The sequence below is a fragment of the Coffea arabica genome, chromosome 1e (genome assembly GCF_036785885.1).
Source record: "Coffea arabica cultivar ET-39 chromosome 1e, Coffea Arabica ET-39 HiFi, whole genome shotgun sequence".
Classification (NCBI taxonomy): domain Eukaryota; kingdom Viridiplantae; phylum Streptophyta; class Magnoliopsida; order Gentianales; family Rubiaceae; genus Coffea; species Coffea arabica.
Window position 1 is genome coordinate 426,243 of NC_092311.1, and position 126,691 is coordinate 552,933.

At 35.9% G+C, this 126,691-nt stretch overlaps 11 protein-coding genes and 3 long non-coding RNA genes across 30 annotated transcripts; 7 read left to right on the plus strand and 7 right to left on the minus strand.

Moving 5' to 3' along the window:
- Positions 1-3,370: 3,370 nt before the first annotated feature.
- On the plus strand, positions 3,371-8,888 carry LOC113687899 (uncharacterized). The gene is made up of 6 exons (XM_027205431.2): positions 3,371-3,536; positions 5,109-5,244; positions 5,539-5,620; positions 5,780-5,807; positions 7,808-7,989; positions 8,826-8,888. Exons 1-6 carry the CDS (start codon positions 3,419-3,421, stop codon positions 8,886-8,888), a joined length of 609 nt encoding a protein of 202 aa, XP_027061232.2. The 5' UTR covers positions 3,371-3,418.
- Positions 8,889-13,567: 4,679 nt separating this feature from the next.
- LOC113697351 (benzyl alcohol O-benzoyltransferase-like) lies at positions 13,568-17,739 on the minus strand. The gene is made up of 2 exons (XM_027216940.2): positions 17,156-17,739; positions 13,568-14,694 (listed from the first exon to the last, which is right to left on the minus strand). Exons 1-2 carry the CDS (start codon positions 17,588-17,590, stop codon positions 13,759-13,761), a joined length of 1,371 nt encoding a protein of 456 aa, XP_027072741.2. The 5' UTR covers positions 17,591-17,739; the 3' UTR covers positions 13,568-13,758.
- Positions 17,740-20,586: 2,847 nt separating this feature from the next.
- LOC140006976 (uncharacterized) lies at positions 20,587-21,519 on the plus strand. Its single transcript, XM_072049647.1, has one exon. It carries the CDS (start codon positions 20,587-20,589, stop codon positions 21,517-21,519), a length of 933 nt encoding a protein of 310 aa, XP_071905748.1.
- An 8-nt stretch (positions 21,520-21,527) lies between these two features.
- On the plus strand, positions 21,528-22,764 carry LOC140020956 (uncharacterized). Its single transcript, XR_011824914.1, has 2 exons — positions 21,528-22,256; positions 22,332-22,764. It is a non-coding gene; the product is annotated as an uncharacterized lncRNA (long non-coding RNA).
- A 6,414-nt stretch (positions 22,765-29,178) lies between these two features.
- Positions 29,179-30,762, minus strand: LOC113697360 (benzyl alcohol O-benzoyltransferase-like). Of its 4 annotated transcripts, none has more exons than XR_003449843.2 (3): positions 29,940-30,762; positions 29,678-29,728; positions 29,179-29,560 (listed from the first exon to the last, which is right to left on the minus strand). XR_003449843.2 is itself a non-coding variant. In XM_027216951.2 (3 exons), the coding sequence occupies exons 1-3, from the start codon at positions 30,109-30,111 to the stop codon at positions 29,498-29,500; spliced, it is 312 nt and encodes a 103-aa protein (XP_027072752.1). In that variant the 5' UTR covers positions 30,112-30,762; the 3' UTR covers positions 29,179-29,497. The 4 variants fall into 4 exon arrangements, 2 of the variants coding, with proteins under 2 accessions (XP_027072752.1, XP_071927735.1); XR_011824927.1 differs by having other exon boundaries at positions 29,667-29,728; XM_027216951.2 differs by having other exon boundaries at positions 29,914-30,762.
- A 3,926-nt stretch (positions 30,763-34,688) lies between these two features.
- On the minus strand, positions 34,689-36,929 carry LOC113697344 (benzyl alcohol O-benzoyltransferase-like). The gene is made up of 2 exons (XM_027216930.2): positions 36,278-36,929; positions 34,689-35,774 (listed from the first exon to the last, which is right to left on the minus strand). Exons 1-2 carry the CDS (start codon positions 36,722-36,724, stop codon positions 34,839-34,841), a joined length of 1,383 nt encoding a protein of 460 aa, XP_027072731.2. The 5' UTR covers positions 36,725-36,929; the 3' UTR covers positions 34,689-34,838.
- Positions 36,930-40,097: 3,168 nt separating this feature from the next.
- Positions 40,098-60,534, minus strand: LOC113697305 (mediator of RNA polymerase II transcription subunit 13). Of its 9 annotated transcripts, XM_072049949.1 has the most exons (25): positions 60,394-60,534; positions 59,907-60,008; positions 58,609-58,682; positions 58,382-58,521; positions 58,181-58,267; positions 57,714-57,801; positions 57,452-57,535; positions 56,664-56,741; positions 56,486-56,565; positions 55,795-55,873; positions 55,344-55,661; positions 54,953-55,012; positions 54,600-54,843; positions 52,696-52,944; positions 52,244-52,393; positions 51,710-51,929; positions 50,562-51,625; positions 49,612-49,810; positions 49,363-49,495; positions 48,647-48,734; positions 48,394-48,472; positions 47,943-48,238; positions 45,999-47,103; positions 43,140-43,502; positions 40,098-41,026 (listed from the first exon to the last, which is right to left on the minus strand). In XM_072049949.1, exons 2-25 carry the CDS (start codon positions 59,928-59,930, stop codon positions 40,416-40,418), a joined length of 5,913 nt encoding a protein of 1,970 aa, XP_071906050.1. In that variant the 5' UTR covers positions 59,931-60,008; positions 60,394-60,534; the 3' UTR covers positions 40,098-40,415. The 9 variants fall into 9 exon arrangements, with proteins under 9 accessions (XP_071906050.1, XP_027072722.1, XP_071906046.1 ...); XM_027216921.2 differs by lacking the exon at positions 52,244-52,393 and having other exon boundaries at positions 45,999-47,100; positions 54,600-54,840; XM_072049945.1 differs by having other exon boundaries at positions 50,562-51,929; positions 54,600-54,840.
- A 3,313-nt stretch (positions 60,535-63,847) lies between these two features.
- Positions 63,848-71,343, plus strand: LOC113697370 (uncharacterized). Its single transcript, XM_027216966.2, has 11 exons — positions 63,848-64,187; positions 65,450-65,480; positions 65,583-65,596; positions 65,706-65,756; positions 66,665-66,734; positions 67,643-67,709; positions 67,798-67,865; positions 68,044-68,167; positions 69,301-69,340; positions 70,670-70,737; positions 71,124-71,343. The coding sequence occupies exons 1-11, from the start codon at positions 63,918-63,920 to the stop codon at positions 71,128-71,130; spliced, it is 810 nt and encodes a 269-aa protein (XP_027072767.1). The 5' UTR covers positions 63,848-63,917; the 3' UTR covers positions 71,131-71,343.
- A 552-nt stretch (positions 71,344-71,895) lies between these two features.
- LOC113687909 (putative F-box protein At5g38390) lies at positions 71,896-72,472 on the minus strand. Its single transcript, XM_027205440.2, has 2 exons — positions 72,248-72,472; positions 71,896-72,132 (listed from the first exon to the last, which is right to left on the minus strand). The coding sequence occupies exons 1-2, from the start codon at positions 72,470-72,472 to the stop codon at positions 71,896-71,898; spliced, it is 462 nt and encodes a 153-aa protein (XP_027061241.2).
- Positions 72,473-79,731: 7,259 nt separating this feature from the next.
- LOC140007269 (uncharacterized) lies at positions 79,732-82,126 on the minus strand. The gene is made up of 2 exons (XR_011814697.1): positions 82,017-82,126; positions 79,732-80,959 (listed from the first exon to the last, which is right to left on the minus strand). It is a non-coding gene; the product is annotated as an uncharacterized lncRNA (long non-coding RNA).
- On the plus strand, positions 80,441-87,889 carry LOC113697375 (putative disease resistance protein RGA3). 6 transcript variants are annotated; one of them, XM_072049977.1, is made up of 8 exons: positions 80,441-84,364; positions 85,223-85,376; positions 85,481-85,667; positions 85,785-86,146; positions 87,004-87,117; positions 87,356-87,448; positions 87,542-87,591; positions 87,674-87,889. In XM_072049977.1, exons 1-2 carry the CDS (start codon positions 80,441-80,443, stop codon positions 85,259-85,261), a joined length of 3,963 nt encoding a protein of 1,320 aa, XP_071906078.1. In that variant the 3' UTR covers positions 85,262-85,376; positions 85,481-85,667; positions 85,785-86,146; positions 87,004-87,117; positions 87,356-87,448; positions 87,542-87,591; positions 87,674-87,889. The 6 variants fall into 6 exon arrangements, with proteins under 6 accessions (XP_071906078.1, XP_027072782.1, XP_071906075.1 ...); XM_027216981.2 differs by having other exon boundaries at positions 87,356-87,591; XM_072049974.1 differs by having other exon boundaries at positions 87,542-87,889.
- A 12,372-nt stretch (positions 87,890-100,261) lies between these two features.
- Positions 100,262-100,697, plus strand: LOC140007274 (uncharacterized). Its single transcript, XR_011814698.1, has 2 exons — positions 100,262-100,398; positions 100,504-100,697. It is a non-coding gene; the product is annotated as an uncharacterized lncRNA (long non-coding RNA).
- A 469-nt stretch (positions 100,698-101,166) lies between these two features.
- LOC113697413 (mitochondrial dicarboxylate/tricarboxylate transporter DTC-like) lies at positions 101,167-106,077 on the minus strand. Its single transcript, XM_027217020.2, has 6 exons — positions 105,839-106,077; positions 105,227-105,310; positions 104,381-104,442; positions 102,773-103,134; positions 101,709-101,923; positions 101,167-101,572 (listed from the first exon to the last, which is right to left on the minus strand). The coding sequence occupies exons 1-6, from the start codon at positions 105,962-105,964 to the stop codon at positions 101,516-101,518; spliced, it is 906 nt and encodes a 301-aa protein (XP_027072821.1). The 5' UTR covers positions 105,965-106,077; the 3' UTR covers positions 101,167-101,515.
- Positions 106,078-121,872: 15,795 nt separating this feature from the next.
- Positions 121,873-125,636, plus strand: LOC113723677 (tubulin alpha-5 chain). Its single transcript, XM_027246659.2, has 5 exons — positions 121,873-122,192; positions 122,784-122,998; positions 123,099-123,298; positions 123,594-124,102; positions 125,125-125,636. Exons 1-5 carry the CDS (start codon positions 122,080-122,082, stop codon positions 125,435-125,437), a joined length of 1,350 nt encoding a protein of 449 aa, XP_027102460.1. The 5' UTR covers positions 121,873-122,079; the 3' UTR covers positions 125,438-125,636.
- The last annotated feature ends 1,055 nt before the right edge of the window (positions 125,637-126,691 follow it).

Genomic DNA, 126,691 nt, shown 5'->3' on the forward strand with positions numbered 1-126,691 from the left:
TGATAGACCAAATTATACCTTCGTTGAAGGTTTTGATCCCAATGTTTAGGCATTTTTTATTTATGGAGCCATTTACATTTTTGAGATGGAGCATATGGGTGTTAGTGGAATTATATTTATCCACGTAATAGTGCCTGAGGACTTTCACCCAAGATTTGTTACTCTCTTGGGTCACTACAAGAAATTTGGCCATTTATGACAACATTCTCTGCGACAAGAGAGAAACTTGTCACAATTGAAAACTTTACTGACGACTTTTAATGTCGTTATACTTGATCATGGGTTCACCCATCAATAGTGACAACACGGGATAAGTCGTCACAATATGGATGGCGCGCAACTAACCGGTATGGCAGGAGATCACCATTGTGACGACTGGAAAATAGGTTGTCACTGAAATTGATCCTACAGTGATAACTTAAAATATCGTCACAATATGGTTGTCAGTTCTAAATTAGTGACAATAATTAGTCGTTACTGTCCAAAGTATTTATTCCTAACTCACTTTCACTAATTCTACTATGTCACCCTAATTTTTTCAGTATGACCCATATGTTGTAAATAAATTTTATTAATTCTACTATGATACCCTAACTTTTACATTTTAATCTCATATACCACCTTAATTTTTTCAATATGGCCCATATGTTGTAAATAAATTTTATTAATTCTATTAGATGACACCCTAACTATTACATTTTAGCCCTACATGCCACCCTAATTTTTTTTATATGGCCCATATGCTGTAAATAAATTTAATTAATTATGTTATGACACCCAAATTTTTATATTTTAGCACCGTATGTGGTAAACTAATATCATTAATTCTACCATGACACCTTATCTTTTGCAATTTAGCCTCGTATTGATAAATCGATTTTATTAATTCTATTATGACACCCTATGCTTTACACTTTAGGTTGTATTTATCATTGGTAAAATGAGGAAGGTATTGTAAAAAAATGTATACCTATTTTTTAATTATTCCAAACTTATCGAATACCGTATTACAAAGTTAAAAAATATAATGAATTCATTATCTAGTTCTCTTGACAACATATGGAAAATTATTGATTAACATAGTGTGAAAATAATGGCAACGAATAATAAAACTTAATATGAAATTAAGTAAAAATCTTGACAATTGCATGACTGGAGTTTGTTATGTATTACAATTTACAATAATCAAATTGTTTATGGTTTATGAATCAGTACTTGTATCAAATAGATTTAGTGTTTCATGCATGTATTAGTAAACCATTTTGGTTATTTGATCAACTAAACAGATTGTTTGGTCTTGTCAGACCACAATTCGTGCATAATTGATAAAATTATTAAATTGATACATAAAATATTTGCATTAGTTCTATTATGGCACCCAATTGATAAATTGATAAATCAATTTCATTAGTTCTATTATGGCACCCGATGCTTTATACTTTAGGCTGTGTTAATCATTGCCAAAATGAGGAAAGTATTGTAATAAAAATGTATACCTTTTTTTTAATTGTTTCAAACTTAGCTAATACAAGTTAAAAATATCATGGATTCATTAAAAAAATTCCATTAATTCTATTATGACACCTTAACTTTTGCAATTTAGCTCCATATGTAGTACACCAATTTCTTTAATTCTACCATTACACCCTAACTTTTGCAATTTAACCCCATATGTAATTCACCAATTTCATTAAGTCAACTATCGCACTCTAACTTTTGCAATGTATCCCCACATGTAATACATGAATTTTATTAATTGTATTATGGCACCCTATGGTGTTGCAATTTAGCCCCTTTTTTATTAGCAAAATACATAAGGTATCTTAATAAACTATGTATACATATTTTATAATTTTTCCAAACTTAAGTAATAATTTGTTATAAATATAAAAAAAAATCATACATTTCCTATTTATCTTGATGGCAACATGGTGGAAAATAAATAATTATGATAATAAAAATATAGAGGTAGTCAATAGTAGAATTTAACAATAAAACTGAATACAAACTATTTTGATTGTTCGATCAACAAATTTGGTTGTCTGGTTTGTTAGACTGCAAGTCATACATAATTGATAACACCATAAAATGAGTACCAAAAAGATTGTGATAAAAGAATGTTTATTTTTTCAAATCATAAACATATTTCTAACAACATTTTTAGTTTGTAAATTATTTTATTGTATAATAAATTAGAAAAGTCCTATATTAGTTAAAAATGCTAAAAAATTTTTGCCCAAACACACTAAATTGTCATATTCTATTATATTAATATAACTTGAGAGTAAAAAAAATAAAATTCAAAATAATAGAAAAACTTAATTACATAAAGATGAGAAAAAGAAAAAAGAGAGAGGTAGGAGTAAGGACAAACAAAGTGTGATTTTCTTGCATCTATATAGGAAGAATGTGTGTTATTTATACGTACAAAACAAAGAGCGGCAAACCAAAAAATTCAAGAGGCATGGCGGACAAAGGAATTTTGAGGAAACGACATCGTTTGCTTCACTAGTATGCACTCTATGTCCAAAACACTTAGCCAAAATTTCAAACACTTTTTCCCTTTCTCTTTGTCCTTCTCACTTCCCCGAAGATGAACTTCTCTGTATCAAGCTCGCACTACCAAATCCATCATGAACTGAAGTTTGCCATTGTCATCAATTTAGGCAACTTTATCAAGTTCGCACCACCAACATACCTAATTCAGCTGTTACACTGGTTTGGTGGCAAGAAATAAAAAATTAGGGCTTGAAAATTTGGGTGAAAAGTTTAGAGCTTGAAGCTTGGGAAAAATGAGAAGTTAGGGATTGAAGGTATAGTTTGAGGTAATTTCAATATTATGTGTCTGATTTTGCAATGCATGGTATATATTTTTGTGGGTACGGCTAGTTGCACCTTCTCTGTTTCGTCAGATTTAGTTTTTAGGTTCAATCTTGTTAGTCTCTGATTTAAGCATCAACAAGTTTTGAATCCCTTCTGTTCTGTTCTTATAGATTTGTTGGATTTTCATGAATTGATTCTTTGTTAGTGATTTTTGGCTAGAATGCTGTGAATCTTGACTTGGGTTCTAGCAAAATTTGGTCAAATTCGTCAGGTCTCTTTGGAAGTGCTATTTCTTATAACTAAGAATAATGAACGAGCTGGTCCATTTTGGCTTTTCATAAAATCTGAAATCTGAGTTATTTTTAAGAGGTGAACGCTTCAGTCTTGATTTGGTTTTTTGGTAAAAGTAAGAAAGATTGTTGCTTTTCATCCTTTTGTGGAGTTGGATATAAACGGTTGTTTTAAATGAAAATTTGCAGTTTACTTTTTCTCATCCCATGTGTCTGCTACTTCCAAATGTACTTTTATAATTGCTGCTCCCAAAAGTTATAATTTTCTTTCATTTTTTTTTCTTTTTCGCTGGATCGGTTAAGTAATGGATAAGAAAAAGGGTGCTGCTCCCCTTGTTTGCCATGGTCATTCTGGTCCAGTTGTGGATTTGTTTTACAGCCCAATTACTCCAGATGGGTTCTTCCTTATCAGTGCGAGCAAGGGTAATTCCTTTTGCCAGAATTATTTAGACATATGAATTTGAACACTAGTTACCGGTATTAGTTGAGCAATCTAGTTTGTTGATACGAAGTTTACTAGTTCATCATATTTGTGTGTACGCTTTAGCAGTCTAGTTTCCCCTGCTAGTTAATGGTTAGGAGAAATATAATGAATGGATTACTGCTTTGACGTTTGATGGTCCAACTATCCAAGCAAATGAGTATTCAAAAGCATTCCCAGTTAATTGCTACCAGAATTAAAAGAAAGGAAATGGATAGCACCGACCTAATCTCTAGCTTTTCCTTCATATTCACACTTACCTATTCTTGTAAATTGAGCATATCTTGTTCATTTGCAGCTTCCTGAGCTAACAAATTTGTCTGACCATTAGGCTTTTGGGCATTCTAAAAGGATATGTACTTCAGTCTCAATATCCTTGCTCGAATCCTTGGCGAATTGAATTCTTTGGTTTTCTTTATTTTGTAGAGTTGGGATTTAGGTTGGGCTTTAGCAGTAATTGCCATTGCTATGATCTCTTTATCGTTAGGTCCTGTTATTTTCATAACCAGGTCCAGTTTGTCTTTCACTTGCTCAGTATTCATGTCAAAGTTAGCTTATAGGCAGATGTAGCAGGGAGTTCACCATTCCAATTTGAAATTGCAGCTAATTGTAAAAAGTTACAGTAATCTTTCCAGAAAGAACCTTTTTGGCCATCTCTTTTTATTTGTCTATTTATCAAGTCCTTTGTCTTCAGTTGCACCTACACGACTTGTTCTAATTCTCATAACTACCTTTAAGATTTTTTTAATTTAAACCTTTTGGTCCATGATATCACGGTCATTTGTACCAATTCGTACTTGAAACTAGCTACTGTTTCTAGCCATGAAATATACAGCCAGTCTGTTGCTATCATGAGTGTAAGTAACGTTTAAATGACTGTGTAAGCTCCTTTTTGTAATCTCCAGACCCCAAATACTTACTCACAATCAATTTTCTTGATGTCTGATTACTTTTTTTCACTTGTTGGGGAGGTCACTTTCTATTACATATTGGGCAGTATATATATCGTAAGCAAGTGTGATTCACTGAGCTACGATAATGAGGTGTGGCATTTTGGCCTCTCAACTTGCTATGGGTTTGTGACCAGTAAAATGAAATGATATTTTTTAGGTCAGGTATGATTAAGTGACTTGCCAAGACACTTACCAAGGGCTTCCAAGATTTACTTATGAACATTTATCTTTGTATCTTTTTTATCATGTTCCTAGTGGTATACCAAGAAACATTTATCCTGGTCATTTGACATTTGAATACTCGACACTTGACCAAAAACTACTGTTAGGTTTTCATGAAAATGAATGTTGATTTTGATTTTGATAGTACAGTATAGAACTCCTTTTCAAAAAAATAAAAAAATAATGCAGAAGTAGGGATGGCGAGGTTTTGTTATAAAACCTGTTATCTGAAAGTATAAAGCAATATTGTCAAGAGATGGTTGTTATTGTATTTAGTTAAAAGGTTATTGGGTATAAGAGAATAGACTGTGGTTAATTACTAGTTTATTTTCATGTCAGATTCCAATACAATGTTGAGAAATGGAGAGACTGGTGATTGGATTGGAACCTTTCAAGGGCATAAAGGTGCAGTTTGGAGTTGTTGTTTGGATAAACCTGCTCTACGTGCTGCATCTGCATCTGCTGATTTCAGTGTGTAAGTAGATGTTTCTGTTTCTCTTTGATTTTTGGGACGCAAGTATCTTATCTAATGTGTTCTCATTAGCTAATGATTGCTTCTTCTTTTTTTCCTGAAATTAGATTAAATCGTTTTCCTGACTCAAATAGTTTCAATTGAATAATTATTTGTATGAAAGCCTTTTTGACAGCAGAACAAAATCATCAGCATCCAACATGCTTATGTGATGCCTTATATTCTAGAATTGTGGTCGAGAGCTGTAGGGTTGGCAGCGTACATTTTCTGTTTATAAATGCTAACTTTTTTTTACAGGAAACTATGGGATGCATTAAGTGGGGATGAATTGCATTCATTTGAGCGCAAACACATAGTTCGGGCATGCTCCTTTTCAGAGGTGACTGGTTGTTACTTGATGTCTTGAGGCAATTACGTTTCAAGCATTTTATATTGAGTTGACTATCATTCTGACCAATTCTTCTTTTGTTGTATACTAGCTGCTTGTTTGGGTTTGCCTTCCCTATTGCTGTAATGTTTTTGCTTGTGAAAATTTCAGTTGCTGTTGTCCCTATGGGTGGCCAAATGTACTTTTATGATTGCTGAAGGGAGCTAATTCTCTTTAAATGAAGGCTTTACAGATTTGGCTAGGGAACTTGCAATCATGCACTCACCGTATAATTGCTTAAAAACTGGCATTTGTCCTTGTAACTTCCGTAAAATAGGGTACCTTATATATTCAAGGACCAAGTTAGGCATGAAAGATCTTTTTGGCATATTGTTTTTGGTCATATTTGTTGCTCTCTCAGATTGAGTCAATCAAGGCAAGATATTTATTTACGGATAATAACTTAACAATCACTATATCATACACATATGTGCAATTCCATTTAACATAAATTATGGTCTCTCAAATAAGCTATGGACCAAGTCAATGAAAGAAACCCAGAAGAGGCATAACCATTCCATAATAATAATAACAACAATCTAAACAAAACGATTGCTGTGAGATGCGAAAGTTGGATGCTGTAAGTACCAGCAATCATCTTTCTTTGAACTTCTACCTCTTGAAAATGTATTTATCATCTTGCTCCAAATTATCTAGTTATTAACATTCTCTATTATGTCTCTTAAATGCTTGCTCAGATGGAAACTTTGATGGCTCCTAATTACTGCATTTTCTTTGGATAATCCTTTCTTGTTTAGTTTCATCATAGCAGAGTCTTTTTCATTCCCTTTGTCTCTGCTGACCAATGCTTCTGATTTCTTGTTGCAAATATGGTGCCTTCAAACTATCAATCAGCTGTAGCATTTTTGGTCATGATTTGTGGCTATAATCCGCTGACTATTGTCATCAATTTGCTAATCTGTCTCAGATTCTTCATTTCTCGAATTAGCTTCTACTTAGTTGCAAAAAACTGTTGTAGTATCTTTAAGTGTATAAACAGAATCACACTTAGGTGAAAAGCCTAAAGGAAATCTGCTCAACTTTTTCCGTGATGATTTTAACGTATTGAAGCTCAGATATGAAGTTAAACCAGGCTCGTATTTGGTGGAATTATGCTTTTAGGTTCAACTATAATGAGCTCTAGCCTGCGAGCATTGGAGTGAAACAAAGAGATGGAATTTTTGGCCGGATGCACTGATTGTTTATGTAGAACAATGAGAAAAAAAAGAAAGAAAAAAAGAAAGAAAGGAAAAAGAAGGTGAGATAAAAATTCTAGTGCCCTTAGATCTTCTATTTTTTTACTCTGCAATAATCCTAAGTAATAATAAACAATCCTTGAGATGCTTGTGTTCTGTAGCTTGAAGTTTGAACAAGCCAAGAATCAAAATTCATTGGAAATGGACAACATCAGAGGTCTTTGTTTTAAGTTTAGGCTAGTGTAGCTTACAGTTGAAAGTTTGGGTTTGTAAGTGTGTGTCCTTTACAATGTAGACATCAAAAAAAGGAAAAAAGCTGGAAACTTTCAAGCCTTCCCCTAGCTTGTTAGATATAGTTAAAATTTGAACTTCACCTTATGAATGTATCACAAATTTGACTCGGGTTCATACTTAAGCCCAAGGCAGATTCAAATCGAGCAAATAAAATTGTCAAAATCATCAAAAGAGTGCTCAGATCAATTTGATTGCAGCTATACTTGGTGTTAAGTAGATGATTTTTTTTATATAACTAAAGCTTTTGGACAAGTTATAAATTTTTGTGGTAGTTACCATGAGGTGTTCCTACTAGATTGCTCCTTTTATTTGAATTGCATACACATGGGATCGCTTATATCTAGGGGAAACTTCATGTGTGATTAGGAAAAGGCCAACCCTTTGTTTTGTCTGTTATTTTTTGATATAGCACTGTGCAGTTGTAGTCCTTGGTACCTTTTTATTTATTCAGAATCTGATTATGGTTATTTTTGAAGGCTTTTATTTTTTTTCTTTACTTACATCCTCCATCAAAATGACATGGTGAAACTCGATTTGACGGCCTTGTTATTGTGTTTTAGTTCTACCTCTGGTTTGTATAAATCTTCCGTCCTATTGTTGGGGAGGCATTAAGGTGACAATAATGATTTTCTCTTTGGCAATCTTCTAGATCAATATACATTTCTCATTATCTGCTGCAAATCTCTTCTCTCTTCTTGCTCCCTCGTTGGTTCTTTCATCTTCCAAGGAGATGCCACGTACAGAGAGTTAAAGGATAAGTCCCGGAAGATTTCTTCATCAGAGAAGGCTTGTACTGGTTGGGAAGATGAATACGATGTTTCATCCAAGCAGGTAAACAAATTCCGACCTTGTTACTATAAATTTGTCTTCAGAACAGTTATCATACTGGTTATCTGTTTTTGTTTTCTTGTTTGCTTAAAGGATTTGGTGATATTGGTATAAGTGATATGACCAGTACATGAAGTAAAACATCAGTTATTTGATGACTGTCAGAAGTCCTGTAATTGTTAGATGGTTGTGTGAGTAAGTAATAGATTGGAGTTGCTTCTAATTATCGAATTTGGGATGGACCATAGCTAGCACTAAGAGTACATCTGTGGATCTGTGCTAGGAACCACACTTAGCAACAATCAGTAAATTTCCAAAATTACCTCTATTTTGAGAAACTCCTTATGTATTTTCACAAGTGGATATTTATGCCGTATTGGCTAATTGAGATTACTTCATTGTGACAACCAAAGAGTTTGTGGACAGAACTCAAGTAAAATCACTTCAACTATGGAGCAACGTAAACTCACCCAATATGATCTAACCTTGTCCACTGACAAAAGTACTTGCTGTTCCAGGCCTCGAAGTCAATTACTTTGATAATCAAAAAGTTAGATGTTCTCATAATGTGATTTGAACAAGTTTTTTAATAAAGAAGATATCCAATATCACAATATAATGCTTGGGAATCATTTAAAATGGCATGTAGATGGTATGAAACTCAATTCATTGTCAGTTTCTAGTCCTTATAATCTAAACTTCTTGTTAACTTCTTGTACTTAGATAATACACAACTTGTTAACTGTTTCTTGTACTTAGATAACTTGTGTAAGGTTGTAATAGCATATTTTTTTGCTGAAGTCTATTCTAATGCATATAATATTTTATTCTCAATGCAGTCCAGTTTGATATTGATCACGAGGAGACTGTTGGATATGATGATAGAGATGGTTGAAGTCTGACATTGGTGGTGCAATCTTTGCTTTAGTTACTCTATTTTTTGGGAAGGATACATATTGGCCATTAGTGCTTGAATTGATTATGTGGGTTTTGGGACACAATATTTCTGGTTAACTTCTATTTTGATGAATTTACAAATGTTTATGGCCATATATATGAATTTGTAGCTTCATTCTACATTAATTTTGCCTTTTGCCAAATTGAATGTTCTACTATAATTTGTTGAAATTGCTATGACAATGTTATATTCGTAATGGTCAATTTCAACTCTTCAAAACAAAATGCAAGTTCACTAAGTGACTATTATTTTTGTCACTAAATACTAAGATTGATAGTGACAAACTTAGGTCGTCACTGTAAACTTCAAATTTGTGACGACTTTTGCTATATCTATGACAAAAATATAGGTAAAACAGTGACAAGAAAAGCCATCACAGAATGATATCTATTAGTGACGACTTTCCCCTCGTCATTGAATAACAAGATTCTGTGACGACTTTCAAAAGGTTGTCACTTGGACCCATTTGTGATATAGAATCTGTGATAACCACGTGACAACGGAAAAAGTCGTCACTATATCCATATAATGATGACTTTTTGGCTTTCAATAATGATTTTTTATTGTCACAAAAAGCCAATTTTCTTGTAGTGGGTGATATTCCAGCAGAGTTTGACTTTTGCAGCCTTGTTAAGCAAGGCAGTCTATTTGAGTCCCAGTCCCCCGAGGTGCTTGTCTTTGGTGATATTATCTCAGCTAACCAAACGAATTTTTTCTTTATCTTCTGAAGAACCCCAGAGGAATCTTCTCTACTCTTTGTCAATCTCATGACAGATTTTTTGTGGTAGAGAAAGACATTGAGTGTAATAAGCTGGGATAGCAAAGATGGATTGTTGAGCAATAATTTTCCTGCCTGCTAGGGACAAGAGTTTGGATTTCCAGGCTTGAAGTTTATTTTTGACTTTGTCAAGAATAAAAGAGTAGTTTCTCATCGAAAGCCTGGAGATGGTGAGGGGGATACCCAAATAAGCACCAAGGTGATAGGATGTTAATTGTTAGCAATTTTATGGTTAATTTTCCTCTTTGTCCTTGCCAAATATTGTTTTAATTATTAACATATATTTTTATTTGGTATTTGGCCCTAATTACAGGAAGTGGAGCAACAAGTGCTTAAAAGGAGACTTTCTTGAGACAAATACTCCACACGTGGGAAGTTTCTAAAAGCTCTACAAATTGGGCTCTATATTGGACCACAAGCAGATGGCCTTTCCTTTTGCTGATTGGTAGTTAACTGGTAATAGGTAGTTGGCTTGTACTAGGAATACTACTAGAACTAGGAAACGTAAAGGAAGGAACATTAAGTAGTGGTTTTATTTTTGTTTTATGCGGAATTGGAGGAAGGACAGTCACATACTCACTTTCCTTCGTTCCTTTTAGTTTTCTTGGGTATTCTCGACTGGAGACAATGGGGAGTTTTTCTTCTTGATTATTTGAACAAGCAAATGCCTTTGAAATTAATGGAATCACGTGGAAATATTCTCATGAGGCGTGACTAAGCTTCCCATCTAGTCAAGAATCAACGTGACGACGCAGTCCCGAACATCTGTGAGATCGAATTAGTTTTTATGTGTTCCTTAATTTGTTAATATTTGCACGTTGTCTACTTGAATTTTCATGGGATTATTTGGTTAATTGGATGTCAAGGGCCCGATGTTCAATGTAACTTATTAATCTCCTGCCAAAGTAATCAATTAAATCCGTAATTGTTTAATCGATTAATATCAGTGGTAACTAGCGTTTCTACACACTAGGGGAACGTGCATTCTGATTTAAATAACCCTCGTAGCGTGTTATTAATTGAGGTTAGGTTTTTCTATTTCTTAATGCAATTGAAAAATTAATTCCTACGGTCGTACCTAGGGGTATTTCCTGATTAGGGGTAATCAATGGTCGTACCTTGATTATCAATAAATTAAGGAAAAACTGGTCGTCAGAGCGTCTCGGTGACTATAACTAGCCTGTTAATAAAATTAAGTGAACCTCCTTTGCATCAATAATCGGATGAATGGACTGTGTCTGAGTAGTTGTATCCTTGGCTAGAGTTTGTCTATTATTTATTTAATTCCTGTCTATATTCATGTTAGTTAATCGTTTACTTTTGGTTGAATTGCTTAATTGTTTTTAGTTTCATTTCGATAAAACTCCGCCGTGTCCCAAACTTGAAAAGAAACGAATTACACCTAGTCTCTGTGGATTCGACCCTACTCACTGCTATATACAAATTTATATTTTCTTGAGTAGGTAATTATTATTGCACAGGTTCGGCACCTATCACAAGGTCTTCAATGGTGTTGATGTTGAGCATCTGAGAAAGGAGTGTTTTTTTGTGTAGAAGGGGTATTGGGGGAGAAGAGGACTTTTGATTTCTCAAAGTTAACGATAAGTCTAGATTTGAGGCAAAAGTCATTTAAGGGCTCGATTCCTGCCTGAATGGAGGAAGATTCAGCAGTGCTGAAGAGAATTACATCATCTGCATAAAAACAGTGGGAGAAGGTAGGGCCCTGTCTACCAAATTTAATTGGTTTCCACAGCTTTTCTTCACATAGGAGTTCTATTTTTTGAGATAGGTACTCCATGCAGAGAATGAAAAGGTATGGGAGATAGGATCTCCCTGTCTAATACCTCTAGAAAGGGTAAAAAATTATGTGATTTGGCCATTTATGATTAGGCCCAGCCTAGAAGAAGAGATGCATTGCAAGATAAGATTGATGAAAATAGGAGGGAGCTGGAAATGGTAAAGGGCTTTCCTAATAAAACCCAATTCCAATTTGTCAAAGGCCTTTTTAAGGTCGAGCTTGATTGCACAAAGGCCAGTTTTCTCACTTTTTTTTTCAATCTAAAAAGAGCTTCTTGCACAAGCAGAATATTGTCTGAACAGCTTTTGTTAGGAAGGAAATTTGCTTGCAGCGGAGAGATGATATCAGAGAGGATAGGTCTTAGTCGGTTGACTAAGATTTTTGCTAGTACCTTATAGGCAGAGTTAATTAAGCCTATGGGTCTAAAATGTTTCAGGGTTTCTGGGTGTTCCACTTTCGGGATAAGACAGAGGAGAGTATCATTGACACTAAGAGGGAAAGGTTTGAGCTCAAAGCAATCAGAGATCAGTTTAACGAGGAAAGGTGAGGTTTTATCCCAAAATTTTTGAAGAAATAGGGGTGTAGACCATCTGGTCTCGGGGATTTGAAAGGTTTAAGTTCAAAGAGGACTTTTTTTATTTCTTGAGGGATAGGCTTAAGTGCAAGAGATCTTAGGGGCTCAAGCTTTTGGTTTGCAAGGGGTATGGGAAAAGGCTCAGGTTCTAGGTAATTTGAGGTAAAGTCTGTGGTGAAGAGATTGGCAAAGTAGGATTTAAAGATGTGTTTCATAAGAGAAGGATCAGTGACCCAATTACCAAGTTCATCTTTAAGATAGGAGATTTTGTTTTTTTTTCTCCTACACACAGCGGTGGTTTGAAGGAATTTGGAACTGAGGTTGTCCCAGCAGAGATAGTCCATTCTAGATTTCATTGCCCAAAGATCTTTTTCTTGATTCATGACATGATTATATTTAGCTTGAATAGAAATTTCCAGCTGGTCCAGAAAGGTTGAGTGATGATTTTGAAGCGATGATTGAATTCCCTTTAGCCTGTTGAGAATTTTCCTTATTTTCTTGAAAATGTTCTCAAAGGTCTCAGAACTCCAAGAAGACACCAACTCAGAAAACTGTTTAGTGGTATCAGGGAAGGGTTTGTTAGGGTTATTCCAGACTCGATCAACCAGGGAGGCAAAAGAAGGGTGTTTAAGCCAGAATTTTTCAAGTCTAAAGATTATTGGAGAAGGGCAAGAGTGTTGGGGTTTGAGGTTAACCAGGATAGGGTAGTGATCAGATCTAGTGCGAGGGAGATGCAACACATTGGTGTTATCATAAAGAATGTACCACGAGTGATTGCAAAAAGCTCTATCAAGTCTTTCATGGATGATTTTTCCATTGATTCTTTTTCCAGTCCAAGTGAACTTTGGGCCGGAGAAACCCATGTCCATGAGTCCACAATAGTCTAAACAATTGTGTCGAGTTGAATCGAGTTGAGTAGAGTTGAACTTGTGTCTAAATAATAGTCTAAACAATAGTGTCTAAAAGTTTAGACAATTGTGTCTAAACAATTGTCTAAACACATGTAAACGAGTTGAGTCGACTTGAACTTTGGCCTAATCAAGCCGAGTCTCTAATTAATTTTATGAATTTCGAACTCGAACTCGAATTCGACGAGTTCAAAATATCAACCTCGATCTCGAGCTCGACTCAAATTCGAGTCGAGCTTAAAAAATAAAAAATTAATTATTATTTTATTTTTAAAAAATAAAAAATTAATTATTATTTTATTTTTAAAAAATAAAAAATATTTATTTTATTTTTTTAAATGAATAAAATAATAAAATATTAGGGATATACATATGTAATTTTACTATTAAAAAAAATTAAATATATATATATATAATCGAGCTCGCGAGCCAACTAACTTAATATTTTTGAGTTCGAGCTCGACTCGAGCTCGAGCGGCTCGATTCGTGAGTAGCTCTAGTCTAGAATGATTGTGCTACTCACTCTAGCACAAATGGTAGAAACTACACATATAATTCTAGAAAATTTTCTCAGGAAATAGTTTCTGTCAAGATTCTAAGAAACTATTCTCATAACACACACACATATATTAGGCATTGATCCTCGCATTATTCTCATAACTTTCTAGGAATTCCAATGACATGAGAAATAGTACAGTATATAAACATAGGAGGCGGACACGAGATCAGGGGAATGAATGAAATTAAGAAAGTTGTTCACAGGGCTGATCTGACAAAAATGGAGCGATCAATAATGCTATGATGGTTGTTGCTCAACAACTTCTCCAACTCTCTCACAAATCTGTTCATCGCAAAGCCCGGCAGGCAAATAGGAAACACTATTCCTTTCTCCCCGTTCTTGTTCGTGACAGTTATGTAAAAGCTCACCACGCCGGGGATGGCACCAACCCCGCCCTTGGCCGGGCCTCCGTACGCTGGCTTTCCCCAACCGAAATCCACCTTATTGAACCCAATCCGAGTAACATCCGACACGAGATAAGTCCTCACCACGGTGAAATGAGGCCTCCCTTTGATAACCATTAAATCAGCCACCGATTTCATGTAGTCTTCAGTCACATCACCTTTGGCCTTGGTCACCAGCTCCAACGCATATTCCAGAGGCCTCTTGCATAGCTCTCCGGCAGTCGTCAGGGCCACCGGAAGTGCAAAGCCATTGCCGTAGTACCCTTGTGGCAAGGGAGGATCGAACTTGGAGCGAGCATTGACGACGCAGATCACGCGGACTTCCTCATTGGGTTCGGGCTGGAGGGCGATGGTCCGGCAACGCCAGAGATAGGCCGTCAAAACCTCAAATGTCGAACACTTGCGACTGATGTCGAGCGGGATGGATTTTCTCAAAGCTGATACCTCCGCCGGGCCGAAGAAGAAGGAGCGGTGGACCATATCGTCCAGGGGAATGATGGTTCCTTTGGTATCGGCTACCTCATCGTATTCGTGATGGGTGCACGTCACCCTTGGCGGGTCTCTAGCATTCAGGAGCTCTCTCTGCCATACTGGCAGTACAGATGGGGCGGAAGCTCCCCGTGCAATTTCGCCGACCGCATTCATGAACTGAACTAGTCCGGCAGCATCGGACATGGCGTGATTCAGGCGCAGTGCGAAGATGAAACCCCCGCATCTCAAACGAGTTACCTACAAAAATACAAGTGTTGTATATAATATGCATTATGCACTAATAATACCATACCATTATTAGCACTCCATAATTGCAAGTGTAAGAACAAAAACTATATAGAGCCCACCACCACAGCCTAAACAGTTGAGTTGGTGGCTCTGGTGGTGGAGAATAGAACCAAGAAAGGCTATGTGGTATGTGCTATGTGAGGGGCGGGGCATTCATCATTGAAGTTGAGAATTTCAGAGACAGTAAATGGCATTTCAGACATAAGAAAGTGGCAGCTGCTGGTCTGGTTTGTGATATAGACATTTCAGACATATATGCTGCTGCACATATTTGTATTTGGGCCACAATCAGGGAAGGGAACATGATGGATTCCCACTCAATACTGAAGAAAGGACACCAGAGCTAATGATCGATCATCCTTTTTTCATTACCAAATGGTATGAATGGTGGTAGCCTCTTCCTCTCCCTCTTACTGTTGAGCAAGCAAAAGCATGCGAATGTTGAACTAATAATGCTATGCTTGGTTTGGAGCAATATCACTCGCGATGGTTCGCCAACTCGGCCGAGTCCGAGACGACTCGGCCGAGTCATAACCGGAACAGTCCCTACCGTTCCGATACCGATACCCAAAACGCCGATTATACCATATCCGATGTGATGTGAATCGCTCTGAATCAGTCGATATTGTCCGAGTTAGAACCATGTAGAAAGATATCGGCCAAATTCTCGGATTCGACTCGGATGTTGTCCAATTTCCCATGCTTTCTTGTTTTCTTTTTCAGCCACAATGACAAGATTTAGGGGAAAGGGAACTGCCAGGTTTCACTCTCTAATTCCACGTTGCGGCAACTGTCACATATTTGGTGGAGAAGCTGGGCTTTTGTACCAGACCCAGAGACAGGGAAAAAAATAGAAGGAAAAATTAGAAGCACTTAAATTTCAAGTTTGGCCCAAGTTCAAGTCCGCATCTTCTTTCAAAATAACTTATCAATTTTAATTTTTTAATTTAGTATTCAGATGTGATATTTAAATATTTGTAAATTTATGTAATGCATTTTGACAATTTTTACATATTATTAAGTATATGATTAATTTGTATTAGTAGTCTCTTATCTAAATTTTAGTTAGAAAATATATAGTGATTATTTGGATACATTTTAATGATCATAAATATAATTTATTTATTTTCAAGTATCTCAATTATGTTGGTTAAAATGATTTTAGGTAAATTAATTAGAAAAAGGCAAATTTGATAATTTTAGGTAATATATAGTAGGTATTTAGTAAATTTAATTTGATATTTGTGTTTTTAATGGTATTTTCTATTTTTAGTAATTTTTTCAGATTTTTTGAAAATTTTTATATACTATAATGTGTGTATCACCTGATATTCAATCGATATGCCGTGACGGATGTGGAATAACCGAGACCGCGACGCGGCCGCGATCCGCGACAGCGAACCATGTCACGACCTTTTGATTTTTTCAAGGATGGCTCTGATTCCATATAAGATTAATGTTTTTTTTTAAATTTCTTTTTACCTTCAAACATTTAAAGAAAATCATTTATTTCTTTAAAAAAAATACTACTAAAACATTTAATGTTTTTTATTTCTTTAGAAAATCATTTATGTCAGAACAGTGAACCCTGAAAAGTATAGGTTCCATTGCATACCTTTCCTGTTCATACCTCTACCCACCTTCTTGGAACCATTTTTTGAGCCTTAATTGAAATGGAGCTAAAAAGACCCAAAAAAAAATTTTTTCAAGCGAATATTCTAAAAAAATGTTCAAAATTTTTTTTTCTCACAATCCAAACTCTTAGACTCGTCATCGTTTTTTTCCTTTTTCTTTTTGGGGGGGGGGGGGGGTAATCTTTCCCATTCGTAAAGCATGACAAGGAAATTCAACATCAAAATTAAAATTTTGTGTCATCTTTTAGTTTCCAATTTTATCCTCACAAAAGGAAAAAATTACAAAATTTTTTGTAATCTTTTGATTTTTTTCAATTTTGTTGTCGTAAGAGTAAAATTTTACTACAGATAACTACTTAAATTTAGTAACTTCTAATAACTTCTATTTTATATTTTTGTTTGTTTGCAAAAAAAAAAACTCCATACGATTTAAATAAAAACAACTTAATTTTTTCTTAATTTTCACACTCATATATATGATGTGCTTTTCCCACTCGTTTAACACTTTAGAGTCGAAGGTATTGACTGCGACATATAGGATTGTTTGTGGTGTGCAATTTCCTAACCAACATTCTTTTGTTCCTTCTGTAGCAGTGACAAAGAATTACGAACTACGTAGCAGTGTCAAGTATTCAACTCTAAATTCACTTCCTAAATCCTTGGAGAAACAACCAAGAAGGAAATAGACAGCTCCAGCCTCAGGACAAATCAAATCAAAAAAAAAAAGAGAGAGAGAGAGAGATGGAAAAACAGTAAAGTTGGTTTTGGTTGTGTACCTGTATAAGCAGTAAAGGACAGTGAAGGACTCCTGCAGACTCAGGAACATCATAGAGGAGCTCCTCCAGGCAGGGGAATGGAGGCTGAAGTTCTTCCCCAAACTGCTCCAGCGTCACCTCTGCATCCGCTTCAATGAACATAACACCCTCTCCCGTGCAGTCCACCACCAGCTTCCTCCCGGCGCATTCTCTGAGACGCCCCGCGAAGGGGTAGTAGAACACCAGAGCCTTGACAATAGCCTCCCTGATCACCTTCACGGGGTCTCTCCTGCCATCATCGCTGCGGTAAAACTGGATGACAGGGATTTGAAAGCGAAGACCCTCTTGATCGTCGATGTCAGAGAGGACCTTGCATTCCCGAGGAGTGGACTTCGCCGGACGGACCAGCTCAGGCTTTTGTCTGGTCACCCTGAATGTCAGAGACTTTGATCCCATTTTGTTGTCCACAAACAAACTGCTACGCACGCCGTGATTTGACCACCACCAACGAATATATTTGCTCAGGCTCAGGCTTAGGAAATGAAAGCACTAGTAATGAGAATGCTTTAATTGTGTGTATACAGATATAGATAGTCTGACACAGGAGAAGAAAGAAAGAAGGTTTGGTAGTTCTGAGGATGCCTTCCTTCCTTTCCAGCATGGGATTTATATAGTACCACTGAGTGTAACAGCAGTCATATAGGAGTAGAAGGAAAAACACACCACATGTCTAGTGCACTTGCCACTTAATTGTTCATATTTGCAGGTACATTTTCCTCGGATACCTTTGTGGTGGGAACCTGCCTATGGTAGGAAGACGGAGACGTTAAATTGTTGTACAGCGCATGGAGAGGATATATACGAGAACCGTCTGCGGATGCAACCAAAAAGTACACTGACTTCCGTACGAGTTGGGGCATGAAGTGTTTTTGCATGTTAAAACTAGAGGCATTTATGTATTTGTAAATGTACCCATTGCGACTGGAAAAATGTTGCAAATGCCTTGGACAAAAAATGTGCATAAAGAAGGTACTGAAATTTTAAGAAATAATAAATGATTATCGCACACGCGTGGGGGATAATAATTTGGAAGAAAGAAAAGTGGAGGTAAACGAAAGGATTCAAGCCTTCATTATATTTATATACATATATAAATTTAGTGAGGGTAAACAACAAAAAAGCCCCATGTGGTATAGCTATCATACAAAAAACCCCCTCTGGTTTCATATCATACACGTCGATACCCCATGCTTTGAATTATTGTGAAAATTCGACGAAAATCGTTAAAACAGACGGAGCTGAGTGAAAAGATGAAAATACCCTTTTGATATAAGCGACAATTGCAGAAGTAATTTTGCTCTTCATTCTGTCAAAACCAACGAAGAGAGAGAGAAAGAAATAAAAAACCCTAGACAGAAGATGGAGCAGCCTCTTTTGTAGCCAAATTTCAGCAAAAATTTTGATTGTTATTTCAATCAAATATCAAGATCGACAGATAATACGAGGAAGTGAAGATCGGCGGTGAAAAATCGAAGAAAAAGCAGCCCCTTCTGTAGCCAATTTTCAGCAAAAATTTTGATTCTTATTTCAATCAAATATCAAGATCGACGGAAAATAGGAGGAAGTGAAGATTTGCGGTGAAAAATTGAAGAAAAATGGGTTAGTATATCATCTCTCATCTATTTCCATTCGGGTTTTAGGGTATGATGTGGAAGCGAAAATGTTATTTACTGATTTCAGATTAAATTGGGAGGCCATTATTTAATAAAGATAATATTTTTGATGTATTTACGTAATGAAGATGAAGGTTGTTCATGTATGCCCAGCAAACCTAATTGCATAGATAGACAGCTTAAGCGTCCCTTTCAAATTGCTAAAGTTTTGATAATTATTGAAAGCTTAAAAAGGGATAGCTTTATAGAAGAGGTCCCTCGTTTACTAGCTTTGGTTCCAATTCCTCTATTGTTTGGCAAAGATAAGGCTACGCGTTTCATGTCCTAATCTGGTCACCCCTTCTTTTTGGTCAAACTCAATTGTTGAGTCTGACAGTCCGTGTTTTTGGCTTAAATTTATACTATCAATGTGTAGTATTACTTGTATTGATCAATTACTACTGTTAAATGCCATGACTAGTCAAGCACGACAACTTCTGTAATCTGTAATTATCTTAATATGGCTTATATGGAGACATGTTGTGGTCCAATGTGGTCCCCAATCCCACCTACAATGAATTGTTTGTTCTGATTGTGTTATGTTAGTTTTTTGTGTAGTTGTCAAAGACAAATTACTAATATCTGATGTCCTTTATTGCTTATCATGCTGCAGCAGAGGAGAAATCCGAGGACAAAGTTGACATACACATGTATTTTGGTGGGAGATTTAGAGAAAAACCAAGGTTCCACTACACAGGAACCCACATGGCTATTTTCAAAGATAGAATAGAAAATCAGTTATCGATAGTGAGTCTGTGTAGAATGTTTAAAAAGGTAGATGAAGGAGCAACTAGAGTAACTTTTTGGTTTTGTGTCTCAGATGTGGATTTAGAAGGTGGTCTACACCCAATTAGAGACAATAATGATATTGAATTAATGAACCAGTGCTACTGGAACTTGCCTAAGGAAAGGCTAATTTATGCTTGCAGTGGGGATGAGCCATTTGAAAAGGAGCCAGAAGATGGTGGGGTCAGTGATGGAATTAAAAATGAAGGCCATGATACGGGTGCATGTAAAGATGGTGGGGTCACTAACACTACGGGGACAGGTGCATGTGAAGATGATGAAGAGCCAGAATGGTTAAAAGATGGGTTGGAAACAATAGAAGATGAAGACATCTTTAGCCCAAAGAAAGATGCTGTTGGAGACAGCAACTACAACAAAAAAGGTGGGGCAGGGGCAGATGGAGACATAAAAAAAGGTGATGGCACTAGTGCTTCTTCAAAATTGCCAGTGCATGTATTCTCATTTGCTGGAAAGTCAGATGAAAAAAGTTCTCCTAAAAGGGGTTCTGTGAGAAAGAAAAGGGCCAGTAAAACTTCACAATATAGAGGGCCTGATGTGATTCAGCAAATTACACCACCTGTTTCAGAGCAAAGGCCATCAGAAGTTGAAGATGTAAGCATTGAAAAGGGACCTGTTTCATCTCAGAAGCTATCAAAAGATGAACCTATAAACATTGAAAACCACCTGCATCATTTAGAGAATCAGATTTGAGAGAAGAAGACGAAAGGGTAGGGAATGCTGAGGTGACTGAAGAGGATTGGCAAGAACCTGTGGTTCCGGATGAAGAGTTGCTAGACAAATTTAGATCTGGTAGTGGAGAAAAAGATGACTGCCTTGACTTTAATCCTGAAGTTGAGTTTAGGAAGCCACACTTTGAGCTGAAAGTGGGGTAAAAGTTTACTAATTTTAGAGTGTTTAGATCTGTGTTGTGTGAATGGCTAGTAAGAGAGGGTTATGAAGTTACTTGGGGTGAAAAACTACTCCAAGAAAATTATTGCCAACTGTGCAAAAGGTTGTAGTTGGAGGATTCGGGCAACACCAATTCAAAATGAATCAACCTTCCAAATAAAGTCACTGAAGGGTGAGCATGTGTGTGCTCGAGAATATCAAAATAAGCATGCAACAGCCACATATCTGAGCAGCAAATATCAAGATAAGATCAGGGATAATCCAAAAATTGAGTTGATGGGGTTGAAGAATGACATCAGAAGAGATTTAATGATCAATGTGTCAATTGCTAAGGTTGGTAGAGCTAAGCGTAAGGCAAAGGATATGATGCTTGGCACGGACATGGAGCAGTATCAAAAACTCTGGAGTTATGCCGCCACCGTCCGAGACACAAATGCTGGAAGTACTATAAAAATTCAGATTGACAAAGCACCTGATGGTTCAACAGGTATATTTCAAAGGTTATATTATTGCTTGCATGCCTGCAAGCAGGGTTTCCTTGATGGTTGTAGACTAATAATTGGTCTAGATGGCTGTTTTCTTAAGACAGCATTTGGTGGACAATTATTGTCAGCACTTGGCAGAGATGGCAACGATAACATGGTGTCAATAGCAATTGCAGTGGTAGAGGTAGAGCGGTATGATTCCTGGAAATGGTTTTTGGAGTTGCTAATGGCTGATTTGGGCATGGGAAGAGATAATATTCCTTGGACCTTTATCTCAGATAGACAGAAAGGGCTTGTGCATGCCGTCAATGAAGTGTTTCCAAATTCAGAACATAGATTTTGTTTGAGGCATATGTACCAGAATTTTAACCAAAGGTTCAAAGGAAAAGAAATGAAAGACATGTTTTGGGCTGCTGCAAGTGCTGGCAATGAAAAGGAATGGAAAGTGGCAATGATTGAACTAGAAAAGGCAAACAAAGAAGCTGCTGACTAGTTGAGCAGAATTCCACCAACTCTTTGGAGTAGATCACATTTTACAGGATGTAGTAAATGTGACATTCTGGTAAACAATCTAAATGAGTCATTCAACAACTACATATTAGAAGCAAGAGAGTTACCTATCATTGGGATGCTTGAATGGATAAGGAGGAGATTGATGCAGAGAATTCAAACAAAGAGATCTGGAATGCAAAAGTTTCAAGGAGAAATCTGTCCTAATATAGCAGAAAAGATTGACAAGAATCAGAGGTTGAGTAGGACATTTGTTGCGACCTGGGACGGGGGTCACAAGTATGAGGTTGACTGTGGTGTGAGAAAATGTGTAGTAGTAGACTTGAAAAACTGGACATGTACTTGTGGGTATTTTCAATTAATAGGTTATTCTTGTGCCCATACATGTGCTGCGATAGGAGTGTGTAGATTACCTATAAAAAATTATGTGCATACTTGCTACACTAGAGCTGAATATCTGAAAACATATGCACATACTATCACACCTGTTCCAAGTGATATTTACTGGATAACTTGCGAAGAAGAGGCCATAAACCCCCATGTGGTTAGGAGAATGCCTGGTAGACCAAAGAAACTGCGCCGAAGAACGCAAGATGAGCCTAAGAAGGGTCAAGTATCAACTAAAAAGGGTCTTGTGGTACATTGCAAGAGATGTTTTCAGCCACGACATAACTCACGGACGTGCAAGAATCCCATTCACCCTAACTCCAAATTTATAAGGTAATTTTTCTTATACGCTTAAATGTCATTGTTATAGCATCTGTATGTTTTAACAATGTTAAATGGCATTTATAGGCACCTGAAGCAAGCGCAGCTGAATCCATTCAATCACAACCAATTGCTGAGTCGTCCACTCAACCACAGCCAATTAGTGAAGGAGCTGCTGGTACTCGAAGTACTACAAAGAATGGAGGTAACAGGGCTGATGGCACCACTGTAACAGTAAAAAGAGCCAGAGCTCCAACTGTTACTGATGTCCTGCGGAAGTTAAGGCCAAAGAGATCAAAAGCCTAAGAAGGCTTAATTACCTGCCAGAATAGTGGCCTAGCCGTAGTTAGAATAGCTTTTGGAATATTTGTAGTTGCTGAATGAAACTGAACATTTGGTGAATCTATGTTCTGGGAACAGATTTTGAGTTGAAGTTCTTGGCAACCACCAGATTAATGTTATGTGATATGGGTGATGTGATGTTGTAGTTGCTGAATGAATCTATAACATTTGTTGTATATCTTTTCTGGGAACAGATTCTGTGAACAGATTTTGGTGTCTGTTATGTGAAATGGCAGCTACATTCATTTTTTGTCTTCTTTTTCGGTCAACTATATAAGTTATAGTTGCTGAATGAATCTGGAAACATTTGTTGTATATCTCTTCTGTGAACAGATTTTGGTGTCTGCTATTTGAAATGGCAACTACATTTATTTTTGGCTTCTTTTTCTGTCAACTATGTAAGTTGTAGTTGCTGAATGAATCTGGAAATTGGTAAGATGATGGCATCCCACAATTCTACGAGCCGATGTTTCTTTGCAAATTTCAAGAATTGTGTAGTTTTTCAATTGGGAAGCGGTAAAATTGGTAAGATGATTTGTAGTTAGAATTTTGAATTGAACTTTTGGTCCAACACTGACCATTATTCGGTTGGTAGACATCAAACAAAACATCACAGGGAAAGATAACATAACACAAAACACAAAACTCCAACTAGTACTTGCTGCAATTCTGTTCATTTTCAAGACACTTGCTCAAATGCAGATTACCAAACAAAACTCCAAATTGCTTATTTCGTTCATTTTTGGGGGTTTTCAAAATGCAGATTGCCAGAACAAAACTCCAAAATACAGATTACCAATTTCGTTCCTTTTCACTGCAACAAAACGCCAAAACATCAACAACAGCCTACCAACTAGCAATTCGATAGATGAAGAACTACATCATCAACAACAGCCTACCATTATCTTATCTGGTAGACATCAACAACAATAAAATAGAAAAAATAGCTACCATAACACAACCTCCAACTAGCAATTTCAAGTTCTTCATTTCATTGTCCAAATTTTCCAGTTTTGAGAGCACGCCACCCAAATACGAATTTTCTTGAACATGCTGGCTCACTACGGGGACAGGTGCATCTCGATCTGGCTCGTCTCTGTAGATTGGACTACACCATGAAAAGAACCAACATTCATCTTTTTCACACACAAAATACAACATTCCTTTCGATGGCTTTTCCGACTCAACAATCTTTAGTTTCGCCTTCCTTCCACAATTACATATCTTATACTGGTATCGCAGACCTCTAGCTCCGTTTCCGCCGCTGGTTGTTCGAGAGCTTGAGCAAGACATCGATTCTCCACTTTCCTGCAATTCCTTTGTTGGCTTGCAACCTCTGCTTGATTGATTACTCTCGATGTATGGAAATCGTTCAATTTTGGCTGAAGCCGAGCATATCAGCTGAAAGAATTAAAGTCAATGAAGACCGAGCCTTCAATTTTGATGTCTCCCTCTTTTTATTAAAGTCACTGAAGGGTAACGAAGACATATCAGCTGAAAGTTTGTGGTAGAAATCTCTTGTCCGCAAGAAACACGCGCATTTCCAGTGCGTTTAAGTCAAACGCGGTATATTTGACGATTTCCGTCGAATTTTCACAATAATTCAAAGTATAGGGTATCGACGTGTATGATATGAAACCAGAGGGGATTTTTTTGTATGATAGCTATACCACAGGGGACTTTTTTGTTGTTTACCCATTTAGTGACCAAGTGTTTAGCTTAAGCATCCGGGAAAATGGTCCCATGACTATCGTTATGGTAAAAAAACTTATTATAATAGGTTATAATAAATTTAGCAACCATTTGATTACCTGTTGGACTTATCCACTTGAATAGGATTATGCGTAAAAATAAGGAAGTAAGTTTGTCATCTAAAATAGTAAGTTAACGTAATAAACTAGTAATTTTTGCAGCCCAAAATGTGAATTGAAAGTATTACGAAACATATTTTTTAAAGAGATAAATTACAATTTTTATCCTCAATATACTTTTGAGGGAGTAAGTTTATTCGAAGTAATAGTATGTTTTTATACATAATTAATCATTTTTACTTATAACATAGTAAATTTCATTAATGACAAAAACATGCTAATTTATGGCAAAAATTCTCTATTATGCTTAAAAAACTTATGCCAAGCCCATATTTTATTGTTATTTAAAATAACACTAAAATGTTTTATTAATGATTAAAATTGAGTACCTTACTTAGTAAGTAATGTTAATATACTTGTATAAATATTTGATCGTATGTGAAAAAATTAGTATTTTTGAAATTTATACATAATTAAATTTTTTCTGTTGCAGTTTAAAAAAAAAAGTAAACGAAATTTTTTTTTGCGCAGAGCACCAAAATCCACAAGTCAAAATAGTTGGTCTGAAAGGGAAAGATACAGCTGAATAGCATTGTTTAAAGCACCACATAAATAGATGTAAAATGCTGGTTAAAAACTGGTACTTTGACATATAATAAAGGAAAGTCATAAAAATCAAGCCATTTATGGAAAAAGTTTTCATTAATAAAAATTCCAGCTCTTCACGACTTTCTTACCAGTCCTCCCAAGCATGAGCAAAGTGCCAATAATTGAAATAGTAATTTTTTTGATTTATACAGAATTAATTTATTTTTTGCAAATTTAAAAAATAATTGAAATTTTTTTTATCAAAAAGCACATAAGTCAAAAGGATTGGTCTAAAAGGGAAAGGAATAGTAGATATGTACAGTACTTGTATTTCACGTTCGAAGGACTACAGTGTTGTTTTTGACAATACCCCAAAAAATATGTAATGCAAACGGAACTGATTCTTCATTATTTAAAATATCAAATCTGTGATTGTGTTTTAACCGTTATCCATTGGTATTCTAAAGTATCATTTTTTCATCCAATACCACCTCTTTAACACCCGTTTTCCCTTAAAAATTTTATTTATTGGATGAAAAAAAATAAACCTTTTCTGCAATAAAACACTAGCTCTTTGTAGCTTTCCTCCATTATAAGAACAGAGAACCCATTTCTTCATTAAAAAAATTATTTATCAGATAAGTTAAAAATTAACCCGTTTTTCAATAAAACACTAGTTATTTATTGTTTTCGTCCATTATAAGAACAGAGTACCCATTTATAAACAAAAAAATTTATTTATCGAATAAAATAAAAATAAACCCATTTTCCAATAAAACACTAACTCTTTATGACTTTCCTCCATTTTAAGAACAAAGTACCCATTTTTGCATAAACAAAATTTATTTATCGGCTAAACTAAAATTAAATCCATTTTTCAAGAAAACACTAGCTCTTTATGACTTTTCTCCATTATAAGAACAAAGTACCATAACAAAATTTGTGGATAAAATAAAATAAAAATAAAACTATTTTTCAATAAAACACTTGCTCTTTGTGACTTTTCTCCATTATAAGAACACAGTACCTACCTTTCCATTAAAAAGTGTATTTATTGAATAAAATAAAAATAAACCCGTTTTCTAATAAAACACTAACTCTTTATGACTTTTCTCCATTATAAGAACAAATAACCCATTTTCGCATAAAAGAATTTATTGGATAAAATAAAAATAAATCCATTTTTCAATAAAGCACCAGCTACTTATGGCTTTCCTGCATAAATTATCTATTTTCATACGTTAATTTATTAGTTAGATAAAATCAGAATGAAATTAGGTTGAACAACAAATTACTCTTTACGATGAAATTGAAATACAGAAAAGTAACCCATAGCATGTTTTAACTCCATTTCCAATACAAAAATATGCTACAAATTCTTTTGGCAAACGCAAGACACCTCATTCATAAAGTCTCAAGAAACCTTTCCAACCATTATGCAAAAGCAACTTATTCATTCTAAATTTTTAGCATCAATTTGATTATCAGTTGGACGTATCCACCTGAATAGGATAATATGTATTTTCTGGGACACGAGACATAATAGGAATTAAACTTGCATTAATGTAGACCTAACAAAATGAGAAAAATAGCATAACAATTAATACAATAATAAGAATAACAGAGTTGGTATAACAACATTAGTTTAGTCTACAAATTTATTTTTTTCTGCAGATAGTTCGCGAATATGACATTCAACCACTAAAAAAAAGACATCTATATCTGTCTATATGTATTGCAGAGAGAATTTTAGATAAGGAGCTTTTCAAATTGTCAAAAGTCCGAATACTATTTTATTACAATTTTACATTTCTAAAATTAAGAAATGTTTATCTCACAACTAATCCTTTAACTGCTCGTACAAATCCTATAATCGTGTTCATGTTTTTCCCACATTTCCCTCACATTTTCCCCACTAACCAATAAAATTAAAACTCCCGAATTTTAACTAACAGATAATAACCAACCATGTCAAATTAATATCTGTAAATTCCAATTAACATCTCACATTTATTACTGACTTTACTGATAGTATGACATTCACATCTCACACTTACCACATTACTCATAGCAATAACTAACTGTTAATTTAAGATATTCGCAACAGCGAAAGTCACAGATCCAAAATTTAGGAGCATGTTGAAATTATAATTTTCACAATTTAATGTATTTTATTGCCATAATATAGTTTACTCTCAGAATCATTCACAAAACTGCTGCACACTAATCCAATTGACCCATTTAATTTGCCATCATATAAATTCAATACAGTGAAAAAATTGCGTATCATACATTTTTTCACTAAGGATAAATCTCAGTTACAAACATTTCAGTCAGTGACAAAGCCAAGATTTTGTTTCTAAAGAGGCTAAAATGGGTACTCAGTTTTTATAATGGAGAAAAGCAATAAAGAGTTAGTGTTTTATTGAACAATGGATTTATTTTTATTTCATCTGATAAATAGATTTGATTATGCAAAAATGGGTACTCTGTTCTTATAATGGCAGAAAGCCATAAAGAGTTAGTGTTTTATTGAAAAATCGAATTTTCATGTATTTTATCCGACAAATAAATTGGTTTATGGTAAAATTGGTGTTAAAGAGGTGGAATTTTTCTAGAGGGGCTGAAATGGGTACTCTGTTTTTATAATGGAGGAAAGCCATAAAGAGTTAGTATTTTATTGAACAATGGATTTATTTTTATTTCATCCGATAAATAGATTTATTTATGCAAAAATGGGTACTCTGTTCTTATAATGGAGGAAAGCCATAAACAACTACTGTTTTATTCAAAACCGAATTTTCATGTATTTTATCCGATAAATAAATTGGTTTATGGAAAAATTGGTGTTAAAGAGGTGAAATTTTATGGGAAAATGATACTTTACGATACCAATGGAAAACAGTTACAACACAATCACAGATTTGACATTTTAAATAGTGAAGAATTGGTTCCGTTTCGATTACATATTTTTCAGGATATTTTTCAAAAATAGCACTATAGTCCTTCGAACATAAACTATAGGTATTGTACGTATATGCTATTCTTTTCCCTTTTACACCATTTCTTTGACTTATGTGCTTTCTCATAAAAGATTCTCATTCATTTTTTTAAATGGAAAAAAATTAATGAAATATGTATAATTCGAATAAATACTATTTTAATTATTGCCATTTTGCTCATACGTTGCAAGACTGATAAGAAAACCGTAAAGCGTTGCTATTTTTATGAATGACAACTTTTCTCGTAAATGGCCTGCTCTTTATGTCTTTCCTTTATTATATGTCAACACACCTGCTTTTAACGAGCATTTTACATCTAATTTATTTAGTACTGTAAACAATGATATTCAGAATGTTTCTTTCCCCTTTAGACCAAGAACTTTGACTTGTGGATTTTTGTGCTTTGAGAAAAAAAAATTTCGCTTACCTTTTGTTTAAACTGCAAAAGAAAAAATCAATTTCCCCATAAATCTCAAAAATGCTTATTTATATACACATACCATCAAGTATGTAAAACAAGTATAATAACTGTACTGGCTAAGTAACGTACTCAATTTTAATCAGTAATAATACATTTTTTGTGTTATTTCAAATAACTCTAAAATAGGGGCTTCGTATAAGTTTTTTAAGCATAATACAATATTATTGCCATAAATTAGCATGTTTTTGTCATTAATCAAATTTACTATGTTATAACTAAAACTCATTATTTCTGTATAAAAACATATTTTTACTTCAAATAAACTTGCTCCCTCCAAAGTATATTTGGGATATACTATTGTAATTTATCATTTTAAAAAGTATGTTTCATATTACTTACAATTTACCTTTTCGACTGCAAAAGTTACTAATTTATTACGCTAACTTACTATTTTGAATGACAAATTTACTCCCTTATTTTTACCCATAATCCTATTCAATTGGATAGGTCTAACGGGTAATCAAATGGTCGCTAAAATTTTTAGAACCTATTATATCATATCTAAAACTGTGTTGTTTACCGTATCGATAGTTATGGGACCATTTTCTTGGATGCTTAAACTGAACACTTGGGTACTAAATTTATATATGTATATAAATATAATGAAGGCTTGAATCCTTTCGTTTATCTCCACTTTTCCTTCTTCCAAATTATTATCCCCTACGCGTATGCGATAATCATTTATTATTTCTTAAAATTTCGGTACCGTCTTTACGCACATTTTTTGTCCAAGGCATTTGCAACATTTTTCCATTGGTAATGGGTACATTTGCAAATACATAAATGCCTCTGATTTTAACATGCAATAACACTTCCTGACCCAACTAGTACGGAAGTCAGTGTGCTTTCTGGTTGCATCCGCAGACGATTCTCGTATATTTCCTCTTCACATGCTGTGCAACAATTTAACGTCTCCGTTTGGACTGTATATAACGTCAACACGTGTCGCTCTCTGCCGGCCTTCCTACCATAAGCAGGTTCCTGCCATAAAGGTTTCCCATTTTTCCTCATCTTTTCCCACTTCTTTTGTCAATTGACTGACCTGTTATTTGGTCTAGTCTTCTTCTCAGTTCTCACTTTGAGGCCTTCACACTATAAAACAACAAAAAGATGGTTGTTAAAACTTGGATCAACACTCTCAAATGAATTTTTCTATTCCTAGAATTTCTGGGCTACTTCTCTCAACACATTATTGTACCAGTTGCATACTTTAATGTTCCCTTGAGTTTCTCGGTACTTCTGTGTTATGTGGACTCCCACCTGCAAATAGAAAACAAATTCCCGTCTCAGCTTTTGGTCAATAGTACCAAAAGTGATGATGCTTCAATTCAATTTCATTACTGACATCCCAAGATAATGTTAGGTAGTTTTCTTTTATCATTCATTACGCCATATATATTACTACAAATAATTTTTTTTTTTTTTTGAAAGAACTAGAATCAGACCATGTTAGTGCAATGTAATCCTAGACCTTCATGATCATCATCGCTGCGGTAAAATTGGATGACAGGGGCTTGAAAGCGAAGACCATCTTGATCGTTGATGTCAGAGAGGCGCTTGCATTCCCGAGGAGTGGACTTGGCCGGACGGACCAGCTCCGGCTTTTGTCTGGTCACCCTGAATGTCAGAGGCTTTGATCCCATTTTGTTGTCCACAAACAAACTGCTACGCACGCAGTGATTTAACCACCACCAACGAATATATTTGCTCAGGATCAGGCTCAGGCTCAGGAAATGAAAACACTAGTAATGAGAATGCTTTAATTGTGTGTGTACAGATATAGATAGTCTGACACAGGAGAAGAAAGAAAGAAGGTTTGGTCTTCTGAGGATGCCTTCCCACAGCATGGGATTTATATAGTGCTACTGAGTGTAACAGTAGTCATACGCAAGAGGAGTTGAAGGAAAAACACACCAAAAAATATTAATCTATTTTTACTTCCAACATATGCCGGAAGGGCACGAGTGAGAAGCTCAAAAAATCAAATTATCGTTCTAAAGCAAGGAACAGAAACTTATAGTACATACTTTTAATTTCTGTCTTCTTTTTTTTTTTTAACTATTTTATTTTTTCTCCAAAGCAATTTGCTCGAGCAACGTAACTAAGTTGACGACCTCAAAGCAATTGATTTTGACGTTTAAAGAAACGTAAAGATTGAGTACTGTAATGACACAAATGGGCTGCGTGATACACTTTTTTTTTTTTTTTCTTACTAGAATCATTTTAAAACAAGAAAACGTGGGAAGGTGGTCGGTGAAGGACGGGAAACTACTGGGGAGAGTCCTGAGCAAAAGCTATTTGATTTCCGATGAATGAGTTCTTCTGTACAGCAGAAGCCAAACTTTTATAACCATCATCATCTCTGAAGTAGTTGGCCACGCATGTCTTATCCAAGCAAGTGGACAATATTGGGTTTGAGTTTTATTTTATCCCAAACCCAACACAATTGGGTGGATAGAATAAAACTCAAATTCAACAGACAATGAAATGTTATCCTTTTTTTCGTGGCCAAAATTTTATAGAAGTGATTGTTAAATCTCATTCGAGTGGACAATGAACTATAACCTAATTGATAAAGATGATTCATCGTCATATCATGGATTCAAGTCATTCATTCAAATGGACAATAAAAAATAACCTAATTGATAAGACGGTTCACCGTCTAGTCGTGAATTCAAGTCATCAGAGAGAAAAAGTAAAAAAATTACTATTGATACTCTTTCCTTCCTTTTTTTTTTTATTAAATTGTAAAGATCGCATTCAAGTGAAAGTGCTGGCACACTCGGCTGTGAACAGAGTTATGTGTGTTTTGGATATATGATTTTTTGGAAACGCTTTCTCCCAACTAGGCATGTCAATGGGTAGGGTCTGGGTTGGAACCCTTTGATCCAAATCCAGACCCATTTAATTTAGTTAGACCCAGACCCAAATCCAGACCCTTTCGGGTTTAAAAAAGTAAATCTATACCCAAACCCTTATGGATCTGGGTATTCAATGGGTATTTTTTGAAAATACTAAAGTAAAAATTTATTAAAAATATATAGAGTTCATAAATAATAGAAATATCATCCAATTTTTATTTTCAAATAATAAAATTAACATTCAACAAATTGAATGCAATATTTTGAATTCAAAGAAAGAATTATTATTGACTACTTCTATATACTTTTAAAGATTCAACTGCATCCACATCAATATTTCATTTATTTGCCTTTACCTTTTCTCCTTTTCTTGAAAAAGTCTGTACCAATTACAATGACAACTAGGATTAGTTTTTAAAAAAGAAAACAACCATAACATATATAAATATTTAGTTTTATTTAAAAAAAATGTAATTTTGTACCTCTTTTGTTTATTTAAACCTCAATGTTGGCAGATGTCTCACAATCCAACACTAAAATCGTGAATGAGATAAAAATCTTTCGATTAAGAACCGATGACAAATAAATAATAGCATAAGAATATTTATAAACACTTACTCATTTTTTCTTTGATTCAATCTAATCATCAGTAGTCACTAATGTTTCAACAACATCTATAAGTAATTTGGTACGAGTCTCATTAATCATCCAACCACCAATATTAATTGCAGATTCTGATGCCATAAAATCTTACTGTATTTGATCCAATAGCCATAAAATATTATATTATTTTATAAATTTTCTAATATATATATAATTTAATTAAATATATATGGGTCTGGGTACGGTCTGATATTGATCTGGATTTGGATATGAATTCTAAAAAACCAGACCCTACCCAGACCCACGACACTCTCATAGGATCTTGGTCTGGGTAGGGTTTGGATTTGAGAAATTAAATCCAAATCCTATCCAAATATATTGGATTTGAATTGGATTTGGATAAAGCCCGACCCATTGACACGCCAACCCCCAACCACAAAAAAAAAAAAAGAAGAAGCTAGAGTGCTTGTTTCCCCGGCTGACATTTGCTTGTGCAGGAAATGACGTTCGTATCAAAGACAGACGTCCGGATACCCTTCTTTTTACACCTTCGCTTTAACTTCACCCTCTGTGGAAGAACATCGGTGGAAAGTTCGCATTTTGAGAAGAAAGACGTCCATGTGTCTGCTTACCCAAAATAGTCAGTTTTTTCATCTGCTGAGACTGGTAAAAGCGTATAACCAATATGAAATGAGCAAAACCAGCAGGACAAAAGCACTAAAAAAAGAGATGAATCATTATATTATTTAGATTTTTTCTTTGTTTTCTAACTGGATAGTTATCCATGTACAACAAAATATCTGGTACTCCTCAGAGAGGAGTATTGTATAACAATTAAAATGAAGACAAAATCTTGCCCCAACGCAGACAAACAATTCATAATGGCATTATACATTCAATATAAAATCTACCAAAAAGAGCAATTCTATTGCAGTCGTCCCAAATACTATATACAAAGTTTGTCATCTGCTCTCCTAGTATTACACTGAAAGTTAATTTTTCTAACCCGACCGTCCGCTCTACCATCAGAAATGCAGAAGAATAAACCTTATACTTAACAGGCTTCAAACATATGTGCAAAAGCCACATCTTACCACTAAACGGATTCTGAGTTTGACACAAGCAAATAGAAAACGACCGGACGTTACCAAGGGAAATACCTCAGTTATCCAAGACTCTTCGATTCTATGACGGTGACTCCTCTGGCTGTCGAGATAACTCCTTATCAGCAAAGTGAAGAAGCCTTCTAAGTCTCAGAACCATGTCGCAGTGAAATGGCAATGCAGATCGGTCATCCATGATAAAGCATGAAGTTCTGCTGCCACAGACTCAAGAACCAAATGAGTCTCTAATTCAAATTCCCTAGCTTCCGAACTTAAGCCCCTTCCTCCCAATTTTCCCATGCCCTTCACAATTTTATCTTGGGCCATGTTATTACCTCCATAATAATCAACAAGACTTACGGAAAGTATAGAAGGCCATTCTTCTTTCGAGATGCTCCTAGAATCTTTCCGCATTGAAGGTACAGCTATTGAAACCACAAAACCAGTACAAGGGGAATAGCAGAGCCTTTACTGTGTAGAAGGTGAGCTAGGGGTGGGGACTCAGCGGTTAGGCATGTAGGGAGTTGAAGAGGTGCAGGCGGGAGAAAACCAATTATTATCGATTTATTTGAATTTGGGTTAACAAAAGGCTAGAGACACGTGGTAGCTGTACAAATGAAGGGCAGAGGGAACAGAAACTACTTTGGGGACAGATGATTCGAAGCTCCAATCTTTTTTTTTTTTTGTCAATCGTCAACTCTACTCCTATTCTATCATAATCTAACTACGGGAGAGACCCAACTGGACCTATAGGGGACCGATGGGAACAGAACCATCACTGTACCAGACGGGTGCACCACGCACCCGTCTGGATTTTTTTGAAGAATCACAATTGTGACAAATTGGTGGGAGGCAAGGGTTCGTGGTGGCCATCTGAACATTTTTTAAAGGTTTGGTGGTGGCCATCGGCCTAAGGCTGCATCAATAGTTGGTTTTAGTACGTTACGCGGCATGCGATGTAGTACATATAGAATGTGTAATAGTTTCTCTTCTCATCGTGGTGATAGATGCTCAACGCAGCCAAAATTGCCGGCCTTACTTTCCCTTCTTAGTACTTCATGTGGGTTGACTTCCTTCTGCAAGGTATATTTGGGTGGATTGATAATAGAGGAATTGACATGTTTTGGTCTAAAATAGGAGTGTAAACGAGTTGAGTCGAGTTGAACTTTGGCCTAATCAAGCCAAACCTCTAGTTAATTTTATGAATTTCGAACTCGAACTCGAATTCGACGAATTCAAAATATCAAGCTCGATCTTGAGTTTGATTCAAATTCGAGTCTAGCTTAAAAAATAAAAAAATAATTATTATTATTTTATTTTTTAAAAATAAAAATATACTATTTTATTTTTTAAAATGAATAAAATAATAATTTTTTAACAAACAATAAAATATTAGGGATATATATATGTAGTTTTACTATTAAAATAAAAATAAAAAATATATATATATAATTGAGCTCGCGAGCCAACGAGTTTAATGTTTTTTAATTCGAGTTTGACTCGAACTTGATGTTGACCGAGTTCGAGCGGCTCGATTCGTGAATAGCCCTAGTCTAGAATGATTGTGCCGTGCCACTCATTCTAGCACAAATGGTAGAAACTACACATTTAATTTTCTCAGGAAATAGTTTCTGTCAAGATTCTAAGAAACTATTCTCATAACACACACACATATATTAGGCACTGATTCTCGCATTATTCTCATAACTTTCCAGGAATTCCAATGACATGAGAAATAGTACAGTATATAAGCATAGGAGGCGGACACGAGATCAGGGGAATGAATGAAAGTAAGAAAGTTGTTCACAGGGCTGATCTGACGACAGTGGAGTGATCAATAATGCTATGATGGTTGTTGCTCAACAACTTCTCCAACTCTCTCACAAATCTGTCCATCGCAAAGCCCGGCAGGCAAATAGGAACCACTACTCCTTTCTCCCCGTTCTTGTTCGTGACAGTTATGTAAAAGCTCAACAAGCCGGGGATGGCACCAACCCCGCCCTTGGCCGGGCCTCCGTACTCTGGCCTTCCCCAACCGAAGTCCACCTCATTGAACCCAATCCGAGTATTATCCGACACGACATAAGTCCTCACCACGGTGAAATGAGGCCTCCCTTTGATAACCATTAAATCAGCCACCGATTTCATGTAATCTTCAGTCACATCACATTTGGCCTTATTCACCAGCTCCAACGCATATCCCAGAGGACTCTTGCACAGCTCTCCGGCAGTCGTCAGGGCCACCGGAAATGCAAAGGCATTGCCGTAGTATCCTTGTGGCAAGGGAGGATCGAACTTGGAGCGAGCGTTGACGATGCAGAGCACGCGGACTTCCTCATTGGGTTCGGGCTGGAGGGCGATGGTCCGGCAGCGCCAGAGACAGGCCGTCAAAACCTCAAATGTCGAACACTTGCGACTGATGTCGAGCGGGATGGATTTTCTCAGAGCTGATACCTCCGTCGGGCCGAAGAAGAAGGAGCGGTGGACCATATCGTCCAGGGGAATGATGGTTCCTTTGGTATCGGCTACCTCATCGTATTCGTGATGGGTGCACGTCACCCTTGGCGGGTCTCGAGCATTCAGGAGCTCTCTCTGCCATACTGGCAGTACAGATGGGGCGGAAGCTCCCCGTGCGATTTCGCCGACTGCATTCATGAACTGAACGAGTCCGGTACCGTCGGCCACGGTGTGATTCAGGCGCACTGCGAAGATGAAACCCCCGCATCTCAAACGAGTCACCTACAATACAAGTACTCAATTATGATCAGTAAGTAGATATACAGCAGCACTAGCAGTTGTTTTCATGCAGTAATTGCGACTGGAATTAATTTATGAAATTAGCAGTACATGTGACAAAGCAGTTGACCAGACCAGACCAATGCAATCGACCAGAACAGTCAACCCAAGAAATTTGTCATCTTTTGATATTTTTTCAATTTTATTGTCATAAGAGTAAAATTTTACTACTAAAGATAACTGCTTAAATTCAGTAACTTCTAATAACTTCTATTTTATATATTTTTTTTGCCAAAAAAAAAATCCATACGATTCAAAGAAAAACAACTTCTTAATTTGTACACTCAAGTATTCAACTCTAAATTCACCCCCTAAATCCTTGGAGAAACAACCAAGACGAAAATAGACAGCTCCAGCCTCACCTCAGGGACAAATCAAGTCAAAAAAAAAAAGAGAGAGAGAGAGAGATAAAAAACGCAACAGTAAAGTTGGTTTAGGTTGTGTACCTGTATAAGCAGTACAGGACAGTGAAGGACTCCTGCAGACTCAGGAACATCATAGAGGAGCTCCTCCAAGCAGGGGAATGGAGGCTGAAGTTCATCCCCAAACTGCTCCAGCGTCACCTCTGCATCCGCTTCAATGAACATAACACCCTCCCCGGTGCAGTCCACCACCAGCTTCCTCCCGGCGCATTCTCTGAGACGCCCCGCGAAGGGGTAGTAGAACACCAGAGCCTTGGCAATAGCCTCCCTGATCACCTTCACGGGGTCTCTCCTGCTATGAAGATGATCATCATCGCTGCGGTAAAATTGGATGACAGGGACATGAAAGCGAAGACCCTCTTGATCGTCGATGTCAGAGAGGAGCTTGCATTCCCGAGGAGTGGACTTCGCCGGACGGACCAGCTCAGGCTTTTGTCTGGTCACCCTGAATGTCAGAGACTTTGATCCCATTTTGTTGTCCACAAACAAACTGCTACGCGGGCAGTGATTTGACCACCACCAACGAATATATTTGCTCAGGCTCAGGCTTAGGAAATGAAAGCACTAGTAATGAGAATGCTTTAATTGTGTGTATACAAATATAGATAGTCTGACACAGGAGAAGAAAGAAAGAAGATTTGGTAGTTTTGAGGATACCTTCCTTCCTTCCCAGCATGGGATTTATACAGTACCACTGATTGCAACAATAGTCATAACTCATACGCAAGAGGAGTTGAAGTAAAAACACACCACGTCTAGTGCACTTAATTGTTTTTACTTGCAAGTACATTTTCCTCATCTTTTCCCACTTCTTTTGTCAATTGACTGACCTGCTATTTTGGTCTAGCCTTCTTCTCACTTTCAGGCCTTCCCACTATAAAACAACAAAAAGATGCTTGTTGTAACTTGGATTAACACGTAACCGCCAGCCATTTAAGGTTTGGCGGGTGGGAGGTAAGGGTGCCTAGTGCATCCATCAATTGTCACATTAAGTAATTTTTTTAAAAAATTTAGATGGATGTATAGTGCATCCGTCTGATTCGTTGGTGATTCACTCCTCACCGACTTTCCTAGACTCAGTTGAATTTTCCCTTTAGATTAGAATGGTGTAGGATTGACGATTGATAAAAAAAAAAAAAAAAAAAAAAGAACTTGGATCAACACTTTCAAATGAATTTTTCTGTTCCTAAAATTTCTGGGCTATTTCTCTCAACACATTATTGTACCAGTAGCATACTTTAATTTTCCCTCGAGTTTCTCAGTACTTCTATGTGATGTGGACTTCCTCCTCCTGCAAATAGAAAACAAATTCCGTTTCAGCTTTTACCATTCATTACGCAATATATATTAGAATTAAAAATTTTTTTTTTGAAAGAACTAAATCTGATTATGTTAGTGCAAAATAATCCTAGACCTTCATGGGTGCAAATATAGGACAGAGCATCTATGCAAGTAAAAAATTAATATTACTCTTTGATTTAAAATTTACTAACCAAAAAATATTAATCTATTTTTACTTCCAACATATGCCGGAAGGGCACCAGTGAGAAGCTCAAAAAATCAAATTATCGTTCTAAAGCAAGGAACAGAAACTTATATAGACACCAGTTAATTTGTCTTCTTTTTTTTTTTTTACTATTTTATTTTTCCTCCAAAGCAATTTGCTCGAGCAACGTAACTAAGTTGACGACCTCAAAGCAATTGATTTTGACGTTTAAAGAAACGTAAAGATTGAGTACTGTAATGATACAAATGGGCTGCGTGATACACATTTTTTTTTTTGCTAGAATCATTTTAAAACAAGAAAACGTGGGAAGGTGGTCGGTGAAGGATGGAAAACTACTGGGGAGAGTCCTGAGCTTGAAGAGAATTGTGATGAAAATTGGAGTAGTCATTGGACCGAATGTGACGGGTCATCTGTTTTCTGATACTTATTTGCCCTTGTTAAACATTGCTCTTTTGTCTCCTTTTTGCAGGTTTAATTAGTTTTGTACTTAGGTTATAGATGTAAAAAAAACAAAAAAAAAAAAAAAATCCCACCCAACAATATTCGGAGATTGGATGGCTACTTTTGGCGCAGCAATGGCTCAAGTAGAATTAGTGGCTAGTTCCTTGCTATTATTTGCTTTCCTTGCCAAGTTAATGGCCAAATTCATTGCATCAATTTTTTTTAAAGAACACCAGTAGCTTCATTTCTGACACTTGTTTTGCTTTTAGGTGACTATAGAAATTACTGCTAATTAGGAATGGTGGGTTTTACTTAGTATGCCATCGTGTTGCAAAGCAGACTGTAACTTTGCTATAAGTTACAGCTTTTTGATGCTTCTGTTTTTTTTTTTTCTATTTTAGCTCTTTTGTCACCTCTCAAATAGCGAGTATGGTTAGAAGCCTTTTATTTTTTCAAACTTAGTAATGGGTCCTCAAAACTTTGACAAATTGATGTGCTTACATGTATAATTTTATTGTTGCAGCATGTCAGGACATGATCAATGGAAAATTTGTGAGACCTGGGCGCATTGTAACAGCTATGGTCCTGTAGATGAAAGACATTTAGGTTTTTCTTTTGTTGCTTGTTACCCTGCTATGATTTGTCCAAGGATCCTTGCACCGTAAGATGAAAATAATTGCCTATTGATTTATGGAATAGGCCATTGTACTACAAGAAGAAGGTTTATTCACAAAATAAGGATAATGACCATAAGTTATTATTTAATTCTTTGGAAAATAAGCAATGATGTAGCTAATAGCATAAAAACCCAGAAAAGACTTTAAATTCCTTTTTTTTTTGTCTTATTCTTTGTAAATGCTTCTACCCCCCCCCCCCCCCTCCTCTTAATCTGCATTTTAGTTCTACATTTGTTGATGGGATTATAAGAGTCCGTGTTGTAGTTATAAGATGGTTGGTTTCCATCTTTTTTGGACTAACAAGCATGATTGCAATTTGCTAAAATGGTTGTGCTTCTAGAAATTTGACAGACATGGATGCTATTCAAGTTATTAGCTCTGGCTTTCTTTGCAGTATGGTGTAAACTAGACATATAGTTTTTCAATTGGATATACTAAGGAAAAGCATTGTAGATTTCTATTCTTCTTTCTTGTTCTTCTTAGTGTCTTTCTGTTCCTGCATATACACGCTTTTTTTTTACTAGAATCATTCAAAAGCAAGAAAACGTGGAAGGTGGTCGTTGAAGGATGGGAAACTACTGGGGAGAGAGTCCTGAGCAAATAAGGCAAGCACACACCCTCATGTCCGATTAATGAGTTCTGCATAGCAGAAGCCAAAATTTTATAACCATTTCTAGAGTAGTTTCAAATCTTGTCTCTCATCATGGTGTCACTTAATGTGACTTTTCATAGATCCATATGAGTGTTTATTGCTTCCATATGACACTGATGGTTTAGTCTCCGTCAAATTGACTAAAATTTTATAAGAGTGGTCGAGTCTCGTTCAAGCGAACACCAAAGTGTAATCCTTTTTTGTGAACAAAATTTTATAGAAGTGATTGTTAAATCTCATTCAAGTGGACAATGAACTACAACCTAATTGGTAAGATGATTCATCGTTAGATCATGGATTCAAGTCATTCATTCAAATGAACAATAAAATATAACCTAATTGATAAAACGATTCATCTGCTAAGACTGGCTAAGCGTATAACCAATATGAAATGAGCAAAACCCGCAAGACAAAAACAATAAAAAATGAGATGAATCATTATATTATTTAGATTTTTTCTTTGTTTTCTTACTGGATAGTTATCCATGTACAACAGAATATCTGGTACTCCTCTCTGAAGAGTATAGTATAACAGCTAAAATGAAGACAAAATCTTGCTCGAACGCAGAAAAACAATTCACAATGACATTATACATTCAATATAAAATCTACCAAAAAGAGCAATTCTAATGCAGTCGTCCCAAATACTATATACAAAGTTTGTCATCTGCTCTCCTAGTATTACACTGAAAGCTAATTTTTCTAACCCGACCGTCTGCTCTACCATCAGAAATGCGAAAGAATAAACCTACTACTTAACAGGCTTCAAACATATGTGCAAAAGCCACATCTTAACACTAAATGGATTCTGAGTTTGACACAAGCAAATAGAAAACAACCGAATGTTACCATGGGAAATACCTCAGTAATCCAAACTCTTCGATTCTATGACGGTGACTCCTCTGGCTGTCGAGATAACTCCTTATCAGCAAAGTGAAGAAGCCTTCTAAGTCTCAGAACCATGTCGCAGTGAAATGGCAATGCAGATCTCCTTTCCAAGTATGCAGGACTTACGGTCATCCATGATAAAGCATGAAGTTCTGCTGCCACAGACTCGAGAACTAGATGAGTCTCTAATTCAAATTCCCTAGCTTCTGAACTTAAGCCCCTTCCTCCCAATTTCCCCATGCCCTTCACAATTTTATCTTGGGCCATGTTATTACCTCCATAATAATCAACAAGACTCACGGAAAGTATAGAAGGCCATTCTTCTTTCGAGATGCTCCTAGAATCTTTCCTCATTGACGGAACAGCTTTTGAAACCACAAAACCAGTACAAAGGGGAATAGCAGAGCCTTTACTGTGTAGAAGGTGAGCTAGGGGTGGGGACTCAGCGGTAAGGCATGTAGGGAGCTGAAGAGGTGCAGGAGGGAGAAAACGTATGCTGGGTGACGGAATTAGAACATAGGAAGCAGATGTCAAACCAAGGGATCTCACGGGAGTATATCCTTCAAGATAACTTGGCTGGTTTAGAAAACCATTGCTCTGAGTTGACCCTGCATGCATGCAACAGGTGTATCAGATGGCAAAACCAAAACTACTTCTTAAGTCATGCCATTTTGATGGGATGGAGGTTGTAAACCATCAATTGAATTGAATTGCTTTCGGACTGAAAACAATTTGACTGAGCAGGACAAGGGGATAATTAAAATTGAAAAGTTTCCTCCAATCAAAATATATTGCAATATAATACTTTACATTCTCTTTCTAGCTCGTATGTTTTTTGGGAGCAAGTGAAGTAATGTTATCATCCATACAGGCTATGGCAGCAGAAAAGAATACAAAGCAACGTCTCCATTCAAACCCCACAAGTACAAAAATGCTTGGTTTCTAGTGAAGTTGTACTTCTGCAGTTCAAATAAAGCACTTGTACTGTTTCTACATTTTGACTAAAGCATTAAAAACTGGAAAACTATGCTTCCAGGAGTTGAAGACTCCAGTCCAAACATGGAAATTCAGTATGCAATACAGCTACGTTGAGCTTGGCAAATATTACTAAACAAAGTACATGCATAGAGGATCTTAATTCACCACCATATACATATACTTCTCTTGGAGAGGTCACTTCCTCAAAATCAATGTAACAGGTTTCACGACAAAGCTAACCAAATGTGAGGTCACTACAGTTATTCAGGGTGTTAATCAAATATGTAAGGACACGTCAAAACCTCAGAAGCTACCAATTGCTACATTCTTGCAGCATCACCAAAGCACACTACAATCCGAGATTAAAAAAGAAAAACCTGACAATTTGTCAATTTGACACTTTTTACCAGCCTTGAATCTTTACATAAACAACACCCTTCAATGCATGAAAATTGCGCGTGAGACAGAGCTTCTTAAATGCAGACTGGAGACGTTTAATTTTCATTTTAATTTCTCAGATCCTATACACTACAAGGTCTAAATTTAGTTGAACCAGGGCTCTTTCAGTTCCAGACCAAAGGAACTACGAAGCCTGAGTTTCTTTATTTCCTTTTTATTTTATGTTACTAGTATGAATTGTCCACTTCTAGCTTTGTTTTGCAGCCGGTTCCTTGTGAGACTAGAGACTAGGACCCTTCTAATCAAATTCTAAGAGTGAAGCCCTTTCTATTAATTCACCACACTGATATACCCTAGGCAACTGCATCACACCGGAGTAAAATCAACTAGTGGCCATATAACATGCATAACTCTCTTTACCATGAAAGGAGAAATTTATGGCAGAAATAACAATAAAGCTTCAGGCGTAGCATGAAGTACTAGTTTTCTGAGGAGCGATTTAGCTGCCATTCCTGAGGTCTTAACATTAAAACTTCATAGCAAGTTATCAAAATGGACTTTTCCCATTCTTGCCCATGGAACTATGTAACCAACTAAAGCTGGCACCTCAGTTTCCTCCCCCTACCAAAAATAGTATAAGAGCCAAACAAACCCCAATCCCATTCTTTCGTTTCCTAATGAACATGTATGGTCAATTTGGCAAACTGCAAGCACAGCAGATTTATCATTAAGGCCACACAACCAAATTTAAAATTTCGAGTCCAACTGAGGTGTAAGAGTTAACCCTGTCAGGCTAGCAACCATACATTTCAAGGAAGAGATCTCAAATGTTAGCGATGGATTTACACATTCACTGCCTCCTAGTTCACATATTTAGGCACTACAAAGCTCGAACTCATTAGTAAAGCAAAGCAAACTACAAATGCAGTCAATCATGAATTAGTAAAACGATATGAATGGTTCACATGTAATTCAATCACCTCAATAATTCTTCAAGGAAAATATTCCCCTCTCATGCCTAATATTTATTATTATATGACCTCATAATTCACCTTCATACCAAATCAAACAAAAACTGTTACTTCAACTCTGCTGGTGAGTCATTATAATAGTGAAATACTTGCAAGCTTGGGACATTCAAGAAGGTACAATTTGGTCACATGAAGGGGTTTAGAGCTTCCAGTAAAACATAACAGAAGTTAATAATCTAATATATGGGTTTTAGCATATTAAGGAGGTATGCATTAACTAAAACCGAAAGTTAAGTCAACCAATCAACTTACGATTGTCAAATTTAATGCAAATGTTAACAAAAAATTAAGAAGAAGAATATGAGATGACTACCAGAAGCTAATGAATCTGCCTGGAAGACCAGCTGTAGAGAATGGTCAACTGATAGTGAGATAAAACTGATACTTTGCACCCACTGAAGCAAACCTCTCGAGCTATCCACTCCTCCCATCAGTTGCTTTCTGTTTGAAGGTTGTCCCAAACCACTTTTCATGAATGTTGAAGACTTTGAGTGAGGACTGTACAGAGGACTAGGCGAAGATGGAAGTGTTCTCTCTTGTAATAAAGTCATTTCTTGTTGCTGCATTGAAGTTCCATTACTATTAGTAGGCATCCCGTCAGGAACAGAACGTCTAAGCTGCAGAGACCACTTCTTCACCTCTGAACCACCAATTGCATATAGAGCTTTCTGCCACTCTGGTTTTAGCCATATCAATGATAAAATTTTAAAAACTTGAATGAACAACCAGGATATCAGAAAATGGTAGTATATATACAGCAATATTCAGAAGCTTCCCTCAATATAATATTGAATATTGTGAAGGAATCAAAGAAACAAGCAGTAGCTGAAATTGTGAAGCACTCAAGAGGTGAGATTATCATATTATTTGCAGCACAATAAAATCGATCCTGTTTCCACACTTTCCTCAAGATTGATGCAGAACTTCAAAAGATACCATCTGTGATAACTACCATGTGATGGTTTGAATCATTGTGGTACTCGATAATTTAATGCATCATTTAAGGACCATATTTCTAGCATCATCTAGATATAATCAAGGAAGTCAGTCAGCCAGTGAACAGGGCTAAAAACATGCATGTGAATTTCTGCTGGTACGATTAGCACAAGAAATTCCAATTGGAGAATATGTAAAAGCTACCATAATAACTAGGACTTAGATGTAATGGAAACAGAAGAAAAACCAACCACACCTTCTGTTACCTGGTCCTGATAACATTTTGAATTGCAGGGAACCAGACCAACTTTTCCTAATGGCTTTCTAGGACTCAAAATGAGGGGGATCTAGTTAGTATCAAAAAGTAGGGCAGTTTAACAAACTTGTAAAACCACCCATACCACCCAAACCATAGCACAATAAGAGTCATGTTAATGTCATGTTTTAATTTTTTGGATGTCCCAAAATAAGAGTCACTCTTTAAAAGTCAACACAATTTCCCACCTTGCCACTTGAAAAAGTAGCTTTCCCACCTCCCAATGCATTCCTCATACTTTCAAATTTTGAATTTGAGGATAATATTGTAAAATCACCCAAATCCAGCTCATCCAATCACAATGATCAGATATTCCCTCAAAAAATTGGTAAAAAAAAAAAAGGCTCAAATTATGGGACGGAGGGAGTAGTTGGTTTGAAAATCATGCACAAAACCCCATGGTTCAGTGTGCTTTAATCTTCAAAAATGAAATTTGGAAGAGATTATCCAACCCCAAAAAAAAAATGTGTGATACAAGAAGACAAATGCACAAGATGGGGTAAAACAATGGCAGTCTATAAGTACAAGTATTTTAAGATTCTTTACATAATCTTAATGATCACTTTTTGAAAATTACATCTAAATATTAGGTCCACTAGATCAGCATAAATGGAGATGAATTTGTGAATGAGAAATATGGTTCCTATTTTCAAAGGAATCAATGGAAGAACGCTAAATTAGTGAAGTGGGCTGTTCAGCATAATCATAAGAATCACTTTTTATTCATCCTTGTAATTCAGCTTCTGCCTTTCCAAATGAAGACTTCTCAGAATTTGCTAATTTTTCTACAAGTTAGAATAACATATTAAGTAATTGAATTATGTATACTTTTGAAAATTGCTATAAATCAGTATCAACCTAAAGTTCAGTGGCCTTCATATTTCCTATTTGAGATGACAGTGCTTACAATCCAAAAGATGTTTTCTTTCTTTTTATGGTAGAAATATCTACACATGTTTGTTTTAACTGTTCAAATCGGAAAATATTTAGTGCCTGTTTAATAGTTAACAAAAACCACAACTGACACTGCACAGAACCATAAGGATAAACCCTGCAAGCCATAGCTCTTAACTGTCAATGTTAGGTGATGATTTTAGTTTTTATCCAAAATGGCATACCTTGGTGATGCCCCAAAAAAAAAAAAAAAGGTTGTACAAGGCTGCCCCATACCAGAGAAGGCAATAATTAAAGTCAAATTCTTAATCATGGAACAATCCACTCAGCTGCAGTTTGCGCATTAAGTCCTCATTCTTTTGTGCTTTGCACTCATTATTCCCTCAATATTTTACACTATACTCTCATGTAATACATCCTTAGTTGCACCACCATCTCAATCATGAGAATAGAAGTTCCATCTCATCAACATCTAAGTACTTCTACTATCAGTTATATATGTATATATAATTAAATTCTAAAACCTTAGGACTTATATAATCATTTGATGTTTTATGATATATTGTATCTTTAACTATTTGCTGATTTGCCAATTTGCACACAGGTATTGGCTTATTCTAAACTGTTAAAAAATCTCAAAACCAGGACAAAAGAGTCAATCTACAGTGCAAACATAATGCTCTAATGAATACACCTGCAACAGTTAGTTACGTCCATCCATAACTATGCACAGGAAATTATTAGTATCAAAATAGAACTGATCTGCAACACTTTGTGAAGAAGTTTAAAAAGTTCAAAGGATCATGAGATCTAAATAGTGCAGCAGCCACGATCAAATACCAAATGCTGAAAACCATTTAAGACGTGATTCATAGATGGACATGGAACCTAAATTAAATGATTGCAGGCAATAGGACCTAAATCAAAAGATTGCAGTCACATGCAATATCACGTGCCGAAAACCAGATAATAAATACATCCCTATATTTATATTGGAAAGGAAGTATTGGAAAGGAAGCAACATACCTTGGCATTCAAGCTCAAAGAAGCATCCAATACGTGCAATAACAAAATCTCTTGGTTTGCCAGCATCTGCAGAACAAGACTGAAGTATTTGACAACCTTGTTGCAGAATTTGGATAAAAAGAGACTGCAGACCCTTTGTATCCTGCCTGCTACTGATTCCTCCAAAGGGATATATGTAGCTGTCAAGCAATTCCCCCCTAGAGTCTGTCCATATACACACCAACCAACGCCAATCTTCAGTCCAGCCATAGCAGCAATGCAAGCTCGGGAGTGTCTTTTGGTTGCCAGATCCAAATCCATCTGACTCTGATGAATCGTGCTGAGAGCTTGGTCCAGTATCTCCACTTCCCGAAGAAGCAGAACTTTGCATTAAGCTTCCACTTGTACCATCATCTGCCAAAACCTTTGAAGATTCTGAAGCTGGATTCCCAAAAACAGGAGGAGTCACTCCACGTTCTAAAGATCCCGGGTCAGCAAGAATAAAAAGTGGCTCAAACATGCAACGGCTCTCATCTTGAATAAGAAAATCGCCACCTCTACTTGGATCACATCCGAGTGCCCCAGACCTCGTTTGCCAGGAATTTTCCCAAGTACTGGACCTCAAGCTAGCATCAAGATCACTTTCTCTCTGGAGGGAAGATGCTGCTAGTCGAGGACCAACACAATCTTTCCACATCCCAGTTAATGGTGAAGCCATTTGCATTAAGACTGAATGAGATCTACCAGACAAGGATGTACTAGATGGAACCACATCACAATTGCTTCCTCGTAAAACCCTTCGGGCCTTATTGTAAACTGTAAAAGCAATTTCCTTCAGAACAACAAGCTCATTAAGAGGAGGATTTGTTACCCTAAAAATGGCATCCACTGTTACAATCTGCAACACCAATTTAGGAATACTAAATCCTGAAATAGTCAAGACATTGGATAGTGTTTCGTCCACAGCTGCTGAATGATTTAAGGCCTTTCCAACTTGATTGTGCATCATCGATCTTTTCTCCTTATCTGAAGAAAGAACAGAAGCGCCAACTGCAATTGAAGATTCAACTACAGTCCGTAGAATTGCAAGAGGCTCTGGGAAGGGACAGACTACATAGACTACCTGCTAGAACAAATTCACAGCATAAATTTTTTAAAGAATGAGCAACCCACATTTCATGGACATTTTTCAATTTAAAACTATAATCTATTTAGTGGCTAAGGAAACCAAAATGCCCATTCTAGTAAGCTATACTTATGTGTAGTACATATTCTGCAATACTTATCAGCTACAAGGTGTTTTAATATGCAGTGGAATGGTGTATAGTATTTTAAAAAGTATAATGAGATATGAGAGTATATGCAAAGAATATGGATGATATACCACAATGCTGCAATTTTTAACAGAAAAGATTTCCCAAAGTAAATTATTTTATGGAGCCAAATTTGGAAATTTTAAGCCATTTATTTTATTTTCTTCAAATTAAACCTCAGACATATTCAAAACAAAAATCTTCATAAAAGATAACTTTTAAGTAGAGTTAACAAGTCAAAAAACTAAGATGTTTCATGATGAGAGTTTTATAAGTAGGGATCTAAATTATGCCATTTTTATACTTCACTGCCTCTGGAAATAAGTTGTCTCATTAATTCTTCATGTAACCATTTGCTATCTCTTTACCCATGTGACTTTACATCAACATACTTACGCATGTAAATTTTGACTTCCAAATGCCACGATAGGCAAAATTCTCACAATATGTGGCTAATACCTAACATATTATTTAGTGCATCCTACTTTCCTTAAAAAGCCATGTTGGGATGTGAAGACTGTCCCACCTCACATGTACATACTTGTGTTCTGTGCTAATAATCAACAATAAAGAGTGGATACTTCTGTTTAATGAATGATAAAACATTCTTCAGTGTGACAACTGCTGGGAGATTATGAAACTTGGGACTTACTGTGTATGGACCACTATTCCCTTCTTTTGTGCTTGTGGTCATGCATGAACTGAGATTTAAAGTTTTAAGAACTTTTGAAAGAGACTTCAAATAGCTCGCCAAATCCCAACCATTTGACAGGGAGAGGAAATAGTCACTGATCGAACCCAGAATAGATGCACTACTGCTATCAATCTTCATTGATTGAGGACAATCAAGTAGAACAAAACCAGAACATGAAGACTTCCCAGAATCTAGATCCATTTCACTTCCGAAATTTTGAGGTGAATGAGTTCCCAAATTGCAGGTTTCATACACTGGAGAAAACAAAAAACATAAACTTAGTAGAACATATAAAAAATTATGTATCCACACAAAAACAACCGTACAGTAAAGATACTTTGTTTATTCTATATAGAAAGCATTTCAGATATTTAGAGGAGAGTAGATAAAATTGACTGTCTGTACTAACCAGTTCCAAGTTGTTGAAAGAAATCAGCAGCTGCTGTGGTGAGGGGTTCAATATCTGGACATACAACATGGTATGTCATCTGCAGAATCAATCAACAACTAGAATCACTCATCCACAAGATCTATCCCCTTTTCCTACTTGCAGATGGGGGTTGGTTCCAAGCCAATTGAAGACTTGATTTTAATTTTTGGAAGTCTGGTCATAAACTTTAGCAAATGAAATGTTAAGCCACCACAACTATTATACGGCTTACATGTTTCTGTGTAGCATATGGTTCAAGCGGCGCCTTTTCCCAGAGTTGCAGAGAGCTGGCAGATGTCTTAAGCCAATCGTCTTGGTACCTAGTGCAAATAATGATTTTAATAACTTATTATATGAGAACACTTGACACTCCAGAAATAGAAAATCATTCCCAAGTTACATCTAGCATATTGAGGGTATCATAGTACCTATTCTACATGAAATATCCAGAAAAGTTAAGCCTGCAAATAGCTACTACAAATATATTCCAAGCAATTGGTTGGTGAAATGATAATTAAATCATGGTTAATGTAATAATTCTTACTGTAATGGTTGATGAATGTAGTTTTATGCTATGCTGCTTATTCAAGCAGAGTTGCATGAAAGCTTTACTAGAGAGATGCATAACAACAAACTGAGTGAGCAAGCAGCACGAGCGGTTAGACAAAAACTCATTTAATTGTCAAATTAATCTGATTTCAACCAAGTAGTAGCTGCAGATTGACTTAGGAAAGGAAATCATTTAACAGCAAACAGTATCATAAAAAGTTATGCCACTTCAGTAAAAAAGAACATGACAAGTTTCACCAAACTGACAAGAAAGTTCACGTCACCTACATCCATGCAATGTTCAAAATCATCATTTACTTCACAGAAGTTGTCAACTAATGGTTAAATAAAGCAGCAGATGCCAGAAATACAGGGAAAAGCTTTTGGAACAATATATACCCAACAAGTATAGCAGGAAATGGAACTACAGCCAATGTTGGCCTGAGCTTTGAGCCTGCTTGCTGCTCTGACTCTGATAAACAAGCTTCTTGGAGTGATTTCCTATCGCTTGCCTCCTCTGCTCTAGCCCCATCTGTTAAAATAAATAAATAAATAAATCAATTGAAGTGTCAGTATCCCAGCTGTTCGTGCACTTGACAGAAGACTGCAAAGTGCTTATAGCCTTCCCGATAGAGAGAGTTACATTACTTGAAGAATCTTGACATTCACTGGCACTAGCTGTTGATTCGGCATAGAATTCATCACACATTGATCCGGCTTCACAGGACAGACTGCGACCTTTGCACCAGTCAGATACAAATAGTGGACCGTCCAAAGTGCCAAAAGCAGTTTTGAGAGCCGCTTTTATGTCTGATTGCAGCAGACTAATCGTAAAAGATGGCTGAACCTGAAACAAAGTACTTCCATGTAAAACAAATCCATCAAAAGATTAAATATCACCATTAAGAAAAATGGAGAATAGCTATAATTCAACATGACAATTTCAATGAGGCCATTGGATGAGAGTGAAGCACATTTAACACCTCACTCCTTCAATGGTGAACACTATAGTGCAAGTGGGTAATTGATTTCAACATGACTGCTCGAATGAGCACATTAGATGAGTATGGGACACAATTAACGTCTCACTCCTTTATTATCCATGGTGTATAAGATGGTGTACAATTTTACGATCTTGAAACATTAAATTCTATTGAAGCAAAATGTGCACAGGTATATTATTTAACTGATGGATACATATCCTCAAGACCATGTGTATAGGGAAATTTAGAATAGATATTGTCTACATCACCAGCATCTACAAGTTGTACATCACAATTTATCAATTGCTTGAGCAAAAGCAAGAGCAGTCTTCTGAAGCTTTGGGTACGCAAACAATTTTGAAGTTACATGAGTAAATCCTATATGATTACCATATAGAACACCATGACAGCCCTGCCTAGAAGGCAAAAGACAGCAAAGCTCCTTTCTAGCAACATGATTAATAAAAAGGGCAAATTGATTCATCCTCCCATGATGATGTTAAAATCAGTAAGAGTAACAAAGTGCACATTAAGGTATCAAATAATTTTCTAAGACATTTCATCACCATTACCACATATTCAGCTGAAAGAAGATTTTCACCTGAAGAAACTTACATCAACTGAAAGTGGATCGACTAGCTCCACTCCCGCAATATCCACTGAATGGCACGAAGATAAAACTCCCCCACAACCTGCATGAACCATAGACGGTCCACAAGAAAATCCGCGCCTCAACTGCTCTTGCAAGGCAAGCCAACCATGAACACCATCTCCACAATCAGAATCAAGTGCCACATCAACAAATGAAGTAGCTTGTTGAACTAGTAAGGCCAAGCCATCAAGAAGTTCTTGAAGTGGTTGCCTCAGTCCATAAGATAGAAGGTTTTCCTCAACAAATGAATTTTGAGGAATAGATGGGCAGAGCTCCATAGGATGGGTGGTAGATTTTGCACCTTTAGTAACAGGGCGCCAAACACCAACAGGTGCACTAAGATTCCCATCTAGCAATACTGCATCCATGTCACCAGCAATTCTTACTGGTATAGTCTCTTTCTTCTTCACCTCAGATTTACTTGAAAGATTGTCTGACAGTATGCTTGAATCAACATGTGGCTGATTCAGAATATTAACCGCAGACAGCCTATTCAAGCCGACTGGCAAGTGACACCTAGAAGATAATAGTGTATGTCTTATCCTGCACATAAAAGCCTGACACATGAGACATTCTAATTCTGTTGCAAGCATAGGCTTCAAAGATGGAACAAAACTCTCCACTCTTAATGAACCATCACTTCCTTTGCTTGAGACGGATTTAACAGCATTTAGGGAATTGAGCCCCAAAGAGGATGACATTGTTACAGGTTCATGCGCTGCTGTGCCATCATCACAAGTTGATGACATGCCATTAGATTTGTGAATTCCACCATCAATATGAGTGTAATATTTCTTTGATTGGGGAACCGCAATCTTGTCTTGTCTCCCAGAACATATTTTCATGTTTACAGTGATACCAGACTTCTCATCAGAGTCATCAACACAAGGAGAAGGAGGTGTTGCTGAGTATACATATTTGTTTGAGCATGAATTCTCAGTCTCTGTTTTCCGTGATTTGGGAAGGTATGGGCTTCTGAAGATTGATGAAGTGACCTCAACAGCAGGGGTTTCAACTGCTCCATATTCTGGGGCAAATGTCATTAAGGCTTCAGCTTTTACTACATGGTCAAATTCACCACTTGTAGATGCTGGAGGACAGTTAACTTTACCCGGAACACTGACAGTCTTTGTTAGATCCTGATTTTGGGTCAGAGAATCATCCATGGCAACGGGAGCTGGTGGTGAGTGAAAACTTTCAAATGAGGGAAAACCTACTGGCAAAAGCATCTGGTCTGAGACATCCATCATTGATGTACTAGGGCTACTGCCAAAATCTCCACAATCTTGTGCTGAAATTACAACAGCTTGTGACTCTGCAGTTCCCGGAGGCTTCACAAATAAGACTATATATTAGGTTCAACAAAAATCAACTGAAGCTATTCGCATAGAAGATATAAGAAAGACATGCAGTAAACCATTTTTATTAAGTGTCCTCACATGGCCATCAACTAAATGTGTATAAGCTACTAGACTAGATAATCTACCAGACCATAGGGCCGCCAAAAACATTAACATAGATTCATTTCAAATGAGATAGATAATGATTTGATGATTATAGTGGTTGCTGTCCTAAAATATTCTCAACTTATGGAAAACCTGAATCATGCAGAATAAACATATGTTTTTCTTCAGACTCAACTTACCTGGAAAATTTCATGTAATTTTCCAACTGATATGTAGAATGTGAAGCAAACTAAAAAGAGGTAGGTTAATTTGCCTTTCTCTGTAAAATCAGAGCAACCCCAACATCTGATCCAATGTCTTTCATGATCTTTGTACATAACATACCAACACTATCCAAAGCCAGAAAGAAGTCATGCATTATCCTTCGCATAAAGACAAGGTCAATTAGCTAAAACTACTGCAGTCAGATAGATGGAGGAGAATTTTATGATTAGTAATAGCGTGTCATGCAGTTACAAATTTGTTCTTTTCAAGTTGGTTGAAATAGTTCCAAGAAATTCTGCAATTATACATCATAAACTGGAACTGAAAAGATCAATGCAGAATCTAAATCCTGAATATGCTTTCTGTTTGTGCTTATGATTTTAAAAGTCAAGACCAATTTACGTTGTTGCTTAAGGACAAGAATTACCTCCCCAAAAGGCAAGACATCATCCTCAAATAAGTCACCAAAATCTCCAAACTCTGACAGAAGTGCTTGAATATCCATGCCCATACCTCTGTCATCATCATCCCAACCCCATCCAACAGGATGATTTGAACCTCCAATAATGGCCGAGTTATTAACTTCTATTGAGCCATAATCACTTGTAGATGGGTTTATAACTGCACCTGCTTGATTAAATGACTCAGACATCCCAGAATGCACTCGCTTAGAGCCCTGTACAAGACAAGACAAATCGTCAGTGATAAAATCAAAACTCCCACGTATAGGATACCCAATAAAGAACTCAATCTTCAAACCTTAACTGGAAATTGCTATTTGAAGTAAAGAGTTCCTAAACTTCTGAAATGACATATTAAATTCCACAAAACACCAAGTGCAGCCCACAAAATGATTTTGAACCAAAAAGTTTTAGGCACTAAATTATTTCTAGTTCAAATTGAACCAAGTGCAGCCTGCAAAATGATTTTGAACCAACAAGGTTTAGGCACTAAATTATTTCTAGTTCAAATTGGCCATCAACTGCACTAATAACCTGAAACAGTCCCACAAGTGGCCACCATTCCTCCATTTGCAATCTCTTACAGCAGCACATCCACCAAATCTTACCCACAACCCTAAACAACTTTTTCCATCTATGTTCTCTGTATGGTTTGAGCATTGTGTTGTCTGCAAAATTTTCTGTAATTTTACAATTGCTTTATATTTCTCAATCAAGTTTGGAGGCGAAGGATGAGAAGAGGAAGATGAGGAAAATGAGCAGAATCAGACTTATTGCAAAGAAGAGAAGAGACAGTCTAAAGGAGGTTTAGGTGGCTGGCTTTAAAAAGAATACTAAAATTTTCTATAGTGGACGAAAGATATATAGCTTAGGCTTTTTAAAGCAGTGGCCATCTGAAACAGAATACAATTCAGCAATGGTTAAATGGACCAGCCACTATTTTAGCCCAATCATATTAAAACAAGTCAAACAACCTGATACAAATAAAAGATATCTTATCTAATCAATGTCAAGACACAGCAACTAGTTCATCAGTTTTTTAATTCACACACCATCAATTGTCCCAATCAGTGAAGCAAAACTAAGTAAAGCTACTAGACCTACCCAAGCAGACAGTAAAAGGGAAGGAATGAAAATCCCAGTCCTAGTCAATGTCAATTAATTGGCTGAAATAAACATGCAGCATGTAACTGGAATTTTTCCCATCAACCACCAAAGATGAGAAGCCCATAGAGTTCCATCATTATTATTCCTATAACTCTGCTCATCAGTGCCAAGTGTAGTCTTGGCTAATGATTTTGGCACTCCACCATTACCTTTAGGAACTCTCTTGCTTTTTGTTAACCAAAATGACACAGATACCCAAACTTTAGATTTATTTGAAAAACTAAAATGCCAGAAGTAATTATGTATACGCAACAAAGAACTTTACAGTAAGCTTTTGGGAATGTAATTGTAAAAGCATCTGAAGTCTTACATATAAACTCATTAACCTACAAAAGAGTAGGACAAAACATACATCATCTGTAGAATATTTTTTCTTAACCAAAAGCTTACATATGGGAATGATGAACACACTAATAACCATTTTATCACCCCTAAGACCCTCACTAACTTGAATACCTATCATAGACCAAAAAAACTATAAAAGGCTTCTCCTAAAGTATTAGAGCCAAAGCAGACAAAAAATAAAAGAGGAAAACCAAGCCATATAATAGCAAAAAAACAAAGCCCCAAGTAGATGCCATATTGTGCTCTTCTTTCTATCTGCATACATAGGAGAAAAGATGATAACAAACACAAATAGTTAACAAAAGACAGATTCTTGCCACTGAGAATTTTCTTCAACACATGTATGCAAGGAAAGTACCAGCTTGAGAATGTCATGTGACTGGTCAATGGAAGATAAACCAGACTGTCTACATGTCAAAGAATCAGCATCAGCCTCAAGATCGCCAGCTCCAGAAGTTCGGTAATCACTATCACTGGATGAACTACTAATACTGCTGATACTGCTATTGTTACTGCTGCTGCTACTGTGGTAACCATGCTGAGAGCGAAGGCTGTTTGACTCCAGCCGAGAACCATCTTTTGAATCGGCTTTACAATCACTACTGAAATAAAAACTACAGCATAAACTTCTAGTTGTGGATCTCAAAAAAGAGCCAAGAAAACAAAAGAGACAGGCAAAACAATAAAAATTAACGAATGATGTGCACTAACCTGTGCATAAAGAAGGATGAGGCAAACAATGATGGCCCTATCCAGTTTTGTAGCCAGAATCTGCTAGTACAGAGATTTAGTATCACATACACATTAATAATTAGGAACCACATCATGCAGAAAGAGTTTCAACAGTTGAGATGAACTTTAACCCTTGAAGACATTATATAGAGGTTCCAGTATACCAGATCAAAAGTCCACTTTTTCTGAGGTTCATAATCCTCAAAATAAACTTGGTCTTTCTTAAAGCAAAGCAAACCTCTCACATCATTTTCAACAGATTAATACCAAATTATCACTAGGGAGTTCATCGTAGATTCTAGCATATTACCAATGAACCACAAATTATGAAATTGCTCAACTCAACTAACTGTTACAAAATAGTTCATACCTCTTAAGACAAGACCTCGCTAATGATGTTTGCATCACCGGAACAAGTACAGCTTCAGCAGGATATATAAATACTCTTGAAGGCTCTGGTGGCCCTTTTTGATTGACCTTCATCTCTGGCATGGATTCTGTCAAATTATGCCTAGACAAATTCTTATGCAAGCCTGAATTTTGTGCCAGTATCTTGTCATTTCCACCAATAGGACCACCAAGGGTAATTTCAGCATAGCAATTTTGACCTCTCAGATGACAACCAGAGCCATGCAAAGCATGATATGGAAGACCTACAACTTCATTTGATGCTTTAAGCTTGACAGAACTGTTTAAGGAAGTCAATAAAATATAAGGGGAAACAAAAAGTAGTACTTTTCATGTTAAAGACAAAAAGCAATTCGCAGATGATGATGATAAAGTAAAAAATGAGTAAATGAATTAAAAGAAAGTTGGTTGACCTGAAATAGACTTGCTTCACAAGATCACTTGGACAACACCCAGTGAGCCTCCCAAGCATTCCATGAGGGGAGACCACAACTGAAAAGTAGTGAAATAAAATCATAAGAGATGCAAGGAAAGGTATTCTACTTTACAGTTAATTGAGCAGATAAAGTGCTCTATTACTATATCAATGACCATGTGAGGTTTGTAACTGAGTGCATAGCCACGGGCTTGAATGTTTATCAGATTCCATTTACAGATAAAGGATTCCAGGTTCAAACATGGGTAAAACAGAACCAATTTCACAAACATAATCCCTACAACAAGACCATAAAGATTAAACACATCACAAACTAACCATGAATAACCAAAGAAACAAGGAAAAATCCAAATGGTGCCATCATATGCAAACAAACAAGAATAAGTCCGAACCTAATCAACTTTCCTATACTCACCATTTGCGGACCAGAAATATCGAGTTCAAGAAGCCCAAGTAATTTGTAATAAGTTGAGCTACAGCGTCAAACTGTACTAGTCAGCTAAGTTCAATTTCACCCTGCCCTAAGATCCTAGATACACAAATTTAGTGCCATCTTGCTCATGTATCTCCATTAAACAAGAAACCAAATGCTTTTAAACAGCAAGCTTGGCTATTGCATTCATCCCAAAAGCACTTCTACATACACATGTAAAACTGACAAAACAAACCTGGAAGCCTATTGCTAAAATGATCAGTGGAATGCTTCAATGTCATTTCAATATCACCACTTGAAAGTGCCCGTATATGTCTGTAAACAGTAAAGACAGTGCACAGATCACTCAAATAATCTTTTAGTCAAAAGTTTGAAATGCAGCCACAATCTACAAGTAGGCCTAAAAAACGAACTTTGCACATATTACAGCATGCACAAAAATTGCTTCCTCTGTGGCAGCAAAGATGAATTCAACCACTGGCTGACCTTTCCTACAATAACAGAAATCACAAATTATTCAACTCAGGCTTCATATAATCAAAGTTCTTGTAATCACACTTAAAAGCACAGAAAAGCTCACAAGTTCATCAGCAACATCCTAACAGTCAACAAAATTTGAGAAGAGACAGATTAGAAGCAGATTTTACCTAACCAATCCAACTTATTTAGAAACATATACTGAGCCAGACTGGTTTAGTTAAGTATAAAATCCCAAAAGCTGCTACCCTTTAAAGCCGGGCATGGATGCTGAAAGTAACACCTATCACTATCCATGATATCCTAACAACTGTAGAGTAAGTAGTTGTTCTATCAGTTTATATGGCAAGTTCGAAACCTAATTCTTTAAGACAATGTCAATATTTAATATTCAAATCCTTATATCATTCAGCATTCATATCCTACCTACTAATGCTTTTCTTCTGATTGCTATAATATTTACAATAAATGGATGTTTCCCGTCTCTGTTTAATAATCCCAAGTCTGGTCGCACAACCAGCAGGGGAGGGGGAGGGGGTCCAGTGAAGCAAACTTATCAGGCATGCTAATTATAATAGATCAGTAGCAATAATTGTAACTTTCAAGCTAGACAGAATTCTCATTCAACAAAACTAATAGCAAGCCATCATAAAGGTTCCAGACAACTTAACCCAAAATAGTCGTTACTCCAACTTTAATGGAGAGACATTTCGCAAGAGTATACCTGTAAAGTTCTTCACTCTGTGAAGATGGATGATATCTCGAGAATACATCCCCAAATCTCATGAAGGAAAATCCTTTAAGTGCCCTGTCAATTTAATGGTGGGAAAAACAAGGAAGAACAAAAATGTAAATTTTCTCGTACCAATAAAAAAAAACTTCTTATATGCAGACAATTGCTCGTAGCAATCCACTCACAGAAACAAATAAAGAAATATTGACAAGCAAGAAGAGTTAAAGAAGACTTAGTAATTCAAGAATAAAACCTTTCTACACAGTTCCTTAAGGCTTGAGACAATGCAGCTGCAACCTCTTCTGAGTCCCCAGGAGCCACCCAAAGTCCTGATGCAAGCACTACAATCCAAAGGCTCATAATAAGTACACTCCAAGCAATCAGCATTTTAATTGTTTGGATAGTAGATTATTTACCAAATTTTATTTGCTTGCATCATCAACACATTTTTCAACCACCTTTTTATCTCACATACATCACATAAAAAAAGGTGCTACAATATTTTTTTCAAAAAATTTATCCCAAATAATCTACTATCCAAACACGCTAATATAAAACAAAAATTAAAGCCAAAGGGCAATGCCAACATAAAGTAGAATGACCTAGAGCAGCTTAGTTGTCTAGTTTAAGAGGAGGAAAAAGAATCAGGCATTCATTTGAGGTAAAGAACTGGTGCACAAGCACACAATTCTGGCACCCAAAGCTCCGGAAGAAACAAACCTCTCAATTTGGATACAGTAGGTTGAGCCTTCTCAACAACAGATGAATGATTCCCGGGGAGGAAAAGCCACAGCTTGATCTTCTCATCTATGCAATTTTAAATAGCAAGCAGCAAGGCAAATTAGCGAACAAATGTGGGAAAAACAGTTCTATCACTTCCCAGCATATAATACAAGAGATCCCAATTTATTGCTTGCTTACCAGGATTGTGCAAACCCTGGGACGGATCCCATGGTCCAACAAAAGAATTGGTCCATGTACTAAGAAATCCCTCCTTCTGCAACTGTAGGTGTGATGACAGCACCACAGATGTTGCAGCATCTCTGGCGTCGACCTTCACACTGAATATGATGATTCAAAACCAATCTTGACATAAATTCCAGAAGAACAGCACAAGGATCATCCATAAAGCTACTAAAAAATCAAACCTTTTGTCAGACAAGGAGCTAGGATCAAATTCATTTGGCAGAAACTGAAACCACGATATCTGATGTAAACCTCCCTGCAAAAATGGCAAACCAAAAGAGGGCAAAAAAAGGTAATGTGGAACCGTAGTTAAGGTCCTTAAGGACAAAACACACTGGGTAAGAAAATACATCATTTTAAAAGGTATGACCACTTTTGATTTCCTTCCTTTCATAGGAAGGAGGTTGCCAAAGGGGCAACAGCATGAGGATCATAAGCTAGCCTCTGAAATTACATCTACGAATGAACAAAATAACAGAGTTCTTTGAAGCCACATTGCACCTATTGAAAAGTCTGTTTCCAACATCAACTCCCTGAACTGCTCACCAATTCTGATACTTATAATGGACTTTGAGATGGCAGCGACAACAATATTGTGGTTCCAAGAGAATGGAAAGACGAAGCATGTCAAAATAGCTATGTATAACATAAAGTTACAATTTTACATAGGTTCCTCAATTTTCCGTTGTTCTCTTCTCTTTTTCTTGGATGGCACAGGAGTAATTAGATATGTAGAAACTGGCTTATGGCCCTCTTTCTTGTGTTTTAGGTTAAAAGAGAGAAGTTGATGCAATGGACAGGTTAAATGATATAGTTTCAACTAAAAATGTGCAAATTAGTAGCTCCAAATCAAATCCCAGATAAGAGTAACTTCTGCCTGACTGATAGTTTTTCGGTTGTATAGCTTTTGAATCAACATAGATTCACAATCCCGATATGCATGAAATAAACGTCGTAGCAAAAAGAAATACAGAAAAAAAAATTGATAGCATACATTAGTTTTCTTATAAAAACAATTTTAAATTTTTGGATAGACTTGACAGTTCTTTTCACCCTAACACATGCTATACACTTATACTAATTCATCTTCCTTTTCCTGGTGAGATATGCTTCTGGTGACAACCGTAATTCAGAATAACTTCAATCACCTGCTCCATTGTTTTCTACTATTATCTACTATTATTATAGAATTAAAGAAGAGTGAAAACTTCATCCTTGGGGTCCTTAGGTCTACAAAGATACTGACAAAACAATTTGTAGGCTATTCTGGCCTCGTGATGTTCCTACTTCAGATTGTATCTCCAAGAAAATAAGAAGTAATTTTTATGCACTCAAAATGTTATCCAGACCTCGTATTCATTATCGCACACGAAAAAAAAAAAAAAGAAAATCACAACATGGGATAGACACAACCAAAATGAACAGAGGATAACGAACAAAGAAAATGAAATGAAGGAAGGCAAGAAAGTGGGAAACATACAATCTTAAATACATTTGTCCACATCAGCTGCAAACGGACCAGATAAATTTAACAATTCAAGCTCAGCAGTCTGGATCCTGAGCTCTATAGAATAAATAGCAACTGCACAAATCAAACAATAGATGAGTTCCAACCCAACAAAGATTTGCAATTTCATCCGAATTGCAGCTAAGAAGATGCAAATATGAATTCAAGCTTTGAAGAATTTTTTAAGTAATAAAAATCAAATAGGGAAAAAAAACAAAGGGTAGTGAGTAGAAAGAGAGAAGTAGCTGAATTTGAAGTTATTGATAACTACCTAGTATAATTACTCCATAAACCCTAATGCTTTGAGCTTCATTTAGCAGCAAACAAATCATAAAACCCGAATTTAAAAAAAAAAAGTTGCAAAATTTGGGTGACTTAGGGCTTATAATTATTCCCCAATACAAATAGTATTAATATCATCTTAAACAAAAAAAAAAAAAAAAAAAGTCTGCCAGCATACCGGAGATTTTGCAGAGAAAGAGATTCGGATAATCTTAGCTGAGTGATGATCAGCTCGGGCTTTGCTGTCACGAAATGGTATTCGGGTCGGGTGGTTGGGGTTTCGGAGTCGGTATCCTGGGGCTCCTGACTTTTGGGGACGAGGAAACCTTTGATGCTAGCTTGGAATGCACCGTTAATAAATCATTGGCTCTGTTTGGATTGTAAATTATTTGAGATATTTTTACTGTAACACTTTTTGTGATGAGATGTATGTGAGATAAAAAGGTAATTGAGAAGGTAAAAAGGTGTATTGAAAATTGTAATGATGATGTAAGCAAATATATTTAACCAAATAAATTGCTTTTAAATTTTGGCCCCAAAAGGCCAGAAAATAATTTAGTGTAAAGTAATTTACATTTTTTCTGAACAAAAACTTAAAAAGAAAAAAAGAAAAACCATAATTTAAACTTCTTGCAATTTTTATTTGTAGGAAGATCTTATTAACATAATACTACTATTATAGCATATGATTCAAATTGCACCTAAGCAATTAATCAACATCTTTTAGACCTGAGAATGAAATAATTTAAGCACATTTGTTGCAATTTATTTTTTTAAAAAATAACTTATATTGCTATTTAGTTTCTAATTAAAAATTGGGATAATTTCAGAAACCTCCCCTGAGGTTTCTGACATTTACACTCACCTCCCCTGTGGTTTGAACAATTACACTAACCTCCCCTGAGGTTACTAATCCTTTACAAATTCAGTCCAAATGATTAAAATATTGTTTTAGAGAGTGAAATTAGAATTTTGTACCTGATTTGCCCTTTGTGCTACGTATCCAATGAATGACAAAGTATTACAAATTAATTAATAATTAATAAACTTTAAGGAGCGTAGTTTATAGGCAAAAACGTATTACTTATTTAAAGTACCAGCTCTTTACGAGTATTTTACTTTCAAACATTTACTTTGTTACAAATATTTATTCTCAAATACATATTTGTATTACTCTCAAATATTTAATTTTTGTTAAATAAAAAACCTACCAGTTTTTCTTCCGTAGAAATATTAATATAACACTTTTTCAATTTTAGTTATAAATATTTATGTATTTAGCATAAATTAAATGATTCAGGATTAAATACTCATAAAGAGCTAATACTTTACTCATGTAATGGATGAAAATCATAAAAAATTAATACTTTATGGGTCATTTCTTTTTTAAAAAAATATTTAATTTATGTTAAATAGATAACCTACTGATTTTCTTTTTGCGAGAATATTACTGTAACGCTTTTTAATTTTTAATTACAAACGTTAATATATTTATCATAAATTAAATATTTGAAAATAAAATATCTGTAAAGAGTCGTTACTTTAAATAGGTTATGTGTATTTGCCTATAAACTATACTTTTTAAAGTAAGGAGTATAGTTTATTGATTTAGCTAGTAGAGAATCTTTTGTATGTGGCGGGGTTAGTCCTCTTAAGAGACAAAAATGGGTATGCTTTTGGTAAAACGATTAGTTTATACGTGTAAGTACGAGCGTGCACACAAAAGTGGTTGGGTCTATTTAACTGTCCGCACAATCAATAATCTTTGGTAAGCCTTCGACGAAACTTCAGAGAGAGAGAGAGGGGACCACACTAGATCAATGTAGTATTATGTAAACTATTGGTATAGTAGCTGTTATGGTACTTGTATCTAAATGAAATATTTGTGCCTGAATCTCGCACCTTCTAAAGACGCCAGGCAAAAGGAAAAGAAACATATAAATATTATTGTTCTTTGAAACATTTTCAAAAAAGATGGGTGAAAATGAAAGAAAACTTTAATTCCGAAACCATTTATTTTATCAACTACACTACTTACTTAAATTAATAAACTACACTCCTTAACTTAAATCAATAAACTATACTCTTTACTTTAAAGAGTATAGTTTATAGGCAAATATACATAATTTATTTAAAGTACCCGCTCTTTACAGATATTTTATTTTCAAATATTTAATTTATGATAAATATATTAACGTTTGTAATTAAAAATTAAAAAGTGTTACAGTAATATTCTCGCAAAAAGAAAATCAGTAGGTTATCTATTTAATATAAATTAAATATTTTTTTAAAAAAGAAATGCCCCCATAAAGTATTAATTTTTTATGATTTTCATCCATTACATGAGTAAAGTATTAGCTCTTTATGAGTATTTAATCCTGAATCATTTAATTTATGCTAAATACATAAATATTTATAACTAAAATTGAAAAAGTGTTATATTAATATTTTTACGGAAAAAAAACTGGTAGGTTTTTTATTTAACAAAAATTAAATATTTGAGAGTAATACAAATCTGTATTTGAAAATAAATATTTGTAATAAAGTAAATGTTTGAAAGTAAAATACTCGTAAAGAGCTGGTACTTTAAATAAGTAATACGTTTTTGCCTATAAACTACGCTCCTTAAAGTTTATTAATTATTAATTAATTTGTAATACTTTGTCATTCATTGGATATGTAGCACAAAGGGCAAATCAGGTACAAAATTCTAATTTCACTCTCTAAAACAATATTTTAATCATTTGGACTGAATTTGTAAAGGATTAGTAACCTCAGGGGAGGTTAGTATAATTGTTCAAACCACAGGGGAGGTGAGTGTAAATGTCAGAAACCTCAAGGGAGGTTTCTGAAATTATCCCTTAAAAATTTTTATATTTATAAAAGAACAGCTCAGTTGTTTTAAATTTAGTACAAATAATTTTTAAAAAAATATCAATTACTAAATAAATATTTGCTTTCATATTTTCTTTTTTAATTTTTTTCTAAATAAAGAAAAGATAAGATTCAAGAACCCAAAGAAAAAAACACTAATATGAAAATGGAAGGAATGCTACTTCCATTTTAATATGTTGGAAAATGGAAAGAATGCTACTTCCTTGGCTTTGGTGCTTGGGATTTTTAGTCACAAATTTTTTTTTTCAAAAAAATCACTAATTGATTCAAAGAAAGGAATGGGAAAAGAAATAAACTTTTAATATATAGAACGTATTCACCAATTCACTCTATTGAAAAATTTACAAAACAATAGTAGTATACCATTATTAATTGCAATATATGAAATATCTTGGGAACGGTGCAATTTTTTGTTGTTTATTGCAAAAACAAAAATTAAATTGAAGTTTAGCTTGAAGTTTTCTAAAGAAAAATTATTATATATTTTTTATCATACTTTTTAATTATATTGTCATCTTATGTATATCAAATTATAACACTTATAGTATTTTTTTAAAAAAATATTTTAAAAAATCGTAATTCAAATGGAACCATAATTTTTTTTTCCGGGATATGAAAAAGGAGATGAAAAATACGAAAAAATTCAGAAATTGAGAAATATATTTTGTAGCCCCACCGAGAAACTTGCCAGCCCATCGTATGATGAAAATGAGAAATTCTACATTTCCACAACCTATTTAAACAAGAAAAAGAAAGGTAGGGCAGGATAAAAAAAAAAAAAAGAAACAAAAAGGAAGAGGTGAAAAAATGCGCGGAGTAGTGAGCAGCAGAGTCGGCCGAGCTCTGTATTCTGGGGCGGCGGCGGGGGGAACGGCATCGGCGACTTCTGCTGCTGCTGTTTCTAGAAATCCATTAAAACACGCTGGCCATGCTTGGTTAATCGCAAGAACTCTCGCCTCTATGTTTTGGACCACTCAATCTCATTCCTCCTACAAAGTTCACACTGGAGCAGGAGCTCTCCTCGCTTCGCCGTGGTCTATTACTCAGCTCCGACACGCCAGATTTTCCGGCGCGGATGTATGTTATTTCTCGCCTTTTGCTGGAAAAAATCAAAACTTGATCATCAGTTAATAGCTGTGTTGATTACACTTGCTGGAATACTTGGTTATGCATCATATATTGATGTTATCACTATTGATTCTTCACAGTAATCTTCTACTTATTCCTCCGAACTGAAAATAGATTGAAGGTTTCTTTTTTCTGTTTACAACTTTTTTTTTTCTCTCTATGATAACATTTACGTGAAAAAAAGAAGCTTCAGAATAAGGAGTTTACTTGTATACTTTTGAGAGTATTATTAGGTAGAGAATTAATGAAATTATCGTTTAATTGACTGTTTTAAGATGTAGATGGCAAAATGTAGCTTGTTTCCTAATGAACTTCGGACATTTTAAGGTCAGACATAGAAATGAAACTAAGCAAATTCAAAAGCAATTCAACTGGAAAATGCGTGTACCAATATTGACAGTGTAATGGCATCATGATTTAGTCTTCAGTTCTCGAAAGTGTTGCATATATGGTGGGTTGCTGGCTTAAAAATTTTCAGGGTGTCTAGATGCTATGACTTTGACCTGCAATAGGGTTGTAAATGGTGGTACACATAAATCCTAAATGCGCTTAGCTTAGTAACCATTTCAAAATCGAGGATACGTCTCCATTTTGCTTCTTGTGCAGTGATGGATAAGAATAAATTTTGCTTCTGGAAAATATCTGCTTTCTGAAAAGCAACAAGTTATAATAGATGCTTTCTGATAATAACATTTTTTTTGAGAAAAATATATAAATGGGAAAACATGTACTTTGAAGTTTTAAACAGGTTTTGCAGAATCGCTATTTTAAAGCTGCTAATAGAAAGACTGAAAAGCAAAGGGAGCAGGAACATTTTTTTTACTTAATCTGTTTTTTTTTTTTAAACATTCCTACTTAGAACACCGGATTCTCAGTAGCTTTTTCATTGCATACTAAAGGTATGTATAATTAGGAGACAAATTGTAATCTCAAGTTGTATACCACAAGAGCTTCTTTGACTTGAAGGTTCTGTTTTGACTTATTTCTGTGTTTGACAAATTAAAGGTTCTGTGTTTGTTACACAGGAAAGATAGAAATGGTAAAATTCTTTTAGCTTTCAGCTTTTTGTGTATGAACCTGCATGTATTTCTCCATTGTTGCCTTTTATTGCAAACTGTTGTTACTGCATTATTTGTCATGATTTGAGTAATTATCTTCTCCTCAGTCTTGTGTTACTCATATGGTTAATTGCTTGTCTAACATTGGTGCAGGTGAGACCTGGGAATGTCATCGAGAGAAAAGGTTAGATTTTTAATACATTGAATTAAAGCGATTATGACATAATATGCATGCCACTAATTGAGCATTCCAATGTTGTTTTCGGATGGTTTTGGTGGTATTCAGGAAAGATTTATCAGGTAATTAAGTGTGCCAATTTTTTATTTTTCAATACATTGTGATGTCATTACTTGTTTCCATATACTATTTTACATGAAATGGTCCTTGATGAAGTTTAATTTGGTTCAGGTAGTAAAGGCCCAGCATACAACTCAAGGAAGAGGAGGAGCAATAATACAGGTCTAGCTTTGCTCTTTCAGTGCAGTTTCACGCATTTTAATTCGTATAATCTTCAAGCTCAAGTGCATTTTAGTTCTAAAGACATCCTTATGGGACTTTCTTGTGATATTTTTTTTTCTCAACCATTTCTTGGAAGGTAAAACATGGTAGATTTGTCCTACTTTCTTGAGAATGTTGTGCACTGTCCCCGTCATAATGTGTTATCTATGACTCACTGGTTGGTTGCTAAGAATGCCATCTTATTGCTGACTTTTATTTAGTATTATTTCTGGAAGTTTTACCAACACTTTCTGTTAACAAAATCTTCTGGCTTGTCATGTTAGTGACACACATTTTCTTATCCCTGCACCCTGTGACATGGTTTTGGCAGTAAATCATACAAACCATGATTATGATTTACCAGACATAATGATATATTTTAGAGAATCCTGCTTGCCTATTAGGACTTTTCATTTTATACTGTTTCATCGAGTCCTTTGGTTTGTGAATTTTGAAATACTTTTGTGCCTTGGATGGTTGACATAGGATATGGCTCTGTTCTTGTTTAGTTCTAACTTGTTCCTGTAATTTAAGTTTATTGACTGTTGAAAACGCTGTTTGACAATATTGAAAATTATTGCTTGAAAATTTTTGAAAAGCCAAAAATTGTTGTGAGTGGCGCCTCAACATTGTGTCGAAGAAACAGCCTTTTCAGCTTACAAATATTCTACGAACAGCTTAATTGGATTTAGCATTGTAAAAGATATAATCTGTAGATTTTAAGGTACTATCTTCTTAGAGCAGCTTATTTGTTTATCATTTCCCTGAACTGCTGCAATGTATATGATCTTGTCTTCACTCTTGAATATTATTAAATATCTGTCAGTTGTACTCATGCCTTTTCCTTTTTTTTTTTGAGAATATTACAGGTGGAACTGCGTGATGTTGATAGTGGAAGTAAAGTAAATGAAAGGTTCCGTACTGACGAGTCTATTGAAAGTATGAATTTCAACTACTTGATTCTTGTTGCTTTAAACTCATGCTTGAGATTTTCGTGTTGAATGCTTGTAATACTTTGAAGTCTTAAGCTTACTCGTATGTAGTGGACTGAAGCCCAGTCCTACATTATTGTTTCATCATGGGTGGCAATATTCAGTCGTTCTACTTTCCTGTGTACCATAAAAATATTGTCCATCAGTTTTATGAGTGGAGGAAAAATGTTTATCCCTTATAATTGACCTACATGTTGGTGCATGGGCAAGAGTTGAAGTAATACAATTACAAGAGGTAGTGATCCTTTTGACTTCTAGTCATTCTACGGTTTGTGACTAAAAACTGTATCTTCTTCAATTTGTCTTTTTAAGAGACTGACACTGTCTAATTTGAAATTTATTTTGATTATAACAATTGCCCGTGTGGATATACTTTCCTAATATTATTAGAAAGTTTGCTCCAGTATTTTTTGCGATTTGATTACTTTGGTGATCTGATAATCCAATGAAGCTTGTTCCTGTTTACATGTCCAATAAATAAACATGCTTGCCATTCTCCTTAGTTTTACTGCTCTTTTTCTTTGTAAGAATAGTCAAATTAATTGTTTCAAATCTTAAAGATATGGAACAGCAGAGTGAAACCATGCAGCATGAACAAAGCAGAGGTTCTATGTATTCATTTGTTACAACTGCTGTCTTCTTTTTCACCACATGTGTGTTTTTTATGGCTAGAGCCTATTGTTGTCTAAGAAATGTTCAGAAAATGTACTACATTTATCTGCCATATGCGAAATCAATTATGTACAAGATCTTCAAATTCCCAGGCTATGGGCCTGATGTGGAAATTGCTAAAGTTTATTGCTTTTTAATATTCATTTGTATGAGAAGTTTTAAATTAATAGCTTGTGTTTGCAGAAGTTTATGTCGAAGAAAAATCTTTCAGTTACCTTTATAATGAGGATGACATTGTTGTTCTTATGGAGTAAGTCCTAACTTTTGGTCTTGATTTTGAGCTGTTGATCATCTTCTGAATTTATTCGAAGGCTTGATGATTATTTGTAATTATGCAGGCCTGAGACATATGCACAAATTAATGTTCCAAAGCACTTGTTTGGTGAATCTCTTCCATACCTCCAGGGTAAAAATGTCACATGTTTTATTTATTTAGTTCCTTTTTCCTGCTCTACATTGCAGATATTGTAGAAATTTGTGTGTGCCAAAGGAATGTTTAAATTTTGGATGAAATGGCAGTTAACTTATTTGATTGACATGCTTAATGATTAGAAAATACACTTCATGGACCTCATGGAATGCAGATGATATGAAAGTCAAGCTGCAACTTTACGATGAGAAGCCGATGTCTGTGTCAATTCCTCCGAAAGTGACATGTACTGTTGCTGAGGCACAAGTTCCAATAAAGGGGTCTACAGCAACTCCTCAGTATGTTTATCACTTTTTAGATTGTAGGCCGAAAAGAACCTCAACATGTAGTATTCATATTTGTCCAGAACCTAACCAGGCATAGTTTGTATAGATGCTCCTGCTCTGATGCTCTTTACATCTCATCTATCTTGTTCAGATTTAGTTGCTATGCAATATCTCTGGTCCTCCTTTGGTTGTCATTTTTCTGTCATTGCATTGCAACTTAAATAGCTTGCAGCTGTGTCTTCAAGTGGTTGTGCTTGCTTGATACTTGTAAGGATTTTGTCTCATCTGTAAGACTTCTGAATGCTTTGACACAAAATCTAGTATCCCTCAACAATTTAGTTTACCTCAAGCTTTTCGTGTTTGAAGTTGGTGTACATATTTAAACAAATGTATAGCTCTTGCATAGTTTAAAATTTCTCACACAATTTTTCAGCCAAAAGCAAAATTTTGCTGGTGTTTCTTTGCATTTCTGTACTTCAGCAAATTTTTCTGTTGCATGAATATGCTCCCGTCCATAGTGTGTTCATGTTTGTCGGACTACAATTGATCTTCCAGTGGTTTAATGCTGGCATGTTTTGTATCAGTAAAGACGACTCCTAAGAGTGTGAGGTATCAATATCTTTGGATTTCTCTTAAATGCTAAAATTAGGAAATGAAAAGGGCGTAAGTTGAGAACTGGAAAAGAAATTTCTACCTGTATAGTCTGGTAAAGGCTTTGCATAATTGGAAAGGGTTCCTCTTGTTAAGACCATGTATTACTTATAGGAGATGGCCGGTTGGTTTACATGCAATTGGTATGTTTATTATTTATGAAACTAAATTTGTGATTTTGTTGCTGAGAGGGTACGGTGCGGGTATGTTGAATCAGCAAAATCAGTAACACATGAGAGCGAGAGATACAGTCAGGGAGAGTCTCTTTTGTTGAATTGGTAGCAGTGACTAATATGTCCTCTGAATATGAAATGACTTTGGTGGATATAAATCTTCTTTTAAGTACTACCAAAGGAATGAAAGTTTTAGACCAACAACTAAGTCTTTGGCACTATGAGATTTGTTCAGAAAGTCAAGCTTGCTAATCTCCTAGTTCTGCTTCTTCCTTCTCTAATTCTGAGTTCCTAGTTTCTCATAATTTTTCACTTTTACAGGTATAAGAAGGTTAAGCTGGACAATGGTCTCACGGTTCAGGTGAGTTGATCGTGTTCTCACCTATGATTCAGGATTCTTTTCGAGACATTATTCCTCTGTAGCCGCTACCAGATGTGATAAATTGCCACTATGTTAACCTAGCAAACGTGATGCAGAACCAAAAATAAACAAATTTGTTTTGTGATGTTTAAATGGATGGATGCACTGTTGTAAATTGCAATTTGAGACCGATTTTCCTGTTAACCGATTTCTGAATGAGATTACTGGACCAGAAATGGGGAAACCATGTGAAAGAATGAGGTGAAGAAATGTGTTGACAAGTAATAATCTGTGGATCTTGGCTTTTTACTTGTGAGTGACTACATTTGTGTGAATGTGATGGACACCACATTCGTCATGACTTCGGCCCAATAATGGAACCAAGCAGGCATTTTGGACAATGTTGAAAAATTGATGGAAAGTAATTGAAGTTGGTATTTAGAGCTTTTCTTATAGATTGCATCCTTAAAAAGGTATAGTGAAGGTTTGCATATAATCATGTCCACTATAGATGGTCCCTTTTTTGGTTTTGGGGAGGAGGTAACAAGTGAGAGAAAATATGTAGAATACTTGCTTAGAATGAAATATTTGGAACGTAATTGTGCTATTGTTTTACTGGAGTGTTCTGCCTAAAAGACGAAATATCCTAGAGAGACTTGTGTTTGGCAAGGAAGAGTTTAGTCTCCTCAAATTTATTTATGTTTAAACCTGATTGACAATACCTGTGAAAAGAAGAGAGAAAGGATGTACTCGTGAAACTTCTGGGGGTCGTCCTTAGGATCCTAGGATTACATTTGGTAAGGAACTACTGAGATAGTCATAGCTAAAACAGTTACAGTAGAAAAGGGGTGGGCAAGAACTCTGGGGCCAACATCTTGGAAACTCTATGCTCTTTTGGAGGAGATGTGAAGGCAAAAAGCAGCCCTAGCAAAAGGAAAAGTACAGAGTTGCTTCAAGCAGTTCCTGTTTTTTTTCCTCTGCATTTGTTCTCAGTTATCGCATGCTTATTGCATTGTTTGTTTTGGTAATACTGACACTTGGTGTTGGTTTACTTGGAGTTTTGCCTAATACATGTAATTGGGCTGATTTATAAGAAGAATCTTGTCCGTGACTTGGCATATTCTAGGGATTGGTGAAGGGGAAGCATTGTATTATTTTCTTGGTGTTCTACACAATTAAATTTGACAAGGATTTCCGTAATTGTTCATATTTTTTATGTTGCCACTTGCAACCCAGAATTGTTTTGATAAAACTTAGCATGTGGTAGCACTGTCAAAGTAAATGAATAGATTGTTTTCTTACTCTTTTTATGTACCCCCGTTTCTGTAGGTACCATCTTACGTGTTAGCTGGCGAGAAGATAATTATCAGTACTGCCGATAATTCTTTCATAAGCAGGTGAATGTAATGTGTGATTCTTTTCCATGAGAAATTGAAACATACGTCATTCGCTACATTTCCTGGTCGTCTTGGCATCCCAATACATGGTTTTAGGAATTTCTGATTTCCTGTTAAGCCTAGTGCACGTTGACATCTCTATTCTTGTCACCTTTTGGTAAATACCTAATAGATTGGGTTCAATTCAAGCTGCCTCATTGGTTTCATTTTTCCTGCTTTTTGCGGCTATATGTTAATCCATTCCATTTCAGGATCTTAATATCGTGTGGTGTCTTTTATTTTGCGCATTACAGACTGTTGACTCTGGATATCCAAAGTATTTTACGTGCCACTTTGCATATATCCAAAATGTACGTCTGACAGCACGTTTTCGTGTTGTTTCGCAGGGCTTAATCTGGGCCCTTTTGAATGCTCTGGAGTTATCGTTCCGGATGTACCTTTTCTGCAGACACTCATTATATAGGATTAGTCCAAATTTTGTCACTATAGGTTATGAATGGGTTGATGAGAAACAAGTGTTCATTTCGGGGTTACTGCATATGCAATATTTCTTTTCAGTGAGAATGTTTTACATTTTGCATATTTATGAGAATCCCACATTTTGCATATATTTGCCCAGTGGTTGTGGGAAAAGAGTTCGGCAGTGACAAGAATAGAAAAGGAAGCATCTACTTGTAATGTAACCCACCTACCAAGGCCTAAGGGTAGCTGCAAAATTGGACAGGCCATTCAGGACAGGGACAACCATCTTCAATATGCTGCTCTACTGCAAATAACAATTGCAGATGATAAACGAGGTCTTAATGTGGCATCTAGTAACGCTACTATTTTGACTCTCCTTTAGTGGTACAAACTCCGTCTTGGATCTTACATTCCCATGCCGCCCTTCTCAATCTTCTTGATCCGCTCCCAGGCTATCCAAGTTAACCGCAAATTTGAACGGCAAAAGAAGCGAGAACATAAAGACATGATGGGTGGTGTGATTCTAATTGCTTGAGACAATTATCCGAGAAATCGAAAAGCAAGACTTCAATAAAAACGGTACAATCCTCATATTTGATTAGAAAACGAAGCATGAGCTTCTTTATGGAAGGACTTGAGATGTCAAGAACTTTACTAGCACTACTGTTGGAACATTCCACGGACATTTCAAGTTCTTCAAGCCGAGGGGAGCCCTGAATAAGCCTCTGCACACAACCCTCGTCTCCTAATCTCCATCCCATCAAGAGTAGCACCTTGAGTTTTGGCAAGGAATAACCCGAAGTTGGCAGATTCAAGTCCAGATAGAAGCGGCCAGTTAACTTTGAGATCAACCATGGTGTTGGAAGAGAATATTCTTATTCCTTGGAGAGAAAAACGGTTACCAACTGCGCCCATGAGAGAAATGTCAAGCTTCTGGACTCCACATTCAAGTCCTGCAATTATCAAGGACTCAATTTCCAACTCAAACCCTCCAATAAAGACGAGAAACGTCGAGTCGAAAATTCATGGTTGGAGCCCCATTTCTGACTCTGAGGAGAATAACTCTCAGGCCAAAGTTTATAAACATGGTGAAGCGCACATGTTCAAGAGTTATTCCCCAGTACTGAAGGTCGATATTAGGAACTGAAGCGAAAATGTACGCCCATGTGGTGGATAGAAGTAGAACTGAGGTGGCCGCTGCTAATTTTGTGGGGAGATATGACAAAATGTGGCTAAGAATAGCATCAGGAAGACCACTAATCCTATCAACCATTCTTGAATCTCTTCGGACTTTCCACCAACTCTCTTATATAGACAATAATGTGGAGACTTTAAGAAATGCATAAATGTTGAGAATTAGCCGGTTGAGTTTAGTTGAGAATTTGATGAATTAGCCGGTTGAGTTTAGTTGAGAACTGCGTTGCCAATCATAAATGTTACTACTACTATTTTTTTTCCAAAATCTTTACTAGATCTCTTGGAATCCCTTCATCTTCCATCTGAGGAAGTGGAGATTTGCTTCGTTAATTACCAGTAATTTACCTGATGCATGGCACACTTAATTAGCCTTTCGGTTTTTCCCAGGATTACGGATGCACGCGTCTCTAGAATTGTACTAATTACAACAACAGTTACTTGTAATCTACAGAGACACGAAGAAGATAAAGAACAGAATATCTTCGTCAAAGAAAAAGAAAAAGAAAAAAGAACACAGAATGTCACCCCTAGTTACCAATACCCTCAATAAGCAATTTCTTGGTGATTAACAAAAATGGATTGAAAAGCTCTGCGTTAATATTTAGACTAATTGTTTAAAACTTGAGGGTTTAATCAGAACAACAGCAGCGGCAAAAGTCACAATCACAACGTCCTCAGCAACACCCAGTGTCACAACAGTAACCAGTACCAAAACAGCCATAACCAAAACAGCAACTGCAATCACAAATACAATCTAGAATGATAAACATAACTAAAATATCACAAATAGTAGCGTTACTAGTGTTAAGTACTTCACAAATCTTCACTCTACATTTGAACTTGGTGGCTGAGCACAATCTAACATGGTTATTGATGTAACGCCCCGAGGCAGAAGAAAAGGGAAAAATTTCTGATGAATAGTATTTTGTGGAGAATCCGGCTAGAAGCAGTGTAAATTCCTTATATTCTTCTTAAAAATTCCCTTTTCTTTGACAAATACCACCTTATAATAGCCCTACTACTCAATCACCCCACAATAAGTGCCAATGAACCTAGAAAGTAGAGTTTCACGCTTCGGTTTCAAGTTTGGAGCAAAATTAGGGTTTTCGCGATTTTTCGCCGGATGAATTTTCGGTACAGAGTAAGGATTAAATTTGGGAATTAAAAGTGACTTTTAAGTGAAAAATAATATGTGACTAGTAGCAATGATATAAGGTTAGTGAATGGGAAGTAAAAACACTGGTACGTGAGTTTTTAAGAAAAACGGCGCGAACCGGCGGGTCCCGCGCACTACCGATTGAACGCACCACTTGACCACCATTTTTCTTACCAAACAAGCTTATTGACTATTGAGCAAAATATCTTCTTAAATTACAGCTAAGGTTGACCGAATTACAAGGCTAGAAATGCAAGAAAAAGAAAGAGAAAAATGGAAGGTAGTGGTGGCGACACTTGTCGCCACCTTAGAGCTTCTTGACCAAAGACAATAACTCTTTATTTAACACCAAAATTCAGCAACTTTCTTCTTCATTTTTTCTTCTTCTTGGCCGAGACAAGGGAGAGAGAAAAGGAGAGCAAGAGCAACAAATTTCCTTCTTGATTTGCTTCAACCCAAGTAACAAATCCAATTCTAAACCGATTAAAGTACTAAGTGTGAGTTGGGAAGCTTGAGGAACCAAGAAATATCAAAGGGGGTGAAGGATCACTCTACCAAGCCTTGCTTTTGAGGTACCAACATTTGATCATGATCTTTGTTGCTTTGAATCTTGCTTTAAGATGTGTTTGTAGCTTAAGTTTTGGCTTGATTTCATGATTATGCAAGTGGGTGTGATGAATTTGGAAGTTTTCCCCTTTTATATGATGAACTAGGGCTTGAGAAATTTCTGCCCAATTTGTTGTATGATGCTTGTATGTTGCAATTAAGGTTGTATAAGGTGTTTTGGTAGTGATTAGAACAAGAAAATTGAGGAAGTTCCATTGATTGCAAAAAATTCCAGAATCTGGAAAATTTTTCCCAACATTCTGTCCGAATTTGTAACCCTATGTTAGAGGCTGAATTGGCCTTAGGTCAAAGAATGAAAGTTGTAGAGAATGGTATTTTATAGGTGCCTACAAAATTTCAGCTCAATCGGAGCAACGTAGGTCGTGAAAAGTCCAAAATACCCTTACTGTTTTAAGTATTTCTCCAGCAGTCCGTTTCATCAGTTAGTCCAGTTTATCACGTTTTTTGACTAGGATACGTACTGATTTAGGTCTTGGCCAAAACATGAAAGTTGTAGTATTCTGACTTAGCTTTCAAATGCCTCTAAGAACACCTGATTTGGACTTTTGGACTCTGAGATATGATCATTACAGTGTAATGCGGTTAAGTAGTTGACAAATTGGATTTTGGTTCTGTAATTTGAGAATTTGACTAAGTTGCACTAGGAACTGGACTAAGTGACCTTCATGAACATTGTATCCCTGAGTCTTAGCTTCGAAACGGCATAGGTTGCGCCTCAATCCGATAAGCGTAGCCTCGGATATGTTATTTCCGCATCCATATGTCAAATCTGTCTTTTGCTAAATTGAATTTCTGCACTTGCTATTATTGTGAATCTTGTTCTTATGATATTGTGAGCCTATGGAATGGCTCTTGACTTGAATTGCTTATATATGTAACTTTGGGTTGTGGCTGAGAAAAATAATGAAGCCTAAATGGCTGGAAAATTAGGTAAACACAAAGGGCATGCTGCCCGAATTTTTATTCGAGAACTAGAAAACTATATTTGCAACTTGAGTGAAGGTTAAGTGATTACCACTTGAACTAGCGAGAACTTTTGCTACTTTGTTATTGATGGTTATACGTTAAAAACCTAAACGAACTTGTACTCTTGAGGAAAAGATATAATGGCCAATGTAAACTTGTATTTCCTTGTACTTTCAACTCAAGTATTGTTCCAAGTATATATGCTACAAAAACCTTATGATTTGAAAAGCGAGCAAGTGTTTCACGAATGCCTTTCAAATGAATTTCAATTGGTTGATTCTTATGAACGGAACGTTTAAGTTTCAAATCTTACTCGTGTTTCAAAGTTCTCAAATTGGATTTCTATCGCAGATCTGGACTCTAAGCCTGAAGTGTAATTGAACGTGAATACTTGAGGCACTATATTGTGGCAAGTGCTTCCAAATATTCGATTGTACTTGATACATGTGTTCCTCACTTGACTTATATGATTACATGAAAATGAATGATAAGGCAAGGGTGTAGCTTTATTTGTGATTAAAATGCTAAAAAGGTGATAGGAACTTGCGGGTTTTAGACTTTCTTTTGCTTGACATGGTCATTGTAATTTAGGGCTTGGACTTGAGCATGGCAATAAGGTATGATGGATAGTTCCTGCGCTGTAGTTGGTGAGTGATCTCTCGACTGTTCCCAAAGTTACTTTTGAACTAATTCTTGCATTTATTACTCCATTACATATCATTTGGGTTCGGGTGTATGTCATGACATAATTTGGTTCCAATGAGTTCCTGGAAAGTCTTGTGCTTAGAACCAATGTCTCCTCTACTGTTTACATATTCTTTGGAGCACGATGGCTCCTTACTTCTGTTTCACAGTTACCTGATCTAAACGAGCATTGGATATTTAAGTACAAGAACTTCACTGACTCTCGTGAGCAATAAATGAACATTTGATTACTGTATCATGGCATCATATCAATGCTTTATTGTGAAATATACTTGGCTGTTGATTTTACTGGTCACTCGCTGAGCTTCTAGCTCACCCCCTATTATCTTCTTCTCCCCACAGGGATCGAGGTAAAGGAAGAACTTGTATTTGGATCTTTGTGTGGCTGGATGGCGTACATCTTGTATAGTTTAGTTTTGATTTTGGTTTATGTACTTTTGGGCTTGTATAAATATTTGGAATTGAATCGGATGTAAATCTACATTTTACGCTTAGAACTAGTTTCCGCTTCGCTTAGGATATGTAATTTTGGAGAATTGGATGTATTATTTGAGTTGTATCTTGTAATTTACTTGAGGAATGTAGTAAGTGAGTGAGTCCCGGCGAGAGTTGGGCAGGCGGCCCGCCGAACCCTCTGATTCGCCTCAGGGGGAGGTGGGGGCGTGACAATTGATAACTTTAAGGGTTTGTTTGATAACATAAAAAAGTGCTGAATCTGAATTTTTTCAGACATTCAGATGTTTTGAGTGTTTGACAAATGAAAATCTATTTGCTGAACTTGTTAAACAGTGCTAAACCTGTGTGTATTTTTTTCAGCACAAGAATCCTAACTGAATGCTTAATTCTGATAAGAATCAATAGAATTACTTCAACTACCTTATCTTATCTATCAAATCTACCCTTGTTTGTTAATTATGTTCAAAATTCTTATCTAATTAAACAACATAATATTTTCTATCTAACGATTTTTAGTTTCTCTTTTCTCCCTTTTTAATGACTTTCACATCTTCTCCATACTCCTAATATAATATATTTCATCTTTTATATTAATTTGATTTAAAAATAAATATTGTCATTTTCATACCTAACAATTTTAAACTAATTAAATCATAGATTCTATTTCTTTTTTGAATGAAAGGATATAAGGGCAAAATTGTCAAATTAAACTTATTAAGCATTCAGCTATAAATATTTATCAAACAGCATAAATAGGTTTAGCATTAAAATTCAGACATTCATATATTTTTTTCAGTGCTTAAAATTCAGCAAATTAATTGTTTCAGTATTCAGATTTCAGAATTCAGACTTCAGAATTCAGATTCAGTTTTATCAAACGGAACCTAAGTCCCTAAAATGCATTGATCAACATAATTAAAACTAAATTTAAGTTGAGATAATAATAAATTGTCTAAAAGTTATACATGAAACCTAGAATGATAAACATAACTAAAATATCATAATTTACCGCAAGTTTTCATAAATTCATTACAAACATAAATAGATATAGTCCAAATATTCACCAATTATCACAAACAAAAACACAAAAATAAATAAAATAAATGTTGACATTCTTTCACAATTTTAAAAAAGTCCATAAAAGAGTCCAACTCATATTCAAGGCAAACAATTTGAATAGCAAACTTCCATCATTGGCATCACAAAGCAACGGCACCACCTTCACAACTTCATCAATTTAACCTGAAAAGGTTAAAAATTTATTACAAAAGTATAAATTTAATTGTTCAAACTAAATCATCTTACAATATCGCATATGATTTTAATTTCAAATTTCAAGTTTGCGTTATATTTTCCTTTGTCATCGAAAGGTAAATAATGAAATATGAACATTCATTCAAAAGATTCTTGAAAGGTCACACCTTATTAGTAAGCAAAGAGACTATGCCAAATAAGTCTCGGAAACCAAAAAGGCGAATGATTTCAGAATAGAAAAAGAAAAAAGAAACGTAATCCAAAATAGCTTCCACTGATGCTACTCCTAAGCGAAATCTACATAAAAATCACTACAAGTTAGACACCAAAGATGAAAAAGGAAAAATCTGATTAGAACTCCAAAAATATAAAATTATAGTAGTGGACAATACAATTATTACAAGAGAATGTTATATCTTCTTAATACAAAACAATGTTTTAAATAACTTATGTCATAAACGGTATCCATTATCCTTCAAAAACGGCATCTCCCATTGTCATGGACTAGTTGAAATTTTTCATTTGATTAAACTTTTTAAATATTTGTACTGTCAGGTTATCTCCTTGTAATTCATGCTTAGTTTTTTTTTTTTTTCCCGGAAACGATAGTTGAGTAATTCATGCTTAGTTCCCTCTTTTTTTTCGACCGTCTGTCCCCAGTCGTGCCTAGTCAGCACGGCTGGGTAGGGGTGGCAATTTTCGACACGACTGAAAACACGACACGAACCTAACACGAAATTAATGGGTTTAGGTTGAGGTTTCGGGAATTCGGGTCAGAATCGGGTTGGACCCGATGAACCCGAAAAAAAACATGTTAATTTCGGGTCAACCCGTGGTGACCTGATATGACCCGATATGACCCGTTTACGAATTAAAAATAATTTAATAAACATAAAAATAATTTTATCTAACTAAACTAAGTTATTCTTTTTTCAAAAGCATTAATTACTTAATCCTAAATGAATTTATTTAATTTGTGTGAAGTTGAAATTATTATATTTGGACAAATAATATATTATATTAGTTTTTACTTTTATACTGTTTTAATTTATTTTATATTTTGTTTGGGATAAAACACTTTTACGGTGTTTAATTTATTTTAGATTTGGTTTGGAATTATTTATTTAAATTTTTATTACTTGATTATGTAATTAGTTTTGTGAGAAATTGATTTTATTAGAAATTACAGTGATAAATTAATAAATTAAAATTAAGTTTCGGGTCATTTCGGATCGACCCGCCAACCCGTCAACCTGAAATTTTCGGGTTCGGGTCAGCATATCTGACCCGTCACGGGTTGGCGGGTCGGGTTCGGGTCAACAGATTTTCTGGCGGGTTAACCCGAACCCGACCCGCCAACCTGATTTAGACCCGAATTGCCACCCCTACGGGCTACGGCTGGGGACAGGCTGATTTAAAAAGTGGGCCTCTGAGCTGACATTTCTGCAGAATTCAATCTGCTGCCATGCTGACTCAGCACGGCAGCTATACAATGAGAAAATATATTTTAAGCAATTAGCCAACAAGCCGCAGCCCTCAAAAGTGTTTTGGAGAAATTTCATCCTTTTGGGTCCCACATATTTTGTCACAATCTCGTGATTATCATTCAGAAACGCATGACCTCCTAATTGGTGATTTTAATTGAGTCAAGTCCATATTACTAACTATAGGTTTAATTTGTGTGTATTTATATCATTAGCAGTTAGCAATTTTTCTTTTGTACAAAATTTTCCCTCTAGTGATTAATCTTTTTTGTTCATTATCTTATATATATATATATATATATATATATATATATATATATATATATATATATATATATATATATATATATATATAAATTCAATAGGACGATTTTCGCACTATTGAGTTTGCGGGGTTTGGGGAGGGGGGAGGGGGTAACAAAATGCAATACAAAGTACCAAAATTCTATTGAGAAATCACCATTATATTTGAGTATAAATACAAAACTGATGGAAATTAAAATAATACTCCCTCCACTTCAAATTATTTGTCTCATTTCAGGATTCAAATTTTTTAAAGAATGATAAGTAACCTGACGGTAATGTTAGTGGATTTGTTACTAAAATCATTCTTGAAAATTCAAAATTTTAAACTTGAATTTAGTGCCAAATATTGATTAATGTGAAAATAACATTAAAAAAAAGAGATTAAAAGTAAATTTGAGTTTAATAAAATAATAAATATTTTAAGACATTTTAAAATAAAAAAGTAAATCGGGAAGTAGTAAAAAAAAAATAAAACGAATAAAAGAGAAACTACAAGATGATGAGTTAGACGTTAATTAAGCCAGTAAGAAACGTAAATCTGTTTGGATTGTGAATTAATAGAGATATTTTTACTGTAGCACTTTTTGTGATGTGATGTATGTGAGATAAAAAGGTAATTGGGAAGGTAAAAAGGTGTATTGAAAATTGTAATGATGATGTAAGCAAATAAATTTGGGAAAATAAAATCTAATCCAAACAAACCATGCGCCCACTGTTTTAGGTGCAAGTTGAAGGTTGGCCATATGCTGCAGATGCGACAACTTGTCGGCTAGGTGGTGTGGCTACCAATTGTCGGCAACTTCCAGGAAGTCACGGTAAAGCGGTAAAAGAAAAGTTCGTTGGTGACGTCTCTGGGGTGTAGCTTTGCTGAGTGAAGCCGGGGGGCAAATTGCAAAAAGTGGAAAAATTTGGAAGTGCAAAAAGTTGTGTGGAAAATTTTCATTCCCGCAAGTTTTTAGCCTTCCACAGATTTTGCTGCCCTTAGTTGCCAAAGTTGAACAATATCCTTCCTTGTCTCATCGCAGAAAGCATCCCCCCATCACCATTGCAGAACACTTTCATCCTAATTCCAATCCCAAGCGAGAAAAAAATGGCTGATGCTGCTGTTAGTGCTGCTATTAAGGTCGCATTGCAGGCGGTTGTTTCCCTTGCCGCTTATCATGTTAATCTGGCTCGTGAATTCCCAGAGGAGCTGAAGAAACTCGACAAATCTGCTGCAATGATCCGAGGCTTCTTGGCTGGTGCCGACGAGGACAAGCATAGCTCAGACGTGAAAATTTGGCTCAAGCAGCTGGAAGAAGAGGTTTTCAAAGCTGACAATGTGCTGCACGAGCTCAACTATGAAAGTCTTCGTCGGAAGGTGAAGTACCAAAATCAACTCACGAAAAAGAAGGTATTCTTCTGCTTTTCGTTCTTTAATAAAATTGGTTTTCGTTCGAGGTTGGGTTCAATGATCAGGGAGATCAACACGAACCTTGAAAGGATCCATCGGGATGCAGAAGGTTTGGGACTGGCCTACAAGCACCAAGTTGAAGAAGCATTCCCTACTATTGCTGCTGGAGCCACAACAAGCCGACAGACCGACTCTACTATTGTTCGAAGAGATGTCCTAGGAAGAGATAAGGATGAATCCGAAATAGTTAAGAAGTTGTTGGCCGAATCTGAAAGTGTTATTTCAGTTATTCCCATAACTGGCATGGGTGGATTAGGCAAAACAACTCTAGCTAAAGCCGTTTACAAAAATGAACAAATTGTTGGACAATTTGACAAAAAAATTTGGGTTTGTGTGGCTGAAGAAGTAGATAAAATCGAGAAGGTCTTCAAAATGATTCTTGAATCGTTAACAGGAGGAAAGGTTGAAGGGGATCGTAGGGAGGTAATAGTTCAAAAACTTCAAGATGAACTCAAGGAAAAAAGATATTTCCTTGTTCTTGATGATGTGTGGAATGATCAAGAAGCATTGTTGAATGACTTTTTCAGCACTTTGGCGGGACTCAATGCGAAGAAAGGGAGCTGGTGTCTTGTTACCACTCGTCTGCAAGAAGTGGCAAGTATTCTGTCTAGACATCCGCAGATCAATTTTACTCGCCATGAGCTAGGAAAGCTCTGCAATGATGATTGCTGGTCTATCATGAAAAAATGGGCAACTGTAGGGGAAGAAATACCAAAAGAATTGGAAGACATAAGGGAGCGAGTTTTAAGAAGATGTGATGGTCTACCTCTGGCAGCAAAGTTAATTGGAGGATTGTTATCTAAAAAGAGAAAAGAGGAGTGGCTATCTATTTTGGAGGAGAGTCTCTTGAATGGAGATCAGGGTGGGATCGAGCAAATAGTTAAGGTGAGTTTTGATCATCTGTCACCTGCACCGGTTAAGAAATGCTTCGCATATTGCTCAATTTTTTATCAAGATACTGAATTGGAACAAGATCTACTAGTTGAGCTTTGGATGGCTGAAGGCTTTCTTCAAACGGATTCCCAAAATGAAAGAATGATGGAGAAAATAGGATGTGAGAATTTGAGAATTTTGCTGCAAACTTCCTTATTGGAAGAAGTAAGAGATTGGAGGGGAACATGGTATAAAATGCATGATCTTGTGCATGATTTTGCAAAATCAATTTTGAACCGTAACGGCAGCAATCAGGACCGTTACCTTGCGGTATACTCACCCGAAAGAATCAATGAAAAAGCATCAGCATCGCTTCGCACATTATTTCTGGAGGGTGGCATAGCTGATGATATGTTATCAAAGTTCAAATACTTGCATGTCCTAAAATTGTTCGGAGCAGATGCCGAAGAGTTGCCGACCTCCATTGGCAAACTAATACATTTACACTTACTTGACATTTCAGGTTCTTGGATTAGAACTTTGCCAGAATCTCTTTGCAAACTTTATAGTTTGCAAACACTGAGAATTGGCATGCTTGAAGAAGGTTTTCCAAAGGAGATGAGCAATTTGATTAGCTTGAGACATCTTCGCTATTATGGGGACAATTGGGAAATCCAAATGCCATCCAGGATTGGACGATTGACTTGTCTTCAAACGCTGGAGTTCTTTAACATAGGTCGTCAAGAGGAAGGTCGTGGTATCCAAGAGCTTGGAACCTTGCAATATCTTAAAGGCTCCTTGGAGATCAGAAATCTTGAATTAGTGAATGGCAAAGATGATGCTAAACTGGCGAACCTATCTAGAAAGCCAAATCTGTATCGGTTGGTATATGAGTGGGGCAATAGGGATCGGGAAAGTAATAAATGCGATGAAAATGTGTTGGAAGGCCTCCAACCTCACCCATATTTAAAAGAGTTACAAATTTTGAAGTTCATGGGTGATCAGTTTCCACAATGGTTCATGAATTTGACATCACTGGTGGAGTTGCGTGTAGCGGATTGCACAAGATGCAGAGAACTCCCTGCGCTAGGACAGCTGTCATCCCTCCAACATCTATATCTGACTGGATTGGAAAACATAAGAAGCATTGGGCTTTCATTCTACAGTACAAGTGCTGAGGAGGACGGCGGATCAGGAGGTTCAAGCACTATTAGCAGACAAACATTCTTTCCAGCCCTTAAAATTCTCTCTCTTGAAAGCATGCAAAATTTGGAAGAGTGGAAGGATGCACACGAAATGATGGATGTGTTTCCCGTGCTGGAAAAGTTGTATATTAGTGATTGCCCCAAGCTGACCACCATTCCAACTCCAAGTCGTTTCCCGAGACTTGATGTATTGGAAATCAAAGCGAATTGTCATGTTTTGCTGGTAGAAAAGGTTTTGAGCAATATAACCACACTCTCGTCCCTTGAATTAAGTGGTGGTAGTTTTCAACGCATCGAGTCTCTAAAATTAGTGAGACGACCAGAGAGCAGCTTGAATATTGATGGCTGTAACAGTCTACCCACTGACATGCTTGAGCGACTCTGTCTTTTTCCAAGTCTTGATGTATTGGAAATCAAATGGGATTGCCACGTTTTGCTGGCAGAAAAGGTTTTGAGCAGTATAGCCAATCTCTCGTCCCTTAAATTAAGTGGTGGTAGTCGTCAACGCATCCAGTCTGTAGAATTAGTGAGACGACCAGAGAGCAGCTTGAGTATTGAAGGCTGTAACAGTCTACCCACTGACATGCTTGAGCGACTCTGTCTTTTTCCAACTCTTCAGCATGTAGAATTGATGGATGCCGCCAATGTAACAACATTAAGAGGAATGAGTTGCGCCGCTTGTCTTGAGAGATTGACAGTCATTCGTTGTTACAATTTATGGGAGTTGCCAGAAGATCTTTATCAATTTCAAGCTTTAGAGGACTTGAAGATACTCTGTTGCCCGAGAATTGATTCATTTGGGTATCCAAATGCTAAAAATTCATTTGGACAGAAAGGCCTCCTTAAGTCTCTTGAGCGATTTACTGTCGGTAGGTGCGATGCATTAACAAGATTACCAGTGGAGATGTTCGAGTCGTGTACGTCTCTCCGAGAGCTGAAGTTGTCCTATTGCCGCAGTCTGGTCTCCTTTCCCCTTGATTTGCGACGAACCCCTTCTCTCGAGAGCTTCTCATTATACGGGTGTTCCGACTTGATTACTGAGATGCCTAGTGGATTTGGCTATCTTACCAGCTTAAGGAAAGTGAAGATTGGGCCCTTCTCAGATGACTCTGCAATCGAATTTGATTGGGCTGGATTAGCATCTTCATCATCACTGCAACACGTGTCTTTGCAGGGAATGCGTGACACGAAATCTCTGCCACATCAGCTTCAAGACTTGACTACCATCACATCACTATCTCTAAAACGCTTCAACGCAATCGAAGCCTTACCAGATTGGCTTGGGAACCTTGCGTCTCTTGAAGAGCTAATCCTCCGTAGATGCCCAAAGCTTGAATATTTACCCTCCGTAGATGCCATGGAACGCCTCAAATTAAGACGTCTGGTAATTCGTAGTTGTCCTCTATTAAAACCAAGATGCACTCCTGAAAGCGGCTCCGAGTGGTCCAAGATCTCTAATATTCCAGAGCGTGAAATTGATCTCGTAAGATTTCGTCTCAAAATTTTAATTAATTGCTTCTCATTATTGGATCATCTTACTCTACCCGTATTTGTCCCTCACTCTTTTTCTCCATAAATATCTATTCCTCTACTTCTTCTGGCAAAAGATTACTCTCTCTTTCAATTTTTAAGCTAATTCATGTCATTAACAAAGTAGAGTTACGAGCAAATTGAAAGATAAAAAAATTCTGGATTTCATCTGCTTTTCTGAACCATCAAAAGGATGAATAAGCATGGTAAAATTTACTACTATATTCTTTTCTGAACCATCATAAGTATGTTCTTTTCTTTTTTTTGTCATTGATATTTCCAAACAACATTAAAACCAATGAAATAGCAATTTGGGGTGATACACACATTATAACATGCATATATATAGGAAAACACCATAACAAGCACAACCATTAAATTAGTATTGTTGAATGCCTACACCTGTAATCATATATAGTCACTAATTATTTAAATACAGTAATGCTGCTATAACCATACACCTGTAGCGTCGGAAAGAAACACATTCAAAAGTTGAATTGATTCGTTGAAAGCCCATAGAATTTGGATGTCGAATTGATATCTTTAAATACCCACTACACTCAACAGCACTTGAAGGTGACAATTTTTGTTTTTACCCCTAGCATTTAACGGGTGGATATGTTCTTAATAGTCTCTCTGTAAGACTCTGAATTATGATTGCCGTAAAATTAGCTCAATGTCGATTCAGTTGAAATTGTTTGCAGAGGAATTTTTAAATTCTTATCATCTTTTAAAATTTTTAAAATTCAGATACTATAAGTAGCTACTTTTCTATTTTGTGAATTGGATTGATAATATTATGGCCTTGCAGGACACAAGTGACAGTGAAGCAGCTTATGAAACATTGTGAAAGGCTCGAAAGTGTGCTACTTTTCTATTTTGTGAATTGGATTGACAATATTATGGCCACAAGGGGAATTGGTCCAAGTGTAATTGGGCCTAAATGCAGGGTGGTATCTGCACTAGTAAGTGTTCTTTGTGGCTTAATCGATGAAATTTAGCTTAATTTTTGCTCTTTAGGATGTAATTGGGCCTAACTGTGATGTCATATTGTTATTTTTTTTTCCAGAATTTGTTTAGGAAGTAGAGATTATGCTCTTTGGACAAAGAACACCAAGGTTCCCGAGTTGTTCTTATGAGAATGTCAAGAGGGAGGAGTTATCTTCACTTATCAGTCAGGTTTTGAAGATGGAAGGTAGTTATCTGTGATTTTTCCCACCAGAATGCCATATGTTGCTCAGAATGTGGAAATGAAGGTAAAAAATGTTGACTGCATGTCTATTGGCCTGTTTCAATGGCTTTTTTTTTTATATATCTATTTTCTGGAAGTGTTTAACAAAATAAATCAAATACTGAACCTTTTCTCCTTGTAGCATGCTGAAAACAGAGTGGCTTGTGCCAGGCTTGTAGAAAGTAGTATGGATTGAGAAGAATTAGAGGGGAGCAAACTGGACGTGCTACCAAGGTACAAGACTTGCTTGAAGAAAACTGGACGTGCTAATACTTTAGTTCCAGAGGTGACAAGATTTGATGGAAAGAAGTTAGACATTGTAGACAGCATTGGTGATCATTTGGACGACATAAACGAAGCATGCGATTGCAGTGTCAGTCGTTCATTTGGATGGAATCAATTCAAAGTTTTGGTGCTGCAATTGCAGCGGCAAAAATTTATACCTTCCCACTCAAGAACAAGAGGGACTCATTATGCAACTGTGCTGACAGTTAGTCATTCCAGGTACCAGGCTCAGTGTTGAATTTGTTTTAGTAAAATAACGTACCCTAAGCACCTTCTTGGTTCTTAACTAACTAAATTATTTTGACATGTCTACTTCAAGATAAATAGTCACAATCCAAAAAATTGCAGTTTGAATGATCAATAAACAGGTTTTGTTATTGTAGCATTCTATCTGTTATGTTTTAGCCAAGAAAGACTAGCAAATCTAAAAATAATTTATAACTATTAAGAAACCACTTGGAATATGTTACATTTCAGAAGACTAATGAAGGTGGGAGATCAATGATAAATGTTTCACGTGAAGTTCTCCAACATGGTTTCACCTAATTAGAGGTACTCTACCATAAAGTATCTGCTTGTTAGGTTAAATGAGCATGTTTCAGCATGCCCATTCAATGGAAGTTGATAAATTACTCTTAAGAATTCAAGGAAGAAGGAAACAACTTCCCAACACTGAAAGGATATTGACATCCATTACCCATTTCTTTCTGAAAACGGTTATCCTTTTCTGATTTTTGTTTGTCCCAAAGATTTTAGTCTGTCAGGAGAAATCAGTCAGCTAAAAGAAGTTAATAAGAGAATTTATGAATGCTAGTACATGAATATAAATTTTGCATTTTTGTTCTTCAGATTAGTTTGCCAAACTCCAGTTTAGAACGTCATTTTAGAAAGAGACGAAAGATTATCATCTTACTCTTCCTTTAACATTTAGTTAAACATTTAGCTTTGATAATCACTTTATTTTCAGAAAGAATCACAAGGACAATTTATGCAAATTCGATTGACTTTTGCTACCATTACTTCCTTCTGGGTTTGTAACATGCAAATTGTCTCATGGGCTATGTTGGAACATGCAGAAAGCAGTGGTTTCCAAGCAAAAATGTATGGATGGTGATGTGGTAGACAATTGTTCTCTTAAGGAGTGAAGATCAATCTTCTGGGAAGCAATATGTGACAGAGTAGATGAAGAGGTATGTAGTCTCAATGAATTAAATTTGAAGGCCTACAATGTTTCTGTTGCTGTTGCCTTAACTTCAAATCAATCACATACAAAAGCTATGCTCTGAATTTAGTATGCGTTTTTTATGGCTGAATCGATGTAATTCTGCTTAATATTTGCTCTTTAGAAATTTTTGTAATACATTCTTCATAAGTTTTGATGGTTCAACGTGGCTAACATGGTGGTGTTTTTTTCCTGAATCTATTTAGGAAGCAGACATCATCTCGTTGGAAAAAGAGCAACATGGTTCCCTGTCGTTTTTGTGAGAATGTCAAAAGGAAGAAATTACTGTCACTCGGCAGGCAAGTTTCGCAGATGAAGATGGTCATCAATTATAGTTATTTTGCTCATTAATTTGCACTAGCATTGATGGAGGCTTCTCAAACATCATGTAGAAAAACTGAAAGTGTTATGGTTCTGTAGTGCTCGGAATGCAGAAATGAAGGTAATGATTTGGCTAAACTTTTTGTTAGCCTGTTTCGATTTTTTTTTCTTTATCTATCTTCTGGAAATGTAATTTGGTTCAGAAGAAGAGAAGATTTGATGATGGAAGCTAGATGTTGAAGATAGCAGTTGACCAAATCTAGTTCACTTTATCTAGTTCATCAGTTTCAGTTCATCAGTACTATACTGTTATTTGTCCACTCCTTTGTGTATATTTTTGGTTATTTGTCATCTCCAATGGCTCAAGATGATGTTTCTCAACCTATTTATATTATTCTTGATGGCACTAACTATTCTCATTGGGTTCAAGCATTCCAAAATTTTCTCCGTGATCGTAAACTTTGGAAATATATCACTGGTGATATCACTATCCTTGTTGCCGTTGAAGGAGAATCTTCTAAAAAATTTAACACTCGTTTCAAAGAATGGGACAGTGATAATCATAAAATTATCACTTGACTTACCAATACCTCTGTACCTGCCATTAATCGCCTTTTTCAGCGATTTGATATTGCAAAGGTAGTTTGGGACTTCTTAACTGATCGTTACACTACTATCGATCTCTCTCGATAGTACCAACTTTTCCTTCGATTGCATGCCATGAAACAACAGTTTGGTCAATCTGCTTAGGATTTCTACTTCGACATGGTCTGTTTTTGGAATGAGATTGCTGAATCAAAACCCTGCTGGAACTACCCCAGTAAAGCAAAAAAATTCTATACCTACCGTGATTCTCATTGCCTTATTTTGTTTCTTATGGCCTTACTTGACGAGTTTGACTCCACTTGGACTGCTATTCTCAATAGAAAGCCATTGCCTTCCTTTATGTTGTTCTTAAGAACTTGATATGTGAAGAGATTCGAAGGCATATCAAGTTCAACATGGTATGTCTTAAGAACTTGAACTTTGTACCTACTCTGATGCTGATTGGGTTAGCGATCCTACTGATCATCGGACGAGGGGCCTGGACGGTTGTCAGAGACAACCGTCCCAGGCAGTTGACGGCCTGGATGAAGCTAAAAAATTTTGTGCGGTTCAGATCACGTCTTGTAACTCGATTTTCACGCCGTGTGGGACCCACAAAAATGGTGTTTTATTTTACTCGCTGTTGTTCAATTGTTACACATTGTACAGATGATGTTACACCATGTACAAATGGTGTTACAACTTCCGGAGCGGTTGTTCTGACAACCGCTCCAGCCCCGCGTCCCTGATCATCGTTCCACTACTGGATTCTGTTTTTTTTTTTTTTGGTGATTCTTTAATTTAGTTACAAGAAAATTCTCACCTCCTTCAAAACCATTGCATTTTCCAGAAAATACTTAACCAGCTTGAAACCTTTGTCTTCTTCACCATATATATTTGAAAAGTAGTGATAATTACAAGTCTAATTTTAAAAAATAAAAAATATATATATTGAAAATTAAAATAGTAGAAGTTATTGAAATAATAGAAGTTATTGTAAGTTATTGAAATTTAACTTGGTAGGAGATGTATTTTTGGATGAGAGGAGGAGAAACGGTGTTTCCTTTTAGCTATGATTGATTAGGTTAACTCAAGAATCCCATACTCGTAGTTTTCTAGCACATTGGCAACCTCCTTCATAGGGCTTCATCAAAGTTAATTTTTGGGTTAATATCAGAAACCTCCCTTGAGGTTTCTTCTAATCACATCTAGTACCCCCCATGTTTTTGAAATCACACTTAGCACCCCTGGCAGTAGGATGTGACAGGTTGTCCTGATCAAAAGGTGAGAAATTACCCAAAAACCACCAACACCAGGCAAATTTTTAAGCGGGGAAATGCTGGAAAAAAATAATGAAAAAGAAAAATTATTGGAAACCAGAAAATAACAAAAATGCCATTGTTTTGGCGCACAATTTGAGCGCCATTTTCTGCATATATAACCATGATAACCATAAAAGCTTTCACAAGTAAGACAACTTGAAAGGTAAGTTGTACTTTTTTTTTTTTTTAAACTCAAAATTGCTTATGTGCTGGTAGAATTAGGAAGAGATTGCTGATGATTAGTTGCAAATTAGTGCAGTGATGAAGGAATATAGAACCTATGTAGTTGAAAGCGTCGTTTTTGGGTGGAAGGAAAAGTTCGAGTGCATTTGAAGTCGTGGATTTTCAGCTTAACCTTCAATTTTGGATTCAACAAAACAGGTAAGCTTCACAGGCTGTCCTTGCATATTAAATTTGAAAATAGTACTCTTGATGTTTTTGATCTTGTCAAAATGAAGCCATGAGTGATTGTTTTTTTATCACAGAGAGCAGCTTTTGTTGTGACCATGTGATATTCGTTGATTTTGACTAATGTTATGAACAAGCTAGCAAGTTTATGTTATGGATATTGACAAAATTGAGATCTGATACTATGTTCCGTAGCATATCTGATGGTTGTTTCAATAGAGTATTTATGAAACTTAGAAAATAGCTTCAGCCAATGGCATGATCATGGTGATCAATAGCTATGTTGAGTGGTTGTTTGATATTGCACTAGAAATGTTGAAAACTTTCTTGTGTATTGCTCAATAATAGTGCATTTAAGGGTAGAAATGCTCTGATGTATACATGAACATGCCTTTTTCTGTGTGTGCTGTATTAATCTTTCTGTGAGTACTTTACACAGGGTGATTTATGAGGTACAGTCAGTTTACAAAAATATACATCACGTTAGGTGTTAGTTACTTGACTATGTATACATGTAAAAGGGACCAAATTTGTCCTGATAATCACAAAATATTAGCTAACTTGTGGGAGCTAGATAATTATATGCTCAATTTTGAAGTTGTTACATTGCAGGGTGCTCTAAGGAGAGGAAAGCCTGGTAGAGGCATAGCTAACACGGGATTGGCAGGGGCTGTGCTTTGGGTAACTAAGTTCAATCTGATCATCTGATCATGTACCAAAGTATATATGTTGCACATATTATTAACTTGTTTATCATGTCTTCTGTGACCTAGGATCATGTACAAGGAAATGTGCCAGTGGTTGTTTCAAGTCAGGGGAGTAATCCAAGTTTTCGCCAACAAGATGCAGCTGTCAATGTGCAAGTTAATTTGCAGGCTAGCACAAGCACTTCTACTAAGAGGGTAAGCATTATAATGTCATACATTGCTGCTGCAAAATTCAGAACTAGTGCACTACTGGAGTAATTTAAAGTTTTGCTGCAAAAAAGTTTAAATTTGTTCTTTTCTGATGCAGAGAGGAAGGCCTTCAATGAAAACCAATGCTGCTGTAAACAAGCAAGGCATAATTCCCTTTGTACCAAATGCTCAAGCTACTCTAAATGGTGGATCTCAAGCTGAAACTTCTGTTAGCATTAATACTGCTGCAATAGTGGCCTCTAACACTATTACTAGCAGTTTCTCTATGATGTTTTGAGAGTGCTAAAGGTTCCCCGCAATCCTTGCTTTTGGTATCTAAAGTAGTTTAGGTACTAGTCTTCTTAGCTCCCAGCAATACTGAAGCAATGTTAGCTTTTGTGGACAATTTTTTGATAAGTGGTGCAATGTGCATCTGATTTATATTTCCTGCCACTTATGGTGCTGTTTGACTAATCTTAGAACTACTTGTGTATAGTTTTGTGCATTGCAATCCTCACCATCTAAACAACTAGTTGTAGATGGTGTTTTTGTTCAGAATTGGATTGCAATATAAGGCTTATGTATCATGTTACTAGACTAATCCAATGTAGTATCATGGACTATGTAATTAGTGGAGAAGGGGCAGGGATGGTTACTGCCGTTAAAGGTAGTATAATTACTCGCTATTGTTCTAGTGTTACAACGTGTACAAATGATGTTACACCGTGTGGGACGGTTACTACTGTTAAAGGTAGTATAATTACTCGTTGTTGTTTTAGTGTTACAACGTGTACAAATGATGTTACACCGTGTGGGACGGTTACTAATGTTAAAGGTAGTATAATTACTCGCTGTTGTTCTAGTGTTACAACTTGTACAAATGATGTTACACCGTGTGCAAAATGCACACAAGCTTCCGGAGTGCAAACGTTCCGGCCCCAGGTCCATAATTAGTTATGCATCTCTATATTGCCAAAATCTCTGATAATTAGTTATAACATTCTTTTTATTACACTTTTACACCCTCAGCTTCTAAATTAATATCATATGCCTATTTATTTCTATTTTTATCTTCTAAAATTTACTAATCATTTTGGGCTTTGGGTAAAAGTGGAACAAAAATAAAGTCTCTCTCCTACAATTCATTTTTTACTACCATTTTCAAATAGAGGGGCTGACAAGATACCAAAGTTGTCATTCCAGGGGTGCTAAGTGTGATTTCAAAAACATGGGGGGTGCTATATGTGATTAGAAGAAACCTCAAGGGAGGTTTCTGATATTAACCCTTAATTTTTTTATGAAGCAGTTTTCAAAGAGTTGAATGCTGCAGGTTTGGATATTGTCATTCATGATCACTTGGGTGTATTTCTTGTGGGTTCTTTTATATGACATTATTCTCTTTGCAAGTTGAAGGCTTTGTCAAAGCTTCATCTTCTTTAATGCTCCTCTAGTCTGCAGAAGATACTCAACAAGCTTACATTCATATTCCTTCTAGTAGAAATTCTACGAGTTATGTTTCCTAGACAACACAGCTGTTGTTGAAGGACGTCATGCCAACACAGCTTTCGTCGAAGGAAAATTAAGCTGACAGATATAATTTAAGGAATTCTAACGATAAAACTATTCATCAGCATAATTCACTAGAGTTAAGACAAGCTTTTTGAGGTTAGGGGCACTCTCAAATATGGTTCGGGGATATTTTGAGGTTAGAGTTGAGACAAGACTCGGATAATTTGGCTGATTCCGTGCATTGTGGATTTGAATCAGCCGAGTCAGAGCGAGTCGCCGCGAATATGAAATTATCCACAATTCGGGAATCAGTACCGTACCAGTCTTCTCCATTCCAGTGACTCGGCCAAGATGGCTAACCATGCTCTCAATGAATCTTGGCATCACTTTCCAGGATTGGATGCGGTCAATGTTCCTATTGCTGACGGCTTTCAGTCCAAGATGATCAAATTGTTGAAAGTAGGCAAAGAACAGCTGGAATTATACAGAGCCTCCAGGCACATGAGAACGTAGTAATCAGAATAATGTATTGCTTAGTTTGAATGTCCATTTATTTTAGCCAAAGTTGGAAAAAGAAAAAGTACCTCCAACATCGGTTTTTTTACACAGAGCGATTCCACTCTGCGCACCTGACAGGTGCCGAACCTGTGCAATAATAAATACCTGCTTAAATAAAATATAATTTCTGTAGATAGTGATAAACAGGGTCGAATCCACAGGTACTGGGGATAATTTATTTCTTTTAGAATCCGAAGTATGGGGGGTTTTTGAAAATGAGAGTAACTAAATAAATTAACTGCAGAAAATAATTGATTAAGAGAAATAATTAAGGGAAAACTCTAGCCAAGGGTACACTTCAGAAATGGTTCAGGCACTGATCATTGATTCACAGATAATTCCACATTTATTAATAGATTAGTTATAGTTGTCATGCACGCGATAAACAACCAACCATTCCTTAATTTCTCGATAGCTAAGGTACGACCGTTAGCTATTTCTCTTACCCAAAAAACAACCCTAGGTACGACCGTAGGATTTAATTTCTAGATTGCATTAATAATTAGAAAGGCCCAATCCTAACTAACAAACACGCTACGAGGGTTTGTTTAAACTAGATCGTATGTTCCCCTGACATAAACCCAATTACGCCAGTTGCTACTAAGATAGAGATAACGAACAATTACGGATTCAATTACCTCTATTTAGCAAAATAGCCTATATGAATAATTAATTATTGCGCACTAATCAATCATACGTAAGAACTATAACAATTAAAAACAGGAATACATAAATACCAATAAATGAAGAAAATAATTAAAACAGATTCGATCTCACAGTAATTGTTGAACCAAGTCTTCAGTTGTCCCCTTGACTAGAATTAAGAGGTTAGTCCTCCATTAATGGAGAACAACCATGCGAAAAAGCTAAGCAAAGAAAACTAAAAACTAAACTAAAAGCCTAAAACTAAAACTATTGATTCCTCGATCTCTCGTACGTTTCTCCCTTTTTAAAGCCAAAAGGAAGTCTAATGCTATCTCTAGTGGTCCCCACACCAAATTCAAAGTCTTGTACGTTTCTTTTCCTAGAGTCCAAATGACTCATGCTTCTTATCCGTGGTCCCCGCACATGTGGACAAAGCCTCCAAAGTACTTGTTGTTCCAAGTTTCTCTACGTTGCTTTCTTTGAAAAGCCCAGATGACTAAATGCCTTGCACTAGCTTGTGGTCCCCACCAATTCAAGGACCTAAAGGTTGAAGCCCTTAGAAGTCTGCATTTTTTCATACAAGTCCCTCCTTTTTGGTAATTTTCTGCTTCACTCCTGAAATTGATTCCAAATACCAAATATGAGTAAATATCAGCAATTAACACAATATTTGTCAGGAATAGAAGGGGAAATCAATAATAAATTTACTAACAAATTATACCCTATCAATTCCCCGCACACCTGAATCATGCTTGCCCTCAAGCATGGGGAAAGTATACAGACACCAAAATTTGATAATGGTCATTGCTCTATCTACCAAATTGCCAAGATATTCAAGAGAGAACCATATATCGGGCATTAGGAATTAAAATCCAAGAAGCATCCCCCCAGTTAGCTTCCCAACCACCAACTTTTCCAATTTAAAGCAAACTAATCTAAGAAAAAGGAATGGTTGCTCACATTTATCAGTAAATGGTCCAGCTATTAACCAAAATCTCGACACTAAGATCACAAACCGGCAAGCTGACTTATTCACATACTAACACAATCTTTACTTCACTTTTTTTTTCTTTTTTTTTTTTACCAATAACAAAAGACTTAGTCTATAGCCCTTAGAGCTTTTTGACGCGAACTCCAATATTTGACAGATGGAGGAGCCCGGTTACTCAGCTCTAATTGCTACGGGACCACGCACTCATAGCAACTACTACCTTTTGACGCGAAAATTAACACTTTAGGTGAAGATTCCCGGTTACTCAGTAGTAATCACTAGCGGAGTACAGTCAACTCTTATTTATAACCATATAGCACAATAACTAAAAATAACACAAAAATAACAGCAGCCAGCCTCAAATTTTCAAACATGGAGAACTAAAATTAATAATTGGACCAATTCACAAGAAAAATGCCAACAATCATTCCCTATGCCTAGAAAAGTTAACTAAAAATTAGAAAAGTCAAACAATTATTGATATTTACCAAAAAGATGTTCCTGAACTCAACCACATGAACTCGATACCTTTTATTAATAAACTTGGCAACATCAGAATCAGAGACAACAATCCAACATCAAAACTTGGTATTCATATGAAGACTGACCACTAGAAAAAAGAAAATAAAATAAAATAAAATAAATGAAAGATGGACAAAAACAAACAAAAAAAATAAAGAAAAACAAAAAACTCTAGAAACTAAAAACAAAATTTCTAGCACCACAATGATTCCCCCCCACACCTAATTCACACATTGCCCTCAATGTGATAATGTAAAAGTAGAAGGAATGAGAGGGGCAACGGTACTTCCCTGAAGTCATCAAAACAGGGGCAGTTCAGGTGGAAATTGGGGATCAAGACTTGCATGGTGACGTCAATGTGGGTCATCCGAGTCTCTAGTCTCTCAACTCGCATCTGGAGCTGGTGCCATTCGTGGCTTCACCATGAACTCTAAATATCACTCTAAGCAACAAGAGACTACCATTGCCAACAAATAATGGAAGCCGAAAATTCAAAGCAATAACAATTTTTAAAGCCATCCCAATGAGCAAAATGCACAATTCAACCTCCCATAGATTAAACCAGACCCCAGCACTTATAGCAAATGCAATCAATAAGTACTCATGGACCCCATGTAGTCAAATTCAGAATTAAGGCCGTCCAAAGTGCAACAACTGCTCCAAAGACCCCAAGCAAGTCAATAAGACACAACCAATAAGCAATAAACAAAGGAGGAGCACAGTAGCCGTCCAAAAACAAGCAATCATTCACGAGAACCGCTTAGAACATGCAACCAATATCAATAAGCAAAAAGAAGCGTCACGGGCCCCCCCTAATATAACCAGCAATTGCAGCAATGTACCCACAATTTGACACCAATGATATGAATTAGACACAGTTGGACCCAAAACCGGAACCACTGTCTCGAACTGGACAGTCAATTACCCAATACAATTTACCAAATTAGCAATTTAGCCAAGCAATTGGCAATATCAGCCATCACAGGTCAAAATGCGACCAACAACTGAAGTACAAGGTTATTAGCTCGCAAACAGACAGGCGACCACATAAAATCAATGAATGTAAACAAAACACCCCAACCAGTACCACTGGTATATTCCACAGAAAAGAATTAATTCAAATGCCAATCCAAACGACTGAGGAACCCTAAAGGCTAGAAAAGTACCCTAACAACACAGCAAATTGAATGAATATGCACCGGGTCTCCAAATCAGTCAAAACAAGATGAAGGGGCACAACAGCCACACACTATATCAGAACACAATACCAACAAAGCAACAGATTACGGCCAGGGGACACAATTCTATCAAAAAGTGCCCCAGACTCAATGGAAATAGCAAACACCCACACTACCCCCAGAAAATGCCTCAAAGCACTGCCTGCTGTTTTCCAACAAGAAGCCCAAATAATGGCACAAAAATTCGCAATTCAAGGTCCAGAATAAGAGGTTGGAGGGAGAAATTGCAATACCTCCACCTGTCAATTTGGACAGGTGGGAATGGCGTGAGCAGCAGAGTAGCGGCGGTGAAGAGGTTGGCGGTGGGTTGAGGGCAGAGTGGTGCGAGCTGGTGGCGGACTTGTGAGCTGGTGGTGGACCGTGAGGTAGAGAGAGAGGGAAGAGCAAGCTTGGGTCGGGGTGGAGAAGGAGGCCACGGCGAGCGGCTGCTTGGTGGGCTTCAGGTGGTGGAAAGAGGAGATCTGGCGGCAAGCTGTCGCACTTGGTGGTGCGCGCGAGCTCGCACGCTAGCGGCGTGCGCCCTGGCTGAGAGTTGGTGATGGCGCGAGAGAGCTGGGAGCTGCTGGTGGCGTTCGGCCGTCGGCGGCTGTGGGTTGCGACTGGTGGATGGGCGCGGCTTAGGAGGAGGCGATGACAGGCGGCTGCGTGGCTGCAGCTCACGAGGTGGTGGTGGTCGTGGAGCTTGGGGCCAGCGGCGGCTCTGGTTGCGGATGACGCAGGAGGCGGGCGAGGGTGAGTGAGGTGGAGCTGGTGGCGTGCGGCTGTCGCGGTGGGAAGAAAGAGGCGCGGCGATTTGGAGGTCAGCGAGGGAGGCGGCGACGCGCGATGGAGGAGCATCGGCCGAAGAAGAAAAGAAGGAAAAAGAAAAAACCAGGCAGCGGGGAAGAAGAAGAAGAAAAAGGAAAGAAAGAAAAGAAAAAGAAAAAGAAAAGAGGAAAAAGAAGAAAAAGAAAAGAGAAAAGGGAAATTTTTTTTTTTTTTTTAATAAAACTTACGCTTAATGTAAATCGTCCCAATTGGAAATTGCTGAAATTTTATTTTATTTTTTTTGTAATAATAAAATTTAAAAAAAAAATTTTTTTTTTTTTAATTCATTTTTGGGTCGTCAAACACCACGTGGGCACGCCAAAATTGGTAAACGTCCACTGACCTCAAGAGACACAAACACCGCGTGATCACGCCAAGATTGCACTTCCTGCCACAGTGGAGAAAAATATGAAAACCGATTACTACTCAACTGAGAAACAAAAAACGAAAGAAATGAACAACGAAAAATAATAAAATCAATATTTGGGTTGCCTCCCAAAAAGCGCCTTTCTTTAATGTCTTTGGCTAGACATTGCCATATTTATTCACGGAGGATAAAATCTTGTGGCTCGTTTCAGTGCTTCATCCTCTATATAGTCCTGATAGCCCTCGTAAATAGAGTAATTCTTTAGCACACGAGCTACGATCTTCCGTGAACTAGTAGATGGCTCCAAACCGGTCAACAATAATCTGGATTCTTCACTCACTCCTCCACCACGCGCATTTATCGGTTCAAGATATTTCGCCATCTCCACTCTCAACTTATTTCTGCCATGAGACTCAAAAACTTCCGGTATAACAAAATCAATCTCATTAACAGAAATCATAGAGTAAGAGTTAGGAAAATGCGGGTTAGGGAATGGAGGTGGTGTCACCACATTTGATGATTCTTCACTGGATTCTTTCACTTGAATGGGTTGCGGTTGGGGTTCCATTTCTTCCTTTTCGGCTTCTTTTTCAACTGCATCTGTAGATCTCTCTTCTTGAAACTCTTGCAGCTCCTCATCACTAGTCAAGCAAATTGCACTATCATTTTCTTCAAAATCAACAATGATTTTCGAGGGCAATTCTTCAATTTGAGAAGCCACCAATCGATTTATTTTGGATGTCAATAGACATATTTGATCTTCCAGATTACTCATTGCATCCTTCATCATCTTATTTCTCATTTGTGTCTCCTGTTGAAATTGATATGTATTAGTAGCTATTGATTCAACCATTTCTTCAAGAGACATACCTGACATAGATGATGATTCTTGAGACTCATACTGCTGAAAATTCATTGGCTCCGTTGTATAATTATAATCGGAGTTATCCCACCATTCTTGATCATACCCGTTTGGATTAGGGTTATACCACGTTTGAGACCAGGGTGAAAAATCTCCATAATTATTGAGGGGGACACTCAGATTATCTTGATATTCGGGGCACATACCGGTTGAATGATCCCTGGCATAACAAATTTTACAGGTTGCAGCAGCCATTCTTTCTCTAATAGAGTTTAGTGCCTCTGAATATGCAAACTTAGCAAAAAAACTAGTCTCATCGCCTTCCCCGGAAACAAAATCCTGTCTATCACCAAAATACGGAGTGTTAGAAGCCATAAACTATAATAAAAAAAAATAAGAGAAAAATAAAAAATAAAAAAAATAAAAACAAGATGAACTCAAAAAGAAACAAATTAATCTGGCACCAGTCCCCGGCAACGGCGCCAAAAATTGACAGGTGCCGAACCTGTGCAATAATAAATACCTGCTTAAATAAAATATAATTTCTGTAGATAGTGATAAGCAGGGTCGAATCCACAGGGATTGGGATAATTTATTTCTTTTAGAATCCGAAGTATGGGGGGTTTTTGAAAATGAGAGTAACTAAATAAATTAACTGCAGAAAATAATTGATTAAGAGAAATAATTAAGGGAAAACTCTAGCCAAGGGTACACTTCAGAAATGGTTCAGGCACTGATCATTGATTCACAGATAATTCCACATTTATTAATAGATTAGTTATAGTTGTCATGCACGCGATAAACAACCAACCCTTCCTTAATTTCTCGATAGCTAAGGTACGACCGTTAGCTATTTCTCTAACCCAAAAAACAACCCTAGGTACGACCGTAGGATTTAATTTCTAGATTGCATTAATAATTAGAAAGGCCCAATCCTAACTAACAAACACGCTACGAGGGTTTGTTTAAACTAGATCGTATGTTCCCCTGACATAAACCCAATTACGCCAGTTCCTACTAAGATAGAGATAACGAACAATTACGGATTCAATTACCTCTATTTAGCAAAATAGCCTATATGAATAATTAATTATTGCGCACTAATCAATCATACGTAAGAACTATAACAATTAAAAACAGGAATACATAAATACCAATAAATGAAGAAAATAATTAAAACAGATTCGATCTCACAGTAATTGTTGAACCAAGTCTTCAGTTGTCCCCTTGACTAGAATTAAGAGGTTAGTCCTCCATTAATGGAGAACAACCATGCGAAAAAGCTAAGCAAAGAAAACTAAAAACTAAACTAAAAGCCTAAAACTAAAACTATTGATTCCTCGATCTCTCGTACGTTTCTCCCTTTTTAAAGCCAAAAGGAAGTCTAATGCTATCTCTAGTGGTCCCCACACCAAATTCAAAGTCTTGTACGTTTCTTTTCCTAGAGTCCAAATGACTCATGCTTCTTATCCGTGGTCCCCGCACATGTGGACAAAGCCTCCAAAGTACTTGTTGTTCCAAGTTTCTCTACGTTGCTTTCTTTGAAAAGCCCAGATGACTAAATGCCTTGCACTAGCTTGTGGTCCCCACCAATTCAAGGACCTAAAGGTTGAAGCCCTTAGAAGTCTGCATTTTTTCATACAAGTCCCTCCTTTTTGGTAATTTTCTGCTTCACTCCTGAAATTGATTCCAAATACCAAATATGAGTAAATATCAGCAATTAACACAATATTTGTCAGGGATAGAAGGGGAAATCAATAATAAATTTACTAACAAATTATACCCTATCAGCACCCTATCTGAAAGCTCGAAAAAATCCTGACTTTTTGATGCTGGATGGACCAAGCCGCTTAATATTTCGGCTCTAACAAGAGATTCCAACTCCTGATTAAAGTTTAACGATTGCCAGATGTTTAAGGTTTGGGGCATTTATAGTAACTTGATGATTTTTGTCACCTCTCCAAACTTGATAGTCCAAACTCTCCACATCGTTGGACTCCAGAAGATCCAGAACTCCGAAAACTTCAGTACCAGTTTTCTCATGCAAGGATTAAAACATTTACCCATTTGGGCAAAAGCCCTGATGATCCAAGTTGTAAAGTTTGATTTCAGAGAAGCCAAAGTTTTTTGAGCGTTCTTGTAGTTGGGGAAATCAGCATCCTCCATTTATCGTCATCATCACCTGATTCTGAACTCTTCCTTCTCGCTGATTGTGTGGGTAAATTCTTGTTCTGCCTTCTGGGGATGTTATTGAGGTGATGATATGCAGCTCGTAAATTCTTCCTCCTCCTGTTTTCACTCTGTTTTCTTATTTTGTTTTCAGGGACTTTGCAGAGGTAGTCTGAATTACATCATCATTTTGCCATAGCAATTCATACCTCTCTTGAATCAATGGGGGTATAAAAGTGTATGATTCTAAAACCCAATTTTCTAACTTTTCGGTAATATTTAGTTTTCATCTTCTTGTGGTATACTATAAAACATGATTGATTATTCATTAAAATTTGCCACCCCCTATTTCTCCTTGTTCAGACTACCTGATCATGCCATAAAGTAATTATAACTTCACCAAATACTTCCTTGATTATGTTTATTTTCTGAGCATTACTGCTTCCTGAAAGGGGCAACAAAATCCAAACGGAGCATTACTGCTCCATCCAAGGGATCTGACCGTGAACCATACTCTGCACTGTTTCTAAACTTTTTCCATACAAATGACATTTGAGCTGAAAGAATCTTACGTTCCCAAGCTATGTCAGAAGGGGCAGGCATTCCTTTCCTGTTCAAAACAAAACAAAACAAAACAAAAAACACCATGCCATGCCTCCTTGCTTTCTTGGATAAATCCCAACTGCAATTGCTAGTTCTGATCCAATAAACAGGCCTGCTTTCATCTTTCACATGAGATGTAATTGCAGTACAAAAGAAAGAAAACAACCCCAAGCGCACTGAAGAAGATAAACTTGCAGAAATTTAAGCAAGAGCAAAAAGAAGCCGGTTATGATGCGGCAGTCTTTAGTCATAGTACATGTATTATTTGAAACAATATTTCCAGCATCTCAAATTAAGTGAACCTCAATATATATGCGCTAAGCAAGATGTTTGAAACCCCATCATCATCAAATGCCTAATTCTAAAGTTTGTGATCCAGCTTGGTACAACAATTATGTCAGTCTGCTGCTTTTCAAAAATAGTTTCTTGATCATCCCTTCCGAGCTTAAGGATGTCAAAGTTTACCAAAAACCAGCAGCTAATAACTAAACCACAAAGTTGAATATTATTGTGACATAGAACTCAATTCCCACAGATATTTCTCTATTCCCGCCGCATTAAAACTATAGCCCGATAGATTTCTCCACTTTCTGAATTTGGTTGAGGAATATCCATGTCATCTGTCAAGCAAATGTACACAAGATCAGTAAGTTTGGACAATCATCGTTCTCACACGTAAAACTTAAACCGGGGCAAAGTGTTGCCATTCATTTATCTTTTCAGGATATACATACGAGAGAGAGAGAGAGAGAGTACCATAACATGGGGGGCAATTCTAACACAGTACACTGGAAATCCAGTGTAAAATTTGAAAGGCCCACCAGACTTGAAGGTTTTCAAGACACAATCTAAAGAACCAGTGTATGGCAGCTTTCCTTCAGCATCTGGTTGCATCTTCTGTATTTGAGTTTTCACATAATCAAATGGTAAACTGCAAGCTGAAGCAAAAAATCCAGAAACAGTGCTGGCCCCTGAAAGGAAATAACAGATGATATAAAATTTTTGTAAATCAAAACAGAAGTGTTTAAAAGTGACTATCACACATTATGTCAATTGAGCTTTCTCCACACATTCAATTGTAGAAAAAGCAAAAATTAATTTTTAATGGCTTTCTTGTCCAAAAAGTAACAGAAACCGGATTAGAGACATTTTCTTTGGGCAAACAGTGCCAGATAATGCAACCAGACAATATTTCTTTTCTCAAAGACCTCTCTGCCTGGATCAGCCAAATGCATAATAGCCGTAAAAGAAAGAAACCCCCAGTGCCCCCAACAGTCCACAAACTTAAGTGTACTTTCAATCACAAACTTAGTATCACTAGCAGCATGAAAAGCAGAACAATGCAATCCACTTCGAGAATTGCAACCAAAAAAAAAAAGAAAACAGTTTGTATTCATAAAAGAACCCACTTCCTGTGCCAAAATTTTACAGCATATGTCAATCTCTGATATCCTCCACGGCTTCAGGCCTAAATCTATTAGAAAGAAGGTTCTATAATTTGGAAAGCCCATAGGGGACTAAGGCACCATTATAATCTCACAACATTTGCACCCTGGCTAAGCACCAAAGTTGCAGAAAAGGTAACAAGCAGCTAAAGGAGACTAATGACCTTGAAGAGTGAGAGGTCACTTTGGTTTGAAAACCATTCCAAACTAGCCTCAAATCATTTAAGAAAGGTAAGGATGTCCAAGACTTTCTATAAACACTTATGTTACCCATGGTCAGCTGACAGTAAATTATACAGCATCACTCGGTTTTAAGTTTAAGGAATCTAATGACAAGGCTGAGGCACATCAAAATTCATATGGATCATTTCATACCTACAACAGTAGCAGCCTCGCCAAAACCAAGGGAATCCCTAAAGAACTCAACACTTTGATCGTACGAGGCAAGCATTCCCATGTTAAGTGCCATAGCCCTCACAACAGTAGGGCCAGCACCTTTCCAGAGTGCCAAAACTCCTTCATCGGAAGTAATACGATAAAGTGCATGAAATGCATTTTTGTAATTGCGCCTCTGGGCTGCAGGTAACGTAGCGTCAGCTTGCATACGAATGAGTGACAAGTCTGCAGGACTGCCAACACATGCTCCAATTGCTCCGGCTGTCAGACCGCACAAAGCTTTCTGATAAAGAGGTAAAGGCTTGCCATCATTTGCCTCAAGTGCTTTGTTAGTCAAAATCCTGTTATATAAAAGGAAAGGGTGACAAATAAGCATTGCAAATCAAGTAAGCTTTCCAAGCATTAATGCATCACCTATCCAAAAGAATCTTGTTCTGAAGCAAAATGTAAGGGCATAGCTTAGTTTTCAGTTACCAAGTTCCCCATCCATACCATGCAATAGTGAAAATAGCAAATAAACTGAAGAAAGACAAGAAAGTGGTGCTCCTTCATCCCAGAATTTCAGTTACATTTCAGGAATGCAATTAACAGCAGAGAGAGAAATTGACAGACAAAACTGCAAAATCCAAATTCAGCCCTGATTACATAGAAACTAAGACAATGCATGGGCTACGACCCTAGAATGCAATGCAGGTCCATGACTGCATGACTTCAGCCACACACTAAAATATTTGTGTTTACAACATCCCTGTGAAAAACGAGGCCGACTTTTTACACAAGGGCATGGGAAAGAAATGAATAACAGCTTTTTCTGCTACTTTAGGTCATTACAAGTGTATAGAAAAAGGAAAGGATGTTTAACAATAGGACAGAGGAAGTGGCATTGTTGAGGTTTCAAGCCATCGCAATTATCATTACTGCAAGCTGTAAGTTCTGCCTGGACCCTAATATCCAATTCCCCCACCCACCAACATGTTCATTCTTTATGAATGGAACCTTCTTCCAGGAAGCTATCCCAGCACTTTTAACCGAGTTAATAGCAAGTGATCAAAATATACTTCGCATAAAATAACACAGAAAGCTAAAGGGTATAGGTACAAAGAGAATGTTCTTATTAAAATTTCACTAATAATGCTATCTTTTCCTCTTCCATTAACATATACCAAAACAGCCGTTCAAACAAGAATAGTAGCATTTACTAACACATAACTGATGCAGGAAAATTTTAGGATTAACAATAAAATGATAACAAAATGTGGCTAAAAAACAGTTACAAGGCCAGAAAATTCAATATTCTGTGATGTTTATCAGACCTCTTTAATCTCAAGGAAGCATCCTGCTTTACGTACTTGACATTGCAACGACAATAAATGATAAATGACATGGACAAAAAAAGAAGCCAGTACAAACGCACTCAAAGCAAGCAAGTACTAAAGCCATCAAAAGCCGGAACAAAAAATTGAATACACGCAACATAATAAGAATAAAATCGACATTGACCAAGTTTGGTCTTTAAAAAAGAATCCAAAAACAATTGGTTTATCATTCATCAAAGATAAAATGATCCCTCTTCACAACAATACTCACCTGAAAGATCCAAGTCTGGCAGTTGTGTATGTGGCTTGTCTAAGCAACCCAGCACTCAAACCCTGCTCAGAATTTCAGGATGACATGAATAAGTGATGCATAAGTTCCCCAAAAATTCCTTGATGGAAGCACAAAAGATATGCATAACAGTCCAGAAAAAAAAAAAGAGCAGCCACATTTTGAACTGACAAACCAGAGAGTTTGGGGAAGAATCATTAGCAAGGATCAAGCCAAATATTTACAAAAAAAAAAATTGAAAGCTCAAAATGAATCTTGTATAACATATGAGAGCCTGTAAGCCTACTCAATAGTGCCTATGGACAATGGAACAACAGTTCCATACAGAATGAAAGCGACTGCATGTATTTAAAATCTCTTAACTAATCCTAATAAAACAATTATTCAGAGTCCTCTCAATGAATAATTGTACTACTTCTGGATTTGAGGATTAAAGAGAGTGCAATTCCAAATGAAGAAAATGTTAGTCAAAAAATGTCCAACAAACACTGACCCTGCTGAGAAGGTCAGAAGGCATCAAATTAACCACTTTCATTTGCACACAGATTTAACTGCATTGCTCGAGACAGAAGATAAATATAACCACCTAATTTTCATTTTTGCACCTTCCAACATGCAAATGAATTAAGGCAGTGCCCTAGCATAAAATTCCATGAAATCTCAGAGACAGCAGATAAAGTACAGCTCGACTGGCATGACGTGAATCTGACACACATACATAGCGAAAGTCAAATCTAAGTTCAGATGGTTAATTCTACAAGTCAACTTCAAACAATCATTCGAAATGGCTGCAAAACTGAAAATACTCGGCAGCAGATAGGCACAAACCTTATAAAAGGCACCAACACCCTCATTCTTAAGCATTTTCTTAGTAACTTCAGCAGCTGATCCCTCACCCAACTGGATTCTCACCTGCAATTATCAAAAAAAGGTAGCAATTAAGGAAAAAAATCAACCCACCAGTGCTCAAAGCCTCCCCGGAAGGTCAAAATCAAACACCATTCTTTCATTTCAGAAAGTAAGGATTTTTAGATTTCTATAAGAACCCATCTCAATTTAGATCCAAATAAGACCCCCAATCCTATCACCTCTCATCCTAGCATTAAACAGACCCTCGTTTAGATCTCAAGAGATCATTAACAATTTAATTAAATCTTAAACATCAAAAAACAAAAAATGACTTCACGAATCGACATATGCCCATTTGATCCAAGATCTAAAACCCCCTATAGATACCACTCAAACCCCCAATAAAAATCAAAACTTTTGCATAAACTCGCAAATTCCCAGAACCCCGCACGAAAAAAACCAAAGTAATAATGCAAATCCAACATCTTAAAACAAGAAAAAAAAAATACCAACTTTAAAGAAACAATAGAAGCTTGCAAAAATGAAATGCACAGAAATAACCCAAAACAGAAAATTGAAGCTGTAGTACACCTTAATCATGTCGATGGGCTGGATGACACAGGTAGCAAGCATACCAGAGGCACCTCCATTGACGAACGGCTTAACGGTAGGCCATACACCGGTGGGAGGTGACGTCTTAGGCTTCTCCTCTCCCATTTCTTCTCTTGAGATTTCCTCAAAGCAAAGAAAGAAACAGAGAGACAGAGAAAGGGGAAGGACGAAAGGGGTTGGCGAAATACACGAGGGCTTATTGACAGAGAAGAGCTGAGGTAATGCCTAAAGGTATTTATATATCTCTCGACGCCACGCTGTTGTGGACTCAACAACTACTCAGTCTTCCTTTGACAACCAACAAAATAACGAGGAAAAAACCTCTCTGCTTTTTCACATTTTTCTGTCATGTGCTCAAAAACAATAAACAGTAGTATAATGCTATATAAAAACATATGATGCTAAACCTTCGAGAAAAAAGCTGTCTAAATATAGTGAAATAAAAAGCTGTCTAAATGGTTAAATAAAAAGCTTCCAAGAAAAAAAGCTGACATATGGTGAAATATAGACATGGATTTGCATTCATTTGCACTAGGCAGAAAGAATTTACAGAAAGAAAATTGTGTATTTCTAGTTTTTGTTCTTGGCCACAAGTTTAATATTATGCCCACTTCATATATTATCTCCTCATCCATCTTCCAATTTCTTTTTTTTTTTCAATTTTTCTTTTATGGTTCCCTTCAATGGCTAGCATATAGCATGAGATTCTAAATAAATGGTGCTAGTAAATGTGAAGGGAGGTAAGCAACATATCACATAGTACTTCTTACATCTTGACTTTTTTTTTTCATTAACAAGATTGAAATTTTGCACCTGTAATTTCAATAATTCAAAGAGTTTTTTTTTTTTTTTGTGTGTTTAGGTTTTAATGAAGGATGAGTCAACCCGAAAAGGCTAGTGAAAACCAAGTTTTTTTTAGGTACTTATTTGAAATAGAGTCGGTCATTCATAGTCATCTCGGATTAATTATGAAAAACTGTTTTAAAAGATGTGCACATTTATAATCTTTTCTGTATTGAGAAAAGATTATTCAACATATCAATTTTTATTTAAAAAAGATTAGCTTTTTATCTGTGCAGTGCGCAAGTTTACATTTTATTTATTGAAGTAAATAATGCTGAAAATAAGGATGTTTTGTGGCCAAGTATAAAACTTTCTTAAATCATAATAGCTTTAATAAGATTTTTTTAGTAGGTGTCAAGGGAAATTGGTTTATTTTACTGAACTTATCATCTAAATGTTCAAATTCACATTTATTGTGGCATAGTTTTATAGTTATTTTCCCAATTTAACACCATTCTTATAAAATTAATCTTTAGGCCCTATATAAGAGTCATTGGTTAGTTGTACCTGCATTTGATTAAACCAAAAACCAAAAAAAAAATTAAAAAAAAAAAAGCAAAATGGAGTATATGTTTAGACAGAAAATCAATTGACAATGTAATTGGATTGGTTAATTGTAATAAAATAATATTGGACGTGATTTTTGAAAATTGAAATAGATTGAAAATTTTTTTATTTAAGTACGCTAAAAATGCGCAGGATTACTACAAAGATAAATAAATTAAAAATATAGGATCTATCTGTGGAGAAAATAAATCACCAAAATAGACTGAAATATAGATCCACTCAAAAAAAGAATATGAAACCACAAAAAATAATAAAAAAATATGAATAAAAATTAGGAACTAGAGGAATGGAATATTGATCAAATAATGTGAGTACAAACTAGGTATTCTTTCTGTAATATTCTAAAATAGGTTCAACCGTTTATAATCACCAAATGTTTATTATGAAAAACGATTTAAGTAAGTTAAAGAATTTATATTTTTTGTTTTGTAAGAAAATGGTATATCACAAATGTAATATAGAATTACACATTATGATATTTTCCTTTTATGAGAAAATGAAATATCACAAACATAGTACATAATTATAGATCATGCTCTTTCCTATAAGTCAAGGCATCAAACAAATATCTTTTGACTTCATGAATATAGAAAAAAGATATTACAACTAAAACTTCAATGTCAACATAATCAATTTTTACAAAACTGAAAAAAAAAAAAACATTTTACCTGTGCAAGTATCATGATAGCAATTTATTTATTGAAGTAAAGAATGATAAAAGTAACGAGATTTCATAACCAAACATAAAATCTTCTACAACATAATAAATTTAATAGAATTTTCCTTAGGTGCCAAGTGACATAGGCTAATATCCCAGAATTTATCTATCGTTTAATTGTTCAAATTCAAATTTATTATTGCATGGGGTTTAATTATTTTCCCAACAAAGCCCATTTATGGGTGTCATTTGCTTACGTATACCCAAATTCTATTAAATCAAACCTACAAAAAATGGTGTATATATAGTTTCCTAAGTGGTTGGGGAGAAAATCAATCACCTAAGTGGTTGGATGGGTTGACATCTTTCTTTTTTTTTTTGTCATTGGTCATTTAGAAGGCTAGTTATATATAGAAATTCTAACACACTAGCAATATGAATTTGTCTCTAACATTATCTCATAGATTCAAGAAGCAAAGAGGAAGAGTGATACTTTCTCAATTGACACAACTCACACTCTAAACTATACAGTACATAATTAGGACTAGGAATCAACTTGTCCAAGTGGTTGTAAATATAAATCACCAGCTCTTGGGCTGGTGGCCACCACCAAGCCCTTAAGGCTCCAAAATGCCACTTTTGTGGCTCTATTTCAAATCCAGACGGGTGCACTCTGGTCCGGTGGTGGTTCTGTCCCCATTAATCCCCCGTAGGCTCAGTTGGGCCTTCTCCTAATTAGAGTAGGAGTAGAAGTAGGGATGACAATTGGCAAAAAAAAAAAAAAAGTGGTTGTAAATATGAAGCAAAACAAACTAAATGCAACCTCAATTAATTATAAAAGTGCCATACTTCTTCCAATTTTTTTCACCTTTTATGATATATAGCTTATCAAGAAGTCATTTAGGCACTGAAGGCGCATGACATTTTGAAAAACATCCACCATCACACTTCTTCCAATTTTCTTCGTCTTCTATGATAGGTTATCAAGAAGTCATACAAACACTGAAGGCATATGGCATTTGACAAGTATCCATGAAGTTTCCATGGTATTAGATAAAGGAGATCTGTCTACTTTATAAGATGCTTTTGAGCCATTTAATCTTTGTTTATAGGTTCTTCCAAATTCAGTATTGCAGCTTCTAGCATTTTCAGATTGCATGGCTAGTAGAGGAGTCGCAACACTAGTTATCAACTTCTTATGTGAAGAGTTAGAATTAGACAAGACTACTCTAATAAAAAGTTCAACAATCTCAACTGAGCCATCGCTAATATGAGAAGAATAAGTACTATATGAATAATTTATTTTTTAGAACCAATATTACCTGACGCCAAGTGCATATTTTATTCTTGTGTGCCTATCACCGTTTGATGTAATATTTAATCATGTTCGTCTAGCAAATAAAGATAATGCAATATAAGACTAATGTGCCAAGTTTTCCTCTTTATCTCTGCTATCTTGCAATTCGAACCTTGTACTATATAACCTTCACAAAGAATGTTGCCTCAATCAATTCCCCAATTTCAAAAAGTTGGTGATCATATTTCTCTATTGTGAGAGCAAGCAATCACAAAATTACAAAATGTCCTTTTCAAGGAATTTAACAAAAAAAAAAAAAAAAGAAGCAAGCAACAACAAGGCATGAAAAAAGAAGAAAAAATGTAAACAATAGATGAGATAGGAAAAGGTGATGGAGACCTTAATATAAAAGAAGATTAAACATGACTTTTAGATTTAAAAGAGATGAAGGAGATATGTATATAAGTATGTTACTTTTGTGCCTATGCAATGCACGAAATACCTATTAAACAAAAAGAAAATGTTGAAGCTCAATATGACCAAAAAAAATACAGATAGAATCTAATTAAAACACAAAAAGAGAAATTAGGAAACTAGGGAATGAAATAGTTGATGTAAAAATATATTCATTTATAATCAGAACTAAGTTTCCATTCGTAGCTTTCTGAAACTTGGTCGATCATCTATAATCACTCATTTTCTGCTAAAAAACCATTTTTAAGTAACATAATGCATCCATCTTAATTATTAAAATGTCATAGTTTTCTTCATCTTGTATGATTCTTTATCAAGAAATCATTTAGGTATGAAAGACGCACAGTACATGCAAACATTCATGAAAGCTCAGCAGTTTCAATTGAATATCTCTAATATGAGAAGAACAAGTTGAAGATCTCTAATTTGAGAAAAATAAGTATTATTTGAACAACTTATTTTCCTAGAACCAGTAGATGCATGGTGATCCACTTGCAACCTCATCCATTATTTCTTTATTTTGCATAGACATTTCTTGTACCAACCAATGACCAAATTGATTCACTAGATGAACAAATATTTGCATTAATGATAATCTGCACAATCATTAGGGGTTGATAGTGTATAACCATCTTTCATTAACCAATCTAAATAGGTAGATAACTCACTCATAGATGCTTCATGTGAGGAGCCTTCACCCATATGCAGTGGGGTTAACTCGACCATAACTTCTTGATTGTCTAGTATTCGTATTAATTTTATAGACCAATAACAACCATCTTTCAACTACACAAGAAGTTCTCTAACACTACAAATAGCCCTAGGAACAACTTTGATTTTCGAAGTTTTATTAGTAGATGACATTTGACTCTCATAGTATATATATATATGAGAATAAAGGTTGAGCAATCAAGTATCTTTTCATCTCATTTCTCCTCTTGCCTCTAGTTGAAGATATTTCATATAACCATATATTATTGAAAAAGAGATTAAATACATATAAAAAAATTCAAAATTATACTTTATTAAAAAGAAATACTTATATAAATATGTGCCAACCAATATAATTAACATTTAATACAAAATAAGGGGGTTGGACCCAATATTAAATCAACTATTATTATCCACCAAATATGTTATTGAGTGTTTGCTTACAAAATTTTAAATTTCATAGACAACTAAATACCGGATCCACCTCTTATCTTGCGCTAATATAAGAACCATCCAAAGACAGACTCTATTAATTAAAATGTTTTTTTTAATAAGTTATCAAAATCAGTTAATCTCCTATTTATCCTTTTTATCCAAATCACTTTAATGTAGTGCATGATCTCTTTATCACGAAGAAACCTACTAAAGAAGACGAGCCAACTCCTATTTTCACCTATGCACGCCTTCCCCAAGGGTCCCTTTGCTTACCTAAGACTCCAATTGTAGATTTGTTAACTAACTTAAGGGCATATCAATACTTTGTGGTGTCCTCCCAAGACTCGCTCATTCTTGGCGTCACCAATGAGAATCTCCATTTCATTGGACCCTATATCGACACACAACTGCCCAACTTGTACAGAGCTGCAGCTGCTTTTCACCAAATAGGAGGAGGTGAGGCAATCCATTGCCAAAAAGCTGGTTTGTAGTATTAAGGGAAAATACCGGTTTTCATCTCCAAACTTTGGGCACAAGATACATTTCGTCCCTCATCTTTCGGACATGACACATTTGATGTCTGAATTAACAATTTTTTATCAAATATCATCCTCAAAATCACGTGTTTGAATTAACACATTTGGTCAAAAATTGTTAATTCAGACACCAAATGTGTCATGCCCGAAAGATGAGGGACGAAATGTGTCCTGTGCCCAAAGTTTGGGGATGAAAACCGGTATTTTTCCTAGTATTAAATGTTTGCCCGCCTTACGAGGGCTTCACCCCAGCTATATATCCAATATTCCCCTTGATAATGTGATTTTTCTCCAAGATGGAAAAAAACATTTATGGGTTCATATTCAGTTCTCATCTTCCTAGGATGATTTGCTGGCCTAACTCCCAAGTAAGAAGGATTATTACCACGAAAAAGTAGTATACAACAAAAAAAGGGCGTAGCTAATGACTACGGAGCGGTCGCCATTTTTGTTGTCTTGTTGCATGAGAACATGAAAGGTCCAGCGCTGCTGTCATGGATATTTTCAACTTTTGTCCGCTGCGGGGAAATAAACACGACTTTAAATGTGATTCGGTAAACAGAAGTATTATAATCTGTTGTTCAAAGCTGATACTGCAAACTTTTCTGACAAATCCAATTTTCTCTCCGCTGTTTCCTGCATAGTTGGAAAGATTACGTAGAGGATAACGTCAAAGCTTCAGGCCAGGGTATCATGATCCATGCAGTGGCTCCGGAAAAGAGTTGTCGAGATCACCAGGTTTAACTTTAACATTTGACCCTTATATTCAAAGTACGGATATATATATATATATGTATATATATATATGTATGTATATATATCCAGAGGTTTGGTGCAAGTCTTTTATGTCACTTTTTAACATTTTCGTCTTGGCTAACAATTGACTAATACTTCACAATTAGCTAGTACCATGAGACATCAAATTAACCCATTCAACAATGACTTATCCCATAATTTCTTACCAAATTTTCAACTCACAAAAATGGCTTTCCACTAGTCTAATTTATGCTCAGGTGATGAATTTCTAACTGTTGAGGAAAAACACAAGCAAATTTAGATTTGAAGCCTCCTCAAAATCAAGAAGTCTTCATCCTCTCACAAGGTGACAACTTCCAATGTCAAGTTGTAGAATAGAATGCAGAACCCAAAATTCAGGGCCCATGCATCATCTTAGCTAGTAAATTGACTAGGAGGTGATGTTGTCCCCTTTCCAAAACATTGAGAGACAAAATGCAGAATCCGAATTGTGAGGATGTGGAGATTTAGGACTGGTGAATCAAGGTAGAGGTCAACCGCTTTTCTATTGTCATTTTCACAATTTCTGCGATGAAAAAGGAGAGGAGGATAAAGCGAAAAAAGAGTAATTGGATGCCAATATTCCATCCAAAACCTGATGCGCCATCCTTTCATATTTCAATAGAACAAACCCTTTTATGTGGTGCTGTTTGCAGACTCGTGGGTCAATGCCACTTGGTAGTCCGAAATTGTTGATTAGGAAAAAGTCTGCCTTTATTACAAGGATTAATCTTACATACACTGTCAGCGTATATATAATTATCATTAAATATATGATACATGTGTAAAATTTGAATTTCAAATTGAAAATTTACTTATGTGTCATACATCTAACCATGATAGTGTATACACTGACAATATATATAAAATTTACTGTTATTACAATTGAGTCATAGTGAAAAAGATCCACATCCCAGCCAATTATTGATGATTTCATACATATTTTCTGGAGCCTTTCTGAGCCAAGAATATAAACAAAAATTGGTTAACTCTAAATAATTATCAATTTTTAGTGCTTTAGGCAATCCTCATAATTATCAAGTACAAGATCTACAATTGGCGTGATTTTGTGCATGTAAAAAATATATGTTGGTCATTTCTCTAATCTAAAAAGTGTGCCAGAACAGAACACCTTTTGATTTAGATGGATTTATCTTCCCTCTAGCCCTTGTATAATTCAATTGGACTCTCCCTTCCTTCCCCTTAGAATATGATAGTATATACGTTGTTGATTGACAAAAAAAAAAAAAAAAAAAAAAGACAGCCAAGCAAACCACTTCAAGGGGAAAAATATACGAGTATCAAACATCAAATTTGTACCACGATTCTTTACTCGGGTGAGTAGAACAAAGAACTTCAGAACATCAATGGGTTGGTAACCCGCCAAAATAAGTATAACATTTACGTGAGACGATTTTCACATATAACATAATCCAAAAAAATAATAATTTGTTTGAGGCGAAAGGTTTTGAATCCAATTACCCATATTGTGTTAATTAAAAAAAGAGAGATTAAATTTCTATACACTGATAACGTATAAATTATCGTCATTAGATGCATGGTAACTAAATTTTTTCATAATATAATTGTATAATACATAGATTGATAGCGTATATAAGATTAATTCAAAAATTAGAGAAAAAAAAAAAGAAATAAAGGTCATCCATCTTGTGAACTAAGGCCGTTGATGTACATTTGGTCTTTATGGCAGGTGGGTTTCGGTGGAGGCTCTAAAATCTAAATCATGGGCCAACAAAAAAATGAAATTGTGCTCGACTAAATTGACTGGTTTTGAAAATCAGAAATGTTCCCCGACCACTCCGCAGTATGGACGGCCCATATTTGGTCTCAAATGCGTCTTTGCTCTTTTTGCTTATACTCACCACTTTTTATGATTGGTCTCAAATGCGTTTCAAGAAACATACTATTACTATATATAGAGCCGAATCTAAATAAGAAGATACTTGACAACATCCTAATTGCTAAAGATATCCGATACAAACTCAAGATTAAACAACTATCTTTTCTTCTTCTTCTTTTTTTTGGGTAAGAAAGATTGAATCATTATTGGTCGAAGTCGAAACTACAAGATTACTCATCGATTGAGAGTTGCACTCATCACATTGGATGATAAGAGTGACTTAACAACATTTGGTGATTCTGAGAAAATAGTTCAAATTGCAGACTAAGAACATGTTTGATAACTCAATTCAGCACTTAAACTTAATGGAATCAGATATTAACATTTTCAGACAGTTTAATAACCAAAAATTGAGTATCTGAATTAATTAAGTGGCACTGGATTTTATAGGCAAAGCTTGCTCCCAAAATTAAGTGATACACTATTCACTTATCGCTGAATGTGATATCCATTCAAATGTATTAGATTTAATAATTAACAATTCAATAACTTAATGGATTCAAAGTTTAAATTTCAAACTTCAGTTTTATTAAACGCGACTTAAAACTAATCTTAGCTAAAACATCAACATAAGATAAGAATGCCTTCTTGCAAAAAATGTGATAATTTGCATTCTTAATTCCCACTCATGAGATCTCAAACTTTTCATATGGGATTGAACATGCTTCTTGGTCAGAATGATTGAACTTGCGGAAGCTATTGACGGTGGCCAGCGCACTCAACTATGCCCCGTTGAAACTTGTAAACTGGGCTAAGTCATAAACTGGGTCCGCACCCTTGGTAATGAAAGCCCAAATTGCTTAATTAAATTTGTTCTCAAACAAATTGCAAACGCCATGGGCGGAGGAATAAGTTGGATGGTACGAGAGGGGGAGGAGATATAAGTGAGAGGTCTCGAGTTTTAGACCTCCTACTTATACTTAATTAAGAAATATATATATATATATATATATATATATAGCAAACGCCAATTGAAAATGTTGGATTGAGTTGTGTGATAAGATGAGAGGAATCGTGAGTAGGAAATCCTGATTCGAGATTTTTTACTTATGAAACAAAAGAAAAAAAATTCGCAAATGCCAAAACTCTAAGCCATGTGAATAGTCCGCACTCCTTACCATTACTGGGTTTCTTGGTTTTTTCCCTTAACGAGAATTTCAATCTAGAAAGAAGCATTGAACATAGTTGTAGCTAAACAGCCCGGGCCATCTCCACGATTTTTGAAAATTTTAAAAAAAAGCTTGAGTTGAATCTCAATAAAAGTGGTTGATGCACTCACTTTTCCATGAAAGAACAATTTCGTAATGCCTTTTCCAAACTACCGGCTGTATACCTTCCCTTATTAATCCCCTCAATGTGTCGGGGAGGATGCAACTCAATTGAGATCCTCAGCGCCGCTTCTTCAGTAACAACCCAATGTCACTCTTAAAATTATGTCAAGTGTCCATTTAATTTAAGTTATCACATAATATTTGATTTTAATTTAAATTAACTGAACACTTGACATCAGATAAAAGAGTGGCACTCAGGATCTGATTTAGATGCAGCTCAATTGAGATTCTCAATGCCATTTCTTTAGTGTCACTTTTAAAATTAGGTCAAATGTCCACTTAATCTAAGTTATCACGTGATATTTGATTTTAGTTTAAATTAACTGGACACTTGACATCGGATAAAAGAGTGGCGCTGAGGATCTGATTTGGACGCAGATCAATTGAGATTCTCAATGCCATTTCTTTAGTGTCACTCTTAAAATTATGTCAAATGTCTACTTAATTTAAATCATCACGTGATATTTGATTTTAGTTTAAATTAATGTCCTGATATCTCTAGGATAAAATAGTGACACTCAGGATCTGATTTGGATACAGCTGGTATCCTGTTTCTTTGTCATAAGATGAAGACTTTCGATGATCATTACGGGTCTCTACACATTTCATGAACACGAGGCCAGCCCTGGACCTTTAGTAACTGAGCTGGTCCCTTGACTTTGCTATGGATTTGAACTCGAATAAATTCAAGATGGTTAATTGGCTCTATCCATGCATGTGAATGACAACCCTTTTTTTCTGTTTTTCTTTTAGTTTGGATTAATATATTTCCTCTGTCCCATTTTGATAGTCCTGTTTTTCTTTTTCGTCTGTTCCAAATTGTAGTCCACTTTCTAATTTAAAAATGTAGTTATATTTTAATTTTCCTAAAATATTCTTATTTAATGTAAGTTATTGTTATTATAAACTTACCCCATTTAATGCATTTTTCCAAGCTTATTTACATCAGGAGGGAAACAAACTATGTCATCATTGGCTACAAACCATGAGCGAAAATTTTTAAAACCATCCATATTCTCGCAATTTTACCATCAATTCAAGTTCACATAAAGTTGTATTATAATTAATGTGAGGGTATTTTAAAAAAATAGCTATCTAAATTGATTGTTCCAACAAAGTTAACTACTTTTTCTTAAATTGTATGAAAAAAAAAATCAGGACTATCAAAGTGGGACGGAGAAAGTTTTTTTTTTTTTTTTTGGGTTTTCAAAGCCATCTTGATAAAGTTATTGCCGTTTATTAATTGCTAACTAACGTTGTTGGTGCAACGCCCGGCAAAATGATCATTCACTCCAAATATTGAAGCACCTCATACCTCATTCAAGTTGGCATATTTGGTTAATACATGTTCCTTTATCATTCTTCTCAACTCTATCTTCTTTACGTGGATCATTTGGGGATTCTCCTCTTCCATTATTTTTGTTTGTTTTTGCATGAAGTGTTCTTAAGTTAAACCCCAAAGTAAAACTTTTGCATGATTGGAGCACTATATATATTGATTCATTCCGAAAGAATCTTGGGGCCCCTGATATTTATAGTCCTTGTCGAGACTTGAGAAACACCTCAACTTTGTTTGTTGAGCCAGCTCAATTTTATCCACAGATAGAGATGGGAGGTTGGAGGGAAATCCATCTCAATCGCTTACCATCTACCCATTTGTGAAGGCAGAAAAAATCTGGATTTGATGCAGAGAAAACCCCATGTTGTTTTCTTCTATCATACCAAAATAGACAAGTTAACTAGGAGGCGTTTATTGCCAATTTCAACTGTATCAAGTGAAAAGAAAAAAAAAAATCTAGCATGTATTGAGCTTTGCCATAGTACCCATCATCGACTTTTCCTTTTTTTTTTTTTGTCGGTGGATATAGAATATCTTTGTTTATAAATAGCTCTTCTCGTATTGGAATTTGAATTACAAATGAAAAAATCGTTTAAAATATTTTTCATATTTTACAAACTGACTTTTTCCGTCTATCACTTTTGAAAGTTTAATTTTACATTTCTTATAAATTTACATTGATCAAATTTGATCCCTACCTAAATTTTCGACCGAAATGCATCACATGGCTTGCATGTGATAATTTTTCAGGAGCAAAATTATCAAATTATATTCTACATAATTTGATCCATAATCTCTCACATTTCACAAGATTAATTTTTTCGTCTCTTATATTTTACAAAATAAAATTTTTCATCTCTCGTATTTTATAAAATAATTTTTTTTTATTCTTAATTGATATGTGTATGAATAACTTTTTTTTTCCATTACAATTTACAGGGCCTTCTATTTGAGGAATTGGAGTTCACTGCAACGTAATGGGAAGACAATTTGCGGATTTACCCACAAAATATGCGAAGAGGATGGTACAAGTTTCCGAAAAAACGTGGTACGTGTGGAGTACTAAATACTGCCGGTTTGACCGCACGATGATCGACTTAGGTAGAAGCCTTGAAACTCGTGAATGCTATGACGTTTGAAGTAGGCGTGCTTTTTTTCTTTTTCTTTTTCCCAAACGACAGAAGTGAAGTAGGCGTACTTAAAGAATGGTAATAGTAATTTAGAAGCCAAGGGCTCTGTTTGCAACATCTATTTTTAGACGTGTTTTTAAAATACTTTATTATAGTAATATATATTTTTAATGATATTTTTGGGGATTTTTTGGGATATATTTTAGGATATTTTTAAAGTTTAAAAATTTTTAAAGTATTTTTTAAAAATTAACACTATCATCCACCATTACTATTCACCATCTCCTCTCCCCCTCCTTCTCCTTTCCGCTTTATTCTCCTCCATTTTCTTCCTTCCCCTCTCCTCAACCAGATCGAGGAAGAGAGGGATGGGATGTGGTAGGGAAGGGGAGACTAGTTCGAGGAAGGGAGGGGTGAGGTGTGGCTGGGAAAGGGGAGGAGAAAGAGGGGAGAAAAAAGAAGAAGGGAGAGAAAATGGGAGGAAAGAGAGGGAGGAGGAGATGGTGGCATTGGCGAGTGATAGTGGTGGTAACAAATGGAAGAAGAATATGGTGTAGATTTTATTTTTTAATTTTTTTTTGTATATTAGAGTTGTTTTTTTATATATTGTATGGATATGCTGCTTTTTGAAACTGTTTTTATTTGTATATTACTATAATATTATATATGAAAAACTTATTTTTAAAAAAATGGAGAATCCAAACAGTGTTTGGATTGCAATTTTCGATAAATTTTTTACGTTTGACATGAATATTTCTTTTATATTTTTTGAATTATTTTGTTGTCTCATGTGTATTACATTCTAAAAAAAGTGCCACAATAAATTTTTCTTGATAAACTCTTAAAAAATTACAATCCCATACAATCTCGTGTCCAGGTCAAAATGAGGTATTTAGATTTTAAGATATTGTTGTAATTCATCATTTTGTTTGCAATTTCTAGTTCGTGTAGAAAATTTTCTTTACTTTAATTTGTAGCCAAACAGCAATAGATGCACTTAAAGCACTCCTGTTTGGATTGCTAGTTATTTAGGGAAAATGTTTAGAATATTCTTTTACGCATTTTTAAATTATCTTTTTTTTTTTACTTATAGCTACAATATATATTTTTATGCAAAAAACCCAAAAACTCCAATCCAGTGCTTATGAGCAGGGGTGTTCATATTTCGTAAAATATTGAAAAATTGACCGATCCAATCTAAATCGGATTTCAAATTTGGTAAATTGAAAATTGAAAAATAATGTTTGGTAGTAAAACGGTTTAGGAATAGATATTAAAATTATAGTAACAAATTACTGATTATTGGTCGAATCATCAAATTTTTTATAATATAAGGATATATATATTTCTAAATATCAGGGTAATTTTTAATCCTATTACTAAATACTAATTAGCTAACTTAACTATAATCATACTTGGAAGTCAAAGTTTGATGGAAGCTGATATATTGGAGTTCAGCTTGACAAATAATTTTAGAGCTCATTATTATGAACCTAATTATATATATATATATATATATATATATATGAGAGTTAAATTGATTGAATTTTATTGAAAAAACATATGGGATATTACTTCTTTACAGCAATTTTTTAGATAAAATTAAAATATTTTAACTCACTATTGACATTTAGAATTTCATAAATTACCGAATTACCAGTTTTTCTATCCAATTTACCAAAACTAAAGTTTGGATAGTAATCAGATATTGGGCTTAAAAATCTATTTCTCGAATTATCTCAAAAAAAATTTTTTTTACCGAATTTCTGATTATCGGCCAAACCGACAAAACAAAGAAATAAGAAAAGCTAAAGAAACAAGTTGATAAGAAACTAAAAAATTAAAAATAAACTCATGTATTAGTGAGTTATTAAGCATGTATGATTGGGATCCAAGTGTAAAGCAGGCAGAGAAAAAATAAAAAAACAACGAAGCATTACCTCATATTTTTTAGTTGTAGTAAGATCCAATACAACAGCACATGGAGGACACCCTGTCCACCCCTTTAATTTCCATTATATACCCCTCAGCGTGCGTCCTTATTTGTCCCCTAACTTCACTACTGTTACCTCAACCGGGAAGGGGTAAAATGGTGACATCGACCGAGGCCGGCGCGAAGATGAGATATCTGGAAGTGAGGGACCCAGCCAATGGCTGGCTCCAAATCACCCAAAAATGGCGGGGCCCTCTTCCGGACTCCAAACACACTTATCAAATCCCATTCTCGATTCCATCCTGCAGATATTCTGCGCGTCAGTTTCTCTGCAGACAATTCTCCAATCAATGAAGAATAAGAAGTTGGGCCGCGATTTCAAATATAATCGAAAAATATGTCGTTTGCAGTGAAAATAAAAAAAAAGGCCTAAAATACAACCCAACTTCGCTGTTATAAAAAAGCCAAAAAAATCTAAAAAATAAAAAAAACCTAAAACACAACCTCATTTGCAGTAAGCATTTTTCACTTGCATTACTACAGTAAAATTTTTCAAAAATATCATAAAAAACGGCTAATCCGGATGGAGATCATTTTTTTGTCAAAATAGAATTCTGATTATTTTATAAATTAAGAGTAATAATTGACAAAATGACCGTAAATGTGCTGATTAATTAGTTTAGTGAATGTCAGTTACTATTCGGACAATTCTCCTATTAAAAGCAGAATAAGAAGTTGGGATTTCAGTTTTAAAATCTCATACAAATTATGCCGCGTTTGGCATCGGATATTCTAGGGTGCTCAATTGCTCGAATTCTTTAGCCGCTCTGGAGCAGGGACCAATGTATAATGCTACTTAAAGTCACATTTTTCCAATTTGTATGGGTTTGTGGTCCTTGGGGTTAAAGATATAAAAAAGAAAAGATGACAAATTTTACCATGAGAGAATTCATTGTGACCTTACACTAATGTGTATAATCAGATATGTGGATTCTTCTAACGTTTCCGGAAAAAAAAAAGATGTGTGGATTCTAAATCGAAAAAAAGGTATTAGATTTTTTTTGCAAATATTAGCAAAATGTAGTATGTTGCTATTGCCTTTTTTTTTTTTTTCGGAGACGACAACTGTTATATAACCTAATCTATGCTACACTAAAGGGGAAGGGGCGGACCTAAGTAGATCCAGGGATAATTTAGAGGGAACTGAACCACCACCGGACCAGCTATTGCCTATTCATCTATGGCTATTCTTTCACATTTCATGCCTTTGGTAAGCTCCATCCGTGAACCACCTTGTTTGGATTTCACAGAAAATTTTTTACGTTTTTATAAATATATTTTTCAATCAACTTTTTATTTCACATATATCAAATTGTTATAGTATATTTTTCTACAAAAACTCCTAAAAATAGCAATCCGAACAGTTGTTTGCTAAGCATAGAGATAAAATGCTTACAAGTCATATTATTTGTTTACCATTAAGACTAAGGTGCGTTTCATTATAGTATTATTCGTCAAAAAAGATCAAGCTTTACGATTATCTTTTCATCTCACGCATATATATCGCAAAAAAATGTTACAGTGTCGTTCTATTATGACATTTCAGAAAATCTTGTATACATTAGTTTTAGATTGGTTATCACGATCTCTAAAAATATTTAACTTCTCTTGTTTTTACATATGGATAGGAATACTAAGGTATGAAAAATTAAACACTAACAATGAAGGCGCTTAGATTGGCTATTATTTATAAGTATTATTTCACTAGCATTATTATGAACATGTTTTTCAACTATTTTTTCATCCGGCATACATCTTCACGTCCCAAAAAATGCCATAATTTTATTTTAAATAATTTTTTCCAATGATACTTCCTTGATTTCATTTATGTGCTCTAACAAACTAGCCCTCTATCTTTCCAAGGTATAGAAGAAAAAGGGCAAAAGAAAAAGGCTGGGTCTATGCTGTCCGTAGAATAAATAAACCACAGGATTTGCATTATTAGAAAATTAAATAAGAAATGAGCAAGTACGGGAGGGATACATACCTATCTAGATAACAGACTCTCTACCTCAGTGCCCCCTAGATATTCTACACCTTTTATATCTTAGAGAGAGAGAAAGAGAAAGAGAAAGAGAGGGTAAAGACAGAAAGAGGAGAGGAAAAGGTCTTCTTGCGATCAAAAGAGAAAGGAAGAAGACCTAGCCAGGAAAAAAAAAAAAAGAGTGGAGGTTTTAGGGGTTGTTAAAAATGAGAGAAATCATAAGCATTCACATAGGACAAGCAGGGATTCAGGTTGGGAATTCCTGTTGGGAGCTGTATTGCCTTGAACATGGCATCCACGCTGATGGCATGATGCCCAGGTCTGTCTCTCCTTTTTTCTGCCCATCTTTTATTTGTAAAAGCTTACCTTTTTCCTTTTTTATGTGTTTATAGGGGTTGATGGTTGAAGATTTGTGATTCTTATCATCTTTGGGCTTTGTCATTGCATGGGTTCGATTAAAAATTTCATTTTTTGAAAAGGGTTTCTGTGATTTTTTGGTTTTTACCTTTTCTCCCTGGATCAAAAGAGCAGATGTTTTGTTTTTTCTTTTTGGGATTCATTGTCTGTTTCTGTTGGAGTTTTGGGCAATTTTGTCGGTGGATCCGATGTTGTAGCTCTGGGAAATTTGATCTCAATTTGTATGATGAGAGGATGGTTGTACATTCTTGAATTTTGTGCTTCTGGTGACCATTTGTGCCTCATGACAGAAAGATTCAAGAGAGAGCAAAATTAATTTGTGTTTTGGAGCAAATGTGAAACCATGTTCTGAACAAATCTGGGTGGTATGTGATCAATAGTTGAAATGAGATGCGCATTCTGCTGAATCTTGCTTTCTTTTGTTGTTTCACGTACCTTTCAGTGATTTGTTCTGTCGTTGTGGTTATGAATGAATCCTCTCTAAATTTTGCAGTGACACTACAGTGGGTATTGCACATGATGCATTCAACACTTTTTTTAGCGAAACCGGATCAGGGAAGCATGTTCCAAGAGCTATTTTTTTGGATCTCGAACCCACTGTTATCGATGAGGTCAGGACTGGGACATACCGCCAGCTTTTCCACCCTGAACAGCTTATTTCTGGAAAGGAAGATGCTGCTAACAATTTTGCAAGAGGGCATTATACAGGTAAAATGTTTCTGAGGACCGAAGATTTGTCTAAACCATCGCAGTTTTGTATCTGTCTGTTATGTTTGGATATTCATTGCTGTGTTAATATGTTTTGCAGTCGGAAAAGAGATTGTTGATCTTTGCCTGGATAGGGTGAGGAAATTGGCTGATAATTGCACTGGCTTGCAAGGTTTCTTAGTTTTCAATGCTGTTGGTGGTGGTACTGGTTCTGGATTGGGATCATTGTTATTGGAGCGTTTGTCTGTGGACTATGGAAAGAAGTCTAAGCTTGGCTTCACCATCTATCCTTCTCCCCAGGTACTTATACTGTAGTTACAGATGAGGAACATTGGACTTGTTAATTTGAATGTTATGCTTATGTGGTGTTTATGTATCTCTCGCACGTTTTAACGCAATGCCCTTAGTTATTATTTGCTGTAGAAGTTTGCTGGATGTTGATTCTATGAGTACACGTCGAATAGTTGAAGTTTTATAACATTTTGATATGAAACAAATTGGAGTCAGTTTGTTGCTGAATAGGTATTATCTAATTAATTTAAATTATGAAGTTGCAAAATAGAGGTTAACAGCACTCATCTGGTTTGATTTGCAGGTATCCACTGCTGTTGTGGAGCCTTATAACAGTGTTCTTTCTACTCATTCCCTCCTTGAACACACGGATGTTGCTGTGCTGTTGGACAATGAAGCCATTTATGATATTTGTAGGAGATCTCTAGATATTGAGAGACCTACATATACTAATTTGAACCGCTTGATTTCTCAAATCATTTCATCCCTGACAACTTCTTTAAGATTTGATGGAGCCATCAATGTGGACATTACAGAGTTCCAGACCAACCTTGTACCATATCCTCGAATTCATTTCATGCTTTCATCTTATGCACCTGTAATATCAGCTGAGAAAGCATACCATGAACAGCTATCAGTGCCTGAGATAACAAATGCAGTGTTTGAGCCCTCAAGCATGATGGCAAAATGTGATCCTAGACATGGGAAGTATATGGCTTGCTGCCTGATGTACCGTGGAGATGTTGTTCCCAAAGATGTCAATGCTGCTGTTGCTACCATAAAAACCAAAAGGACAGTTCAGTTTGTTGACTGGTAAGGAAATTGCTTATTATCACTATTATACATTAAGAAGTATCTTGGAGATTTTCAAGATGCTGGCTCTTAGTCTCGTAACTATTTAGTATATTCTCTGAAATGGTCAAGATATGAATATGCTAGTCTAAATCATCTTGTCATGCATTTGGTCTAAAACATCTGGAACTGAATGGTTCTTTAGTTGTATCATTATTGTGTTTGGACAAGTTTAACTAAGATCAGCTTCTCCAAAATCCACAAGATGCTGCATTTAGGACTATTTCAGGTGTTTTGCTGATGTTTAATTTTGAATTTGCCAGCTTCATTTTAGTGTTATGTAATTTTTTTTTTGGGTATGCTTCATACTCTTCATTGATCTTCAGGAAAGAGAACACAAAGTAGGTGGAATCTCTGAAAACATGTAGAGAACATAAACCTGAAAAACAGTTCACGAGCTACCTATACATGGAATTTGGGTGTTACATTCATGTAAAACAGGCAGGATTACTCTAAATTAACCTTTAACATAATTTGGTGAAATTGTAACTCAAGTCATTAGTTATATATCAGTTTCTTTAGGTAAATAAGATGGCTATGAACCAAGCTCAATCTAAGCCTGATTTCAGATACTGGCTTATTCAATCTTAACCGTTGATTTATGATCACTTCCAACCTGTCCATGCATACATAAACATGTGTTCCACTCTAGGTGAAGCATGGAGTAGGATAACGTGACATGCTACCATCAACAATTATCTACTGCACGGCATGCATGTTCATTGCAGACAGCATGTGTTAGAACCCACTAACATTTGTTCTTTCTGCTAGTATTTCTTCCCTAAATTTTCCCTCAAAGGGAAGAATGATCGTCGGTTAACCTTGAGAATGAACTCATCGGTTAACCTTGAGAATGATCGTCGTGCATTTCTTAATGTTTTTGGTGGAGCATCGCGCACTTACAGCTAAGACCAACTTAGCAATAGTCAATATGTTTATTCATTTCAATGTGAACGTTTGATCATCCTCTCTTCTTTACATAGGTGCCCTACTGGCTTCAAATGTGGTATTAACTATCAACCTCCAACTGTGGTACCGGGGGGTGATCTTGCCAAAGTGCAGCGAGCTGTGTGCATGATCAGTAATAATACTGCAGTGGCAGAGGTGTTTTCGCGGATTGATCATAAGTTTGACCTCATGTACTCCAAGAGGGCATTTGTTCATTGGTACGTCGGTGAAGGCATGGAAGAAGGTGAGTTCTCCGAAGCTCGAGAGGACTTGGCTGCTCTTGAGAAGGATTACGAGGAAGTTGGTGCTGAAGGTGTTGACGAAGAGGAAGAACCCGAAGACTACTGATAGCTTGGCATGTTATGAACACGGGCTTTCTGGCTTTGCCCATCTCTTCTACTTGATTGAATCTGTACCTTATCTTTGTGTATTGCTGTTTCTTTGCCTAGCTTGCAATTGTTGAATTGTGTCAAATGTTTCAATCTCAAAGTTTTTGTGCTAATAGCAAACAGGTGATGATCTATATATATTAGATCCTTGTGATGAAGCATGCTTTCAAGAAACCCATACCTCATTTTCTTTTCCTCGCCATTTACCTTTCTTGTTTCTGACCTCCAACGTTGATTATTGCCTTGAAACTCAATTGGTATGACATGACAAGGTTATATCAGAGTGAAATGGTGAGATGCTTTCGGCTGGTTTCTCTTGATTACAAAGATGTGGCCGTCAAAATGCTTATGAAAACAATCTTCGGCTTTTGATTTAAACAATCTTTCGGCCAAAAGATGACTCTTTTGTTAGACGGTTAGATCAAGCAAACAAGGAGGAGGCCTCTTGGCACTAAACGTCTAGGATTGTTGGCTGCTAGCATATGATGAGAAAATTACGGCTGCTAGCATATGATGAGAAAATTACTCCTGCAGCGGATGTAACTCTGTACCCTATGCTTTTGCTTTAGCTTTGTTTGGATAGCAAAAATTGCTACGTTTTTCGTGAGTACATTTTCCAACTACCTTTTTATTTCACATATATCAAATCGTTACAATAATTTTTTCACAAAAAAATCTAAAAAAATGCAATTCAAACTAAAAAACGCAATTTTAGGTGATCCGCGAACTTTGAAACCCGTGCATGCAGGCGTTTCCCCTAGTTCCTTTTACACCCATAATACAAATAAACCATAAACAAAATCTTAGGCTAGTGGCTGCCAGCAGCAAATGCCTATGGCATTGGTTAAAATTTTGTTTATCAGCTGAAAGTACATTTACCAACCGACTGTCTAATGCTTGCTCAGTTATGGGGAAGAAATGTCACATGAAAAACTAAAATCAAGAATGCTTGCAGCAGGTGATCCAAGAGAAAACAAAAGCTTGTTTGTTGCCTCCGATGCCACACAATAATGTGACTCAAAACATCTGAGATTACGATGAGAACATTTAATATCAACATACAAATACTGATGCCACTGGAAAAGTTCAAGAGACACTCTGGAGAGACGAATTAAAGCCAAGCTTCCTGAGATCTTCTAGTTGCCAACAACAATTAAAAATCTTAACCTCATGAAAATGGAAAACGGTTATATTTTCAGGTTCAAAATCAGTT

What these genes read in the sequence shown, in the direction of transcription:
- LOC113697305 (XM_072049939.1), bottom strand. Translation starts at nt 59,930, where the DNA reads ATGTGGACAAATGTATTTAAGATT. An exon ending in CAGAGTGAAGAACTTTACAG is followed by an intron (nt 56,742 to 57,451) that starts GTATACTCTTGC and finishes CTGTTATTGTAG; the next exon opens with GAAAGGTCAGCCAGTGGTTG. An exon ending in TTTCCTGCTATACTTGTTGG is followed by an intron (nt 48,735 to 49,362) that starts GTATATATTGTT and finishes TATTTGCACTAG; the next exon opens with GTACCAAGACGATTGGCTTA.
- LOC113697351 (XM_027216940.2), bottom strand. Translation starts at nt 17,590, where the DNA reads ATGGGATCAAAGTCTCTGACATTCAGGGTGACCAGACAAAAGCCTGAG. An exon ending in GTCCTTTACTGCTTATACAG is followed by an intron (nt 14,695 to 17,155) that starts GTACACAACCAA and finishes GTATTTTTGTAG; the next exon opens with GTAACTCGTTTGAGATGCGG.
- LOC140006976 (XM_072049647.1), top strand. Translation starts at nt 20,587, where the DNA reads ATGAAGTTACTTGGGGTGAAAAACTACTCCAAGAAAATTATTGCCAAC.
- LOC113697375 (XM_027216972.2), top strand. Translation starts at nt 80,441, where the DNA reads ATGGCTGATGCTGCTGTTAGTGCTGCTATTAAGGTCGCATTGCAGGCG. An exon ending in CAGAGCGTGAAATTGATCTC is followed by an intron (nt 84,365 to 85,222) that starts GTAAGATTTCGT and finishes ATGGCCTTGCAG; the next exon opens with GACACAAGTGACAGTGAAGC.
- LOC113687899 (XM_027205431.2), top strand. Translation starts at nt 3,419, where the DNA reads ATGGATAAGAAAAAGGGTGCTGCTCCCCTTGTTTGCCATGGTCATTCT. An exon ending in GCATCTGCTGATTTCAGTGT is followed by an intron (nt 5,245 to 5,538) that starts GTAAGTAGATGT and finishes TTTTTTTTACAG; the next exon opens with GAAACTATGGGATGCATTAA. An exon ending in GTCCCTATGGGTGGCCAAAT is followed by an intron (nt 5,808 to 7,807) that starts GTACTTTTATGA and finishes GCAATCTTCTAG; the next exon opens with ATCAATATACATTTCTCATT.
- LOC113697413 (XM_027217020.2), bottom strand. Translation starts at nt 105,964, where the DNA reads ATGGGAGAGGAGAAGCCTAAGACGTCACCTCCCACCGGTGTATGGCCT. An exon ending in AGCCCATCGACATGATTAAG is followed by an intron (nt 105,311 to 105,838) that starts GTGTACTACAGC and finishes TGATAATTGCAG; the next exon opens with GTGAGAATCCAGTTGGGTGA. An exon ending in GAATTGCCCCCCATGTTATG is followed by an intron (nt 101,573 to 101,708) that starts GTACTCTCTCTC and finishes TTTGCTTGACAG; the next exon opens with ATGACATGGATATTCCTCAA.
- LOC113697370 (XM_027216966.2), top strand. Translation starts at nt 63,918, where the DNA reads ATGCGCGGAGTAGTGAGCAGCAGAGTCGGCCGAGCTCTGTATTCTGGG. An exon ending in CCAGATTTTCCGGCGCGGAT is followed by an intron (nt 64,188 to 65,449) that starts GTATGTTATTTC and finishes ACATTGGTGCAG; the next exon opens with GTGAGACCTGGGAATGTCAT. An exon ending in GAGGAGGAGCAATAATACAG is followed by an intron (nt 65,757 to 66,664) that starts GTCTAGCTTTGC and finishes AGAATATTACAG; the next exon opens with GTGGAACTGCGTGATGTTGA.
- LOC113723677 (XM_027246659.2), top strand. Translation starts at nt 122,080, where the DNA reads ATGAGAGAAATCATAAGCATTCACATAGGACAAGCAGGGATTCAGGTT. An exon ending in GCTGATGGCATGATGCCCAG is followed by an intron (nt 122,193 to 122,783) that starts GTCTGTCTCTCC and finishes TAAATTTTGCAG; the next exon opens with TGACACTACAGTGGGTATTG. An exon ending in CCATCTATCCTTCTCCCCAG is followed by an intron (nt 123,299 to 123,593) that starts GTACTTATACTG and finishes TTTGATTTGCAG; the next exon opens with GTATCCACTGCTGTTGTGGA.
- LOC113697344 (XM_027216930.2), bottom strand. Translation starts at nt 36,724, where the DNA reads ATGGGATCAAAGTCTCTGACATTCAGGGTGACCAGACAAAAGCCTGAG. An exon ending in GTCCTGTACTGCTTATACAG is followed by an intron (nt 35,775 to 36,277) that starts GTACACAACCTA and finishes CTTGTATTGTAG; the next exon opens with GTGACTCGTTTGAGATGCGG.
- LOC113697360 (XM_027216951.2), bottom strand. Translation starts at nt 30,111, where the DNA reads ATGGGATCAAAGCCTCTGACATTCAGGGTGACCAGACAAAAGCCGGAG. An exon ending in GATTACATTGCACTAACATG is followed by an intron (nt 29,729 to 29,913) that starts GTCTGATTCTAG and finishes TTCTATTTGCAG; the next exon opens with GTGGGAGTCCACATAACACA. An exon ending in AAACTCAAGGGAACATTAAA is followed by an intron (nt 29,561 to 29,677) that starts GTATGCAACTGG and finishes GTTGTTTTATAG; the next exon opens with TGTGAAGGCCTCAAAGTGAG.
- LOC113687909 (XM_027205440.2), bottom strand. Translation starts at nt 72,472, where the DNA reads ATGGTTGATAGGATTAGTGGTCTTCCTGATGCTATTCTTAGCCACATT. An exon ending in TGAGAGTTATTCTCCTCAGA is followed by an intron (nt 72,133 to 72,247) that starts GTCAGAAATGGG and finishes TGTGGAGTCCAG; the next exon opens with AAGCTTGACATTTCTCTCAT.